This window comes from Pygocentrus nattereri, chromosome 1 (assembly GCF_015220715.1).
Source record: "Pygocentrus nattereri isolate fPygNat1 chromosome 1, fPygNat1.pri, whole genome shotgun sequence".
Taxonomy (NCBI): Eukaryota; Metazoa; Chordata; class Actinopteri; order Characiformes; family Serrasalmidae; genus Pygocentrus; species Pygocentrus nattereri.
Genome location: NC_051211.1, coordinates 13,597,414 through 13,701,212, shown reverse-complemented (window position 1 = coordinate 13,701,212; position 103,799 = coordinate 13,597,414). Strand labels below are relative to the sequence as shown.

Here is a 103,799-nt window from a genome sequence, read left to right as displayed (position 1 = left end):
TACTGTGCAAAACCAATGCAGCATGACCAACAAAGCAGAATGTTTCGGTGAGTTTCTTGTTTATACCATAGACATACAAATATATTCATTTGAAGCCACTTTTTGTTACTAATTTTACATTTTACTTTGGTTTTCACTTATATAGCCAATTTCTTGCTACAGGTCAATAAATATTTGTTTTTGTTGCCTTCAATTGGATTGAGATCAGGTGGTTGACTTGGCCATGGCAGAACATTCCACTTCTTTGCCTTAGAAAAGTCTTGGGTCATAGTATGCTTTGGCTAATTGTCCACTGTGCAGGGTTGTCCAATGAGTTCTAAAGCTTTTGGCTGAATCTGGATAATTTAGCCCTGCACACTTCAAAATTCATCCCACTACTTTTGTCAGCAGTTACATCATCAATAGTTACAAGTGAACCAGTTCCACAGGCAGCCATACATGTCAACACTATAACACTACCTTCACCATACTTTATTGATGAGGTGATATGCTTTAGATCATGAACAGTTCCTTCCCATCATTCTGTTACAAGTTCATCTTTGTTTCATCTATCTATTAGATGTTAAAACAGATTAGAACAGGCTTTTTTTTAGATATTTTTCATCCATCTTACTGATGGTACCTCATTAAACCTGTTCTATAAAGCCCCTCTGTATTTTCCTCTTGATTGTTGACTTTGATACAGATACGCCTACCTCCTGTAGGGTGTTCATGATGTGACCAGCTGTTTTGATGCGGTTTTTCTTTACATGGAAAGAATTCTTGTGTCGTTCATCAAAGTTGTTTTCTGTGGTCTTCCGGGCTTTTGGTGTTTCTGAGCTCATCAGTGCATTCTCTCTTTTTAAGAATGTAGGAAATCTCTCTGGTGGGTATGTTTTGATTTTTCAGGATAATGGTGGCTTGCTTCACTGGCGGTAACTGCTGTGGACTTCACATTGAGAGTTAACAGCAAAAGATTTCAAATTCAATGTCTCACTTGTAATCAACTCTTTATCTAATTACTCATAAATAAAGTAATGAGGGAATACCACACAGCTGGCTATGGAACAACTGAACAGCCAACTGTCCAATTACTTTTGAGCAGCATTTATACTTTGAAACAAATATGGTACCTTTTTTCCCCATTTTTTGTTTACAATGTTAGGTGAACTTTGTACTTTTTGAACCAGGCCTCCGTGGAGAAGCCCACCTCTCTAGTGGCCTCAGGTAATTTGAGTTTCAGACCCCCTTGTACAATGACAGCAGAACATCTGTTACTATAGAATCAAGCGCATAGCTTTGGAGTCGACTCACGATTCATTAACACATGGAAACAGAGAACTCACTGCTTTAGGGACTCCCAGCCCAACCAACAGGTGTGGGACTAGAGGGGCACCTCCTGAAACTAGAGCACCTCCTGAAAAATGCTGACGGACCTTTTCATAAATGATGTAACTGTTAAGTTACCAGTTCAAAATCTTTTGCATCTTCCACAGGATACATGCACACACAAGAAAAGTGTGTGATACACACATTGACTGAGAGCACAAAGCAGACAGGATCAGTCCTGTTTTAGTCTGCTCTTGAAACATGTTCATACGCTTGTCAGAATGTCACAGTGGATTATTTATGGTTAGTTGTTTCAACATAAATCACTTATTCCAAACATGGTGCTGAACAGAAGTGCTTGCGATTGTGTTTCAAAAACTAACCCAGTCAAAGATTTACTGGCATATGTAGCATCCTCTACATTTTTTAAATTTTATTTTAAATTAAATTTTTTTCCCAATTGTCTCCCCAATTTTCACATATTGAATGCCACCCACAAGTTACGACTCCCCAGTCACACAATACCACCAGCGCAAGGAGGTTGAAAGCTACCACAGGCTTCCTCCAAGACCTGTGAAGAGCCAGTACTCATTACATTACTTCTGCATTACAATGTACCAAGGTATTTCACTATACTGGCAGATCATTTCTTAAGCATATTTCTTAAAACAAAATAATGTCTATGAACAACTTCTTATAATATTCTTATTCTTAAAATGAGAAATATTAAATAAAATGTCTAGATTCATGATTTGACTTGCCAAGATATCTACTGCAGGTTTATTGTTCCAAACCCATAGTTAAACATGCAGAGATTTAGTGTACTTACAGCTGAAACACAAAACAAGACTTGGAAGCCATAAATCAAAGCATAAGGTCATAACTGAAGAAGTAAGTCAAGGACAGCGAAGCTCAGAATTGCACAGCTTGGTCATAACAAAACTTCACAAAGAACCGAGGATGGATAATACGCGTATACACAAAATAGCTGCTAACAAAAAACAGGTGAGATAACACATCCAGTATTCTGCAGAAAGCAAGCTCTGTAGGCGAGGAACCTTCAGCAGTGGGTGTAGCAATGATGCTGTGTCTCTGTGCTGTTCAAGACACTTGTTCATGTTGCAATGTTCACATTGCATGTGTCAGTTTTTTTCTGCATCTTTGTCCTCCAAAAAAATCCCAATAAGTGTCGGTTTCTTTAGTCTGTCCATTTAGTGTGACGTGTGATATTGTGTTGAATGACTCACCCATTAAGATACACTCTGTTCCTTTTCTGCTTTGCAAAACATCTCATAGGTGGACAGGGATAAGCGTACCAGTAAACTATGGGATGTTGATGTCTCGCATCCTGATTTTAGGATTATTACTTTGTAAAAAGCTCATTAATGTGATGCTAATGTTGCATTTCTGCTACATACGCTTAACAGAAAAAAATGAAGCCTTGATTAACTGCACACACAAGTCTGTAAACATTTTGCGTGTGCACAAAACTTTCCTTTAGTCAAGAACTGATTGATATGGCAATAAAATATTGTAGCTTGAAACTAGAACAGCATAACATATAATGTCAGTACAACCAAAATCCTTTATAATGTCTCTGGTACAGCCTATATTAGCCAATAGCTTAAGCTAACATTAGCATGCAAGCAAGGAAGCTGATTATAGTCAAATTAGATGCTTTAGACATGGACATAAAATAAAATAAAAAATTATACTTAATCATCAATAGTGGGTATTATGACCACTCCATCAGTCCCATTCAGGTGGAAAATAGACTCAAACTATAAGCGCATGTTCCTTTGGTTCCCCTTTGTGTCAGTTTTAGAATGGGCACTTGGCAAACGTCCTTAGCATTCTTGGGACTGAAAAGAATGATGCATTGAACTTACTTGATATAAATGAGCACATCACTCATACATGAATGCATCACTTTTTTCATTGTGGGAAAATATGAGAGAATAATTTTTGATCACCTAACATGGGCACAAAAAAATCCCTATTAGACGAAAAAGACGTCTAGAGTCATAATGTCTGCTAACCCTCAGGATGCACTTTCAGTGGTGAAGAATTCAGTGGTAGGGGCTTTGTGTCAGCCTGCTTACTTCATCTTTCATTTTTACTCATCATGCTCTTAACAGTGTCTGCCATCTTCATTTGACTCTACTTCCTCAACCTTTTCTCTTGGACTTTCTGCCTCTGAGTACAAGAAGAGTGGGAGGTTGAGGGTGTGGGAACAGTGGCAATGGCTTGTACTCAAGACATTTAAACAGACTGTAAACACACGTCATTGTATGATATCACCAACAGCTTTCAGAGCAGAAAGGTTTGGCAGGGCTTTTTTTTTTTTTTGCTTGTAAGTTTGGCAAAAATGTGGTAGAATGTGTGATACATTCAGTGGCACATTGGTTTTTTTGTCACTAAGTACGTCAACACATTCAAAATTCCATTAAAGTAGATCAACCAATACAACTGCTGTAATAAACATTCAGATTTTTTTGTTAAAACAGACAACAAACAGCAAATATTATAATATGGAATCAACTCACATGTGTATAAATCTATGGGTATCACTTGATGCTTCAATCCCATTTGGTTTTCATTAATGATGTTAAAGTACCTAAATCCTACAGTTATGTACAGTAAGAAGATCTACTAAACATATCTTGGATGTCAGTTCAAGCATAAACTGTCATACTGCCAGAAAGAAAAGTGAAAGTAACCAGCAAATTTATATAAAAGTAAAAGTAAGACTCCCTTTAACATTAGAAGCACTGAAAGTAAAAGTATCTAATCTTTTTGGAAGAGTTTTTATAGCCCTTCATTTCATGTAGCCTTACTTAGGAGGCCCTGTTCTTCTGATGTCAACAACTACAGACCAGTATCACTTCTTTCTTTCCTTTCAAAAATTCTTGAACATGCAGTCTATAATCAACGGTCTCTCTTTCTCACACGGAACCAGCTGCAGAACCCCAACCAGTCTGGCTTCAAACCAGCACTCAACAGAAACTGCTGTCATAGCAGTGACCGAAAAAGCTCTCCAATCAGCAAGATCAGCCAAACTGTCATCTGTCCTGATTCTTCTTGATCTCTCAGCAGCTCTTGACGTGGTCAACCATAAAATCCTGCTGGGCGTCCTCACCAACCTTGGAATCACTGGCTATGCGTGGAAGTGGGTCAAGTCCTATCTGGAGGATCGCAAATTGTATCTGGAGTATCGCTCGGGTAACATGGAGAGAGTTCACATCCTCTCCATGCAGGCTCTCCATTGATGTCCCACAAAGCTCGGTGCTGCGTCCTCTTCTTATTTCTCTTTACCCTAGCTCTCTTGGTGATGTAATATCTTCTCATGGCTTCTCCTATCACTGTTATGCTGAAGACACTGAACTAATGCTTTCTTTCTCACCCTCTGACACACAGGTTTCCAGTTGCATTTCGGCATGTCTGTCTGACATCTCTTCATGCATGGCAGCTCACCATCTGATGCTCAATCCTAGCAAGACTGAGCTGATATTCATCCCTGCAACTACAGGTCCTCATCATGATCTTGCCATCTCATTTGAGAACTCTCTGATTGTTCCGTCTGTAGAGGCAAGAAGTCTCGGTGTGATTCTGGATGGCCAGTTATCATTTTCAACATCGCGAACCTAACTCGGTCATGCAGATATCTCCTGTACAACATCTGTAGGATCCAACCCTTCCTCACCCAAGAGGCCGCCCAGATGCTGGTGCAGTCTCTTGTCATCTTAAAGCTTGACTACTGCAACTTGCTCTTGGCTGGTTTTCCCATGCAAGCCATAAAGCCTCCTCAACTCATCCAGAATGCGGCAGCACGGCTCATCTTCAATCTGCCCAAGTTCAGCCAAGATCACCCCACTGCTGCGTTCCCTTCACTGGGGTCCTGTGGCTGCACACATCAGATTTAACCCTAATACTGGCCTACAAAGCCAAAAATGGACCAGCCACGAGCCCTTCGAGCTTTGAGTACAGCTCGTCTTGACCTGCCATCCTTCAAGGCGTGTGGAAGACCAGCGTCGAGAATGTTCTCCGTACTGGCACCCAAGTGGTAGAATGAACTCCCACTGGCTGTCTGCACAGCAGAGTCTCTTGCTGTCTTCAAACGCAGACTGAAGACACGTCTCTTTACACAGCACTTAAATGAGCATTGAATTTAGTATTGATTGCAATATATTGTGCTGCACTTATATATTGTATTTTATTGTATTGCACTGTGTATTGTTGTCACATTTGGCCCCTCCCAGTCCTGTCCATGTGTTTGTGTTGTGTTTTGGTTTAGCCCATGTGTTATTTGTTTAGGTTTTTTAGTCCAGTCCCCTCGTTTCATGACTCTACCCCTGACTGTTTCCACCTGTGTTCCTGCCTGTTCCTCATGTATTTAAAGCCTGTGTTTTCCCCTGTCTGCTCGCTGGTCTTTGTACTGGTCTATGTATTGTTGCTTGTTCTGTTTGTACTGTTTTGCTTGTTCTGTTTGATTCTGGTTTCTGTCATGTCTGCCCCCCGATCAATCCGTGTTGGCTCTATGATCCTGGACTGTTTAGACTACGACCCTGGATTTGCCCTTAATAAAAGTCGCTTATCTCCGCATATGCGTCCGCCTCCTCGCTCCCCAGTGTTACAATCGTAGTTTATTGTGTTGTATTGTATTTTATTGTATTGCACAGAGTTCTGTGTTGAACTCTGTTCCTTCTTTCTGGGTATCAACAGTGACTTTTTGTTTCTAGCAGTACCTGAGCTCAGGACGGTCTTTCTCTCTAACCTATTGGTAACTAGCTAAGATACTTTCTCTAGATAGACAAAGAACTTCTTGTGAGTCGCTCTGGATAATAGAGTCTGCTAAATGCTGTAAATATAAATTTTAGCCTAATTTCTAGTTTAGCTAGCCAGGTAACTTGCTAGCTACATCATGGACAGCTGTCAGTAAATAGAAAAAACAGCATAGACCAGCATGGCTGGTCACCAGCAAAAACAAGACAATACCACTGGCAAAACCAGCACATGTTGTGTTTTGGTTGCTGTTATGCTGGTCAATCCATGGATATACAAAGCTCGCAATTGGGTTTAGCCAGGCACATTAACGGTGCTGCCATTTTGGGTCAGTCAACGCAGCTGCAAGACTCCATTCAGATCAATTACAGAGCGACAGTTTAAGAAAGGTACTGTCCAAAATGATATAATTTCAAGGACTCAGAACTCAGGAGGTCGGATAGGATTATATAATGGAGAGAACAGCAGTGATTGACACTCATGTTTGTGTGATACAGTATATATGACCATGTGGTTGGTGAAGCACAGATAACTTGCCTGTATTTTTGCCTGTATTTTTCTCTCTGGCTCGATATTCAGCTGATTTTATTTAATAAACTACACAGGGTATCTTTGCTTGATATGAAGTAATTGTACTTACACTGATACACTGACTGCTAGCGCTGAGTAAATGTGCACTATAGGTACAGAATATAATCCTTATGGAATATTCACATTTGATTAACATCTTTTTACAGTAATTTATGGATTGCTGCTGATGTGTGTAGACTATTGTGTTTCTACTGGAGCTCGTGCTGACCTCATGTCGGTTTTAGCTTCTGTCACGATTGGCCCCTCCCAGTCCTGTTCATGTTTTGGTTTAGCCCATGTGCGTTTGTTTTAGTTTAGCCCCCTTGTTTCATGACTCCGTCCCCTGATTGTCTCCACCTGTTTTCCACCTGTCCCTCATTTTCCCTGTGTATTTAAGCCCTGTGTTTGCCCCTTGTGTTTACTGGTCTTTGTTGATGTAATTTGGTTGTGTTGTAATCTTTGTACTGTTCTGCTTCTTTGATTCTGGTGTCTGTCCCCTGATCAGTGTTGGATCTCTGAGCCTGGACTGTTACGACTATGACCTTGGATTTGCCCTTAATAAATCTCGCTTATCTCAGTACATGCGTCCGCCTCCTCGCTCCCCATTATCACTTCAAGTGTATGCTTAATTCTTTTCCTGCTACTTAGAAACAGTTATCACATTCACATCTATTAAACAGAAATAAAAGCAAACAAGAGCAAGCTGTACAACCTAGACACTTGTGTATTCTTTTTTTTTCTATTAATCAGCACTGTTTTATTTATTTCATTCATTTATTTACAAGCAGGTCTTGGCCGCTCGTGCAGACATATTGCCTTAGACAACACACAATGCAGCATCTATGTATTTATACCTATGGGTCAACCAGCATGACCATGCTGGGTGACCAGCTTAACCAGCACCAGACCAGCATAATCCAGTTTAGACCAACTTTGCTAACTCAGAGTTTATGCTGGAAACAAGCAGGTTTGAATTGAATGTTACATAAATGAGTCTGAAGGACTGAATATGTTGAGACTTCAAAGCATGCAAGGTAAACAACACTTTAAATGTAGCTAGCTGGTTAACACAACTAGCCTTGATATGTGATCATATGTGAATCGCTATGCCAACCAGCTAAAATGATCATTTTAATTGACAGCATCATATTCTTAGAGATGTAGTTTATACGTGGAGCACAAGTTTTGGTAGTACATGGTTTTAATTATACAAGTTTTGCTAAAGGACAATATGAAACCCTGTAAGTAAACAATAAGTACAGCTAAACAACATCAGTGTCATATTGATGTTTTTATTCTTAGAAGTTTTGTTAGTGACATCATGTCAATGTCATGAATACCATCCATCCATCCATCCATTTTCTAAGCCGCTTCTCCGTCAGGGTCGCGGGGGGGTGCTGGAGCCTATCCCAGCAGTCTTCGGGCGAAACGCAGGATACACCCTGGACAGGTCGCCAGTCCATCACAGGGCAGACAGACAGACACAGACAGTCACTCACACACTCACACCTAGGGGTAATTTAGCATGTCCAATTGGCCTGACTGCATGTCTTTGGACTGTGGGAGGAAACCGGAGAACCCGGAAGAAACCCACGCAGACACAGGGAGAACATGCAAACTCCACACAGAGAGGACCCCGGTCACCCGCCCGGAGAATCGAACCCAGGCCCCCCTTGCTGTGAGGCGACAGCGCAACCCACCACGCCACCGTGCCGCCCGTCATGAATACCAAAATTCATAAATGTTTTTGTATTAATCATTGATTATTACAATCACCAAGTGCACTGAAAGACTGATCAAGCTTAAACCAGCATTTATTCACAACAACAAATTAGGCCCAACAAACTTGAGCAAACATATTAATTAGTAACCCTTTATCATGTTATAGCTTTAGCAAGATTCTCTAACCCGAGTTCTAGAAGTACAGTAGTCTGGAGAAGCCATGAGCTGTTGCTCTAATTTTCTGGATTGGCATCTTGAGATAACAAGATAAATAACTCATTATCTTGAGACCACAACTTTGTTATCTTGAGATAACAAGATAAGAAACTTTTATTTCAAGATAACAATGTTATCTTCAGATAACAAGATAAGTATTTAATTATATCAAGATAACATCTTTTATCTTTTAAGTCCAAGAGCTGTTGCTGTCACGCAGCAGACAGATCCTCTCAGTATTATGAACTCCATCTCCCAAGATCCTTTGGGAAATTATGTGACCTCTGATGGTTTGACAGACTCAGAGTCCATAGCGGACTCCATTTCCCAAGAGATGCAGGGAGCTTACATGACTGTCACAGATCTCAATCACCAGAATACTAACTCTTTACACCTGTGATTTAGGATCAGATGACTTCAGGCTAGTTTATAAGCCCGGGCTTTAGCCAGTTAGAGTTGTGAGGTATTGCTTTGCTATGAACTTGCTGAGCATTTTCTTTGTTTGCTCTCTCTTGTTTTTGTGCCTGACCCTTTGCTTGTTATATCCGACATTGTTTTTTGCCTTTCCCTTTTGTATTTGTCAGCCTGAGTTTGGATTACTGGTTTTGACCCATGCCTGCCTTTGGACTTCTCCACTGTCTCATGTCAATAAACCCATTTTGCTCTCTCAGATCTGCATACGTCTGACTCCTGCTGAAATTTTACAGTTGCTATAATTGTCTAGATGGCTATCCTGGCATAAGATAAGTAACTTGATATTTGAAGATAACAATTTTATCTAAAAATAACAATCAAAAATTGTAACTACCTCATGGCCTCTCTGGACTTCCATATAAAAGGGAGCTCACGTTGTTTAACAAAAAGCCCAAAGAATTTTCTCACAAATCATATTTTTACAGACGTCCAGAGAGGCCATGAGCTGTTGCTATAATTTTCTGGATTATCATCTTGAAATAACAAGCTAAATAACTTATTTCAAGAAAACAATTTTGTTATCTGAAGATAACAAGTTAAATAAGTTAAATAACTTGTTATCTTCAGATAACACGATAATTAACTCATCTCAAAATAACGATCCAAAATGTACAATTACCTCATGGGCTCTCTGGACTTCTGTATGGAAGATTTCACTTTGTTTAACAGAAGCCCAAAAAAGTTTCTCACAAACCACATTTTACTTCCAAAAATAAATGAGCTCAATCAACACACTGATGTGAAAATTCTGGCTATGAACATTCAGATAAGCTTTTTGACAACTGCATTTAATTTATAGATGAACGATGGTACTGAAATCTGATCAGTATCAGAATGCAGAACTTAAATAGAACCTTTAACTCAATTAAAAAGTTTGAGTTGGGTCAACTTTAGTGTCCTCAGGTTTAATTAATTTTAAGAAAATCAGCAAAATCACTTACACTTTAATTTTTAAATTGAGATGACTTCTCACTTTGCATGAAAGCTTATGTAGGTGTCACGTAACTGTGTGAGCGCTGCCCTACAGAAAAGTTTTACGTATCTTCAGTGTCTTCTGCTACTGACATGATGTTTTTTTTCCTACTTGGCCCGACACCCAGACCAAAGTCAAGATTTCCCAGTGAGTCGAATAAGCTAGTCCAAAAGTCCGTTTTTAAGTTCTCTACTAATATTGGTGTTGAAGCACTTTCTTTCAGCAGGGTTGGTTCACAGCATCCTTGTGGTCTTGTGGTCTTGCCCTGCCCTGCGAATGACTTCCTTTCAAGAGCTACTTCTTAATGTTATAAATAGTTACACACATATCATGACCTTGATCGTAAAATGGAAAGAAAGCTCGACTGAGACCACCAGACTCCACCCTGCATTATGATCCAGCAGATACACATATATGATGGAGCAGATACACAAATCTGGCTTCACGTCTCTGAGTGCATTGCTCCAGCACTGTTGACGCCTGCACAGGCCTGTGTATCTGTGACTGTGCTGTATTTTCGGATGAGGCGAGTGTGTGAGGGCTTTCAGTCACACACACCCCACCCTGAACAGCCCTCCTCTGAGTTTATGGGTGAGATTGTGTTAAGAGAGGGAGAGGTGAGAAACCACAGGTACTGAGAAGGACAACAATACGCTGCTGCTAGCCCACGCTTCAAGGCAGATTCACATGCACATATAAGCACATGCTTGGGCCTACACATATACGCCAACGCAGAAACAGATATTGCCTGAGTCTCGAGCAGTGAGCGTGATATATCACAAAGCTCGAATGATTCCATCAAGCCGTTTTGATTTGCACTTTACAGCTACAGACAAATTACACTGGAAATAGATGCAAAAACCTGAGGGTGGGTGATACAGCAATAATGTATCACACTGCAGGTGTTCAGTGTTCTCAAAGTACTGACGATACCTGTGAGATACTCAGAAAAAAGAATTATGATGTAATTCATGATAAAGATGATAGCACATCTTCATATATATCACTTCTACTCATAGCTACATTTTCCCCAAATTGCTCAGGAGAAATGGGTTCATGCAAAGTGCAGATTTTTTCTAGATTAACAAACATTAATCATGCATTACATTTAGGCCAGAGATACAGTATTAAGTTGGTGCAGCTCTTCATTTTCAACTGCTTTAGTCAATTGTAGCCCAGCATGTGTAAATAAACCATATTTGTGCCATACTTTAATGTATATTAGATCAATTGTGACAGAGGGGTGTTTAAATTTTCGCACACAACTGTATACATGCACAAAAACACACACACCCACGTTCATGTCTTATATCTCATTTCTCATCATTTTTTACTTATTTTACTTATACTGTGGTTCAAATTTCATGATGAACAGACCAACAAAAATTGGTTAAAAGTACTTGAATGGTCAAATTACATTACATTGTTTTGTTGATTTTCTAAGTACTACAAAAATATTACATGATGTTTCTGCAAATTTTATTTGCACAATTTCTAGTTATTGGTTTAACATATTGAAAAAAATAAAATATAAAATGTGTTATTACTTTTGCACAGGCCATGATACATTTAGTAAATAATAATTGTGCATTAAAATGTATGTTCTCTGTAGAGGATGTGTGAACTTATTTTGACAAAAAAAATCAACAAATATGTTTTTCACTTTTTGCCTACAACTGTAAGCTATGTCTGTTACTCTTTACATTGTGTGTAAATTGTAAAAAATGATAAATGGACCAAAAGAAATGGTCCAAAATGACAGGAAAAAATGTCTGGTTCCATTGACTTACATTAAAATTAAAGTATGTTTTTTCCTTCTCCTGTAAAGTTACCATTTTGGAGATACAAGGTTTTGAGACATCCAGAGAAAATAAGACTCATAACAATTGTACAAGACTTGGTAGACCACCAAATCTATCCTTCCATTAAATTCGAAATGGACACATTTGTCAAAAAAACAATGCAATTTTTCAGTTTTAACATTTGATATGTTGTCTTTATATTATTTCCAGTTACATATAGAGTTTAAATGATCTGCACACAATTACATTCTGTTTCTATTTACGTGTGTGTGTGCGTGTGTGTGTGTGTGTGTGTGTGTGTGTGTGTGTGTGTGTGTGTGTGTGTGTGTGTGTGTGTGTGTGTGTGTTGTAACATGTTATAAACCACTTTCAAGATTTTTTTTCATGGTATGTATTGTTGGAGTGGGATTTACACATTAAAGAAATATCAGTGCTATATTACGATTTTCTAACCTGTATTGGAGAAAGTCAACTATTAGGGAAAAAAAGTATTTTCAACTGTTTATCTATTATATCTGTTATTTCACTACACAACATTAGGACAAATAGAAATAAATATGTAAATAAATGCTTATACTACAAATGCGTGTACACATACCATGTATATACACACACACACACACACATGCACACGCGCACACACACACACACACACACACACACATATATATATATATAGTATTTATAGAGTAAACTCATGTAACAGTGTATAGTGGCTGGCCCTGATCACCCCTCACTAATAACAACAGGTCTGCGCTGCAGAGCTGCTGTCTTTTTGCATGGAGGCAAGGCACTAAACTGCAGGTGTGGCCCGACCACCATAATCAGATTATGAGCAGCATAAACGAGCTGAGCTTGCTTTATATTTTCCCAGCAGCCTCTCTCTCTGCTTCTCTCTTGGTCACATGAAGTTAACGTGGTTCAACGTGTTAATATCACACTTTTTCTGCTTACTGTTATTCACTGGGCTCAAAAAGAAGTGTGACGGCTCTGCATCGGCAAGTGACAAGCCCGGCGCTCTCTCTCTCTCTCTCTCTCTCTCACACACACACACATTCACACATATCTGTGTATATCAGGCACATTCTCATCTGTTTGATGTATGATGCAACATCTGAACTTTTTATGGACATATGTAAATACAACATGCAAACATACTGAAGATGGACATATAATAGCAAATTGACTACTTTTTTAAATAAACGAGTTTGTTGAAGTATGTAAACATTGTTAAAGAGTCCAACTGTCCCGTTCACTCCCCATTTACCAGGGAATTCATTGAAATGAACATAGTTGAGTTCATTGTTTTTGTGATGTCATGAAAACCAACACATACAGTATATCCACCTGTTCAGCAGAGATGTCCTCAGGTCACTTTTATCAAAGTCTGAGTCCAGTCTCATATAAAAAATCCTCGACTTTTTGTCAGGTTTGATACAGCTGGGTTTGTGGTTCATATAGCACCAAAAAAATGAAATCCACTTGAGGTTTTAGTAAGTTTTAAAGTAATGTCTCTATAATGTACTAAAACTTTTAGCTGACAAAATTCAGCTAAAATGGCTGTTGCACTAGCCAGAATACTTGCTAACCAAACTACATGCTAGCTGGCCATTTCACATTGTTTGTCCTCTTTCCTAAAGGGTGTTCTCACACTAAGCAACCCGTACCATGCCTGAGCATGTTTGGCCCTCAAAGCCCAGTTTATCTCATGTTATTACTCCCTACTGTGCCCAAGCATGGTACGCTGAAAGGTGCCCGGGCCAAGTTCAGTTGGACTCAGGCATAGTCTGCCCAAGTGTGGTCGCTAACCATGCCCAAGCATGGAACCCAAACATGATGTCAATGACTCACTGTCCCAACTGTCCCAACTTTTAATTCATTCAAGAATATTTGATAATGGTTCTTGTTCTCACTTTTTTGAGGGTGGCACAGTGGCGCAGCGGGTCGCCTCACAGTGAGGAGGGCCTTTATTCGATTCCCCGGCCGGGCGACTGGGTTCCTCTCTGTGTGGAGTTTGCATGTTCTCCCCGTGTCTGCGTGGGTTTCCTCCAGGTTCTCTGCTTTCCTCCCACAGTCCAAAGACATGCAGTCAGGCCAATTGGACGTGCTACATTGCCCCTAGGTGTGAGTGTGTGAGTGATTGTGTATGTCTGTCTGTCTGTCTGCCCTGCCCTTCTGCCCGATGACAGCTGGGATAGGCTTGAGAAGCGCTGTTTTCGCAGTAGGAGAGACATTGGCCCAGTCCCTTTTCACCCCGTGCCCCTAACACTGAGCCCTAGCCCTCTGTTTTGCGTCTTCACGTCTAGGGGTAGGGTTGTCCCGACTGTTGTTGACATGGTAGGGTGAAGTGTTGGGGCTACATGGCCCGTCAAACAGAGATTTTTCACAGGCACACTACGAACGGAGTGTTAGGAGAAAGTTCCCAGAATGCTATGCCAATCCTCGGCAAGACGGTCTGCACAAGCGACCAAAGAGACACATTCATGTCAGTATTTTCTCTGGTAAAAAGCCCCTGTATTGTAAGGTAGGCATTGTAAAAGCGTTTTATGGTCATTTCTTTCATAACACGCATAAAAACGCTAGTAAAATGCTGCTGTCTCGGTCGCTACCTGGCGAATTTTCCCGTTCTACCTTAAACGGTGCAGCAGTTACGTTCTGGTACGTGAGGTTGCCTCACCATTTAAGGTGGAACGGGAAAATCCGATCATGAAGCTGGCGATTAAAAAGCTAACTTCAGCTTTATATCACCAAAGAATTCTTGGTGGCATTAATAAATAATTGCCCCCTTCTTTGAAGGCGTATGATGCCCTAAATGTATTTAAGCAGTGAGGAGCTGAACTTTCCCCTCCTCTGCTGTCACTGCAGGGTCGCCTACAGAGCAGCGATAGTAGCTGTTAATGAAGTGATGCAGGTTTTTGTTTGTGCTCTTTTTTTATTCGGTGACTCGTTTGATTGTTTGATGTAAGTGTGATATACCATTATTGCTATAGTATGGAGACACAGCAGGAAAACACATCCTGATTATTTTTCCAGGCTAATTATGATTCGCCTGTCCTGTCATGTGACACACAAGTGAGCTCACCACAGCTGGAGGCCGCACTTTGGAACAGCAGGAAAACCTCGTCTCGTCTGTTTACGTAAAAATCGCTGATGACAACTGATGACGTTTGCGGTTCTTGAAGGGTTTTCCCATTTCATATTTCAACCCCTATCCCTTATAACTCAGTTTCAAGGGGTAGGGTTACACTCGAAAACAAGGGGGAGGGTTAAAAATCAGAAATTGGATTGGGCCATTGATTGTAATTAAGTTGTTGTCAGCTTAAAGATGTGCACCTGTTTTTAGTGCTGTTCTGTGCTGGACTGTGAGGTAGTTAGTGCAGTGTTAGCTTCTGTCGTCAGGTGAAAGAGAATGACTAGAAGTAATCCTGGCCATTTCAGCAGCACTGAGTGATTGTTTTCATTGGTGCAGTGTTCAGTAAAAGAGCATTCGCCTTTAAAACAATGTTTCTTGCGTCCTTTCCTTCGTTGACACCATATTTACAACATGTAAACATCTTTTCTTTGTTCATCAGACTGTTTTTTTGTAATGAAAGGCTCGTTTCAAATCTGACTTCATAGAAACTTTTAATAGTTTCTATGATTTTTTTTTCAGCAGGGCGGCATGACTGTGGCAAAACTGACAGGTTAGGAAATTAAATGTAAGGTTTTATTCATTTGCTTTCACTGAAGTTATAAGAAGGGTTTCAGCTCAGACTTGAATGAGGTACAATACCCAAGACAGCAAGAGGATAGAAGGCCACTGTTGGCCCACTGGCTTTTTACACAGCATTTTCTGGGAGGCCCACCAGTGATTAAGCAAAATAGCAGACAAAATGCCCCTTTTATTGCTCATTTTACACTCATGGTCTCACTGGTATTTTCCTTCCTTCTCTCTTTTGTCATGCTTTGTTAATTAGGTTAGTAAATCATTTTAAACAGTAGTATAAAAATAAAGCCATTTATGCAGCTGGCAGAGTGCCAGCAACAACATTTTCAACTAAATAATTTTATATTAGGTTTAGTCATTCATTTTTTTCTTGATTGCTTGTAATATTCGTGTAATATTTGTCTATTTTTCAAATAAAAGGATGAAGAACTAGTTAGATCCTTGCATGCAGAACAATAATCTTTGTGGTCCCAGTGTGAACCAGCAGCGGCATGCAGCCAGCAGGCGCTGACCTTAATCAAGTCAGCTGACCAATATATGCCTGTTATGCCTGAAAGGACAGCCAATCAGAACAGATGTCATGGTACAGTAACAAAAAAACTTGATTTATTCAAAGAAATAAAGAGAAATGATTGTGTAAAATTGACATAACGTGTTAAGTGGGAAAATACAAGAAAAAATGGTAAGACATAAGTCAAGCCATGCACTGCAGCTGACCAAAGACTAACCTAATGGCTAGCACAGGGGTGGCCAACCCGCAGCTCGTGAGCCGCATGCAGCTCTTTGCCTGCACATGTGCAGCTCTTCTATGTACAATTAAATATTTATTTGTTTGTTTGTTTGTTTGTTTGTTTTTCTTGCACATTTGTAGCATACGTTGTGTATTTGAGTCAATATTTGAATATTTTCCGCGCTGGAAGAAGCCAAAGTCTTCTTGCCTGAGTGAGAGGATTTGTATTTTTTATTGAGCGGAAAGGGAAGCTGCTCTATTTGATATGTCAAACGTCGTTATCTAATTTTAAAGCTTTTAATCTTCAGCGCCACTTTACCTCACTGCACGCCAACGTGGGCCAGGAATGTCCCAAAGGTCCTGAACTGCACAAGTGCAAGCTGAACACTTTGAAACGCCAGTCAGACAAACAGACTCAGTTGTTTCAGAAGTTAACAAAACAGTCAGTAATTGTCACGCTTGCATCCTATCAACTGGCATGGAAAATCGCTAAATCGTGCTAAAAAGCCATACAGTGAGGGGGAATTTGTGAAAAGTTGTCTCAGCGATGCCATTTCAATCTTATCTCCAGAAAACGAACATTTGAAATGAATGGCATCAGAGCTCCAGTTGTCCCGGCTTACTGTTGAACACAGAATATCAGACCCTTCATCACAGACAGTTCAGAAATCTCATTGCTGACCTTGATGAAAACCTTCCCAGTGATTTGTCACTTCACTGCAACGTAAGGTGGCTTTCAAGAGGTAAGGTGATATCTCATTTTTTGAACTCTTGAACCAAGTGAAGTTGTTCCTAGAAGAAAAACACAAAGACTATCCCGAGCTTTCTGATCCCCACTGGATTTTAGAGCTGGCTTTTCTGGTGGACATGCTGCACCACTTGGACAGACTGAACCTTGATCTCCAGCGGAAATTAAAGATGCTACCTGATCTAGTGCAGTCAGTATTTGCATTTGTTAACAAACTCATGCTGTTTAAAACTCATCTTAAAAAGGGAGAACTAACACATTTCCAGTCTGTGTCTAATGCAAGTGCCCAAGCATCTATAGTCCTAAAAGGGAAAACTGCACACTATGCAGCACTTCTTGAAAGTCTGCAACAAAACTTTGAGGACAGATTCCATGATCTACAGCTGAAAAGGCCATTAATTACATTCCTTGTTAACCCTTTTGCTGCAGGTTCAGACTGTTTGAAAGCCCCACTGGTGACAGATGAAGCTACATCTGAAATGGAGATGATTCAACTTTTTGAAGATGACAGACTCAGGTCTGTTCTGAGTGAGGGAACCCTGGAATTTTGGAAAATCGTGCCTGTGGAGAAGTATCCCAATGTAAAACAAGCTGCACTGAAGCTCCCGTCTCGGCTCAACCTATGTTTGTGAATCAGTATTTTCCACCCTGAAACATGTGAAATCAAAGCATCACTCTGTTCTTACTGATACACATGTGAAAGAACTGCTTCGGGTAGCACCAACTGAATACAAGCCAGATTTGAAACGGATTGTGGAAAACAAAAAATGCCAGAAGTCTCACTAAACTCATCTACATGACAGGTAGGAAAATGGGTTTAAAAACCATAAATGTTTGTGTAAAGATAGCCTGTGGCTCCTTTTCTGGCTCTTGGTGTCTGAAAGGATGGCCACCCCTGGGCTAATACAATACACTGTATAAATACACTACTGTGAATTCAGATAGAAAATCTCTATGAGCCTCATTCATCATGTGCTTTTTCTGATTTTGATTTTCTTTGTTTTAGAACCTTTCTCAAGAACAAATTTAAGAAAAAGATTTTGGCCCAATCTTGGATGTCTCTCCAGCTGATACCAGCTCAAGTGCACAACTTTCCCATCTAATATATTTGATGTCAGCTCCCTCTGCTGTTTGCATTATCGTACTGCAGAAAAATCTGAACCCATGGATCCACACAAATAGCACTGCTACAAAGACATGATTTAATCAGTTTGCTAAATTATTAGTTTACAGCAGCATCATATAGTTTTTAGGTCCTTCATGACAGGGCATGATAAAGGGCATTTTTGACAGCATACAAATATCATGCTTCATGAATAACAGCATTGTACAAGGCCTTTTTGTTCCCTTTACCATGGCAACCTCAAAACGGCCCCAGAAACCCACTCCCCACTCTTTGTGTGGCCCCCCTCTTCTCCCTCTGTCGCTCTGGGAAAAGTTGGTGAAGTTTGACAGGGAGACTCGGGTAAACCGGACTGCACCGGCCTTGGCCATTCAAAGCCATGAATCCTGAGTTCCTGTGAACATTCAGGACCCAAAACTGGTGAAGCACTAAGAAGAATCTGAAAGTGTTGCCCACTACATACCAGTAAGTAAGCACTTTTAATTGTGTTTCTTTTGCATCAAATAAATGCTGTAAAAATTCAAAGTTTAGCTTGAACTCCAGGTGGGTGTTGAAATTATTGGATGATATTTTTCTCTGCATGCTGGTGCACGGTGATGTAATCAACAATCAGAAAATGTTTTAGAGACAGGAAAAAAGTCAGTAAACAGACAGGAGCAGCGAATTTAACCCCTTAAATGGCCAGGGCTCACCAGCAAGCCCAAAGTTTAACTACACACATAACCTAAGAGTAGCTCAACCAGTTTGCATAGAAGTTGCTGTAGTTACTGATTAAATAGGCCTTAGTATGTAATAACCCTGATATATTAAGGGGATATTATTACTGCTTATCTCATTTGCACCTAAAAGTTAAAAAAGTTTTGAAAAAATTTTAAATATGTTGGGTATTTCAGTTTGATGAGTTGTATCTCGCAGAATACCTGGTCCTCTTAAGGTGTAGAAAGAGTCAAAATGATTGACATTGTTGAGGAGGATTAGTGGATATATTGGGCAAAGAATGTTGGAGATGGAGCTGCTGGGTAGAAGGAGAAGAGGTAGACCTCAGAGAAGGTTTATGGATGTAGTGAAGGTGGACATGGAGATGGTTGGTGTGAAAGTAGAGGAGTCAATGGATAGGAATTCCACCCATTTTTCAAAATTTCTGCCCAACTCAATAGTTGCAATTTAAATAAAAAAAATTAAGAGTGGTTTAATGTGAAATGGTTCATTTTATAGAAAGTTTTCTACTCTTTACAGCAGTGGTAATAGGAACCAGGGAGCATGATGCCTACAGTGCATCTTGTGTACTACTCAAAACAACTGGTGGAATTATTCTGTGTAATACTGATGGTGATAAAATAGTGAATAAAATACCTCTCCATTATGCATTTGAAAAAATATGTTTTAGGCTCAAACCTCATCTCAAAACTATTATAAAACAATGTCTCAGATATCAGGGCAGCATATTGATAAGCAGTTCATGTAATAGATTTCTGTAAGGAAGCTTGTAGAGGCATTAAACTCTTCAGATATCTGGTGATACCCATCACCTTCACTGTGAACACTTATGACTTAGCAAGTTTGGTAACACTATAATATAATATAATATAATATAATATAATATAATATAATATAATATAATATAATATATAATTATATAAATATAATATATAAAACAATATAGTATGTAGGTGTCATGTAGCCTTATGAACAGTATCCTACAGTAAAGTTTTACCCTTGTTACAGTAAAGTGTTACAGTAAAGTGTTAAGCTTATATAGATTAAACATCATCAAGCCACTTTTACATCAAACCACTCTGAATTACTTTGTTTGCACAGCAATGACTATGAATCGTGCAGAAAAATCAGCAGAATTCACTTTAAAAGGTATGATATGACATATTGTGCTTAGGATGACCAAACTTGAACTTACATGGAAAAAAATGTAAATGTCAGGACTTTCAAGGGGAACTCAACCAATTTTTCAAAATGTCATCATAATTAAACAATTTAGATAAAAACCAATTCTGGTGTGATGTGAAATGCTCCATCCAAGGGAAACTTAGACATGGCATTGCTCACAGTAGTGCTGACCAGAACCAGACATTTAATCAAGTATGTATGCCACTAAAAGCTACCTCACATCCGTTCTAATGATGATCCGTTCTAATGATGGTTATGAATATGAGACACTGTTTTACAATAGTTTAGAGAAAAAACTTTTTTGTATGTGTTCATGGTGGGGAGATACATGCACTGCAAGGCAAAATAGTCACCAAAGAACACTTATTTATTCAGATTTACCACTATTTTACCATCATCAACATTACATGTATAAACTGAGAAGACAGGCGTAGGTAACTTGGTCATTTTGGATAGTAAATAACATTGATATATTTGTGTTATAGACATTGTGACCCCTGGTTCCTAACACCATCACTGTAAAGAAATCAGAGTCAGGAAGTTTCTTCACTATGAGTCTTTCTCTCTCTCACTAGGAAGGTCATGTTCACTCTGTCGGAGCTGTGGTCTGTTAGCGAGCGTCAGGGCCGCTATAAACTGCTGAAGCCATGGTGGGAAGTCTTCATGGACTACCTGGTGTTACTCATGCTCATGGTGTCCGTCCTGGCTGGCACTCTGTTGCTGTCGAAGGATGGCGTTGTGTGTGTCCCAGTACATTCCCTTTCCAGCAATTACAGCTCTAATTTCGAGATACCTTCTGATTCTCCCACATCTCCATTCATATCAGACACATCTCCCTCTCATTCCATACTGGCTGAGGGTCCAGCCAAAGGCCGTCGGACCAACCTGGACTTCCAGCAGTATGTCTACATCAGCCAGGTGTGTTACCACGAAGCTCTACCGTGGTTTTCGCGTTTCTTGCCTTATGTCACCCTGCTGCAGTCTTTGCTGTTGCTTGCCAGCGGCTGCTTCTGGTTCCACTTTCCTCTGACTTCTGCCCGCATCGAGCACTTCCTAGCCATCCTGGGCAAGTGCTGTGAGTCACCATGGACTTCCAGGGCACTTTCCCGGACTGCCAAACTGGACAGTGCCCACAGCCAGCCGCCAGAAGAGGAGCAGATGATGAGGCCCCAGGTGCCACCCGTCCCTGCATCCATCACTCGACAGTCCAGCCTGGACTCAGGCACAGACAGCCCCCTACTGGTTAGAGCCGGCAGTATGTCCACCACCCCTGCTCAGCCTTCACCATGTCCATCCACCCTGTCTCGCTGCTCCACACTGTCTTCCCTGTCCATTCCAGAACCTGCCTCCCTGCTAAAGACAGCTCAGGTCATTCCAGAGGTTTCTAGGCCCGGGCCAACCCTGGACCGTAGCGATGGGGAACAGGCCAGGGCACTGTTTGAAAGGGTGCGCAGGTTCCGATCCCACTGCGAAAGCTCTGATATTATTTACAAGGTAAAGAATCCTCATTATGACCACTGATCACCAATGCTGATTATTGTAGAGTCTGGTTCCAACTAGAGCTATGCCGGAAGTGTGCAACACGGGTCTCTAGCTAATGACTGATATTTCATTATGATCCATCCTGACCAGTCACAGATATTCTTTGACCTTGTTTGCAGCCTTCATGTGTCTTTACCATCATGATTAGATCTGGGTAGAGATTGTCCTTATTAAAATGCAGGTGTAAGAAGTCTGAGAAGCATTTTAGCCAGACACAAGTGTAAATGCAGCCATCTTTCAAAGTCTACAACCAAAACTTCCAGTACTCTAATGATGCTTCCCTTCTATATATGTCAAACATTTAAGAGTCAGTTGACTCTTAATTTGACTCAGTAGCCTTTATAGACCCAAGCTAGTAAAAGAAGGCACTACTTTGGTGAATCTTTATTTTACCTTGTCATTTTTTACTCTCATTGCATTTTTAAATGCACAAGGTTCACGAAAAATACAGGATGTTATTATAAACAGATGTTATTATAAATAATATAAATATGATTTTAAAGCCAGTTTAACAAAACACCATGGAAACCTGTCATTTTCATGGTAGCAACTATTTTTTCAGATAAACAAGTAAAAATGAGGAACAACACTTTTTTTGCTTGTTGTATATGAGCTGATTTGTATGTTATGCACCACATAGCAATCTGTTTCTAATCTGACACATCGGAGGCACTTTTGATTACCTTTTGATTGGTTAGAATCTTAGGTTACAATCCAAATACAAGATGCTTTAAACTACAACATGTAAATTAAGTCATACTGACAAACAAACAAACATAATGCTGCTGTCCTATCACCATTTTTGTTTGTGTTTATCATCTCTGTTTTTCAGTTTTTGACATAATGTGACAGGGTCTGTAGCCCTTTACATTGTGTGTAAATTTGTTGATGAATAGACCAAAGGAAATAGCCCAGAATGACTTGGAAAAAAGTACGTTGGCTTACATTAAAAGTAATGTAAAAATATTTTTCCTTCTCCTGTAAAGTTAGCATTATGGAGACACAAGATTTTGTTCTGAATGCAGCGATAAATAATTTTGGTGAACAAAACATCACATCATGTGTCTCAGTTTATCCTGATGATCACTAATTATTGCTATGAGGAGCCCTCAGTCTAATGAATCAGGTCTGAGAGGTGGGAGGAAGCATGTTCAGTGTGGGTTGGAACTAAATTATATATAAAAGAATATCTCAACCAGAGTTGACCACCTTTGATTTAGTCTCTATCTTCTTCTTTTCAGGTGTATACCACTCAGACAGTATTCAAGGTGCTGAAGGCCATCGTGATTGTGAGCTACACTGCACCTTTACTGGGTTCCATCACATTTAGTCACATGTGTCAGCCCCATTCTTTCGCCCTGACAGGCTACCAAGTCTTCCAGTGCAGCCACTCACTCTCTTCTGTGCTACGCAAGCTGATGCAAGCCTACGTTGGCCTGGTAGGCCTTTATGGCCTGCTGGGCATCTACACCCTTTACTGGATCGTCCACAAGTATGAATATCAAATAAATAAATCTGTAACCCACTCTTGTTTACCAAGAGGAATGGTACAGATCTGGGATCAGGTGTCTACTTGTATAAAAATGATTCTAGATCAGTGCTATTAAGTTTGTTTGTATCTATGTAATCCACGGATCCTCCATGAGCCTGGTGTACTTAGACCATGTTATTAGCAAAAGTACATTTTAACATAAGTAATTTCTGAAGAGGATGAAAAGCTGAGGGAGCAACAATTACTCAGTAAGCAAGAAACGAAGTTATTTGATGTGAAATGTGGCATTCTAGAAAAACAAGTCAGAATCATTCACAGTGTTAGTGAACAGTATTTACTACCTCTAAAAATTACCCTGCAGAGAGTATAATATAATATTTTAAAATAAGATTTTCACCTAAAACATATTTTCTAATTCATTGGTGTTTGACGGGTAATTTCAAGGCATTGTAAGGTTATTACTTCGGAATTACCACTGTTTTGCTAAAATTGCATATAAAAACTCAAGTGACACTGGTAGGTTCACTGGATAATAAACAAAACTGGCTGTGTTTCAGTTGCAGACACTGCATATCCTGGTTCCTATCACCATCACTGTGAAGAAATCTGTAAATTGCTATACATCATTTCACATCAAGCTACTCTAAATGACTGTTTCATCTCAGTGATTGAATTATGGTGAAATACTGGACAATCGACAGAACTCCCCTTTAAGGCCTACTTATAACGAATTTTAAAGAAAAATATGGCAAAGTGTCTGCACACTGGAGGATCTGTGTCCACCAGCCAAAAAGTAACCCCTGTCTGTGTCCATGAAGCCCAAAGCCTGCCATCATGAGTGAATGCAATGAGTCTGGAGTCAGTTTTTAATTTTTTTGATTGAATTCTGTAACAGATAAAGCCAAAGCCAAAAGCATAATTATAGATTAATCAGACCATTTAATCATAATAGTCTTAATCAGAATTCAAAATTAGACATTGAAAACAATCTGGCCCAGTTATTCACAGATGGTGGATTTGATGAATGATACTAACTCATCTGTTTGTCTTTCCTACCAAGTGTTCTGCCAAGTTCTCAACAGGTGAATGCTAACAGTGTGAGTAGAAATGACTCTTAACAAAATGTCTACTACTGTCCTTCTAGATCCTACACTGACCCAATGAATGTCTTGAAAGATGATCTACAACCCCAATTCCAATGAAGTTTGGACATTGTGTAAAACATAAATAAAAACAGAATACGATGATTTGCAAATCCTTTTAAACCTATATTCAATTGAGTACACTAAAAGACAAGATATTTAATGTTCAAACGGATAAACTTTAATGTTTTTTGCAAATATTCACTCATTTTAAATTTGATGCCTGCAACATGTTCCAAAGAAGGTGGGACAGGGGCAACAAAAGACTGGGAAAGATCTGTTTGGAACATTCCACAGGTGAACAGGTTAATTGGAAACAGGTGAGTGTCATGATTGGGTATAAAGGGAGCATCCCTGAAAGGCTCAGTTGTTCACAAGCAAGGATGGGGCGAGGTTCACCACTTTGTGAACAACTGCGTGAGCAAATAGCCCAACAGTTTAAGAACAATGTTTCTCAACGTGCAGTTACAAGGAATTTAGGGATTTCATCATCTACACTCCATAATATCATCAAAAGTTTGAGAGAATCTGGAGAAATCTCTGCAAGTAAGCAGCAAGGCAGAAAACCAACATTGAATGCCCATGAACCTTCAATCCCTCAGGCGGCACTTCATTAAAAACCGACATCATTCTGTAAGGGATATTACCACATGGGCTCAGGAACACTTCAGAAAACCATTGTCAGTGAACACAGTTCGTCGCTCCATCTACAAGTGCAAGTTAAAACTATACCATGCAAAGCGAAAGCTGTATATCAACAACACTCAGAAACACCGCCGACTTCTCTGGGCCCGAGCTCATCTGAGATGGACTGACGCAAAGTGGAAAAGTGTCCTGTGGTCTGACGAGTCCACATTTCAAATTGTTTTTGGAAATCATGGACGTCGTGTCCTGCGGGCCAAAGAGGAAAAGGACTGTCCGGATTGTTATCAGTGCAAAGTTCATCTCTGATGGTATGGGGTTGTGTTACAACAGCTTGGCTTCGTAGTAAAAGAGTGCAGGTACTAGACTGGCCTGCCTGCAGTCCAGACCTGTCTCCCATTGAAAATGTGTGGCACATTATGAAGCACAAAATACGACAATGGAGACCCCGGACTGTTGAGGAACTGAAGTTGTACATCAAGCAAGAATGGGAAAGAATTCCACCTACAAAGCTTCAACAATTGTCCTGAGTGTCCTCAGTTCCCAAATGCTTATTGAGTGTTGTTAAAAGGAAAGGTGATGTAAAACAGTGGTAAACATTCCCCTGTCTCAACTTCTTTGGAACGTGTTGCAGGTATCAAATTCAAAAAGAGTGAGTATTTGCAAAAAACAACAAAGTTTATCTGTTTGAACATTAAATATCTTGTCTTTTTAGTGTACTCAATTGAATATAGTTTGAAAAGTATTTGCAAATCATTGTATTCTGTTTTTATTTATGTTTTACACAACGTCCCAACTTCATTGGAATTGGGGTTGTAGGTTTGGAACAAAACCTAGTCTTATGATCACTGATCATGATGCGCTGATGGCCCCAATGCAGGTCAAACTAAAAAGCATACTGGTACGCATCATAACAAGCCAGGCAGTGAATGGTCTGCACAGGGCTACATAAAGTGAAACAGGCCTAAAGTGTTCTCTGCACATGCAACATGATTCTACATGCTTAATTGGAGGTTTTTAAGGGGCCTTTTCAACCATGCTTTGGCTAATGATAGACTTGTTGGACAATGTTGACAACAACATCATCATCCCCTACTTTGAGCTCTGGTTTTACAGGGCATTTTATTGGGTTGCACGTTTCACAATCTGTTCCCACCCTAATAAGTCTATGTACCCATCCACATTTAGCCCACTATTCCCTAACATGTTGTCTGATTATAAGATCATGCCTGTCCCTGCAAGACTAACCTAGACAATGCCCATCAGCAAGCGAACAGGTTCCCGCTGTAGCTGATGTTGTATCACGACAACATTGTTAGGGATGCTTTTTTGCTGACTAGCACTTCTCCTCCCCTTAGGGCTTCAAAACACCTTGTAATAGATATGTTTGTGTATCGCTGTCAGGTCCCTGAGACAGTACTCCTTCCAGTGTCTACGAGATGTGGGCTCGATGCTAGATGCTCCCGACCTGAGCAATGACCTAGCCTTCCTGTTGCACATGACAGACCAGTACGACCCCCTGTTGGCTCAGCGGCTGTCAGTCTTCCTGTCTCCTGTCAGCGAGACTCGACTCATGGAAGAGAACTTAGAGTGCCGCTGGAATGCCACCCGACTGCGCTCAATGATAACCTCTGACCACCAGGGGCGATCTCTTCTGCAGCTGGTTGCTGTTCCTCGTCTACCTCCAGCCCTCTTCACCCTGAGCCAGCTGGAAGTGCTAAAGCTGGAATTGATTGGGGATGCCAAGCTAACAGCACAGATATCTAATATGTCTGCTCTGAGGTAATGGTTTTCACAGGCTAGAAATTTGTTAGCTACCAAAGTCAGCAAAGCATGTAGGAGGCTACTAGAATTCACATGAATTCACTAGAATAGGGGGCCTACTGGCCAGCAAATTTACAGGTATTCCCCACTCCAACACACCTGATCTAAGTATCAGACCCTTCATGAGTTGGATCAGGCATGTTGGGGTAGAGAAGATTTCACTGAGGCCTATAAATTGGAACTGAGAACTTCTGTGCGAGAGATCATAAATTATCTCTTTATCACTGCAACTTCAAGTGGCTAAATGAGAAATATCTCTTCATGAAACTGAGATGGACAATGTATTTGTTTTCACTTCTCCTCAGAGAGCTGCACTTGTACCACTGCTCAGCCGCAGTAGAGCCCACTGCTCTTGTAGTCCTTCAAGAACGCCTGGAATCCCTTCATCTTACCTTCACCCAGGCTGCAGAGATCCCAAGCTGGGTATACTCCCTTCGTGGCCTGCAGGAGCTTCATCTCACTGGGCGCCTGGCCAGCGAAGGCAGTGTGGGCCGTGGCTGGGCCTTGGGCAGCCTCCGGCACTTACGTCACCTCCGTGTCCTCACCCTGCGTGGGATGGTGCAGAGAATCCCAGCGGAGCTGAGTGAGATAGCTGGCAGCTTGGTGCGTCTGGAGATCCACAACGAAGGCACCAGACTGTTGGTACTAACGGGACTTAGGCGCTTGGTTGGACTAGGTGAGCTGGAGCTGCAGGGATGCCAGCTAGAGAGGCTGCCATCTGCTTTGCTTGCACTAACCAGACTGCGCAGCCTGGACCTGCAGCAAAACTGCCTGCGGACCTTGGAGGAACTGCTTGGACTGCAGCATCTTCGGCGGCTTTCCTGCCTAAGACTGGCCCATAATCGTGTGCTGGCCCTACCTGCAAGTGTTGGAATGCTTCGCGCTCTGGAGCTCTTGGACTTGTCACACAATCAGTTGCAGAACCTTCCACCGGCGCTCTTCACACTACATCGTCTACGGCGCCTCCTGCTGGGAGGAAATCTGCTTGAGGAGCTGCCAGCTGATGTGGGAGCACTGACTCTCCTCACTGAGCTGGATTTGAGTGGGAACAGAATAGAAAGCCTGCCCAAGGAACTTTTTACAAGCTGTGTGGAACTACGCATTTTGAATGTGGCCAACAATTCTTTAGGAACCTTACAGCCGGGTCTGGGATGCTTGAGCCACTTATCTCAGCTGGATGTGCATGGGAACAACCTGGAGGAGCTTCCTGTGGAGCTGGGCTGCTGCTCTGGGCTACGTGGTGGCGGATTGCTGGTGGAAAGCTGGCTACTCCACACCCTACCAGGCCACATCAGGGATTTCTTACAGCAGACCCACTCCACATCTTGTGCCTCATCCGAGGCTAACTCTCGCCCCGTCTCAGACAGCTTCCCAACTTTCTCTACCGCCCAGTGGAGCTTTCTCTCTGCTGTTGAGTCACGGATATAGTCAATCCTTCACAGAAGCACTTTGAATGGGCTTTCTGTACGAGGTTGTTGAAACACCACTGAACTGTTTTTCACACTGTGACTTTTAACTTGATGTTACAAGAAGGATGTAGTGGTTTCTTATTAAAGGCTTCCATGTTAAATTAGCTACTGCGGAAATGAAAACTTGATTTGACAACTTACCACACACTCAAGGTGGTTAAAGTAAAAAAAAAAAATTACATGTCATTGATGTCTGGCAAATTTAGGGAAGTGGAGTTTGCCTAATTTACACGCTGAGACCTCTCCTTTCATCTCTCCTTTAATGCATAGAGGCCCGCTTCAAAACACAGATTGTCAAGGGAGTCTTTGAAGAAGGTTAGTGTTCATTTCAAGGGGAAATCAGTTTATTTGCATGAGGTACCTGCCACTGCAGCTGGTTTTGGTGGTAGAAGGACAGACTCATGGTGTTCAGATTGCAGTTCTCAGCTGCCCCAGTTAACAACCAGGAGCTGGATTCACAAACGCTTTCCAAAGAAAAAATTACAAACACTGTTCATAAGAATGTTATAAAATGTAATTCACAAGTTAATTTTGCTGTTTTTGGAGCAAAACATTGGATCTCCATTTTTGTCATTTTTCAGTTTTTATCATAATGCCTGTTGTCCTTTACATTGTTTGTAATTTTCATGATGACTGAAATTTTCATGATGACTAAAAGAAACAACCCAAAATTACTTATAAAAATTTCTGGTTCCTTTGACTTACATTAAAAGTAAAGTAAGTTTTATCCTTCTCCTGTAAAGTTTCCATTTTGGAAATACAAGGTTTTGCTCCAACAACAGGAATATACATTCTCTAAAAGAATGCTTCATATTTTCTTAAGTAAGCTATATGTTTTATGTCATGTAGCTTGTTGATTACATACAATCATACAGTACAGCAGGAGATACTTTCTGAATAAGCTATTCTAGGTCAAATTGAAGCAAACTGCCTAAAGACAACATGAAAAAGGTGGAAATACAACCAAACATTCAAAAATACGAAGGTAAAATTGTAATGGCTGGCGTCTGAGAATACAATTTTAAAATGCAGTTTTGTAAGCTAGCTAGTTATCTACCTAAGCAGTTTCAAAACCAACACTAGAGTGGACAATGTTGCAAGAATATTATATCATGATAGACATATTTACACCACACAATACATATTATGATGCACAGATACACAGACACACTTCACTAATAGTGCCATATTTAAAAGCAACTACTAAAAATTATGAGATGACAATGAGTTTATTTAATATTTCACATGCTACCTTGTACTAAATCCAGCTAAACAGGACTAATTATGCTCTATTTGTAAGGAAACATGCAGTTTGTCAGAGTTCTTTAAGCTCTCATGGTATCTGTGATATACTCAGAAAAGCATATTGTTTGTTACAATAACAAAATGAATCATAATAATGATAAAACATTATCACATTGCCCACCTCTAGTCAATACCATTGTCCGCAACAACTAAATTACTAAATGTCTTACAGGCTTATTGTTACCTTGTCAACTTACAATATGTTTTAGGCTCGAAAAAATATTTTACAGTATTATTTCATCTGTTCTTATAATTGTTGTAAGGTATGAAAAATTCTAAAGACAATTTTTTTCTTTTGCTTTTTTTAAGGTTACTTTAGTAAAGACCTAGTGTCCAGCCTAACTGTCCTAGATGGCACTAGTTTCTATCAAAGGGTTAGACAGAAACTAAATTTGGCTTTTAGCAGCTTAGCTAAAGTCCTTAGCAGATGCTTAAGGTCCTATGCATATGTTTAGTGCTTGCCGGGCCCTCTCTGCATATTCATTACGGACAAACAATGCAGGCTGGGTACAAATAGAGATTTGTTTTTGTCCTATACTAATGATGCATTCTATATTACAGTGTTTTTATTTTTTTATTTATTCTACATACATGATGTTTTAATAAATGTAGTATAATGTAATACAACTAATTATTAAATGGGCAACATTTGACTGACCCTGTTTTATCAGTGGTTCTTCATGTTACCACAGAGATGTTCCAGATCTCCCACTTGTGTAATGGGCTGAAATAATTAACTGATAATAACACATAGTTGGTCGACTTTTGAGTCAGCAGTCTTATGGAAACTCGTTAAAGTCTCAGAGAGATGCTGATGTTTGATATTTCTACAGTGCGTAAATTATCTGAAGAACAGAAGCCACAAGGCACAGGAGCTTCGGTGACAATTTTTTGCTTATTCACAGTTCAAACGTGTTCTCATGTTATACAAAGCAGTTATTAAGAATTTTTGGAGAACTATGCTGGTCAGTACTTGAACAATAAAACACTTCTAAATCAGAGCATAATAAACCAGCTTACAAATTGAGGTTCAGAACAACTCTGAATTTCACCAGAAATCGTGGTATAATTTAAAATTTCTTGTATTTAATTTATCAAAGGGAGCCATCTCAATTGGCCAGATGTTTAAAGTGTTTAATGATAATAAAAACAAGCTGCCTTAGTTAACAACCACACACAAAGTTACTGCATAATATGGTTACATTTCGTTGCCATCAAAACAAATGCTCATAACTTCAAAAAGGCAACTTTACAGGAGAAGGAAAAAACATAATTTACATTCAGTGTAAGTCAATGGAACCATGTAATTCTGGACTGTTTCTTTAGGCCCATTTATCATGAAATTTACATATAATGTTGAGGGCAATTTTAGAAATATTTTAAAAACTAAAAAATGACAAAAATAGAGATACAAGGTTTTGTTCCAACAGCAGCAATATGCACATATGCTGCCTGGTGCCTGAGACATTGTTTTACAATGGTTTTGAGAAAAGGTTTTGGCGAGGTACAAGTGGGGCATTATGAGGGAAAACAACACCTAAAGAAAACTCTTTTCCCAAATTTAGTCTTATCACTATTAGCATGTTATACTTCACATAAAAAGACACATGTAAGTAATATTGGGTAGTTCCTAAATAGTTGCCTCCTATCACCACCAATGTAAAGAAATTTGAGTCGGTAGGTTCTGCTACGCTAAAGCATTTCACATCAAGCCACTTTGAATTGCTTAGTTTACAACTCAACTATTGAGTTATGAACAAAAATAGAAACATCTTTGGAAATCCCCATTAAAATAAAGGATACATACTGGACCAGTAGAAGAAGAAAATTAGTGATATTCTTATTAGTCCTGTTTTCTCAAACCCAAGTACAGTATGTTGCCAACATAACACAAATAACACTATCTATGGAGAGAAAGGCCACGTTGTTCTCTCAGCGTCAAGTCAAGTTTTGAAGATATTTATTCTTGGGCTTCCTGTTTGTCTTCCAGTCCCTCCCCTATCTCGTCTCGGCTCATCTTAGTTTGAGCAGAGAGCACATTTTCGAGGACCTCCACATGATCTACAGCAGTTACGTTAGTGTCAGCTCTGTATCTGTGAAGTGTTAAAATATGTTTTGTACATGAAATGGGTAAAAACAAAGTCATGGGCCAAACTAGGTGTGTATGTGTGTGTGTGTGTGTGTGCATGCAGGACAGGATTAAAACCATGTCTCTGTGTGTATGTGTGCAGGCCAAGGCTCCTGATCAATGGCCAATTGTCCCTATCAGAGTTACAATTTATGTTCAGAATGGTAGTGAGCAGTGTTTCCCAGGCCTGGTTAAAACATACGTAGCACATCAGGATAAAGCCGAAGAATGTACAGAGGCTTTGCCCAGACACAGACACACAGAGGCCTGCACACAGAGAAAGAACCAACACAGCATAGTGTAATTAACTGTACAATCAAATCAACTATTAATGTGGTTCCAACTGATGTGTTTCTTTTCCAAAAGATATTTGTAATAGTATATAGTACAAACAGGTTCTCTGTGAAGGTCGCAAAGACACACCCACACACATACACACACACACACACACGCACATGGAGAGCTGCCCAGAGTGAGCTATACAACATATGATTAGTTATGATTAAAATTATTACTTGAAAAATCTTTCACTTAAAAAATCTTTTACATTATCAAAAATCCTACTCCCTAGTTACACCACTGACTGTGGCCCATATGATTCTAGCTACACCACTGGCTGGGGCTCATAAGATTCTAATTACGCCACTGTCTGGGGCCCATATGATCCCACTTATGTCACTGAGCAAGGCCCATAAGATGCTAGTTAAAGCACTGACTGGGGCTCATTTGATCATCATCATCATCACTTTTATTTGTATAGCACCTTTCCCATGCTTAAGGACGGTTTACAATCAAAAAACATCAACACATTAAACAACAACACATTGAACAAAAGGATAATACAGGTAAACATTCAAGCATAAACAGAACAACGATAAGACAGTGAAAACAAGTAAGTCTTTAACACAGATTTGAATGAAGACAGAGAAGTTGCATCCCGATATAGACTGTGGGAGAGTATTTCATAACTTGCAAGCTACTACATTAAATGATCGACCACTCATAGAAGCCCATTTAAATCTAGGAACATGAAGGAGGCCTAGAGTTTGCGATCTCAAAGTATGGGATGGGACATAATGATGAAGGAGCTTCCAAGTATTGAGGAGCAGACTGTGCAGAACTTTATATGTTATAAGGAGAACTTTGTCCTGAATACGGAATGTAATGGGGAACCAGTGAAGACTCTGAAGGACAGGCGTGGTGTAGTTATTCTTCTTTTTTGAAAAGGTGACGATCCTAGTAGCGGCATTTTGAACGTACTGTAACTTGGTGAGCATTCTAACAGGGAGGCCAGAGAAGAGAGCATTGCAGTGGTCCAGTCATGATGTCACTAATGCATACACAAGTGTTTGACTAACACAATGTTACCTACATTGACGTGGCTGAGAAATAGACAGAGGCGAGAAATATTGCGAAGATGGGAAAATGCTGTCATATCAACGGGATTGATGTGGATGTCAAAATAGAGTGTAGGGTCAAAGATAACTCAGAAGTTGCAGACATGGGGAGAAGATGTTGCTAGAATCCCATCGATATTGATGCCAAGGACAGAAGAGCTAGATATGTGACTTTGAGCCAATTAAAAGCAACTCAGTTTTGCTAGCATTCAGTTTTAAAAAGTTCAAACTCATCCATAACTTTATGTCATGGATACTTTAAAAAGTATTAAAACTTAAACCATGAAGGCATATTATTTGCCCAAGTGGCAGTTTAAAGAGCAGTGGACCTAAAACTGAGCCTTGTGGAACACCCTTAGTCACAGATACCACAGAAGATTTATTTTTCTGAATAGCTACCTATTGATTATGCCTCTGTTTAAGGCACGTGAGCTCCTAGTTATGTGTGGCAAGGGTCGATAAATGTTAAGTGAAGACCCAATTCAAAATCACACAGAAACGTGTGACTTTCAATAATCGTAAGGGCTTGCAAGCGTCGCCTATATATAAAGTTCACTTCAGATTCGTTATGTACACGAAATTAAAACGTCTCTACTTCCTAGCGCCTTTCACAAAATGCCCGCCTAGCTTCGAACGGATTTCGTTTGTACAGTGATGAGTGACAAATTCAAACAACCAATCACGAATGTCGCTGTAAAAGCCGTTTCCATGTGGACGGCCGAGTCATCCAATCACATTGCTTTTTTTATTGAGGAGGCGGGTGTTTGTGCATAAGTGAATGACAGAACACAGCAACCAATCAGAAGCGTATCTGCGACGAATTTTTGTGCTAAGTAGCCCAATCACGTTGCTACTTTTGGAGGAGGTGGGCTTTCTGGGCTGAAGTATAAACCTGAGGCCCCTCCATGTGGCGCTAGCAGCGGTAACCTTCCTCTCCGTTAATATCACTGTAAGGTAAGAAGGGCTTTATTTATCATTTTAAGCGAGATAGGCTAACTTATTTATTGCTATTTGGGTCAGAGTGCGTACGAATGGTTGCAGAATAATTACTCGTGGCTGATGTAAGTATATAAAGGTAATTACGGCTACTATTGACTGTCGTTGGTCAGCTAGGTAGCAAGCTATGCTAAGTAGCCTAGCTCAAGCGCGGTTGCATGCTGAACTAGTTAGCTAGGTGAGCTAGCTTAGGAATGATGTTGTTTTGCATGTTGATGTGTGACGTTTAATATGTTGGAGTAAGTTGTTTGCAAGTCGTATATAGTGTCGTGTTATTAAAAGACTGAAGGAGTGATGCGCCGAATGAGCTGTGAGGTGCAGTGCCGGTTAGCATTAGCATTGCCGAGGGGGCCTTTGAATGAAGATGGGAGCCATTGTTCTTGCGACGAGTTTTAAGCAGAGTAACTTCGCTAGTTGTGTCGTTTCATAGCGAATTTGGCAGTCAGGAGTCGCGTGAAGTGGTCAGCTTGTACATAGAAACGTTCTTTATAATTATGTGGTCTTAGCTTGAGCGAGTTCACCCACAATTTCGGTTTTACTTATGTAACGCGGGCAAACTCAGTCACGACCAGCTGATGCAGGAAAACACGAAGAGTCGTGACTTAACATCGGCTTGATTGTCACTAAAATTTCGTGATGCATGCAAAACTTTCCGTAACTCAGAGTTGGGGAAGTAATGGAATACAGGTACTGGGAATACATATTCAGAATACTGAAAGTATCTGTATTCAGTCGAAGTTGTGTTTTGTAAAGGTAAAGTATTCAGAATACAGCTGCTTTTTACTTTTTTAGGAGTGCTTTTAGAATACATACTCAGTAATCTTAAAACACAAAGTGTTTAACATTTTAAAATTAGCACACAGTATGTTAAAACCTTTTTAAAATGTATTTTTCATAAACACCCAAGTTCCTTCTAAAGTCTGAGTAGACTGATAAATCACTACGATGAGCTGGTTGTTAGCCTGAGCATTAGTAAACACTTTTGAGGGATGACTTAACCTCAGAAGTGGACATGCAAGGTACACATCATTAACTGAAAATCACGTAGCTATTTACTTTTAGGACATTTTGTTATTGAAATATGGCCCAATGGTCATGAAACTGCTGTGGGATTATGGGAACAATGGGGAACAACAGTGTACTGAATCAGGCAATGGGAGTCGAGATAAAATGTTGAATTCATTTGAGAAACTAAATTGTCGTTCTTAACAATCTAGTCTGTAAAGCGTGGTTAGTATATCTGTAACTGTGTGTTTATTTTGTGTGAAGTGATGCCTACGAGTCCATCTGGCTATGCACTGTAAAAACGGCTAAATATCTTATTTTTGACTCCTGTCTTGGCAGATGTTTGATGGATTTTGATACTGATTCCCCTTCCATTGCATTCATTATAGTCCCTGAGTTTTTAGATTTAAATGCATTGTTTCACTGAGTATCTTAGGCTTAATGAGCTGAGAGCGAAATGGTCTAGACTGTAGGGCATCAGGTGTGACCTGTTCTCAAATACTGACTTCCACTTCACTTTTCCCACACGTGATTTTCCAGCATGGCTGAGAACGACGTTGATAATGAGCTGTTGGACTATGAGGAGGATGAAGAGCCGCAGGCAGCCCCAGAGAGCGCCACACCAGCAGGGAAGAAGGAGGTGAAGGGTTCCTATGTGTCCATCCACAGCTCTGGCTTCAGAGACTTCCTGCTCAAACCTGAGCTCCTGAGAGCTATTGTGGACTGTGGTTTTGAGCATCCATCAGAGGGTATGGCTGACACACTTCTTTAACTCTTTAATTCACTTGTCATTCAAGAGATGATATCTGACCAAGATTACTTGTAGGCTTTGTTAGTTGTGCCTTTTGTTGTTGGTGATTTGGCTCAAGATTAGAAGACTAGATAAAATAAACACTTTGAGGGTAGTTGGGGGTGAAATAAATATGCAGTGTCTTTTACAGTTACACCAATATTTTAGACAGGGAAAAAAAAAAAGTCAAATCAGTATTAACACATGGCTAAAGAAATCTTTGCAGTAGGCACAGCGTTGCACAGTATTCTACACATATAGCAGAAAGCCAGGCATCAGTTATTATAATGCCTTAGGTGCCAGAATGTAACTGCTGCACCATTTAAGGTGGAACGGGAAGATTTGAAAAAGAACCTAGCAAATAGGAATCCGGCTTCCGCTTCATATTAAAAAACGATTTCATATTAAAGCTTATTGTGGGAAGCAGTTTAAAAATATTGAATTAACATTTAAAACACATTTGAACGCTCATGTTTGAACCTCTTATGACCATATGGTGCTGCCTTTAATGTTACTGCACAGTCGATATAGTTTGTTTAAATGAGGTTTTGGCTATATTATTTTAGGTTTTAAACATACAGAAAGTGCATAGTGTTGATTTTTCAAAAAAAAAATGGTGAAATGACTTCCGTTTGTGTATCAGTAGTTTTTGACCACTTTCAGCATATTTTAACAAAATTGCAGTAATACTGATAACCATGATATTCAGTTTTCATACCATTGTCTACAATTTTGTTTTTGTATATAAAACAAACACATGTACTTTTGGTCAAGGCTTAAGTGGCCAAACTGGCTTATCTGTCTTTCATCTTGGTTGTCAATACTTGGCAGCTCCCAATAGCCAGTAGAAACAGCTCAAGCTCTTGTAAACAAGCAACACTCACCACTGCCCTTTAAACATGTTGCAGCACCAATCAGAAGTTTGGGATGCTGCATTCAAGTGTTTGACCACTGAGATTCTGCTCGTATAATGATGTACATGTTCAAAGTTAATGAGGGTTTTAAAATATGTTCAGCTGTTTGTGTTGGTGAGCTCTTCTGCACATTATGAAAACGTACTTCATGTGGTCTGTGATATTTGTATTTCAGTGCAGCACGAATGCATTCCACAAGCCATTCTGGGTATGGACATCTTGTGCCAGGCCAAGTCTGGTATGGGAAAGACAGCTGTGTTTGTGCTGGCCACTCTGCAGCAGATAGAGCCTGTGGATGGACAGGTGTGTCTTCTATTTGAAACATTTAATTATAGAGTCTCAGTACAGGGATCTGTTGTCCATAGGTCTCCAACATGAATTATGGAGGGAAAAGAGCAAAAAATATAGTCAGTGCTTGTTTTAGTTTGGTAGCTTGTTGACAGCACTGTGTAAATGTGCAGCCTAAATTATTTGCAAGTCTATGCATTTATCACTGCTTACGATGCATTGAGAAAATTAGCTCTAATCTAACGGTTGGCAGGGTCTTTAACTGTATGTGTGGATTCCACAGCATACAGTCCATCCACATAAGTGTTTTTCTTCCTTCTCTTCTAACCCAATCAGGTGTCTGTGTTGGTCATGTGCCACACACGTGAGCTGGCCTTCCAGATCAGCAAAGAATATGAGCGCTTCTCCAAGTACATGCCCACTGTCAAGGCTGCGGTGTTTTTTGGCGGCCTGTCCATCAAGAAGGACGAGGAGGTGCTGAAGAAAAACTGTCCTCACATTGTGGTGGGCACACCTGGCCGAATCCTAGCTCTTGTACGCAACAAAACCCTCAGCCTCAAAAACGTCAAGCACTTTGTCCTTGATGAATGTGATAAGATGCTGGAACAGCTTGGTGAGTGTTGCAGTGTTTCTGATTTAACACTGTTGTTGGGGTGCTTTTGGGAAATTGGATGGTACAAAACAGAACTGTGAAAATCTCATGCTGAGAAAAGCCATAAATTCACAGGACACTTACAACAATCCTAAACAACATTATGGGTTTCCAGACTTGATTTCTAGTCTTGTCTTGGACTAAACTTAAATGCCAATGGTGATTTTACGTTTTAAAATCCTGTTTAGTCCAGGATGTCGTATTGTTGCAGGAAATCATTTATGAAGGTGAATATTTCTGTGTAATATAACAAGGTAGTCCTTAATGACGTGTGAGGCTAGTAAATGGACATGGGATATAGTGATGAAGCCAGTATGAATAAAAATGTTAAAAAAAAAACTTGATTATAAAGGTGCATAAAGACCTCTTATTTTGAGCGTCTTAATTACAACATTGTTAAAATTAACCCCTCCATGTGGAGACTGAAGCCTTGCTAGTTCTTGCTGTGATCTGTTTATGCTATATTACAGATATAATGATGGGTAAAGTAAAAACATGTTGAAATTACTTGTACAACACAATCTGAAAACACCTGGTTACTTTTATTTATTTATTTTTACATTTTTAAAACAATCATTTACTTTGATGATACAAAAACGGTCTTCTGGATGAATATTGGAATACGTCAGATGACGATGCTGCAGGAATGTAACCAAAAGCATGTTCTTTTTGAACCTGTTCAACTACACAAGTGTTGCATTTTCCTCCATGCACACTTGGCTCTATACATACAAGTTTTGACCTTTATTACTGCTGTAATAACCTGTTATTAAGCATCATTTGCTTTGATTGCCATGCCTGAGTCACTCAATCTGTGATGCTTAATTTCTCTTTCTCTTAGATATGAGACGTGACGTGCAAGACATTTTCAGGCTCACCCCTCATGAGAAGCAGGTTATGATGTTCAGCGCCACCCTCAGCAAAGAGATCCGGCCAGTCTGCCGCAAGTTCATGCAGGACGTGAGTGTTCAAGTTCGAACAACACTTCTTCTTGGTTGATTCAATATGAGTAGTGTATGGGTTTAAACCATTATTTCCCTGTAATTCAAACTAAAAAATAGATCACAGTGCTTTGTCCTAATGTATAATTTTAGCTGACCAATAAAGGCTATGAAATAACTGCCTAGCGCTGCATTTATTCTGTTTGCTATGACAAGGTGCTGGTGAATGATAGCTATTGTGGGATGGGGCAGTATCTCTCCCTTTGATGTTTATAGGGGTTAAGGTACCCTTTTTTTCGCCCATTATTAAAAAAATTTCCCCATGTTTTAATTAAGGTTCCTCAGAACAAGTTCAGATGACTCATATATGTATGTGTGTGTGTAAAAACATATACAGACTAAAAAATGCATTTGAAAGTGGTGTCAGTTTTGACATGCTTGGATGTAAGTCTAGGCGTGCCCTGATCCAGTTACATAATTGTGCGTTTCTCAAGCCGGTGAAAACCCTGGCTAGTTCTTAACGAGTTTTGCCGTTTCTTAGCCAGCACCTTTTCAAGTGAAAGTGCAGATTTAAATAATTATGATACTGATGCATCAATACTCTTAGCCCTTTGTATGATTGCCTTTCCCCCCCTCCTCTTGACCTCCTCAGCCAATGGAGGTGTTTGTGGATGATGAGACAAAGCTGACTCTACACGGCCTGCAGCAATACTACTGCAAACTGAAAGACAGTGAAAAGAACCGAAAGCTTTTCGACCTACTTGATGTCCTTGAGTTTAATCAGGTACGTAAAGGGGGCGGGGAAACACTGTAAAGGGGTACTTGACTGGAAAATGCATATGCGTAACAGTGAATCGCAGACACTGTCTGATGTCCATAGTGCTAATGAGGACTAGCTATTAAATGGCATGTGATCATCTCCTTGCTTATTTTGAGAGTAAAGAACTAAAGTACGGGCCACATACAGGTCTTTCATTTTTTAGGACTTAAACAGATTGTAGAGGAACAAACTGTCATTGTTGGCAACGTTACAATTTTGTGCTGACGTGTTCTCTTGGTGCACAGCTGCTATGTTGTGTTGATCTGGTTTTTCCACCCTGTCCAGTGGTGCTAACAGCCAGTTCGCCTAATTTGTGCTTTTAGTATTGTCAGGTTTTGCGCTCTCTTGCTGGGTGAAGTTTTGAGTTGATTGCAATTTCTGTCTTTGCTGACAGGTGGTGATATTTGTGAAATCAGTACAGCGCTGCGTGGCTCTGTCTCAGCTGCTGGTGGAGCAAAATTTCCCTGCTATTGCCATCCACAGAGGCATGGCCCAGGAGGAGCGGTAAGGGACCTGCGCAGTACATACTGTGGCATGTCAACCAGCTGTATGTGTGGTGGTTTTTTTTTTTTTTTTTTTTTTTTTTTTTGTGCTGTATGCTGTCTAGAGGCTCCTGAAAGTAAATAAAAAAGTATACGATTAACAACCACAATTTCTAGGTCACTGTACAGAAATAGCCTTGATGTGTCACCACCCTAGACAAAAGGATGAGTGGGTGCCACATTCAGGCTGGCTGTTTAACCTTCTGTTATTATATTCAGACAGAGAACCTGCTGTTCTAAGCTAGTTGAGGATCTTGCAGCAGTGGAATACAGGAAAAAAGCCCCCCCCCCAACTGCTGTTCTATAGTGAAGCATGTATGCCACCGTAGAAATTATTTATTTATTGGAACTTTTTGTAGAGTTTTACATGACAGGAGCTTTAAACTAACACTTTCCAGCATTCTTTACTTCTCAGTATCTCGTACATGTGTTTCCCACTTTTTTTGGACGAACTTGGTCAACACTAGGTGGCGTAGCAGCACAGTATATTGCCACATCATGTGTTTAAGCCATGTAAGACCACCCTTATTCCCTTTAAAATCATTACTTGCCTTGCCTTCACTTGTGCCACACTCTACATGAAGGTTTAACTCTCCATTGTGTCTTCCATCAGAGACATTGATAGTTTCCAGCTTTGTTTATACCACGATACGTTCCACTGGGGGGGGGGATAATTGCAGTGCGTTTATTACGACCAGCCAGTCAACATATCAGCTTGCAGAGACAGATGTGGCTGATGATGGAAACTATTAAGTCCTAACTATTGCAACTTGGAGCAACTTATTTGTGTTTTCTTTTGTTCTCAGGCTGTCCCGCTACCAACAGTTTAAAGACTTTCAGAGAAGGATCCTAGTGGCTACAAATCTGTTTGGCAGAGGGATGGACATTGAAAGAGTTAACATCGTCTTCAACTATGATATGCCAGAAGACTCCGACACCTATCTGCATAGGGTGCGCTTGCTATTTATTTATGGAAGAGATGGAACATGGATAATGAACTGGAACAAAACTATTGCTTTATCTATAAGGTTACATTCACATAGTTTAAGTGAATCAACATGACCCCTTATAGTTTCAGAGCTGTGTGGACACACCCAATATCCATGCAGCATTAATAAGAACGGTCAGATCAGAGTTTTTGTGTGTTGTGGGTTTTAATTTTATTTTTTCACCTCACTGGTCCTCCATCATTTAGTGTCACTGTGGCAACAATGCCTAGCTTGAGGTTGAGGCCAGTAAACACTGCAAAAGCAATATATCGGACACTTTTTTTTTTTTTTTTTTTTTTTTTTTTGTCTTGCTCTGATGATAAGCAGCTGAGAGCAGTTCAGAGCAAATTATCTTTGCAACAAAGGCTGGATCTGCTGAATTGTTTGTTCATAATTTGTGGTTCACTCAAGTGATGATATTGATTTAGGATGTGTGTATGTGGGTCGTTTCAGGACTTGGATTCATTCAAATTACTGATGGGTTCAAGTCATTTACCATTATGAATGTCTACACTCAAGTGCAAATGCTTGGATATGAGCAAAAATTGGATTTGAGCTCTTAGGCTTGTAATGTGAACAATGCCTTAAATAAGAATTTTGTCCCTCGTCTGGAGTACCTGCATCGTGCCCCCCATTAACATCATTCAACCGATAAACAACTTTATAAGTTTAATCAAGCCTTTTCAGATCAAGCAAATGACTTAAATGCACTTGCTAGCAGAAGGAAATCACTGATTTGCATTTTTATTTTGTGCCAAGTCTGTAGACTTTACTCAGCAGTCCTATTTTTTTAATAAAGCTGTTTTGCATTGCGCCCAGTTTTCTTAAACTAGAGGTTTGCAAAATTTAACAGTTTTGTCTAATGAGAGTAAACTGGGACAAAATATGGGCTCCGGTTTTCATTTTCAGTCTGAAACTTAAGGACGGACAACTTCCCTCACCCACTTGTGTGTAGCTGTGCTTTTTATTTATTTATTTATTTTTCCACTGCAAAGTAGTTTTTGAGCTGGTGTTTGATTTATTTATTTTTTTCGCCCCTCATTTCTGCCCTCACCATAGGTTGCCCGTGCTGGTCGTTTTGGCACAAAAGGTCTTGCCGTAACCTTTGTGTCTGATGAGACTGATGCCAAGACTCTGAACGATGTGCAGGACCGCTTTGAGGTCAATGTGGCCGAGCTACCAGATGAGATTGACATCTCCACTTACAGTAAGATTTTTCACTTTCTCTGGGTGCTTTTACAAACCTTTTAATAAATGTAATAACGTTTCTCCTTTTGGGGGTCATATTAGATTCACAGGTCTGGAAGTTGACTCCTAACTTTTAGGGTCAACTTTTGGTGCTGGGTTGTGTGTAAATCCCTCACAGACAAGAATCCTCTACAACCAGCCCTGAAATAACATCTGGAGTTCAAACACTTTTTGTGTTATAAGAGGTTGTGTTCATTTTAACTGAGTGTAATGTGTTCTCTTTATATGCAGTACACATACATGCTAAATGTAAGGATTTTTGGGGGATTTAAAAAATATATCTAGGGTAGCTCTTAAAGGTTTTCCTGAGCTGGATTGGATTTAGTGCTGCATTGCTTTAGAAATTTCACAATCAGATTATTGCCACCTTAAGTCACCCACATATAGCCCACCTACATTTATTTCTAATGGTTGTTCCCAGATGCTAAGCACAAGATTATGTTTGGTCCTGTGAGACTAGGGTCATGTGTAAACAAAATCAGCATGTCATCTCCAGCAATGTCTGTAAAGGTCTCCAGGCTATTTCCATAAAGCTCTGTATTGACTGTACACGAACAATGCAGTTCCATAATGGCCCAGGCATGCATAGTTTTAGGGCACTCTTAAGCAAGATGTCATTATCCAAACACAATGTTCTTCAGCAGTTGATGATTATTCCATTCTCTGCTTATAAATATTGTATGTAAAGTTGATTTACATTTGATAATTGACTACAAATGTCCACAGATTGACAACCCCCAATCGCATAAGTCAATTTTAAACATAGTTCCAGGGAAGTGACAGCACAAGAGTTGACATCATTAAGTGTTTGGTGAATGGTAATAATATTGCATGATTGTTGCTTGTGTAAACAGACCTTAATCAAGCAGTTGAGTTTCTTGTGCAAGACTCTTTCCCTCTTCCCCCATTATGTTTACATCTATTGGAATTTCTCCTGCTTTCAGTCATCTCTGCCAGATGGTCTCTCATTTTCAGATAACCATCTGGGGGCATGGTTAGATTTGGAAACCTGCACGGCACGCATGTTTACAGTTTATGTGAGCATGGAGGGAAACCACTTTTAAATCAGATTGCTCTGCCACTTCCATGTATGCTACAATGTTGTAACTGCATCGTTTTCAGCGAGTGCCCAATGGCACATTGGTCTGATATGTCAAGCAAATTGCAAATTCTCAAGAACAAATGTTAGAAAACTACAGGTAATGGCTGTCTTTAAAACGGCTGTAAAGGGACAACTAGTGGAATAAATGTCTCTCAGCTGGTCAGACTAATGAAATAATCCGCTGAGCGAGTGGCCAACTACAGCCGCAAATGTCTTGGTGGATTTGTGGAGAAACCTACGGTGACAGAGTTGGATCACACCCTTGGTAGTCCCAGCTGCGGTATGCTGGAGTGCATATAGCCTGGTGCAGGAATGTCAAACTCAGCCAATAAAAGGGCCACATTTAAAAATTCTCCTCAAATCTGTGGGCCAGAGAAGAAATGTTTTTCTCTGATTTTTGACTAATGGTGTGCCGAACTGGCCTTTGTTCATTCAGATACTTCAGCAGTAAAAGTCCCTTGTAGTAGACCTTGAAATATTACATGGACACTCTAAATATTCAGAATGTAAATGTTCCCACGTGCTCGGCCTTAAACCTAACACCTGGCATCCTTTCTTGCTGCAAGTTCATTAAGACTTGGGCTCAATTGCCAAGCTGCTGAGCTAATGTTTGGTTGAACTGAATATGACTGTGTTGAGGTGTAACTGATGTCCTATAGATTGATGTTGGGGTAGAAGAATCAGAGCACATTACATTGCAGTGCATGCTGGGGACTGTAGTGCAGCACATTGTTAAACATGCTAATAATAGAAAATGAAAGTACTTTTTCGTCTTGGATAGGACACTGACAGGCCTTGTTTGACCCATGGGGTCTAGTATGAAGCACTGTGAGAACAAAGCTGTGCAAAAAATGTGAAGTAACATTTCTCCTTTCTTTTCTTCCTGCAGTTGAACAGTCAAGATGAGCCCTCAAACCGTGCCAAAGGACGGCTAGCTTACAGACGAACATGTTTTTGTTTTTTGCCTAGGCTAATGGTGGAGTTCTCTCCAATCTCTGCCGATTTTAAAGCTCTGCACCTCAATGTGGTTTTAATATTACTGTTTCTTTATGGAATGGAGGGGAGTCTGCTTTTGTCTGAGTCTGGATTTTTTTTTTTTTTTTAATTGAAATTAAAACTTTTATACAGTTACTTGTTTGTGTTTGCTGTTTACCTGCTTGCTTTTGTTTGTCTGGTCAGCATTTTAAGTGAATTAATGCCCCCTTGTGAATTTGCGGCAAGAAACCAATATCATGGAAGTCCAAAACCTTTGGTGCTTGGACCCCTCATGAATAGTGTACTGATAATCCTAATTCACCTCTGATATTCTTATGCTAAAGGAAGCCCACACTGCTTCAGCTCTAATGATGGCTTTCTCTGTCTGTCCTCTGCCTCGACCATTTGTTTTTATAGGAATCAGTAGATTAAAAGGCTTTGCTGAATAGCACAAATAAATATCCCATTAGTGTGGCTTTGCTTAAGGCCTGACAAAGACCTCAGTGTAATGCCTGCCTTGGCTTTGTGGAGCAGGTGCGCTTGTCCTTCCATCCCCGAAACAGCTCTGGGCCAAAATTCCCAATGAGAGGTGCAGCGGTCATCCTAACTATTAATGGACATGTTCAAAGAGACACATCTTTGTGCTGTGATGTTTTTTCAGAACTTATTCCTGTACAGTCCATGAGATTTGTTCAGTAATGTTTGGCATCATTGGTCGAGTGAATTTTTCATTTTGTACATTTTACACTTTTTTTTTTTTTTTTTTTTTTTGTCCTCCTTTTTAAATGGAATAGGTTTGACAGCGTGACAAAGCTGCATTAGGCAAAGTCCAAGCTGTGTTTGTGTAAAGGAACTTCCACAACGAGGAAACCACACTATACAGTCTTTTATTCATTAAAATGATTAGTTTTCAGACTTTTGAGTTCTTTATTTGTGGCATTCTGTTCAGTGTCTAACAGTTGCTTGCAATGTTCATATACTTTGTCCAAAATCAATCAACGGGGTCTGTGTCCTTTTTAATATCCTTTTAAAAAAGTAATTAAAATGTGTTTCTGTTGCTTTGCTTATATAAAGTATGAAGACATTTTTAAAAACTGCAAAATGATTTTCTAGTACAAAAATGCCCGACAAAACATTCTGTAAACAAAGGTCTTGTGAGCGTTTTCTTCTAAAACTCCTATTTCCATATTGTTATATTCATGAATAAAATGCCTATTGTGAAGGAAGATAATGTCTCCTACATGAACAACTGTACTGAAATGAATTTAAAACAAGCATGTTAAGGATGATCATACCTAGCATGTAGCCTAAGTAATTAATTACTTTCTCAGCCACAAAGGAATCCAAGTTATTTCAGTTCATTTTGTGCCACCAGATTTATAAATGCATGAGTTACTGTTCAAAGCATTGTAAGGTGCACATTTAAAAATAGCTACAATACCATAAAACCTTAAGTTCTTTTTCTATGTAACCATGCCTGCAATCTTAAATGTCAACATGGTACTGAATAGTTTTGTACAACTAATTTGCCAAACGTACAAAATTGATGTTCTCCAAGCTCAGCCTGTCAGGGCTGGGCTGCATGTGGCACACTCATGAGACTCCTAGTTTCGGCTCTAATCCTCATGCCCTTTGTTGTGTGCTGGCTTTGGTCTGCATAACGAGGGTGATGTCACCTCCATCATCTTGTATATCGGAGTCAGGAGGCCGAAATGGGGACCACAGACATCATAAAGACACATGAGCACGAGTCTCGTCTGGCTGAGCTTGAGGCATCACTTGCTAGATTACAGACCAAATCGAGAGCCAAGATTGAGAGGAGTCCCACCCATCACTTTCAAATTACATGTTTACTTCTTACACCAGGCGTTTTAAACATATTTTTACAGCAAAACCAGAGGGTTGCTGGGTTCCTCGCTTCTCCCAGAAGGCAGAATTGTAATTTGCTCAGAGTTAGTGACTCGCCGTATCGACGCCAGAATACTGTGGCCCTTGGCAAAGAACACAGGCCTCTTTCCTTGACTGTATCCTCAGGCTCAAAGGAAGAACTGGTGGCTTTGCCACCACGATCAGGGTCAAGGTCAAGTTCACATGGAGCAAAGCCACTTTCTTCTACTGTGGGGAAACACGTCTGTTTCAAGTCCCAGAATCCAGCAAGTTACCCTTTGTCGCTGGCCCCACTTGAAGCACAAGCTTCATCCCACTGACTGGCGAATGGCCTGACATTCATCTCATACACCAGCACAATAAATACCATCAACATGTTTTATTAGAAAAGGAAAAGCTCTTTATAGAGTCTACAGGACTATGGCTGGTTGATTCCATGATCCCTGTGTTATTCTTTTGTCTTGTCTATTGTCCCAGTCTCGACAAGCATATTTCCCATTCCAAAGGTTTTCCTATCTTGAAAGGAGCACAGTTCTGCTGTTTAGACATCTGCCACACGATTACAGTCTGCTTGAATGTAAGATTCTCACGGTAGTCCACCAGCTAGTCAGCTTTATCAGTGTTGACTTTTATCTGACTCAATTCTGAGCCATTTCTGATTTCCACTTCCTGTGGTGAAGACGTTTCCATTTTGGGAAGAACACATACAAGACATGGTCATCTACCATCAAATCCTTTACCAATGAACATAACAGTAATGATGAAACGGGGTCTACGCTTGTAACCGAAGTGGTTACAGCATCTAAGAATATATATAAGCATGGTTTTTCCTCTTGCCATTCATTAGGGAGTCTTGGAGTTTGCTCATGTCCATGAGTTGCACATGTTTAAGTAGAAGTCAATGTAAACCTGCTTTCTACTTTCTGTCTCCTTGTTGGTAAACCTTGTAAGTTTATACCCTTTGTAAATACATTTGAAGGCCTGATAGCTGCCACCTGACACTTCTTTCACTTGTTGTGTTGGGTTTTAAGAATTAAGGTAATACTAGGCTTTTGGGCTGGCGTTTACCCAGGCTTACATTTGAAAATAGTACTCTAGTGGGGATTGAGTTTTGCAGGGAAAGGGGAGGACGAGGTGTTTTAGAAGTGGCGGCACTTGTTGACAGAACTCTGCGTTGCTGTACAGCCAGCACTCAAGAGCTAGTCCACAACCAGCAATCGTCATCAGGATCTACTCTATGCTTCTTCCTTGTTCTCCAACTGAGACCTTCTCTTAGGTTTTTACAAACGAAGGCCCTTGGTCTAGCATCTACTCAGAGTTACATTTGATAACACTATTCTAGTGGGCATTGGCTTCGGGGGAAATGGGAATGGGGTCCTTCGATTAGCCGCACTAGTCAATGAACTTGTGCGTGTCACCGTAGAGCCAATGCTGGGGAGGCAGGGAGGCCTCATTCAGGTGGCTGCACTGGTCACTGCACTTGCAGGACTGGATGAACATGACAGCTCTCTCGAAGTTCTCGCCATCCAGGCAGGTGAAAGACACAGAGGCAGTCCGGGTGCGGCGTGGGGAGCAGCAGCGGCCATCCCGGCACACACCACAGTAGTTGGGTCGGTAGAGGCGCGAACTGCGGCAGCCTGCATAATGAAGGCGCAGGGGCTCTGGAGACTTCTGGGTACGGGAACATTTCCGTCCTTTCTGTTAACGCAAATAGCAGAAAATAGGAGAGATTAGTGCCCACTTCAGTGTTACACTGCTGAAAAGATTGGAATCACTTATTAGTAATGTTTTATTCAATGTTTTAAGTTTTTTTCGGGGGTAACAACAATACGTTATTCATACCTTCGTGAATCTAAATGTTAGGTAGGCTTATGTACAGTGCTGTGCAAATTTGAGGGACTACCATTCATTTGTTTGCAAATGCAAGTTATTTCATTTTCAACATGTCAGGGAAAAAAACATTTATTTGACATAAAAATGACACAGAACCTTCAACAAGTAAATATAATAGTTTGATATTTAGGGTGTTCATTATATCTTTTAAGTGTTGTAAGGAGACTTAGGGTCTGTTTTTCAAAGAAAGGTGGGGATAATTTTCAGCACCTCCAAAGTTTCTGCTTCTAATCATCCAAGTAATTCCAAACATATTCAGTGCTGTTGAGGTCTGGGCATTGGGGTGGTCAGGCCATTGTTCAGAGAACATCAACAGCTTCCTTGTTAGGTTTAAAATTTTTATTTTTTTGTCTAGTTCTAGATTCTTGACAGCTACACATCCTTTCAGACCCACAGTGTTGTCTTCTCACAGAGAAAGGATGGACAAAAACTCATCTCTCGGAGATGATTGCACAGTTGTTGGCAACATTTACTTGATCATTTTTTAAAACTCTTTTTAACTCATTTTTTTAATCCTGTTTTTTAACTTGTTTTCCTTTGACTTTCTCCTTCCTTATGAAAGTGGATTATCTTGTATCTAATCTCAGAAATAGCTCCTGAAAAATGCATACATTGTACTTAATGACTGTTTTGTCTGACAAACAAATAAATAAAGGGTGGTCTCTGACTGTGTATTACTGTATCCCACAATAATAATAATAATAAGAAAACTATACAGTGCTACAAATTGAGAGAAAAACGAGAACAGAAATATTTCTTCACTGTACTTTTAGACTTTAGAAGTGGATGTGTTTCTAAAAACAAACACAATATACAAGAATGATACATTGGCTGGGACTTACATCCCAGTTTGGTCCTTCCTGTTTGTCAGGCTGCTATTGTAAATAAGAATTTGTCCTTGGTTAACCAGGTAAAATAAAGCCCTCGTTTCTAAATAAATCCAATAGCACCACTGTGAAATCCAAACAAGCTGCATAGGTATGAATGACAGGTTGTTGACTTTTATTATATTTATACCTGTCAACTATTAATATAGCCCTGACCTTACCAACCCCCACCATTTCAGATAAGTGCTCCAAAGTTGAGATGTAGTTACATAAAATACTCAACTACATCAAATTGTTTCCAACAAGATTGGTTTGAGTCCAAGGTTTGGTAATTAGTTAATAAGATGAAGATGGGTGTATTACTGTAACTCTGTAGAGCTGCATCCTGTTCCAGTTATTTATTTCACTGCCCATCAACACATCTGGGGACACTTAGTTTTTTTAAAACATTTAAACAAAAGAACATTTTCTTTGTCTGCTTGCAAGAACTTAACATGTAAAGAAAGCTGCTACGATCTTGCCATCATGCTTTCCAAACAACAACTTTAGAATCAGTGCCAAGGCCCACTCATTTTATCCCCTCTTTATAATGTCATCATCCATCAGCACTCAAACCTTTCAGATGTTTAAACCAGCTTTGGCCCAAAAGAGTTTCAGTATAGCAGACTACAGAATATATACAGTACTGTGCAAAAATCAGAGACCACACTTCAGTTATTTAATTCCAAACAAAATGGCCATAAAGTACTAATCTACAAAGTAAATAAGTTAAAAAACAAGAGTTCCCAGAACTGGAAAAATACCAAACTGGGTACACATTTTAGTGAAAAGTTTAAAAGGAATCCAGATATGACCCGGACACGAAACACATGACCATGCAAGGTGTAAACAGGCTCTATGACTCTAAAAGGATGTGTAGCTGGCAAGACACCATTATTGGCAAAAGGAAACAGAAAAAAGAAGAAAATCTGCAAATCAAACAAAGAAGCTGCTGGTGTTGAGCTGACCATCAAAGAGTCCAGACCTCAACAACATTGAATGTGTTTGTTATTATTTGGATTGTGAGGAGCAAAAAGTGCAACCAACTTCTAAGACTGAACTTTAGAAATGATAAAAACATCCCTGCAGATTTCTTTGAAAAATTTTGTATTATATGTGTTAATAGGTGTTGAGGATTGTTATGTGTATGTTTTGTATTTTTTTCTTAACAAAGAAAATGTAATAACTTGCACTTAACGCCCATTTTTACCAGAAATTTAAGAAAAAGGTGGTCTCTGACTTTGTACAGTAATGTATGTAGTGCTAATTTAGTTTGGAACATAAAACTGTCTCATCACTTTCCAAGACTCAAGACTTTATCACTTTCCGTAATACACTAAAATTTCCCCAGCCTTTTGTCAGGCAATGTGTAGTATATTGCAGTCTTATCCAGACTTCTTCTGCACTTGTGAGGACACAGTATGAAAGCTGATGAATGGAGTACCTTTATAGGCACAGCCATGGAGTTACAGGGTCTGATGGTGCAAAGGCGAGTCTCCTTCACCAGCTTGCACTGAGAGTTCTCGTTGGTGACACGAGAGGACACCCCCATGCCACAGCTCCGAGAGCAAGGTGTCCAGCTGGTAGTCTGGGCGACGCACTGCCTTCCCACTTTCTTCCAGGCTGAAGAGAAGGGAGAGAGAGGGACAGAGATATAGATAGAGGAGAATGAAATAGAGGAGGGAAAACGAGAGAGCGGGAGGGAGGGAGAATAAGTACACAAGCACCATTCACAAAACAGGCAACACTGACGCATAGAGAAGTGATTACGCAGTGTAGGAAAAAGCTGGGTGACGGCACTATGTGCTGTTTCAGTCCTGTGTGTTTGGCTTTGGTTCACAAGGCTCCACTGGAAAATGCTCACAGAGCAGTCAAAGACTGAAACAGCCACTGAAGACAGGTTTACATGCTACGTTTTTTTTTTAGACAAAAATCTGCAAATGAACAAATTCTTCGTTGGTGGTCATTAACATGTTCAGGAACCAAAAACAGCTTCTGCCAGGGATCTGGCAACAGCAGACATTCACAGACGTGACCTCTGCTACGATGCACAGCTATCCTTGGGATGATGCCCAGCTTCTGATAAATGACCCAATAGGTCCTCATCAGAGTTATCTTTATCATTTAATCTATCTGTATTTTATCTGACATGTTGCACATGTGAATAGCTCTGTAATAACATTTAGTAGAATATTGTTCATAAGCAACTATTAAGTCACCTAAGGATGCTGTACAAAAAACATTACAAAACTTAAACTACATAATAAACTACATAATAAACAAATCTTCATTTTTTCCCCCAATATTTTCCCCAATTTAGTCATGTTAGCTAGTTAGGTCTCTCCTCAATCACACAATTCTACCAGTGCTAGAAGGGTGAAGGCTAGCACATGCTTCCTCCGAACCACATGAAGTGCCATTACACACATCAAATTACCAGCATAATGTTACTGGACAGCTCAGCACACTTAGAGGAGAGCACTAACTAATCATAATAACATAATGGCTGATTAGTTAGTGCTCTCCTCCAAGCGTGTTGAGCTGTCATTGCATCAGCTAACAGATGACTGTGCTGGCTAGCATTGCACTGAGTGATGGGGGGAGAGAGGGCGAGGCCAATTGTGCTCCTTTGGACTTTCAGTCACAGATGGGTGTGGCACCTCTAAGGAATTGAACTTGAATTGAAAGTTAAATAATACTAAGTAAATAAATATAAAAAATACTAAAGAAATACTAAATAATACTAAGATCCAAAACAGACTGACAGATTAAATAAATAAATAAATAAACAAGGTAGGTTTTCAAATGAGATGTAAAAAGAAAGGCATTCATTTTCTGGTTAAGTTTGCTGAAAAGCTGCCTCAATTCCAAGGATGTCCATGAGTCTATAAAAACAGCATTTTCAATTTGTGAGACACTCTAGCACAGCGTGACGCAGTTTAATATAGTTATAATGAAATTAACATAAATCAAGACATTAAAAGGGTCATAAAGAGGGTCATGCCAGTTCACCTAATACCTGTCCAGTACATGGATTCCCATAAAACAATCAAGCAAAAACTAACATTGATCTCATACAACTTTGAAACACGGTTTAGTTTCAAATGTTTCATACAGTAATAAATAACACAAAGAAATGTAAAAAATCTTTTCTTAAGTATTTTATTGGGCATCCTCTGATGAATGAACCTACAGTAGAAATGTTTATTATATTTCAAATTTAAAATTGAAAGCAAAATGTTATTATTTGTAGCATTTATACACAGTTAACTTTATGCCCTAGGCAAACTTTAAATATTAATAACTAAACATTTATTTTGAGCACAAATTTCATGAGTTTTCTTTTGCATGAAAATTTATCACAAGACTGGACAAGCCCTAGCTGAGTTGGCGTGAAATGACCCAAAAGTGAAAGACAAAAGAAAGGAAACTAGCATTGAACTGAAGGTTATTAAAGGTATCTTCCCTCTCTATGACTGTGCCGTTTTCTCTCACCTTCTTGTTGGCAAGCTGTAAGGCGATGGTTAAACTATTTAGCATTCACTGTGTGCTAAGGATAAATGCTGCAGTGGAAAAATTCTTATCAAATTGTTTGGATGAATAACCCATAAAAAAAAGACAGATTGTTTTTTGTCTCCCAGAGAATACAGTCAAGATTTTACTGTTTGGTACAATGTGGCATGCAATAAACTTACTGTTATTGCACATCTTGTGGCCAGTTATTCACACACACACCTTTCCACAGAAAAAGGCTCACAGTGTGCCCGATTACACATCCACTCCCAGTATATACATGCACACGCCCAGGTCAGACAACACACTGTCCCTCACCTGCCAGGTGTTTGTGACTGTGTGGCTTCTCCCACTTCCTGCCCTCCTCCACCAGCTCGTTGCTCAGGGTGTCGTCTGGCCGGCGAGGGTGTTTAGGGTAAAGTTTAGGGTACAGCTTAGGGTAGGGCTGGAGGTGAGGATAGATGTATGGGGGTGGTTGTGGGTGTTTGAAGACAGGGGGCAGCACTGAGGAGCCACGGTGGCAGTCCACACTCAGGCAGCACTGTCCGGGTACCTTCACCAGCCTGGGTGAGGGGCAGGAAGGCGAGGCTAGCGGAACATCGCTGGGGCAGAGGGGTACACATCCCACTGCCCCATCGATGCACGTGCACTGGTGCTTACAGCCGGCACGGAAATTCTCACCATTCTGATACATGCGACCGTTGTACTCACAGGAGCGGCCCTCCAGTTTGGCTGAGAGAGGAAAGACAGGAAAGAGATACTGTATAACAATAACTTTTTGTGTGTGTGTGTCTGTGTGTGTGTGTGTGTGTACTGTGTATATACACTATATAGCCAAAAGTATTCGCTTGTCTGCCTTCACACGCATATGAACTTCCCATTCTTAATCCATAGGGTTTAATATGATGTCGGCCCACCCTTTGCAGCTATAACAGCTTCAACTCTTCTGGGAAGGCTTTCCACAAGGGTTAGGAGTGTGTTTATGGAAATTTTTGACCATTCTTCCAGAAGTGCATTTGTGAGGTCAGACACTGATGTTGGACGAGAAGGCCTGGCTCACAGTCTCTGCTCTAATTCATCCCAAAGGTATTCTATGGGGTTGAGGTCAGGACTCTGTGCAGGCCAGTCAAGTTCTTCCATGCCAAATTCGCTCATCCATGTCTTTATGGACCTTGGTTTGTGCACTGGTGCGCAGTCATGCTGGAACAGGAAGGGCCTGTCCCCAAACTGTTCCCACAAAGTTGGGAGCATGAAATTGTCCAAAACCTCTTGGTTTGCTGAAACATTGAGTTCCTTTCACTGGAACTAAAGGGCTGAGCCCAACTCCTGAAAAACAACCCCACACCATAATCCCCCCTCCACCAAACTTTACACTTGGCACAATGCAGTCAGACAAGTACCACGTGATTCATCACTCCAGAGAACATGTCTCCACTGCTCTAGAGTCCAGTGGTGGTGCTTTACTCCACTACATTCAAAGCTTTGCATTGCGCTTGATAATGTAAGGCTTGGATGTAGCTGCTCAGCCATGGAAACCCATTCCATGAAGCTCTCTACACTGTTCTTGAGCTAATCTGAAGGCCACATGTAGTTTGGAGGTCTATAGCAATTGACACTGCAGAAAGTTGGCGACCTCTGCGCACTATGCGCCTCAGCATCTGCTGACCATGCGCTGTCATTTTACGTGGCCTACCATTTCGTGGCTGAGTTACTGTCATTCCCAATCACTTCCACTTTGTTATAATACCACTGATAGTTGACTGTGGAATAGTTAGTAATGAGGAAATTTCACGACTGGACCTTTTGCGCAGGTGGCGTCCCTATCATGGTACCATGCTGGACTTCACTGAGTTCCTGAGAGCAACCCATTCTTTCAGTAATATTTGTAGAAGCAGTCTGCATGTCTAGGTGCTTGGTTTTATACACCTGTGGCAATGGAAGTGATTGGAACACCTGAATTCAATGATTTGGATGGGGTGAGTGAATACTTTTGGCAATATAGTGTAATATTGCTACAGCCTTTTTATTGGCTGTTTTTAAATTAAACTTCCTGTTCTTTGTGCACTTTAACAACAACACAGTCATTATTCCTTTCAGCCCTGATGAAGACCTGGCCTCTGTGCCAAAACGTGTTGGTTACAAATAAAGTGTGGAATTCTCTAGCCATCAAGTGCTGCTGGTTTCACTCCAATCAACTGAGCACTACCAGATAGCTTGATATAACTGATGTAATTAAAGCATCTGTAGCTAATCTTCAAGGGTTTTTTTAGTAAACAAAATGGTTGTATGTAGAAGCATGAACACTCAAGGAAACCTCTGCATGATTAAAGGGTTCTTTGCATCGTGAAAGGATTCAATACAGCACCAAAGGGTTCTTCTGTTGTTATGATGTCAGACAATAGAAGAAGTGTGTACAGGAGATTACTAAAATAAAGCATGGGCAATTTTTTTTTAAACCCTTAATATTCCAGGCTTATTACATACTAAGGCTTATTATTCAGTTACTACAGAGACTTCAGTGCAAACCAGTGGAGCTTTTCTCAGGTTACAGAAGTGACTAATAACACTTTGGGCCTGTTGGCATGTCCATAGCTTGGTAAGAGGTTAAGTTCAGTCACATATGTTGGCATAGCAACATCACTTCATCACATCCAACTAGTTAATACTTTGAGAACTAATCTGCCAAATTCCTACAGGTACACAATGCCATGTATACCATACAATAGGCCTTTAGGGTTGGTCATACAATTGAAAAGCAGCAATAGTAAGTTGGCGATGCTGCTTCTCAGAACACTGTAGATTCTGCTGCTGCATATTTCACATTCTTTAAATTCTAAACCTCATTGAAAATGCAGATCATTTTTGGCTCTTGAGTGGCACCACCGTCTAAGCGTTGGCCCTATCATCAAGAGATCGCAAGTTCAATCCCTGGTGATGCTACAGCTGTCCGTAGCCGGGAGTCCAGAAGAAGAGCACAATTGGCCTCGCTCTCTCTGGGTGGGTAGGATGGCCCCCCTTCTCCCCATCACTCAACGCGATGCTAGTCAGCGCAGGCGTCTGTTAACTGACGTAACAGATCTGACAGTTGGCGCTTTCCTCCGAGCACATTCGGCTGTCCCATGACTATGCATGAGCGGCAGTTTGAAAAGAAGCAGTGGCTGGTTTTGGAGGAAGCATTGGTAGTATCCTGTGATTGGAGTCCTAACTAGCAGGTGGAATTGGATACGACTAAATTGGGGAGAAAATCCGGTAAAAAATTTTTTTAAATGCAGATCATTTTTGCTGTAAATGAAAACAGCTCAGTGAGAAGATCAGCGACTATAAGAACTAAGGAGATTGAGTGTAATTAAAGAGCAACAGAGACAGAAACCCAGTAAACTGAGCTGAGGGGGAGATTATTACAGCTATTTTATCTGTGCTTTTATGCAGCCGGTTCTAATCTTAGCACCGAGAGGAATTTTGACTTGTTTACAGAAGGTGTTTGGTTTGAGTCCCACAGTGGGTCTGCTGAACATGCCCAGTTTCCCCTTCCAAAACCCCTCTACCCAAACCCACATAGCTCCTTTATATAGCAACAGCCCTCATACATATAAATACCCGCGAGTGTATGAGGCAACTCACTTGGCTGGATACGGAGATTCAGCCTGGCTCCAGACAGAACTGAGCGAGAGCAGCACTATGTATCAGACTATTTCATGTAAAACTGTTTATCTCCTTAAAATCCCAGGCTTATTACATACTAAGAATTATTCATTAACTACACAGACTTCAATACAAACTGACTGAGCTATTTTTAGCTTATAGAAGTGTGTAATAATATTTGGGCCTGCTGGTGAACTCTGGCCATTTAACGGGTCAATGAAAAAAACGTCTTCAGGCAGAAGTAGAAAACCGATCCGGATGGTCGTACACAGGGATACACTGTGTTTGGATTATAGTCGGATCACTCAAACCACATTTGAAGGTGGTCAGAGACGGATCTTGACCACATTTAAAGTCAATCTGAATCCAAAATGGACCTTTTTCACCTTGTTATTCCCTGTCTATAGTCGCAATCTATTGTGTCACATAATTCAAAAGACTTGTTTTTTTCTACTTCTTTTCCTCTACTTAATTTTTCTAAAGACAGAGACAGTTTGAATAAAACCAGGCCACTACACTGACTTACCCCTGCAGATTCCGTGGGTACTGCCCACATCGTTGCCATAGTTACACTCCAGCCCTTTATGGTGGTCACATGGTCGGCCCTCGTGACAGTCCTGGTTGAGCTGGGCGGCACACACCTTACAGCACCCACACCCATCAGGCACCAAACTTACACCCGGCAGGCACACGGGGCGCTCCAGGGGGCACTCACACACCCTCGGACACCCAGCTGTCACCTGCTGGAGAGAAAGGATGTGAGACACCACAGGCTGTGATGAAGAAGAGGGAAGAACCATGTTACTGTGACGGTAATGTGTAAGGCAGATATGCCCTCAGTCTCTTCAGTGGGCTCTCTTTCGTGGAAACTGTCAGTGATCAAGAAAAGTAGGCATCCATTGGAGTGGCGAGAGGAACCAAAAAAGTTCTGTTTGAGAATTCAATAAATCGAGCTCTGAAGAATCTAAACATTTTCAACACAGAATCTGGAAAATCTAATCGCATTGACTTCTGAATAGGAAACTGAAACCTGATAATATGTGTATAATTATGCCCCTAGTACTGTATAATTTTTGTCTTGGGGGGCTGAAGTGTAAGGCCTGTGGTTTGCTAAGGGCCAAGAACAGCTAGCTAACAACTCCATTTTTGCATGTTTATAGGTGGAGAAACTGTATTCTTTAAATACTCTGATGGCTTCTTTGAGGACAAATGAGGACAAATCAAATGTCCTACGACCCAAAGCCTTTGGGCAGCCCTGCCATAGAGATTCCATAGATGTCCCAAACCCAACATGAATTTAGTGTGGGTTTAGCTTGGGAACCACTAGTTTGGTATTATGTAGGAGATTTAACAGTGTGCAGCACAGGGGTACAAGACTGGGACTGAGAACCATTAATTTATTATAATAACACCTACAGTCTTTGTAATGGTGTATCTGCACTGCTTCAACATGTAGGTCAGTGGTCTAAAAAGCATTCCATTTAATGCTATGAAGTATATTAAATTATAGCTAATAATTACAAGAAATATGATCACATTACGTCAACACATTCCAAGTGCACTACATAAATGACTTAAAACATCTGAAAAACATCTGTGAATACGTTAAATCATCTCATAAAAAGTTTAGATTTAAGACGACTTCACCAAAGCATAACCTTTTATAGTGAAATTGGTGATTGTGGCATTCATTGCAGGCCACGGTGCATACAGTTGTATGCAAAAGTTTGGGCACCCCTGGTCAAGGGACATGTTTTGTTGATTTTAAGTGAGAATGAGTTAACACATCCTCTACAGAGAACACATTTTATGCATCTGTTTAACTGTTGAATTTCATATATAGCAAGAAACAAAACTTAAAATGTGACCTATGCAAAGGTTATAGCTATTTTTTAATAAATAGAAATTGTACACTAAAATTAGCAGGAAGGTGACATTTTTAAGTTTATTCCCTGCAGAAGGCACAAACTTAGTCATTTAGAAAATCAACAAACATCATTTGATCAAGGGTGTAGAAATTTTTACATATGACTGCTTATTTATTGTTCACAACCACACACAACCCCACATAATTTATCTACCTTTCTTAAAGAAGGGAATTTAATTTGCACTCTATAACTGTCAAACACCATTGGACATTACAGCAGCCCTCTTTGTACACAATAGAGGTCTTTACACTGAGGGTCATGAGCTTTATTACACACCCTAGTTGTAATGATTGCACTGCACCTCTGTAGGTTACTGCAGAAGGTGGAGGGAAACTTTGATGCAACTGAGCAAATGTTGGGAAAGTGTGCTGAAAGTCCATCCAGGCACCACACATTAATGCAATGTGAAAAAAGGTACAGCTGGAAACAGCACGTGATCCAGAAAAACAGCCTTCAGTTCTTCCCTTTCTCAAGCTCAAGTCCACGTATGAAAAAGTCTGTTATGAATAAAACTCTGTGAAGAAGTGCATCATCAACTCAATATAAAAAAGACCAATAAGTAGCACTTTGAGAGCACCAAGGTTAACTGTGCTAGGATTTTTGTTGGTTGATTAAACCAATAATAGCAAAGTTAAAATGTTAAAACAGCTAAAACTGGTGAACTTTTGGCTCAACCTATAAATCAGATGTTTAATCCCTAAAACCTTGATAAAACAACAAATTAAACCCAGTCTATCCAAGCTGTGAGCTTTCACACACATTTAGTTGTGCACCACACTATCTCTTTAGATTCAATGGGATTTTTGCTAACATTCTGTAAAGGGTCAACCTAGCAAGAGTTGGCAGTTGATGGGTCAAAAGGGGGAATACAGTACTGCACAAAAATCTAAAACAAAACAGCAATTAAGTACAAGTTACAAAAACACATGTTTAACGGAAAATCAAATAGAAACCTCAATAAACTAAAAATAATTTAATTTTTCAGTATTTTAGTGTGGCCACTGTTTGCCTTTATTGCATCTTACATTCTTTTCAGGAGACTTGCTTTCAGTTTTTTTTATGAAATCTTCGGGGATAGTTCACACCTCCAAAGTTCAGTCTTAGAAGTTGGTTGCATGTTCTGCTTCTCATGATCCGAGAAGCCCGATTAGTAATTTGGACTCCACACCTCAGATGTCCAGTTTTGGGCTCTACTGCAAGTTTTTTTTTCTCTATTTCCTATTGAAGTCCAGAGAGGCCATGAGGTAGTAATCATTTTCTGAATTGTTACCTCAAAAACATGACTTAGTTATCCTGTAATGTCCAGACTACAAACGTTGTTTTCTTAAGATCACAGCTTATTTCGTGATCACAAGACAAATAAGTTGTGATCTTGAGAAAATACCTTTGAGAGAGCGAAATAATTAAGTAGTGATCACAAGATAACAGTCCAAAAATGATAACCACCTCATGGCGGCTCTGGAATCTGTGATTTATTTTTCTCAGTAAGGGCTTCTTGACAGCTACACATCTTTTCAGACTCACAGCATTGAGTTTCTCACAGTGGAAAGATGGACTGAAACACCTGTTTAAACCAGGCCTTGAATAGTTGTTATGAGTCCCAATTTCTCTGTAGCTTTTATTAATCTTAATAATCTCTTAATCTTATATAATCTTAATCATCCTATATTTAATCTCTTATATCTAAATATCTGCGTTAGGCATTTTAGATGAGAATGAAATCAGCTCATGTGAGTTTGGGTAGTTGCTTGCATGAATGTTAGTGTCTCTTTGACAGGGCACAGTGACACAGCTGTAACTGGCTGGTTTTAAGATTGGAAGGATCTAATGAGTGGACAAATGAAATACTCATAGTTGTGCTATTGGGTGATCTTTGGATTTTAGAGTACTTACAAATACATTTCTTAACCCCTTAAATGGCCAGGACCCACCAGCAGGTTCAAAGTTATACAACACACTTCTATAACCAAAGAAAAACATTGAACTCCATCTAGTTACTGAATAATCAGCCTTAGTATGTAATATGCCTGAGAATTTAAGGGGTTAAAGAAAAGTTATTAGTGAGTGCAGCCAATCAGATTTGTTCTGTGAAGCAGGCAGTGAAACTAAACCAGGTCCAGACTCTGTGGAACTAAAGGCAGCTGGGCTCTTATCTTATGTTCACTAAGCCATGGGTTCACATTCAGGCAGACCAGCCCAGTTATATTGGTGTAATAGACTGCTATCAACTTAGCCCTGACCTGCCAAAAAGTGCTAACACAACTTGAGCGCTCCCCATTCTGGAAAGTATTTCTTTTAGGCAAACTTTTACATGGAAACTCAATATCCATCATGAGGATGGACAGACAGGCCCTTCACACCACCCACTCAACCTCTCACACTGTGCAGTTTGGTGTTTACCCAGCTCTAACACACCTAATTCAATGTACCATCTATTCATCAAGCCCATCATGACTTGAGGCAGGCGTGTAAAAGCAGGGAAAACACAAAAGTGAGCCACAAGACTGACTGAGAACTGTTCATTTATTAGATTTCCAGTAAGGCCAGGATGAATCACTGTAGCAAATGGCAAAATGTTTTAAGGTGATGTTGTCTACTTTAAAGAGCCCTTTACCTGATTTCTATTAGGCTATTTTGGATAACTCTGTAGTTCTTAGCTCTCTATAAGCCAAGTCTATGAAAAAGTCTGCACTGATCCCCTCACCATGAGAGCATGAGTTATTTCAATCCCTACACTGGCGCTGAGGAAAGTTGTGAAACCCACTGGAAATATATCACTTTGACTTTACTTGATTTAAATTTGTACATGATTTTGACATGAATAGAATATCGTCACTGTCAGGACAAAAGCTCATATCTCCATATCTGTCTTTTTTTTACTCTTTTACAGAATGTCAAAACGACAGCTGTCTGAAAATTTTAAGATGAACTGAACGCTAAAAATGCTCCAAAATAGCTGAGAATAAACTCTTGCAACTTGTGTTTTTTCTTGCTGTAAAGTTACCCTTTAGACATTATGACATTTTGTTCCAAATGTGATGTCACATCAATATATAAATTGCTGTTGTCAGAAGAAAACCTTGTATCTCCAAACTTTAGGAGAGGGAAAAAAGCCTCCTTTGCTTTTAATGTAAGTCAGTGGAACCAGAATTTTTTAAAGTTATTTTGAGCCATTTTGTTAGATCCATTCATGATGAAATGTACAGACCATGTAAAGGACAACAGGCATTTTCAAATATTGTCAAAAACTGAAAAGAAGCGGCAGAAATGGAGATAAATACATTCAGTGATGTTGTGGTCTGGACTCTGGGGTGGTCAGTCCCTTGTTCTGAAATCACCAGCAGCTTCTTTTTCTGACAGCTACACATCCTTTCAAACTCTTAGCGTTGTATTGTCTTCTCACAGTGGACAGATGGACATAAACACCTGTGGATTTTTCAGGTCTGAAGTAAGAGTGGACCCTGATTTTCTCCTCTCTCTCAAAGATGAGAAATGAAAAAAGTTCTGTTTATCTGATGGGGACAGTGTTGGTGGTCTTCCAGGTCTTACTTGGTTGTTAGGAGTCCCATTTTCTCTATATCCCTTTTTCATCTCTTTAGAAATATCTCCTGAAAATAATTAGCTTCTATTTAAATTCTGTTTGGACTGGAAATTAAATAAATGGAGAGTGGTCTATAATTTCTGGACAGTACTGTATATTATTAATTTATTAATTAATAACACTTTATTCATAACATTAATTAGCACTTGGCAGTAGCCTGAACTCACACACACATCTCTGAGCTCTTCAGATGTCTCCCCTTGTCTGGGGATGGCCCTGAGATTATTCGCTTCTGCTCAAACCCCCAACACATATGCAGCTTCCTGACTGCACCACTGTCAAGTGGTGCCAAAAGGGGGCTAGAAGCTTAGCTATGGCTATTTTCAGCCTCAGCATGTATGTCATCTTTCATCTCTGTTTATGAACCACTCAGAAGCTCTCCCTGTAACTCTCAGCTGTGCATGATCATTTCTAATGCCCAAGACAGGTAGGCTAATCCACCTGTGAAATCTGACCACACACACACACACACATCAGCCAGCTGCCCAAGGCTGCAATCTATATTTGGCACCATAAAAGAGATGCCAAAAAGCAAAAACATGGGTTGCAATATTTACAACACATGTAGTTTATTACCACAAGTTAAACAACTAAATCTTTTTTTAAAGGTCAACAAGATACAACAGATTATATAAAAAAGAAAGCACCAAGAAAGCACGAGCAGAAGGCCATGACGAAAAGCTACAACAAAATTGTAATCAAAACATGCTAGATTTGGTATCCAGGCCACTGCAGACCAACTTTTTTTAAAGGCTCATTTTAAAACAAAGTAAACAGATAAAGAAGAGACTAATTAATGAGTATGTTATTAATGATAAAGGGCACAACTAACTGACCGGTGCTAATGACAAGACAGACAATGAAGGTTATGTAGATGTTGCTGTACATGTGCTCATTATGAATAATTGTTACTCAGATGTTGTTATATGTAGGTTAATGTGAAAAAAAGTTTGCTACACTCTTAAAAAACATGGTTCTTCAAGGGTTCTTTAATAAAGACAATTGTTTTATATAGAACCATGTAAACCTAAAGAACCATTTGCATGCTTAAAGGGTTTTGTGTGTGTATTTGTGTGTGTGTTTGTGTGTGTGTGTGTGTGTGTGTGTGTGTGTGTGTGTGTGTGTGCTGAATATGAATAAACATTCATTAGATGTTTTATTTTTATTTTTACTATTGGACATGCAGTTACAGAACCATTTGCATGATTAAAGGGTTCTTTGCTCTGTGACAGGGTTCTTCAGATTGATGGAGAATGTGTTGCAGATTCTATATAGAACCTCTTTGAAAGGGGTTCTTTAGGTATCCATGGTGCTATACAGAACAACTATCTTTACTAAAAAACCCTTGAAGGACCATCTTTTTTAACAGTGTAACTAACACCTTTTCACATTCAACCTACATATAACAACATCTGAGTAACAATTATTCATAATGAGCACATGTACAGCAACATCTACATAACCTTCATTGTCTATCATTAGCACCGGTCAGTTAGTGGTGCCCTTTCTCATTCTCTGGAGAATGTGTTGCCGATGGTTCTATATAGAACCTTTTTGAAAAAGGTTCCATTGTTACAAATAATAAAATAACCCTTATAGAAGAGCAGAAGAACTCTTTTCAAAAAGACTCTGTGTAGAACCCACATTCTCCATCAATCCTTCAAGAACCATTTCATGATGCAGAGAACCCTTTAATCATGCAAGGGGTTCTCTGTACACACACACACACACACAGTGAACTGAATATGAATGCATGTTTTGATTTACGTTACGTCATCACTGTGGGTGGGGCTGAATTTGATTCGACAAAAGTTGGTGGTCAGTATGACAGATTAAGACGCATTTGAATGTCCAGGCTGTAGTTCTATGTCCATAGTTCTCAAGCTCTACGTCACCTGTTCTTTGCATTTACAGTGAGTGGCAGTGATTTGAGATATTAATCCTTTATATCCTTTGATAATGTTCTATTGATAAAAGCACATTATCCGCCACAACCAGTAAGAGAAGAGCCTTCAGCAAAACACATATCAGCACATTTCAGCACAGAAGTGCAGGTAAGCGCTCATTTCAATGAAGCTGATATCAGCTGAGTTTGGGATGAAGATGTTTATGATGCGCTATTCTGACCAAGCGTGTCCCGTTTTACCCGCAACACAAACTCCTGTTTGAAGCCACTTACCGAGTTAAAAGTGGCGGTCAGGATCAGGAGGAAGCACGTTATAATCCTCATCTTAAACCTCGATGGAGAGAAGCCAGGAGACAAAAGATGTTTTGGTGGTGCAGGTAATAACGAAACTGCCGCGTCTTAAACGCGCCGCCTTAAAATATCGTCCACACAAACTCGCTCCAAGAAGTCCAGAAAACAAAAAAGCATTTTCGCTTCTCTTCGCTCTCAGGAGAGAATAACGGTCTCTTCTCCTCCTCAACAAGTGACTTTTATCGGTTTAATCTCGCAGCTACTCTTTATATCGCTGTCATGCGTTTCGCCGAGACCACGCCCGCCTATCCAGCCAGGGCCAATCAAAACGCGGGAGCCTTACAAAGTGGGCGGGGGCTCGTGCGCGGCTGCCTCTCTGTGGGCGTGACCACGGATGAATGCAGTCATTCATAAAAATTCAGAATTACTACATACCAGAGAGGACCTGGCTTTACTCTGTTTATTTATATAAAGGCCGAATAAAAAAACATTAGCGCTGCTTTAAAGTCGTTTTCACACTCCTGCCCCTGTCCAACCTCCTGCTTTGTGAAAAGCAAGATAAATATACTCAGCTGTCTCCTGTGTGCTGCATTAATATTGGGACTGCAATGAAAAAAATATATCCAGGAATGTCCGCCTCCACTTCTCTTTGAAAAGGACTGGGAGAGATAAAGTATTCCGCTCGGCAGGCAAAGCTGTTCAATATGGACAGAATGTTCTTTCCCCTTATTTATGAAATATTGTGGACGTGACCTGCGTCTGTGTACTGTACCTTCTTTCATGATTTCTGTGTGTATCTTTTCATGAATTGCTTGCAGACCTGCTTTTGAAGAGTTTCAGTCCAAAATGCTGTAAATCCAGCTGTAACAATGTTTATAGCTAAAGTTTATATATAAAGTTTCTATAGCTTTTTTATATAGTATATATACTATATATAGTGAAATATATAGTTTTTTTATAGCATATTTTTTTGAAAAGTGTAACAGCTGATGAATTATGCAACACATTTCTTTCTCTAACAAAGGTGTTATTAATCATAATATAGCACTGACATTTCTCGTATGTACAAAGCACACTCCCAAATACAAATATCATAAAAAAATGAAAATGATTGAAAGTGATCTATTATGCATTTTGTAATGAATCCCTTCATTTCTTCATCCTTTCCATATCACTTATTCCTGTTAGTCTTTATCCCTCCATCCCTTTTTCATTACATTCCTCTGTTTCTGTCATTTGCTTTCTATTTATGTTTTTTTTTAACTGAGTCCTGCACGTCTTCACACACTCCTTACTTTCTCACTCACCCTCTAACTCATTCACTCACTCACCCTCTAACTCATTCACTCTCCCTCTAACTCATTCACTCACTCACCCTCTCATTCACTCACTCACCCTTCAGCTCATTCACTCTCCCTCTAACTCATTCACCCACTCACCCTCCAACTCATTCACTCTCCCTCTAACTCATTCACTCTCCCTCTAACTCATTCACTCACTCACCCTCTCATCCACTCACTCACCCTCTCATCCACTCACTCACCCTCCAGCTGATTCACTCTCCCTCTAACTCATTCACTCACTCACCCTCCAACTCATTCACTCTCCCTCTAACCCAATTACTCACTCACCCTCTAACTCATTCACTCTCCCTCTAACTCATTCACTCACTCACCCTCTCATTCACTCACTCACCCTTCAGCTCATTCACTCTCCCTCTAACTCATTCACTCACTCACCCTCCAACTCATTCACTCTCCCTCTAACCCATTTACTCACCCTCTAACTCATTCACTCTCCCTCTAACTCATTCACTCACTCACCCTCTCATTCATTCACTCACCCTTCAGCTCATTCACTCTCCCTCTAACTCATTCACTCTCCCTCTAACCCATTTACTCACCCTCTAACTCATTCACTCTCCCTCTAACTCATTCACTCACTCACCCTCTAACTCATTCACTCTCCCTCTAACTCATTCACTCACTCACCCTCTCATTCACTCACTCACCCTTCAGCTCATTCACTCTCCCTCTAACTCATTCACTCACTCACCCTCCAACTCATTCACTCTCCCTCTAACTCATTCACTCTCCCTCTAACTCATTCACTCACTCACCCTCTCATCCACTCACTCACCCTCTCATTCACTCACTCACCCTCCAGCTGATTCACTCTCCCTCTAACTCATTCACTCACTCACCCTCCAACTCATTCACTCTCCCTCTAACCCAATTACTCACTCACCCTCTAACTCATTCACTCACCCTCTCATTCACTCACTCACCCTTCAGCTCATTCATTCTCCCTCTAACTCATTCACTCACTCACCCTCCAACTCATTCACTCTCCCTCTAATCCATTTACTCACCCTCTAACTCATTCACTCTCCCTCTAACTCATTCACTCACTCACCCTCTCATTCACTCACTCACCCTTCAGCTCATTCACTCTCCCTCTAACTCATTCACTCACTCACCCTCCAACTCATTCACTCTCCCTCTAACCCATTTATTCACTCACCCTCTAACTCATTCACTCTCCCTCTAATTCGTTCACTCTCCCTCTTACTCATTCACTTACTCACCCTCCAACTCATTTACTCTCCCTCTAACTCATTCACTCACTCACCCTCCAACTCATTCACTCTCCGTCTAACCCAATTACTCACTCACCCTCTAACTCATTCACTCTCCCTCTAACTCATTCACTCACTCACCCTCTCATTCACTCACTCACCCTTCAGCTCATTCACTCTCCCTCTAACTCATTCACTCACTCACCCTTCAGCTCATTCACTCTCCCTCTAACTCATTCACCCACTCACCCTCCAACTCATTCACTCTCCCTCTAACTCATTCACTCTCCCTCTAACTCATTCACTCACTCACCCTCTCATCCACTCACTCACCCTCTCATCCACTCACTCACCCTCCAGCTGATTCACTCTCCCTCTAACTCATTCACTCACTCACCCTCCAACTCATTCACTCTCCCTCTAACCCAATTACTCACTCACCCTCTAACTCATTCACTCTCCCTCTAACTCATTCACTCACTCACCCTCTCATTCACTCACTCACCCTTCAGCTCATTCACTCTCCCTCTAACTCATTCACTCACTCACCCTCCAACTCATTCACTCTCCCTCTAACCCATTTACTCACCCTCTAACTCATTCACTCTCCCTCTAACTCATTCACTCACTCACCCTCTCATTCATTCACTCACCCTTCAGCTCATTCACTCTCCCTCTAACTCATTCACTCTCCCTCTAACCCATTTACTCACCCTCTAACTCATTCACTCTCCCTCTAACTCATTCACTCACTCACCCTCTAACTCATTCACTCTCCCTCTAACTCATTCACTCACTCACCCTCTCATTCACTCACTCACCCTTCAGCTCATTCACTCTCCCTCTAACTCATTCACTCACTCACCCTCCAACTCATTCACTCTCCCTCTAACTCATTCACTCTCCCTCTAACTCATTCACTCACTCACCCTCTCATCCACTCACTCACCCTCTCATTCACTCACTCACCCTCCAGCTGATTCACTCTCCCTCTAACTCATTCACTCACTCACCCTCCAACTCATTCACTCTCCCTCTAACCCAATTACTCACTCACCCTCTAACTCATTCACTCACCCTCTCATTCACTCACTCACCCTTCAGCTCATTCATTCTCCCTCTAACTCATTCACTCACTCACCCTCCAACTCATTCACTCTCCCTCTAATCCATTTACTCACCCTCTAACTCATTCACTCTCCCTCTAACTCATTCACTCACTCACCCTCTCATTCACTCACTCACCCTTCAGCTCATTCACTCTCCCTCTAACTCATTCACTCACTCACCCTCCAACTCATTCACTCTCCCTCTAACCCATTTATTCACTCACCCTCTAACTCATTCACTCTCCCTCTAATTCGTTCACTCTCCCTCTTACTCATTCACTTACTCACCCTCCAACTCATTTACTCTCCCTCTAACTCATTCACTCACTCACCCTCCAACTCATTCACTCTCCGTCTAACCCAATTACTCACTCACCCTCTAACTCATTCACTCTCCCTCTAACTCATTCACTCACTCACCCTCTCATTCACTCACTCACCCTTCAGCTCATTCACTCTCCCTCTAACTCATTCACTCACTCACCCTCCAACTCATTCACTCTCCCTCTAACTCGTTCACTCTCCCTCTAACCCATTTACTCACCCTCTAACTCATTCACTCTCCCTCTAACTCATTCACTCACTCACCCTCTCATTCACTCACTCACCCTTCAGCTCATTCACTCTCCCTCTAACTCATTCACTCACTCACCCTCCAACTCATTCACTCTCCCTCTAACCCATTTATTCACTCACCCTCTAACTCATTCACTCTCCCTCTAACTCATTCACTCTCTCTCTTACTCATTCACTCACTCACCCACTCTCTCTCTTACTCATTCACTCACTCACCCCCCCCCCCCCCCCCCCCCCCCCATACACACACACACACACACACACACACACAGGTAGACACGACTTGCTGTTAGAGAACTCACTGCTGACCAGACAAGGCACTGGCTTTCACTCTCGTATATCCATAACTGTATAAACACACACACGTTCAGTCCTGTCTCCTCACTGAGTCTCTCACACACAATGCTGCCTCTTGGTTGACCTTGGGCTGCAGAGTGAAGTGTTCTAACAGTGCCAACACACACATACACACACACACACACACAGACTCAAATGTTATTTTTCCTGAAAGAACATGCAGTAATGACACATAAAAGACATGTCTTGTCCTGTTCGTTTGGACCCGATTAAAGACGGACCCACCCACTAAACACAATCACACAAAAACACAGCTGTTGTGTGGATCCATCATGCTTCTGACCTCTGCTTCTCCATCTGAAAACGGAAAGAGGCAATATATAAAGACTCAGACAGAGAGAGAGGGTGGAAGAGAGGAATGAGAGGAAGAAGAGAGATAGAGAGAAATAAAGAGAAAGACAGAAAGATATGGAAGTGTCAGAAATTAAGAGAAGAAGAGAGAAATGAGGGGAGGAAGACAGAGGGAAAGAGATGCAGAGAAAGAAGAGATACAGAAAGGGGAAATATAGGGAGAAGAAAGGGGAGATTTACACAGTGGAGTCCAAAAGTCTGAGACCACATTGAAGTCTGGTATGTTTTTCATTTAAACCTGGAATATACATCTTCACACACACTTTCTAAGCTGCTTGTCCTTCTGGGTCACGGGGGGTGCAAGTCTTTGGACTGTGGGAGGAAAAAGAGGGAGAGGAGGAGAACAAGAGAAAGAGAGAAAGAAGAGGAGGAGAAAGAGAGCAGGTAGACAAAGAGAAGGAGTGGTGGAGAAAGAGAAAGAGAGCAGGTAGAGAAAGAGAGGGAGGGAGGAGGAGGAGAAAAAAGGAAGTGAGAAGAGGAGGAGGAGCAGAAAAAGTGAGCGGAAGAAGAGAAAGAGAGTCAGAGGAGAAAAAGAAGGAGGAGAAAGAGGGAGAGAGGGCATTAATCAATCAACCTTTATTTAAATTCGGAATACATTGAGGGAGACCCTCATGTACTATGTAGCCGAGTAATACAGGAAAAAGGGATTGAGAGGTTGTACAGTAAAAAAATAAATCAAATGCTATAATTAAATAATAAAAATCCTAAAAGTAAAATTTAATAATAAAAAGGTATCAATAAAAGATTAAAATTACAATCAATTTACTTATCAAGTAACAGAGCAGATAAGGATAAAAGAAATAAAAACAAAGTAATGAAATAAAAGAAACAGATGTAAGACAATAAATTTACAAAGAATAAAAATAAATATAAAGAACACTCATAAAATAAATAAAAAGAATAAAAAGAATGATCAAAAGTAAAGAGATAAAAGTACAAAAGTAAAAGTAAAAAAAGAGCAAAAGTCATATTAAAAATGAAGAGAAATCAAATAAAGCAGTTGCAGGTTGTTTGCAGGTGGTTAAAGACTAAAAGTTTAAAATGTTCATGTGACACCAGAGAGTGAAGTTTTGGAGTTTCCTGTAATGAATTCCAGCTCACTGGTGCACTGTAGTAAAAGCAGATCTTCCCAGCTATGTAAAAGCTCTTGGTACCTGAAGAGTAATCCAATCACTTGAATGAGTCTGGTAAACTGCATTATTTACACTGAGCATTTCTGTAATATATGATGGCAGATGTCCAGTAAGCGCTTTATAGGTGAAAAGAAGCCGACGCACAGACAGAGATGACCAGCCAACCTTTTCATACAGTATACAATTATGGGTGTTGTAGGTGTCACCAGTAATGAATCTTAAGGCAGCGTGGTATACAGAGTCTAGAGATGTCAGAGTAGTTACAAGTGCATATCTATATAACACGTCAGCATAATCCAGAGCAGGTTTCTTTTTATCGATGGCACTGAAGAGATCATCTAAGACGAGTGTAGCTGCAGAGATTGTGCTGTGCTTTTCTCTAAAACCAGATCGGTACTCTGATAAGATTGAATTTCTATGTAAAAATGCCTTGAGTTGATGTGAAGGTTTCTAAAATCTTAGCTAAGCATGACAAATTTGATATGTGCTGTTTTCCAGACACTGGGAATTCTGCTTGATAAAATAAATAGATTGAAATGTATGTAATATGTTCAAAAATAATCAGGGTCGCAAGCCTTAGGAAAAAAGGGGTCCAAACTGTCCTCTACTATCCTTTTTTTTAGTATTTATGGTGTTAAGTGCTTTGGCCACTGAGGAGAAAAAGGGTGAATTGTGAAGAGACCATGTCTTACAGCAGAGGCTGTATCTATTTCATTGAAAGGTGCTTCAATGTTAGTATTTTCGAATAAATGTCCAGCAGCTGCAAAATGAGTATAATATAAATTATAAATACAATATAATTTGGAACGGACATTGATTTGTTATTGAGCAAATTAACTGTCTTCCAGAATTTAGAGGAATCTGTAGTGTTTGTAAATATCTGGAGGTAGAATTCTGCTTAAGCTTTTCTGATGTATGAAGTACATTTATTCCTCAGCTGCCTGAAGGTAAGCAAATGGTCTCTGTCACCATTTCCTCTAGCTAGGGCCCATGCTTTATTACTTGCATTGAGCAAGGAAAATATTTCTGAATTGAACCACAGGTTTGATCTATCTCTTATTCTCACATTTTTATAGGGTGCAGGCTCATGTACCACTGACAGGAAAGTTTTTCAAAAATGGGATTTCAGAAGTGTAGTGGATGTCGCTGAGCACCAGATCATTTAAAAAGGAATGATCATTAAAATGGAGGTAAAAAAGGAGAAAGAGAGAGAGAAGCAGGAGGAAGAGAAAAAGAGGGAGAGAGGACAAAGAAAAAGTGAAAAAGAGGTTAAGACAGAGATAGCGAGAAAGAAACAGAGACAGGTTAAGATGGAGATGGAGAGAGAGAGAGAGAGACAGACAGACAGACAGACAGACAGACAGGTTAAGACAGGGAGAGAGAGATTAAATGAGCACAATAGCTATTTAAGGTCACTGGGAGGTTTGAGTGGCAACTCAGTGTAATGAACCAACTCCAGAACATTAACCACCCAAACAAGACCTTCTGCCAGAGAAACACAGTCTTGGCAACAGCACAGATGAGTGAGTGTGGAGCAATGATAGAACAAGAGAGAGTTAGAGTAGAGGAGGGAATGAACAGGGAGGGAGAGAGAGAGAGAGAGAGAGACCATCCATCCATCCATTTTCTAAGCCGCTTCTCCGTCAGGGTCGCGGGGGGGGGGTGCTGGAGCCTATCCCGGCAGTCTTCGGGCGGAAGGCAGGATACACCCTGGACAGGTCGCCAGTCCATCGCAGGGCAGACAGACAGACAGACAGACACAGACAGACAGACAGACAGACAGTCACCCACACACTCACACCCAGGGGCAATTTAGCACATCCAATTGGCCTGACTGCATGTCTTTGGACTGTTGGAGGAAACCGGAGAACCCGGAGGAAACCCCCGCAGACACGGGGAGAACATGCAAACTCCACACAGAGAGGACCGTGATCACCCGGCCAGGGAATCGAACCCAGGCCCTCCTCGCTGTGAGGCGACAGCGCTACCCACCACGCCACCGTGCCGCCGGAAGAGTCTTTGAGTTTAAAAAAATGTATTTGGAAAGAGGAATCCAAGGGTGAATAAGGTCACTAAATAAACAATATTATACTCCCTTTAACAAAAACAAAGTCTTGACTGATGGCATTGCTTACCCAAACCAGAAACATTCCAGTTACTTTGACACGAAACAAATTGAACTCTTCTATATGTTTCTACAACAGCAGTTGTACAACAGTGTTCTGCTTCACACACCAATCTGAAAGATTTCCAGTATGCCAACCTTCTCTACCCCACAAACAAATGGACCAAAACACATGTAAGCTGTGTTTACATCCTGGCCCCATTTACACCTGGCATTAACATGCACCCTTGGTGATCTGTTCATAAGTGAACATAAATTAATGTCTGGATTGTATCTGGATAAAATTTACCTGGACTTCATGTACACTTACAGAGTATATGCGCTTATACAAAACACATCGCATTTACACTCATGTTCAATGTGGTCATCTGACCACTTCTGAACGTGGCTCCAATTGTAATCTGATCACAATATGTCCTAAGAGTGTTTACACCAAGTGTTTTAAATGGTCTAGTGAAATCTGACTGTAATCTGATCACTGAGAGCACATGCTGATGCATGGTGTAAACAGGACCATCATGATTAATATGACTGTATTGTTGTCTTCAATAAAGAGGACAGTGGGGGGCAGGAGGACAGCATGAAGAAGACTGCACAAAGTGATGTCAACATGAAAGCAAAGCCCATGCATTTTAGGTAACTCACAAATCCAGGCTGGGTACATTTTTAGGTCCCCAAAAAGAGGACATACTCTGGAAAAGTCTGACTGGGATTTCTAAATTGCCTAAAATGTCAGGGATTTGGCTTTGCTTTCATGTTGACATTTGCTTTTTACAGTCTGCCCCGGCTGCCCTGCCACCCCCACTGTCCTCTTCTTTGAAAACCAAAATATGGTCACTCTAGTTGAAGTCACCCAGTATTACACAACCAAAAGTTTAAAGTGTACACTCTTAAAATAGATGGTTCTTCAAGGATTCTTTAGTAAATTAAATAGTTCTATATAGAAGCTTGAACACCCAAAGAAGCCCTTGCATGATTAAAGTGTTCTTTGCATCATGAAAGGGTTCTTCAGACTGATAGAGAATGTGCTGTAGATGGTTCTGTATACAAGCCTTTTTGAAAAAAATTGTTTTCACCAGTAACACTGTCGGCATTTCAAGAGCCACATGTAAGCACATCATTAGAGCACTAGGCCTCAAATCATGTACTTGATTTAAAATAGAGATACCAATGGTAAAATGTTACTCCAGCCCAGGATTTTAAAAAGTGAACAGTCAAAAAAAGAATGAAACAGACAGAGAGAGAGAGAGAGAGAGAGAGAGAGAGAGAGCTAATGCTGCTGTATGAGGAGAGGGAGTGGGAGAACATTCTGTTCCAAAATAGAGGAAGTGAAAAAGAAAGACAAACTTAGTAACAGTGAGATAGAGGGAGAGGGAGTGTAGGGGAAAAAGGGTTAAAAGAGAAAAAGGGAAAGAGAGATAAAAGAGGAGGAGGAATTAGGAATTTAAGTCTCAAAGATATTTTTAACTTTCAACAGGAACTGCAGTGTTGACTCCCCAAACAGTACCCCCCCAGACACACACACGCACACACACACACATGCACAGTACTGGATTACTGGATACGACCATGCCATCTGTATGAAAGAAATAAAAAACAGACACATTCCTTTTTTGTCTCAGGACATGGGGTCAATATATTGCCCAAAGTATTCACTCATCTGCCTTCACACGCATATGAACTTGAGTGACATCAGATTCTTAATCCATAGGGTTTCATAAGATGTCGGCCCACCCTTTGCAGCAATAACAGCTTCAAGTCTTCTGAGAAGGCTTTCCACAAGGTTTAGGAGTGTGTTTATGAGAATTTTGTGAGCGCATTTGTGAGGTCAGACACTGATGTTGGACGAGAAGGCCTGGCTCACAGTCTCTGCTCTAATTCATCCCAAAGGTATTCTATGGGGTTGAGGTCAGGACTCTGTGCAGGCCAGTGAAGTTCTTCCACACCAAACTTGCTCATCCATGTCTTTATGGACCTTGCTTTGTGCACTGGTGCGCAGTCATGCTGGACCAGGAAAGGGCCATCCCCAAACTGTTCCCACAAAGTTGGGAGCATAAAATTGTCCAAAACCTAAACTAAAGGGCCGAGCCCAACTCCTGAAAAACAACCCCACACCATAATCCTCCTTCCACCAAACTTTACACTTGGCACAATGCAGGCAGATAAGTACCGTTCTCCTGGAAACCGCCAATGGAATAGTTAGTAGCAAGGAAATTTCACAACTAGACTTTTTGCACGGGTGACATCCTATCATTATTTATATATATATATATATATATATGATAGGATGTCATGCTCCCAACTTTGTGGGAACAGTTTGGGGATGGCCCTTTCCTGTTCCAGCATGACTGCGCACAAGTGCATATATATATATATATATATATATATATATATATATATATATATATATATATATACACTGCTCAAAAAATAAAGGGAACACTTAAACAACACAATATAACTCCAAGTAAATCAAACTTCTGTGAAATCAAACTGTCCACTTAGGAAGCAACACTGATTGACAATCAATTTCACTGCTGTTGTGCAAATGGAATAGACAACAGATGGAAATTATTGGCTATTAGCAAGACACACTCAATAAAGGAGTGGTTCTGCAGGTGGGGACCACAGACCACTTCTCAGTACCTATACTTTCTGGCTGATGTTTTGGTCTCTTTTGAATAGCATGGTAGCATGAGACGGACTCTACAACCCACACAAGTGGCTCGGGTAGTGCAGCTTATCCTGGATGGCACATCAAAGCGAGCTGTGGCAAGAAGGTTTGCTGTGTCTGTCAGCGTAGTGTCCAGAGGCTGGAGGCGCTACCAGGAGACAGGCCAGTGCACCAGGAGACGTGGAGGAGGCCGTAGGAGGGCAACAACCCAGCAGAAGGACCGCTACTTCCATCTTTGTGCAAGGAGGAACAGGAGGAGCACTGCCAGAGCCCTGCAAAATGACCTCCAGCAGGCCACAAATGTGCATGTGTCTGCACAAACGGTTAGAAACTGACTCCATGAGGATGGTATGAGGGCCCAACGTCCACAGATGGCGCCCTGTGCTCTTCACAGATGAAAGCAGGTTCACACTGAGCACATGTGACAGACGTGACAGAGTCGCAGGGGAGCGATCTGCTACCTGCAACATCCTTCAGCATGACCGGTATGGCAGTGGGTCAGTAATGGTGTTGTGCTCGCCAGAGGTAGCTTGACTGCCATTAGGTACCGAGATGAGATCCTCAGACCCCTTGAGAGACCATATGCTGGTGCGGTTGGCCCTGGGCTCCTCCTAATGCAGGACAGTGCTAGACCTCATGTGGCTGGAGTGTGTCAGCAGTTCCTGCAAGATGAAGGCATTGAAGCTATGGACTGGCCCGCTGTTCTCCAGACCTGAATGCGATTGAGCACATCTGGGACATCATGTCTCGCTCCATCCACCAACAGACTGTCCACATACTCCACCACAGACTGTCCAGGAGTTGGCGGATGCTTTAGTCCAGGTCTGGGAGGAGATCCCTCAGGAGACCATCTGCCACCTCCTCAGGAGCATGCCCAGGCGTTATGTATGTATGTGTGTGTGTGTGTGTGTGTGTGTGTGTACCAGTAGCTTCTTTGCTTGATTGATCTTTTTGTGTATTTCCTTATTTCAGTAAGGGCTTCTTGACAGCTACACATTATAAAAAATGTATTATATTATTTCTACTCTCCTGAAAATGAAGAACTTAAGTTTAATGGTTGTTTTAACTGGAAAAAGAAGGATGGTCTCTGACCCTTCTATACATGTCCTATACATATAAGCATCTATACATATAAGAATATTCCAGGCCTAATGCTAAACCTAAAGCAAACCTACAATTCCTCATTCTAAAACAAATAACTTACACATTAGTTTCATTGTAGTTGCAGAAAAATTCATAAAAATGAATGAAGACAACGCTTAATCTTATTAACAGAATGATACATTTGCAGATTAGGGGGTGAGGCTGTTTGTTTTCTTGCTGTTTATCTATTGTAATGCAAACCAGCCGTTCTGCTTCCTCTGATGAGTCTTTCATTCGAAACTTTTGTCTGCTTGGGCTAGACGGTGTAAATGACCATTTTGACCATCATTAACGATCACTTCAGACGCTCTATTCACCCCACATTACACTGTGTATGTGTCTGGCTATAAATCATAGAGGGGAAGAGAACCTGGTATTGAGTTTTGGCAGAGTCTCATGCACTCAATGAACACCTGGTCTTCTGTCCACTAAGGCAGATACACTCTGCTCTTTGTCTTCTTTGTGTGGAAAAGCGTGTAACCTGTTTGGTGGCTGTCACATTATCCTCTTACGAGAAGGAACGACAGATTTATTATCCAGGCCTGAATAGCAGGGAGATATGACAAGGGAAAAATGAGGAGAGGAAATAAGGACATAGCCCAGGATGAACCTGATGCAATGTGGCACCTCACAACAATCCTGTAAACATTAAAGGAATAGTTTCCAGTATTTACTGAAGGCCTACTTTCCTTTTGATCCAATAGCCACCACAGAACAGTGACGTAGGCTACCTGACCGCATCAAGAATTATGGGCGGCTGGAAGGCAAAAGACAGCCACACAGGACGCGTTAAATGTGAAGCACTCAGCGTGCAAAAACACTGAGAAAAAAAACAGTCCACAATAAATACAAAGTGTGAACCTTCCCTGTTGAAAAAAGCAGCACAGACCAGCATGAATTCCTTGCTAGTCTGAGCTAGTCTATGCTAGTTTGGTGCTGGTCAAGACTGTTGACCAGAATTCCAGCATCCAACACACACTATATGCTGGTTTTGCTGGTGACCAGCTGTGCTAGTTTATGCTGTTTTTTTTTTTCTAGCAGGGTTTTGCACTGGAGCTTTGGGGCTTATTTAGCTAACAATCGATGTAGGCTAAACAATTAGCATCACACAAACTGCATGCTAAAATCATTACTCTTGTCTTGAGTGGTTGAGTAATCTCAGATAGACTTACCTATGTGTTTCTGACACTGTATGGTGTAATGTTAACTATAAAAATAGTCAAAATTGCATGGCTAACACGGAACACCACATGAGCAAATCTGTTTGAGATTACTTAACCTGATGCAATTTCAGGCAACTGTGTGGTGATTTAGGCTGTGGTTTGCACAATGATAATTGTGTAAACTTCCAGTTAGCTACATTAGCCTTGTAGCCCCAGGACAAAGCTTAAGAAGCAAACTTCATACACTAAAATGTCTTGGCTGATTCAGTACATTTATGGGTAATGATACCTACAACCTGGGATGCATCCAAAACACAACATGCTAGTTTTGGTGGTGATGCTGGTTACGCTAGTTTCCTCTCCAGGGATGTGTATTCTGAGTTTTCATAAGCTGATAATTGTAAAAAGTGGGAAATCTGAATATATACAGTACTGTGCAAAAGTCTTAGGCACACAATCTATTTATTTGTGTAGTATGTATTTATTTACTGTGAAAAGTGTTAATATTTGAATAAACAAAATGTATAGAATATTCATTCATAATTATATATATATATATATGTGTATATATATATATATATATATATATATATATATATATATATATATATATATATATATATATATAATTTTTTTTTTTTTTTTTAATTTATTTATTTTCCTTTGGATACTGTGCACCTCCCATTCTGGAATGGATTTTAAAAAAATGTTTCGCAGCACACCTTCAGCAAACATATAGGGAAAATTTTATAATTTTATTTTTTTTACTTTAACTTTAAAGCCTACATCCTAGCTAAAGGTCAGAGGTCATGGGCTATTCTGGTTACCTGTATCTACTTCACTTTTTATTTTGGTGGGCTTACCGGTAGAGTCCTGTTCTCTTCCCTCCCTTAGCAAAGCCACAGTCACTCCCTCTAATCCGGCCTATCCCCCTCTCCGCTCACCTATCCCCCCCACAACTCCCCCCCGCCCCCTCCTGCCCAGAGAGAGGTGTCACACAGAGCAGCCTTGTTTCCCTCCACTCCCTTCTTTCCACTGGGACCCCACAAACATCCCAGAAATCCCTGCTATTTCCGCCACCTTGTTTGTTTGGTGGGCGAGAAGGAACGACTCTCTCACAAACACACACAGAGAGGCAGAAACCAAAAACACACGCACACACAGCCCAGTCACCGTGTTAAACCGGCACCGAGCACTGAGAGGTGTATGTTCTGCCTCCACACACTCACACACAGCTACAGCAGACAGAGCTCACCTCTGTTCACATTCTGACCTTATGTTTATGTGTGTGAAGATGGCAGAGCTCGCTCTACTGGTGACCCCTGAGTATTGCGCGTTCTATTAAAGCAAACGTTTGGCCAAAAATTAAATGTACACAGTTTCCCCATTACTCCAAATGAAGTCCACCATCAAAGACATGTTTGGTGTCTGAAGTTTGCTTCTTTAGTTTTGCACTGATACTACTTATATGGAAAGCTAATGTAGAGGTTCTCTACCTGAGCCTGACGGAGCCTGAGAAGAGTTTCAAGCCAGGTTTGCCTATTTTTCACATTCAATATTGAGCTTGCGTATTTTTAATGTAGGTTAATGATTTTGTTATTTATAGGAATGTCTACATAAATTTAATGCACCCTCACATATTTTCTTATCTTATGTACGTTCTCTCCATACAATACTTTTATATTTGTTCAACAAAACCAGCCTTGGTCACCTCTGAGCATTGCACATTCCAAGCAATAGTTCGGCCTAAAATTAAGTTTGCATAATTTCCCTCTTGCTCCAAATAAAGTCCATCAGTCAAGTTTTGTTTCTCACATTTGCTTCTTTAGTTTTGCACTTGAGCTACGAAGCTAATGTATCTAACAAGTAAAAGAAGTTAGAGGTCTGGTACCTGACTTGAGCCTGACAAGGCCCAACATAGATCAGGTTTTGGGCTGGGTGTACAATGGGAGGGACCCATTTTTTTGGCTGCTTTTTAATATACAGTATAGAGCTTAGATCGGGTTTGGGTTTGTTTTCTATTTAGTCATTTTTTATGTAGGCTAATAGTGTGTTGTTATTTTAAGGAATTTTCATCATTTGAGTAATAATAGTTAGAGACCTGCTGTCAGGGCCTGAAAAAAATATCAAGTTTGGGACATTTTTTCAGATACTCTGTTTACTCTCTAATGGCTTTTTGTAGGCATGTCAATTTGTTGTTATTTGAAGGAATTTGCCAGCATATATTTCACACATATTTTCTGTTATGTGCACTCTCTTTCTCTTATAGTCTAGTATGTATGCAGCCCTACCAAGTTGTGTTTTTCATTGACAGAATAAAAAGAAAGCTCACAAAACAGTAAAATTCAGTCAGAGACATCATCCTTGGGGAAAAAATTATAACCTGGTCATATCAGCTACAAAGTACAGTACAAAGAAGGCCTAATGATTTCTGTATAACAGAGTTTTGGTTGGAAAATTGAACATTTAGGTCAAAAACAAAGCATTAATTACCTGAAAATGGAAAATGATCCACTGGTATTTTTGTAGATACAAGCTCTCCCATTGGTTAGTACTTCAGGAGCTGAACTGATGACTTAATGCACCAGTTTAACCATCAAAATAATTAGGAAAAGACAGTGGAATTAACCAATTACATTTGATTTACAATGGGAGGGACCCATTTTGCGAGAAAATGTGACCCTAGGCCTCAAAATTATGGGTTTGGGTCAGGTTTGGGTTTTCATGCCTGCGCAGACCTCTAGAAGCCTAAAGTGTTGTGTTTTGTATGCTGGTATGTTGGTATACCAGACCAGCATCAGACCACCATAAACCAACATGAACCAGCTTTGACCAGTCTAAGCCGTTTTTTTTTTTTCAGCAGGAGATATCACACAAACCCAAAATAATATGAGTTTATTATGTTACATGTACAACATAAACACACTGCACTGATATTAACTGAATCTGTATTGAAACTATACCTAACTTGGGCTGCCTTTGTGATGTGTTTTCTCATGTTTTAGAAATACTGTTTTTATACAGAATAGTTTTCTGTTTCAAATTTTGTTTTTTTATTATGTTTCTTTTGCAACAGTTATGTTTCGTTACAGATTTACAGCTGTATGGTGTCTCCGAAAGCGATCTTCACACCATATTTGATAATGAAGTAGACCAGAACAGTAAAGTAATGCAGAAAGTAATGCAGAACAGTCTTTTATGCCTTGCCCTACTTGAACTTGAACTCAGGCATGACTGTCATTTACCACACCTCTCACTTGTATTTATGCATATGCGAAGGCCATGCTTGAACTGAAAATTACAGTATTTTCAAAAGGGCTCAAAGACACTCACTGCAGAGTACACGTAGAAATAGATTTGCCAATATTTGAGTAGTCTGAGCATCCGTTGCTTTCTCTGGTAAGACAGCTGTTTATAGGAACGTATCATTATCCATCCATCACTCATGTGCAGTACTGTGTTAAAGTAAAAATACTCACATTACAATGAATGAACAAATTAATGAACAATGTAGAAAAATCTATTTCATGAAGTAAACGCATAGTGTTCATGCAGGTTAAGCAATGCTCAGTATTGGTGGATGGTTGCTATGATAACTTAGGCTGTTGTTACGTGGATGCTAGGCTTTTGGAAAGGTATCCAGCTAGATTGTTACTAGTTGGTTGCTATATTGTTTCAAGTGGTTGCTTTAATGTGGCTAGGCAGTTGCTAAGTTATCTTAAAGGCTTGTTAAGGTGTTGCTAGCTCGGTTGCTATTGCAGCTTATGTAGTTGCAGGGGTGTTGTTAAGTGGGTTGTTCCAGGTAGTTGCTGGGCTCTTGTTAGGTTGTTGCTATGGTATCTCTGGTGGTTGTTATGGTGTTCCAAGTGGTTGTAGTTCTACTCTGGGTGGTTGCTATGATACTTGAAGTGATTGCTAGGTGGTTACTGTACTATCTTTAATGTTTGCTAGGTGGTTGTTATTGTGTTGCAGGAGTTTAGTAGGCTATCTCAGGTCATTGCACAAACATTTTGGAGCAATTTACCATTTATTCCTATGGTACCTTGAACGGCTTACAAACTGTACGCCCAATCAAAAAGCTGTAAAAAGCATGCCTCTCACAAGCAGACCATACATTCTGGAGTCAGTTCAGTTTTGATATCTTGAAATTCAGCAGATATATAGAAGAGAAGATGAAAATGGATCCAATAACAGTGTAATACATTGTAACTAATACATTTTTTCAAATGTTCTGCATGATTAATGAAAAAATCATTCAGAGTGGTTTGATGTGAAACGCAAGGCAAACTTACTAACTCAGATTTATTTACAGTTGTGGTGATAGAAACCAGTGATTGCAATGATGGTAAAATAGTGGGAAATGTTTTCTTTTTTTATTATTTATTATATTGTTTTTTTTATTATTTATTATTATTGCCTCTGCATGCACCATTCCTCCATGAATTTATTTTTCAAAAATTATTATGTCAACTCAAAACTATTGTAAAACAATGTCTCAATTATCCGGCACCATTTTCATTATGATTTCATGTAATAGCTTTCTGTGGTCTCAGCTTTTAAAGGTATTTACATTTATGACAACGTCTGGCTCAAATCACCACCACTGTGATTTCTGATGCTGATTCCTCTAGAACAAGTAAAACATGTAGCTGAATATATCCAAAGCTTTGGCAAATAGCCGCTTTATGGTTATAAAGTCTTTGCAGACACACAGAAAAAAGAAGGTGAGGTGTCTCCACACTTCTGGCCTGTACGTTATATTTGAACATGTATCTGCTAGTTGGTCAGTCAGGTGTGTTTGAGTCTGTATTCTGTCCAGAGTGGTAAAGCAGGGACTTGTAGAGGGAAGAAAGGATCGCTGGGCACACAGCTGGGGGAAGGAGGAGGTGAATTTTCCGGAAGGACCAGCGGCACGTTCAGCAGGCAGTCTGACTGAGAGATGGGGGGCAGGAAGTGTGGGCGTCGGTCTCTCCTTGTGGGACATGCCGCTTTTTCTACACTTTCAAGTCTACAGCCTTGTCTGTTAGGCTCTCTTTGGGACTCCCTTTGGTCTTTTTCTTTGTCTGTTATCCCTAAGCTGCTTAACCACTGGCAGATGTTGTCTTCTTGGCCTTCTTCAGGGGTCAGCAGTCTCTCTGATCTACTGTGCACTCCTGTACTGTTGATCTTCCTCCTTCTCCACTTCTCTCTCCTGTTTCCTGCAAGTCTTTCTGTAGTTTCCCCTGTTTCGCATAAGCATACATCATTCTGTGTGAAAGGAGACACAGTGCTTCTCCGTCTATGGGCTTTTGGTGGAGGATTATGAGCTGTATTGTTTTGCCTGTGTGCAGTTCTTGCTGGAATTAGCATTTTATTGCTAAGGCCAAGGTTGGACCTTATATGCAAATGTTTGCCTTTATCTGCTTGGACATGAGAGCTGGAAAAGGTGAGAATTTTGGTCTTTCCAACATGGCACTCTCTATGTGGTGTTATCTTTTTCTGTGGCTCAGGCAGGCCAAGTTTGTGGGTCACAATGTCAGGCAGAGAGTCATTATAAGTGTCCAAACCATGTGTAACCAATCCCACATGTAAGCTGGAGCGAATATGGCCTTTTAAAGGCAGTCCTCTCTCAGAAGCTCCAGATGTATTAGTGTTAGTGCCACTGCTGGGTGCTTGAGGCCATGAATGAGTGGTTTCATTAGCGTTAGCATTAGCAGGTAGCACAGCCCTGGCCCTGTGCAGGGCTGATCGTAAACGGCGGTGGGGCGGCAAGCTGGCAGACAGGCCGGTTAGGCCGATGGATCGGAAGAGAGGAGGTGGACGGAGGGTGCCTTTGCCAACCCTATCACCTTCCATCTCACCTTTTGGGGTGGAGCTCCAATGAGAGGAGTCAGAGGTGAGTGCTAAATCAGGTGGGACATCTGGGGCAGGCTGACACATGGTACAGGAAATTGTACAGGCCAGAGGAGAGTGTGAAACAGCTTGACCCGAAGAGAAGTGAGAGAGTTTGAAAGAGTGAAAAGTCCTGAGAGAGAGACAGAGAGTATTAATACAATAATGCTGATGATGCATCCAAGACGATAAGCAGAATGTGGGAAAAGATAACTTGGAGAAGTAAAGGACTAATTTAAATAAAACATTTTAACTAGATGATATTAAAAGCTGCAAAATTATGAAAATATAGTACTTCTTGATTTTCCAGAGACATATAAAGCTGACTTCCAGACCAACTCTGCTATAATGGTGGAAACACCATTTCCAGCACACATAAAGCACACGTGTGGCTATGGAACATCGTCCAGCAGTCTAAAGTTTCTCCAGTAGGGGGCACTATTAGAATGCACACTGCTTTGGTATTTCTGTTTTAGAGATTAAACAGCCACAAACCTCAGCAGGATGTAATGAACACATTTTTGCAGCAACAACTTTCAAATCCAGAGGTAAATGTGTAAAATGTATATTTCCAAGTTACTCAGTATTATTATTTATGTGATTTCCTATAAAAGATTCATTTAAAAAGTTTTACTGTTGATCTGCTGCCGCTCCGCCTGTTTGAACATGTCTGTGCTGACCAGTGCAGGAGAACAAAGGACAAAAATAACGTTGTTAATCACTATCATTACTTAGATCACAAAGTGCTACCTTATTTTTAGAACCCAGAATTAATAGAGTTACTACAGGAGGTAGAAGCCCTTCATACAAAGCCCCTCAGTTTTGGAATAACCTTCCAGTCAGTGTACGGGACTCAGACCCAGCCTCAGTCTAGGCCAAAAACCTACTTGTTTAGTCGAGCCTTTGGTAATTAGTTTTCCCGTTAGATAAAAGGTGCAGATCTGGGAAAGTGAGATTGTTAGTGCTGTTGTCTTGTTGCTCTCACATGTTCACTCAAGGTTGTTGATGGTGGAGCATCCCTGACGTCTCAGGGAGCCCTCATGTCTATGTTACCTTCTGGCTCTCCATTTTAGTTAGGCTGTAATAGCTCAACCTGCTGGAGTCATTGCCTGCATTCTTAATAGAACTGTCTGTGTGTTACTTTGCTGAGCTGAACAGCTGCCCATCCTGTGCCATCTAATGCTGTTGCTTCATCTGTCTTGATCGAGTGCCCCTGCTCGCCTACCTTCTAAACCAGTTTGACCACCATGGACCTTCCTGTTGCCCAGTGCTGTGTAGAAAGCTTCACCTACAGCACTGTGCAAAAGTTTTAGGCATCTAAGCAAATTTTTAAACAATTTAAACAATTGAGTTTATCACAATGTACATTAGAATAAAGTCATATTCATAATTCAAATAAACATAAAAACAATGAAAAGTAACAAGAATTTCTTGGGTCCATATTTTTCCTTGACACCTTCACAGCCACCACAGCGACTTGTTAATATCATCAATTACATCATGAGCAGTGAAGCACTGATTGGTCAAACCAGGAGCTGCTTTTTAACTACATATAATACTGGGCTTCCTCGAAGAGAGGTTTGAAAATGGTTAAACAAACACACTAACATCCATAAAATCACCATTTATTATGTATATTTTTTTTTTCACTGGCAACTGACTGATTCTCAGAGATCGATTTCTCATGATTGTCATCAGTTATCTCTCATTAATTTCATACTTCTGTCCAATGATAGGCTGGTTCTGTTTCCTTTCCTCTAAATTCAGTATTTTATATGAATTGTAAAATTTTGTCCTCTATTCATGTTGCATTTTTCTTTCGCTATCCTGTGTCGATCAGAGCAGGATAGGCTCCCCTTTTGAGTCTTGGTTCCTCTCAAGGTTTCTTTCTCTTGCTCTTAGGGAGTTTTCCTTGCCACTGTCATCACTGGTGATGCTCATGGGGGCTCAGACCAGAATTTTCAGTAAATCTGCTTTGTGATAACAGCTGTTACTGGCTTGTTTTGTCTTTTGAGACAAAAATTACTCATAAAAAGTTATAGCACTTAAGCCTGAGGAAAACTATAAGATTTATTTCTAAGCTATATATGGTGATTCCTAATTTTTGAATGATACTATATATTAAAAAAATGTAAGACTCGTTTAAGAAAAAGACTAAGCCTAAGTTCTAAACTACAAGTCTTTCCCCTATTGACATTGTAATTTAAAAAGTTAAAATTTTTATTATTATTATTATTATTATTGTATTATTGTGTGTGTGTGTGTGTGTGTGTGTGTGTGTGTGTGTGTGTGTGTGTGTGTGTGTGTGTGTGTGTGTGTGTGTGTGTGTGAATGTGAGTGTATATGTCTGTCTGTTTGCCCACTGATGGACTGGTGACCTGTCCAGGGTGTGTCCTGCCTTCCACCCGGTTGCTGCTGGGATGGGCTCCAGCTCCCCCCGGCGACCCAGAAGGATAAGCAGCTTAGAGGATGTGTGTGTATATTATTATCATTAGTAGTAATAGCACTAGGAGTATTGTTGTTGTTAATCATTATAATGATAATAATAATAATATGCAACATAACAATAACAATAATAATAATAACAACAATATGCAATACAAATAAACATACTCTACTGGGCAACATTTTAACACACCTAAACTTTGTGTATTTACATTTACTTCTCTTCAAAGATGCCATACTTTCACCAGGTGCTGCAGTCACAAATGCTGGCAGTTCTCTTTCTCCTGTCTACTTGCATCAAACATTTATTGTATAATTTTGCAAGAACCACAATGCATATTGTATTGTGACATTTGTGCATCATTACACCTCTAAAAAGACCCTTCCTAGGATTTAGAGACAAGGGAAAGATGGAGTGAAAAAGAAGCAGAAACAAAATGAGTGGCACAAGCATTAAAGTGGACAACTGGACATGAACAAACAAGTCCATTACTGAAAGAAAAGAACAGAACACAAACAAGCCAGCAGAGCCAAGTAAGAGCACATGATCATTGCTCACTCTGGCAAATAGAAGCTGAGAAAGGAAATAGAGAGAGGAAAAGAAAGAGTGAAAGAGGAAAGGATAACTCACAGGCTCTGATGTTTGTCCCTCTTTTCAGAAAACACGGCAGCCTCAGCCTCCCGTTACCATGGAGTCTCCCAGGGCCGCCTCTAAATCCTCCACTTCTGCACCCTCTCTCAATCTCTCCATCTCTCACGAGCTCTCTCTCTCAACCTCTCCCTTATTCTCCCCATCTCCCCCTCTCTCTCTCCTCTCTTCATGCACACGACTCTCACTCCGTTGATCAAACAAACAACCCCCCTCCACCTTTCATCCTGCGCTTGCCCTCTCTCCTACATGAAAAGATGACCAACTCCTGTTTCTCCTTTCATGCCTGTCCCTCCATCAATTATAAAACAGGATGGGCAGACAATGTCTGTGTGGCAACAGTGGAAGAAATAAACATGAGAAAGAATTAGTGGCCAATCAGTGCAGAACCTTTCTCCCTTATTATTCCATTCAATATATATAAAGATTGAAAAAGGCATTGAAATATTTTAAAGCTCTGACCACAGAAAGCAAAAGGCTGCTGAGGTCAATGTTCAATAACAATTATGCAAATTAGCTCTGAGACTGCAGGGCCACACCCCAGCCAGCAGTGATGTTAAGATAATTTAAAGGAGAACTTCAACCATATTTCAAAATTTCTGCATAATTAAACAGTTAAGATGTAAACAAAACATTTGATGTGAAGCGCTCTACAGAAGATTACAGAGTCAGAATCGTTCACATTGGCGGAGATAGGAACCAGAAGAGTTTAACGCTTCTAAAAAAATTTTTTAAAGTTACTACATGAAATGGTTATGAATGCACTCCCTGGTGCCTTAGATGTTATTTTATGATAGTTTTGAGTCAAGATTTTGGACACTGCAGTCCCAAAAGAAAACATATTTTTAGGTGTATCACTATTTTACCATTAGAAACATTATGAAAGCTCAGAAGACGTGTAGGTTCACTGTATTGCAGACATTGTCAGTCAGTATAAGCTTTCTTTAAAATTCTAGAATAGAGCATTTCAACCAATGAATTATGCAGAAATTCAAAAATATCAGTGGAATTTCCCTTTAGTCCTTGTACGGTGTTCGAGTCTGTGGGCCCCATTTTCAATGTTTACCAAAACAAAAACTTATGTTATCTATTATTATTTCAACATCAGATTCTTTGGCCTTTGCATTGCTTTTTGCCAACTTTGTAGACCCCTGGTCTTGATATTTTTGTGTATTGTTGTATTAAGTGCTGTGTATTGTATTTTTGGTCAATATGCATTCCATCCATCCATTTTCTAAGCCACTTCTCCATCAGGGTCGCGGGGGGTGCTGGAGCCTATCCCAGCAGTCTTCGGGCAGAAGGCAAGATACACCCTGGAAAGGTCGCCAGTCCATCGCAGGGCAGACAGACAGACCGATAGACACATACAGTCACTCACACCTAGGGGCAATTTAGCATGTCCAATTGGCCTGACTGCATGTCTTTGGACTGTGGGAGGAAACCAGAGAAACTGGAGGAAACCCACGCAGACACGGGTTTCCTCCTCCAAACAGAGAGGACGGCAGGGGAATCGAACCTAGGCCCTCCTCGCTGTGAGACGACAGCGCTACCCACCACGCCACCGTGCCACCCCAATATGCATTCATATTGCAAAAATATCTTTTTTTACAGACATTCTGAGTTTTGAGCTTCATTCGAATGCAGCAAAATATTCAGATGCTCCTGAAGGCCTCCATATGTTATGTTACATTAGGATCAGAGCTAAGGCCTGCATCCTAAATCACGTACTACCATACAAAACTTCAAGTCAAACTGCCGCCACCAATAGCACTGCTTTCCTTGGTATAGTACGTATAGTAGAGGGCGCATGGGCAATTGTTCAGGGCCCCATGGCACATCCATGAGTCAGAAAGACCCACTTTCTAAACAACATATCTCACAGTTAGCTTCTCTCAACACTACACAGACTACATCGACACTCATGTCTGTTTATCTTCCTCTTTTTTATAAAGCATCTCATCTGTGGTAACCATTTTCAATCAGATCCTTCCCAACCTGCAGCACGTTACATTTATTATTTAGATTATTTATATATTTAAAATCTTAATTAGGTAATCTATTTAATTAGGCAGTCTAACAGCAGTTCTCAAACCTTTTTTAGTAAGGCCCTTTTTGTGGATAGTAAATGCCACTTCAGAAATATGAAGCTGAAGTCAGCTATTCACCAACTTCTTGTTTGAATTTTCCCGTTCCACCTTAAACGGTGCAGCAGTTATGCTGTGGCACCACCATTTAAATGTGGAACAGGAAATTTAGATCGCTGCTAAGACATCAGCACACTAGCGATTTTTATGTTTGTTATGAAGAAAAGAACCATAGCACATTGAAACAACATAACCCAAGAACAAACAAAGGTTATCGTAATTTTTCATTGAAAAAATACATTTGTATGTTACTTTGGTCGCTTGTTCAGCCATCGTGCCGGTTTTTCTTTTTTCTCATAACACTCTGTTTGGAGTGTGCCTCTGAAAAACCTTGGGTTTGGAGGGCCATGTAGCCCTAACACTTCACCCTCACACCTTCACATCTCAACAACAATCGAGACACCCTACCCCTACAGGTGGAAAGAGGGATAAGGCTAAGTCGTAGGGGCGAGGCCTTAACAGTGCCTACACACTATATGAGCGCTTTTCAGCCTGTGGGTTGTAGCCCCAGAGAGGGCCGTAGTGGTACTGCTTTAATTCTTTTAAAACACAGACCTTTTTACAATATATAGACATTTAACTGAACATAATTTGAAATTTGACAAATGTATTATTATATATCATCATCATCATTATTATTATTATTATTATCACAAATAAAACATCAAACTTCAAATCGAGTGTCCATCAATCTAAAACATCCCTGGTCAAAAAGATTTATATTTTTTCAGTTTTTGCAATACAATCCTATAGAATTACAAGACTTTCTTACATTTTTGAGACGTCTTCTCCTTTTGCTTGTATGGAATTCACCCTTTTATTTCAGAAAACATGAAACGTTGTGTTTCCACGAGACGGGCTCTTTAACTGAGGCGAATGAATACCTGTTAGGTAAGGCACCGCTGCGGCTCCAGGTGTAATTGCGCACTAGACCGCTGGGCGGCGCTGCTCCTAAACTCAGCCGCTTCTACGCTCACGGAAACAGTTCATCTCCAGGGGTCCGTGTGGCCACACGGTTTTATAACTGCACAGCTTTATACGGTGAGTAGCCGTCTTTCTCATGTACTTTACCTCAGTAAACAGGCCTTCGGACCTCTTTAGGATTTAGACGAGTCTCCTCAGTGCGTTAGTTTGGCTGGAAGTGAACCCGAGAGAGCAGCACACGGAGAGCGGAGGAGGAAAAGGCAAAGTCACAGAGGTTATCGGGGGCAAACAAGCCGAGCATGGCCTCAGAAACACACCTCAAACCTCAGGGACTGCGCCTACAGTACCGCGCTCCGTAAACCCTGCCGCACCTGCGTGTGTTTGTGTGAAGCAGCCGAATATTGTCCGGTAAATAAAACGGCGGCTCGTTACTCACTTTGACTCAGTGCTCAGAAACCTCGCATCAGCCAGAGCTGTTTGTTGGGCGAAGGTGAAAACTGCTTATTGTTTTTTTTTTCTGTTCAACCTTAAATGGTGCAGCAGTTGTGTTCTGGCGCCTGCTTAACCTAGCTGGCAAGTGAAGAAGTCGCCTTCAGCCCGGTGTTTATTTTGTTGGTGAGTGGTGGTCTGTTGCAGACAGGTCGAGAGTCCACACCACTTATCTCCTTTATTACAACTGATTCAGCTCATAAACACAAAGCCAGCAAGAGCTTTATCCAGTGTGTTCGAAGACAGAGAACACTGATCTTTACGGGATTATAATCAGCCGAAGTGAAGACAAATACCTGCAGTATTTTTCACCCTTTTGGTTGTTTGGTTCGTTATGCTGTGACACCCCATATATCTGACACCCTACATAATCCTTATTAATGTTACAGTATCTCACAAAAGTGAGTACACCCCACACATTTCTGGAAATGTTTTATTATATCTTTTTCGTGGGACAACACTATAGAAATGAAACTTAATTTGAAGTAGTCAGTGTACAACTTGTACAGCAGTATAGATTTACTGTCCTCTGAAAAGAACTCGGCACACAGCTATTAATGTCTAAATAGCTGGCAACACAAGCGAGTGCACCTCTGAGTGAACATGTCCAAATTGTGCTCAAAATGTCAATATTTTGTGTGACCACCATTATTATCTAGCACTGCCTTAACCCTCTTGGGCATGGAATTACCACAGCTGCACAGGCTGCTACTGGAATCCTCTTCCACACCTCCATGATGACATCACAGAGCTGGTAGATGTTAGACACCTTGCAATCCTCCACCTTACACTTGAGGATGCCCCACAGGTGCTGAATTGGGTTTAGGTCTGGAGACATACTTGGATATGCTGGACACAATCTGAGCCCAACAAGGTTATCTTGGTCTCGTCAGACCACAGGATGTGGTTGCAGTAATCCATATGCTTCAGAAGAGGCTTCCTTCTATGACAACAGCCATGCAGACCAAGTTTATTCATTGTGCGGCGTATGGTCTAAGCACTGACAGGCTGATCTCCCACTTCTTCGACCTCTGCAGCAATGCTGGCAACACTCATGCATCTATTTTTTGAAGCCAACCTCTGGATATGATGCTGAACACGTGGACTCAACTTTTGGTTGCCCTGGCAAGGCCTGTTCCAAGTGGAACCTGTCTTGGAAAACTGCTGTATGACTTTGGCCACCGTGCCAACACCCTGAAACTGAGCTATAGCAATCTTATAACAGCCCAGGCCATCTTTGTGGAGAGCAACAATTCTATTTCTCACATCCTCAGAGAGTTCTTTACCATGAGGTGCCATGTTGAATATCCAGTGGCCAATATGAGCAAATTGTACCCAAAAACACCAAAGTTAACAGCCCTGCTCCCCATTCACACCTGGAAACTTGTAACTTGAATGAGTCATATGACACAATGGGGTACAATTTGGACATGTTCTCTGTGAGGTGTACTCACTTGTGTTGCCAGCTATTCAGACATTAATGGTTGTGTGTTGTTCTTTTCAGAGGACAGCAAATCTATACTGCTATACACGCTGTACACTGACTACTTTAAGTTATATCCAAATGTTGTCCCATGAAAAGATATAATAAAATATTTCCAGAAATGTGTGGGGTGTACTCACTTTTGTGACATGTGTATGTATGCATGTACAACTCCAATTCCAATGAAGTTGGGACAGTATACGATGATTTGCAAATCCTTTACCACCTATATTCAATTAAATACACATGTTCAAACGGATAAACTTTACTGTTTTTTGCAAATATTCACTCATTTTGAATTTGATGCCTGTAACACGTTCCGAAGAAGTTGGGACAGGGGCATGTTTACCACTGTGTTACATCACTTTTCCTTTTAACAACACTCACTAAGCCTTTGGGAACGGAGGACACCAATTGTTGAAGCTTTGTAGATGGAATTCTTTCCCATTCTTGCTTGATGTACAACTTCAGTTCTTCAACAGTATGGGTTCTCTGTTGTCGTATTTTGCGCTTCATAATGCGCCACACATTTTCAATGGGAGACAGGTCTGGACTGCAGGTAGGCCAGTCTAGTACCCGCACTCTTTTATTACGAAGCCACGCTGTTGTAAAACGTACAGAATGTGGCTTGGCATTGTCATGCTGAAATAAGCAGGGACGTCCCTGAAAAACACGCTGCTTGGATGGCAGCATATGTTGCTCCAAAACCTGTATGTACCTTGAAGGCACCATTAATGCTGAACAGATGTGCAAGTTACCCATGCCATGGGCACTAACACACCCCCATACCATCAGAGATGCTGGCTTTTGAACTTTGCACTGATAACAATCCGGACAGTCCTTTTCCTCTTTGGCCTGGAGGACACGACGTCCATGATTTCCAAAAACAATTTGAAATGTGGACTCGTCAGACCACAGGACACTTTTCCACTTTGCATCAGTCCATCTCAGATGAGCTGGGGCCCAGAGAAACCGGTGGCTTTCGCTTTGCATGGCAGAGTTTTAACTTGCACTTGTAGATGGAGCAACGAACTGTGTTCACTGACAGTGGTTTTCTGAAGTGTTCCTGAGCCCATGTGGTAATATCCGTTACAGAATGATGTCGGTTTTTAATGAAGTGCCACCTGAGGGATCGAAGGTCACGGGCATTCAATGTTGATTTTCTGCCTTCCCACTTACTTGCAGAGATTTCTCCAGATTCTCTGAATCTTTTGATGATATTATGGACTGTAGATGATGAAATCCCTAAATTCCTTGCAATTGCACGTTGAGAAGCATTGTTCTTAAACTGTTGGGCTATTTGTTCACGCAGTTGTTCACAAAGTGGTGAACCTCACCCCATCCTTGCTTGTGAATGACTGAGCCTTTAGGGATGCTCCCTTTATACCCAATCATGACACTCACTGGTTTCCAATTAACCTTTTCACCTGTGGAATGTTCCAAACAGGTGTTTTTTGAGCATTCCTCAATTTTCTTTTGTTGCCCCTGTCCCAACTTCTTTGGAACGTGTTGCAGGCATCAAATTCAAAATGAGTGAATATTTGCAAAAAACAATAAAGTTTATCAGTTTGAACATTAAATATCTTGTTTTTGTAGTTGATTCAATTGAATATAGGTTGAAAAGAATTTGCAAATCATCGTATACTGTCCCAACTTCATTGGAATTGGGGTTATACATACATATAACATTCATACACAAAGCCAGATTGGCTAGTCATGAAGATGTAAACCATGATCCTTGCTTTTTCCCTCTCAGATGGCTACTCGGCTGCTTGCACGGAGAATTTGGAGTATCTCTGTGAAAGATTTTCGCCGCCTGCCAGTGGCATCTTTGTCCTCTTCATCATACTCTTCTTCACTAAGCCCCTCCCCCAGACCACAGCACTTTTTGTCCTGCTCTCGCTCCCTCCCACTGATCTCCTGTAGGGGCGTCTCCTTCAACGTCCAGGACCACGATGACTTCACTGAGAGGGTCATCAACAGCGAGCTGCCTGTAGTCATAGACTTCCACGCACAGTACGTATTCTGAACGCTCAATTGATCTATACATGTTTCACCCACAAACGTGTTCATTTGTAGCTACTGTGGCATTGTAGGACAAACTATAATTTCCATCCAACCTAATGTGAAATTGTAATGCATACATTTTTGTCAGATTATGTGAGAGAGTGCAGGATTCATTTCAAATGAAACTGATTTGGTATGCTTGAGAGAGGCCACACCTTGAATGTAGCTTTTGTGTTGGGTATTTGAGATTTTTATGGGTAAATGTCTGGGGAAAGTTCAAAGTGCTTTCGCATTGCTGTCTAAGTTAACATCATAGCCCATGCCACTAGCTCCTATAGCATGACGTATCAATAATGAAGCCAAAACTGAAATGCAGAGAAGTGGCAAATGAAAGGAAAAGCCAGCATGGTGTTGTAGTAATGTGTTGGGCCACCACAAGTTCTTGGTATAGTTTTATTATTTCCGCAAGTACAGGAGTGCCAGATCCAGTACTGCAGGTCCATTTCCCCCATTGTTGTTTACACCTGATTCAATTAATGAAGCACATGACTATCTAATGACTTTTGTGTGCTCATGCAGAGAAAACTCCCAAGTGTCTTGTTGAGGAATATAGTGCAGGGTTAAAGTGCTGTCTAATTTTGATGTTTGGTTGTAAAGTTAGTGCCAAATATTCCTTAATTGTAAGAGGGAGTGTGATGATGTGGATATCGTTATGATTGTGATCCGGTATAGCACATGCCAAAGGTGAGTACTGTAGATGATTAAATGTGCTTGAATATTAGAAGTTACTTCCACCAAAACACATGGTAGCCTTATCAGGTTCAGCTCAGGTTTTTCAGTATTTACCATATTAACCTATTGTTTTGTTATATCCATTTTACAGCCCATCCTGTTTGCTGAAGTGTGTTCTTTTACTTTCTGGATCATTCCAGTTTGTTTGGTTGTTCCACCCTCACAGCTGCCAGCTGAAACACTTGCTTAGGGACCGGTTTGGAATTTGATGTAGGCCTGCTTTTACACTTTACTTCAGACTCTGACCAAACAGGCTGCAGGTCAAATTTTATATAAATAATTTAATGTATCTATTTTTTGTAAAGCGTTATTGCTTAGTAACCTGTGATATGGAATGATAATATTGTGAAAAAAATTTAACTTTTCCCAACTAATCAGAAGTTGCTGTCAACACAGACTGTTGTGTAATCCTGACTCTTGTTGAGTGTAGTATTATCAGTTGCCCAGAGAAACGCTCCGTCACATTAAATCAACAATTTTCTGTGTAAACATGGATGTAGGTGAAAGGTTAAGTTCCACAGATGCAGCCCAGTTTGCACTGTCAGAGGATAAGTGATTTTATTTAATAAACTCTTATTATTTAACTATTATTATAATTATATTAACTCTATTATCCATTATTTATTCTCTCTTTTGAAGGCCCAAGTGCCAACATGGATGACAACAAAAATCTTGCACAAAACCAGTGACTTAAACTTTAGCAATTTTCAGCCTGAACTCTATCTGCTGCTTCTGATATCATAGTCTTGATTCCTGCTGGGTGGTACATCATTTGTGCTGGTACACTGTGATGCTGACAGAGTATTTTTGGCATATATTTGATAGATAATGATATAATGGACATAATGTAGTGGTGTGCGTTTCCAGGTGGATTGCTTTCAGTTTTTTATCCTGTTTTTGTGCACTCATGCTGGACTTGACAGTTAACTGCAGTGTACCCAATTTACTTGTATGCATTATTTATGCAGCGCTGAGTATTAGCAGTCATGTTTAGTGTGTTTGGCTGGTCTGTCTTTAGAATCTGTCCTCTGCGCTGATCTCTGTTTATTGACGGAGTTACTACGGCCTGCTCAGCCACAGCAGGGATTAGGGCTGGAAAAGGCTTCTCCTTTGACCCTATCAGTCTGCAGTCTGAGACAAACAGCTACGTTTGGCCAACCCTGCGGGATGTCATTTACATAGTAAGCTGTGTTTTTCCTGGCCACACTCCCTTGAAAACAAGCTGGTCTTTATACAGCCTCTGCCATTTTCTGTGGTGTGGATTGGACAGTTGTGTGTGTGTTCTGTAGAATCATGTTTGTTTGTGCTCTGATTTGGTGTCATGGTAGCTTAATGTGTCATTACTCTGAAACCTCATGTAGCTTGGTGTCGTTCGTAATGTATATGTGTAAATGATTAAGTGGTATAACAAAGTTTCTCATGTAGTGTGTGTGTGTGTGTGTCTGTGTGTTTTTGAATAGATGGTGCGGACCCTGTAAGATCCTGGGGCCGAGGTTGGAGAAGGCCATTGCTAAGCAGAAGGGCCGTGTTGCCATGGCCAAAGTGGACATTGATGAACACACAGATCTTGCTATTGAATATGGAGTAAGAGCAAGTTCGCTGTCCTCACATAAACACACAAACACACGCTGCTGTTTTTTCCCACAGCTCCACCTGGATCCTGTCTCACTAAGCATGTTCATTTTAAGCACTATTCAGATGGGATTAGTTTTACATAGGTTTGGGGTTGGGTGATGTAATTTTTACCTGTAGTTTTACTCCCGTCTGAATCCACCTTGAATCCATCAGTCAGTTTTAGCAAAAAGTGTTGCTGTTTAATCTGATTTTTCAATCTTGTGATGTCAGTACTGTTGTTGGGTTTATTTGAGATGTTGTGATCAAACAAAGCCAAAATTTATAGGTTTTTATTCAGTTTGTCACAAACTAAATGTTTTTAACGTGTTAACACAAGAATAAGAATATGTCACGGCAGTCACAGTATTATTATTAAGCTAAACAATAATCTCTTCCAGATCCAAGCTGCTCTCTGATTGAAGACAGTAAAGGGTTTGAGACACCAGTGCTGTTCTGTTAGCATTTATTTATTATTATCTACATGTATTTTACAATAAATACACAAAATTAAGCCAAAAATTATGCAGCCCTTGTAAAGTTGGGGTGTTGTGCAAGATGTAAATAAAAGCATTATGCAATAATGTGTAAATAATGTAAACCTTACATCTGAAACATTTAATTCAAAATAGTACATGCTTATTTTGAATCTGATGTATTTTTTTAAACTTGCTGTCATCATATTTAAATTAGGCATTGAAGTATATTAAAACAATTCAATTTCTCAGTTTTAACATTATATATTGTCTTTTGTACTATGTTTAATTGCATACAAGGTGTACGTGATTTGCATCCCAACTTTTTTGGAAACAGGGCTGTAAAATCAGGAAAACATAACCAATTTAATCAAATGTACAAGGAACGCTGTGCAGTAATAATACAATCCATGATTACGCAACCCATGAAGTGTGCTGAGCAGCTACACTTAGCAAACATTGTGCTGATTAATGTTAGAAGGAGGGTTCCATGTTATGGAAAAAGAAATATAATGCTGTATCATTCAGATGATTGGCAGTTTGCTTTAGAGCATGTCCAAAAGGCAAAAGAATTGGTGTTCAGTAGGTCTGTGCCAGTAACTGGATCCTTTAATTCAGCTAGCTGTGTGGAACATAATCGCTATAAAGAGTTAAACCAGGTAGGAGGACAGACTTTGGGGAGGTGGTTTTTTTTTTTTTATATATACATACCAGTACTAATAATGATGATAGCAATAATAATCATAGTCGCCTGAGTTGAAGATTAATTGTTGTATAATGAAGAACATAATCGTGCAGTTTGGTAAAAGTTGGGGGTGAGGTACGTTGTATTTATTTTGGCCACAAAACTGTAGTGGATGAGCAGATATCTACAGATTTTTAGTGCATCATATATGTCAGACACCATATAAGCTAGTCTAAACTTCAGGCCCAAATGAGTCTTGACCAATCAAGTGCATTTGGACTAAGGAGAAAATTGGACGTGTATTTTGTTGGTTTTGTTTTTTTTCTCCCAACAAATTATTCCTTTAAGAAGTGTTACACCACACTGACACTTCTTCTTTATCCATTCTAGGTGTCTGCAGTTCCCACTGTGATCGCCATGCGGGGTGGTGATGTCATCGACCACTTTGTAGGGATCAAAGACGAAGATCAGCTGGATTCATTTGTTAAGAAGCTGATTGGACAATAAATGTGTCGATCACAGCCCCTGGGCACAATACTAAATCCCACCCTACACTCAGTTTACAGCTCTGGCTAGCCACTTTCTCTTTTTTACAGCAGACATTTGTAGCTTCTTATAGTCAGTGTGCAGCCCTTCATACATGCTTTGTCTTACTGTCTGTCATCAGTTCTGCACCCTAATTATAGCCTTCATTCTTCATGTTCCACTGTCCCTTGCTGCTGGACATTAGCCCCCAACCAACAAGTAAAGGAGCCTGAGGTTTTCTGTGTTAGCTTTAATAGATTGTATTAAAATGTGTACAGGCCTGTCACTGTACCGTTATATTTTATCGTGTGTGGATATTGGTTGAAGGGAAGACTCGGAATGAAATCTTCAGTTTTACAGCTCCAATCTCCCAGCTGGTTCAATGGCGCCCTCTGCTGTACATCCTGCTTTTGGCCACACGAGGGCAGCATTCCTCTTGTATCCAAGGCTACAGTCACTGTACACCGCTATGCCTAATGATATGTGAGAGAATGTGGTCTATATTTGTCACAAATCTCAGAGTGAAAATACTGATTTCCAAACAAATGGAGTAATTTTGGAGCTCATCCTGGTACTCTCACCCCTGAGAATAATGATTAATAAGGACCTGTGTATGTTTGCGCATGTATGTGTGTGTGAGTGAGAGAGTGTGTGAAAGAGACATTATTGAGTCCCGAGTTTGGCCTGTTCTGTTTTGACTGTGAAATTGGAGTTCGTTGAGAAGCATGAAAACGATTATGGGTTTGACTTTAGATTTTAATTCAATAAAACAGTGTGATATGACAGATTAATGTGAGGTTAAAATAAAGGAGATCTATGGTGTTCTACCTACAGACTCAAATGTTTTTGTTTTTCAATAATGATGCAAATCCTGGCCTGAACTGGAATGACTACATTGGCGTCATCTTGGCAGAAATAGCATTGCCAAAAAAAAAAACCCTGGGCACATAATAGACATATTTGACATTCCAGTGCAGCTAGCAAGTTAATTACCCAGTGATTGAGAGGCTGGAATTAGTATCAGCTTTTTCTGGCAGTGCAGTGATGTTTTCTTGCACAGACTTGAGCCAGCTGAGCTCAAATCATTCAGCTAATGAAATTATGGAGCATTACATGACTACAGCACCAGGAATAATCTGGTGCTCTGTCAAGATTCTACAGGTGCACGGGTGATGGTTAGAATACAGAGCTTTGTGGAGCTCTTCAGGCTGGCCTTATCATGCTTATGACATTTGACAACCTGTAATGCTCAAATCAGCTTAGATACCGGCCTTCCTGATCAGATCTGAGTGTTTATTTAAGCCACCGGCATGTAGCAGCTTGTTTGACTTGATACGGGTTACTTTCAAGTTGGTAAAATATCAGATCTTGTTCTCACAAAGTGTGTCCGAGTAGAAGCGTCTCTAGTCTCAAGCCACGTTAGGAGTAGGAGTGCTGATTTAGAATTAGCTGTCATGAATACAGAGGAGGCTGATCTGTCGTCACTCCTCTTACTCAGGGTTAGTTTGTGAATTCCAGTCCAGAACGTGATTTTTATCTGTAAAGGCCTTTCTAGCACAAAAAGTAACACTGTACTGAAGGGCTGCATTCATAAGGCTACATAAGCCTGAAAAGGTTCCTGAAGGGTTCTTTAGCAAAGCAATGGTTCTATTTAGAAACGTGAGTTTTATATAGAACAATTTCATGCTGGAATGATCATTTGCATGGTGAAATGGTTCTTCAAATTGTGGAGACTGTGTTGTATATGGTTCTATCTAGCACCAAAAAGGATTATTAAAAAGGATGTCAAGCTTGTAACAATAGCACAACCCTTTTTGATGCTATATAGAACCATTTTGAAAAAATTTCTATAAAGAACCATATACAAATGCGTTCTCCAGAAATCTGGAGAACCATTTCACCACTTAACCATAATCTGGTTCTATACAGAAATGGTTGTAAGTAGAACCACTGCCTTTACCGAAGAACATTATTTTCTTAGTGTGTACATAAAGCTTTATAAAGGCTTGTTCTAACAGTTATCAAAATCTGCTTTTGAAGTAGTTTCACCTCAGTAAATAGTAGGACAACTGATGCTTGGGGTAATAAACCTTTCTAAATGCATATATAGGTATGTCTAATGCGGGCGTTATGTGTCTTTATGGATGCTACTTTCAGTAAAGTGTCCTTCCTTCAGTAGAGTCCGTCCTTTCACGTATTAGCTAACCTGCTAATTTTAAAAACTCAGTGTAAAACGTTTTAGTGGATTAGATCTCCACCCATGCCATAGTAAATCTGCCTTTTAAATTGAGCATAAAGGTGTGAAAGGTATGAGTCAGTGTAATTATATGGCCTGCAGTTTGTTTTGATATAAGCAGGCTGACGTGTATTTAGCCTGTCATCCTCCATCTGTTATTAGCTCAGCGACTTAGCCTCTTATCCTACAACAGTCATTAGCTTAGCATGTTAACTTGTTCCACAGCAGTCAGGAGCCCGACCTGTCTGTACCGTTATGAGATTACTGTGATTAAATGTGTGCTCTCAGATACCTCTGAAAAACTTTACAATACACCACAGCATATTCGTGAATCTGCAACCTTGCTCAGTTTCCCAAGAGACTGGTGGAAAGAGTGGATTGGTTAGTCATTTCTCAAACTGAACGTAGAAGAGGAGATGCATTAGATCTTAACATGTGGAAGACTGCATTTCCAAAAGCTGAAGTGATACATTTTGGATCACAAGTTAGCAGCCAGCTAACATTGGCGAAGCGAGGCAACATGAAAGCCAGGGGGTATTTCGCACACTGGCGCCATTTATTTCTGCCATACAGAAAACCAGTTTATACCCAGAGTTCCTAATATGGGCAAAACGTCGACTACAGAATGACGTCATAAGCAAACAGACTTTTGGTTATGTGGTTTCTCATTTGTATGACATACTGTCAAAAATGGCTTAAAGCACATCATGTGCACTCTTAAAAAAGATGGTTCTTCAAGAGTTCTTTAGTAAAGTGTGAATTTTGTCTGTACTTTTGTCCATTTTTATACAGTGCAGAACAGCATCAGTAACTATAAGAAAGCACATCAGGCGGCCTTCTTAGCTAATTTAGCCTTGTAGCAAAACCAAAGAAGCAAACTTCACAACAAAACTGTGTACATTTGATTTTTCACTGAACTGTTCTCACAGTAGTGTTGCATTTGGGTTTAGCTTTTCTCTTCTCCTCCCTCTCTCTGTCTCTCTCACTCTCACTTTTTAATGTCCACTCTTTGGCCAAAAAGCAGCATCACACAGATGTCACTGTAAAATGATCCAGTATCAGCTCATTGTTATACATCATTGTGTAAAATATAAGCTTTATGGCTGATGTAAATCCAGGTGCAGCAGCAGCTGTACCTGTGTGTCTGTGTGTGTGTGTGTGTGTGTACAGTCTGTCAGCAGGTCTGCCTTAGTCTCTGCCGTGTGTATGTGTGTTTTAGCATCTACACTCTCTTATCTGTTCTTTCATCTGTTTAAATGCTGCGTAAGAATGAGGCCCACACACACCTCCACATCACACCTTACTGTAAATTATACCTCACATATACAAGCACCACTTAAATTACATCTCTCTCTCTCTCTCTCTCTCTCACTCCCTCTCCCTCCACATTCTTCTCTCTCATGCACTCTTTTATCTTCACCTGGATCGACCTGCCTCAGATTTTGTGTGTGTGTGTGGGGGTGTGTGTGGGTGTTTCTTCAACTGTTTGATGCTGAATCTCCCTCACTTTAACATATTACCCCTCATTTCCTTTGTTCTTTAACATTCCTTTTTCTCTGTCTCTCTTCCCTCTCTTGCTTTCTCTCTCCTTTCCTCCACCTCTCCCTCTCTCCTTCCCCATATTTCTCTCTTTCTGTTCTCTCCCCCTCTTTTTTCTGTCTCTCCCTTATTTACTCCATCTCACTCCTCCTTCCTCTATTTGTCTCTCTCCCTTTCTTCTTTCCTCCACTTCTCCCTTTACCTCTTTCCCCTGCTCTCTTTCTTTCTATCTTCAAGAACCTTATTTTTAAGAGTGTATATGAAGTGTTCTTTATACTGTAGCACCAAAAATGGTTCTTTTGTTTCATAAGTTTGACATTGTAACAATACAGTCCTAAAAATGAAGTGAAGAAAATGGTTCTATATAGAACCTTAATCTCTCAAATAACCATTTGCATGCTTAAAGGGTTCTTTACATGGTGAAAAAGTTCTTCAGATTGATGTAGATGTGCTGTATATGGTTCTTTTTAGAACCTTTTTTGAAAAGAAGTTTCAAAAAGGTTCTATGCGGAACCATATATAACACATTTTCATTGCTGGAGAACCAGCCTTTTTAAGAGTGGACCATAAGTTTATGATATTAGCTCACATTGCATACGAAGAGACTGATCAAAGATCCTGTGGTGTGGTGTGTGTGTGGGGCTGTGGATGAGTGATGAGAAAAATTAAAACACTACTAACAAGCACTGTGTGTGTGTGTGTGTGTGTGTGTGTGTGTGTGTGCTTGTTAGTAGTGTTTTTATTTTTCTCATCACTCAGCACCTCACACTTACACACCCAACTCATTTTCACTTCACTCACTCATTTACTCATCAAATTCATTCATACCTTCATCTGTCCATCACTCAGCCACCTCTATGGATCCTTCAACTTCACAATATTACCTGATGACTGGCTCCTTCACTCAGTCAAAATATGCTGCATGTTTTTCTTTTCTTTTATTCCCTTCCCTTCATACTTCCTATCTTGAAACTTTTACACAAACACAGACTCACTCTCTCTCTCTCTCTCTCTCTCTCTCTCATCAGTTCCTGGCCACCTGCAGTAAAGCCATATATTCATTACTGTATATCTGTCCCATGACATCATCGACAGGAACTCTTTCTCTCCCTCTCTCTTTCTCTCTCTCTTTCTCTCTCTCTCTCTCTCTCTCTCTCTATCTCTCTCTCTCTCTCTCTCTCCCTCTCTCTCTCTCTCAGAGCATGCTGTTACTGGACCACAGATGACATCATGCCGTCCCATCAGCCATAAGTGCTTATTTTCTCACAGTGCGGTGGGGCTGGTGAGGCTGCAGTGTTTCCTGAAGCCTGACGGATCAGATGAGAGGAACAGAAGAGCCAAGTGAGTCACTCATACAGCACACTCATACAGATTACACATATAAGCAGCACTTCCCAGGTTAATCCTGCTCTCAGGGTATGTAAACCTTGTGGAGGGTCTTTAACAGTCAGGAGTAAAACCAGTTAGAAGACGACAACAACGTCTGAAAAACAATCTAATTTTCATCATTTTCCCCTTACAACTAGTGTAACCAGTCAGCCATGTTTGGGATCTTAAGTTTTCTTTTTTCTTTTTACACTGAGCTAATACAGATAACCAGTGAAGAAAGCTTATACCCCACAGATTAGCATTGTGCTAAGAGTAGTAACAGCTGTCTCGAGGTCTCTATTTGTTAAAGATAACAGTAGGTCTATATCATAAAACAAGGATACATGAATACTAATTTAAGGATTGTTTAGCAAAATGAATATAAAATTAAATACACCAGTGTGCACTTGTAGTTTGTATTTGGACTTGAATTTATTTCTTTCATTTTTTTCTGTACTACTGCTACTGTAGTCATCTAGCCAGGGACGTTGCCACATGGGACGTAAATGAAGTTCTTTGGTTTAGTCTTAGCCCAGAGACAGAATATTGAAACGGAATAAATGCAGAGAGCTTTAGATCAGAGGCTCCGGGTGTTGGAGGCCCACTTTTCTGCACATTTAAGTGCGTTCCCTGCTTTAACACATCTACTATTAAACTCAGTACTCATTGGGCCCATTTCCCAGTGCAATTAGCTAGCCTGATAGCACTAAAGCACGCCTTCCTATGTCACTGTCATACAGCGTCAGAAACCGATTAAGAAAGTCAATTTGAGACTGCAGCTCTGTTTGAGTTGTGTGAGTGCGAATGTGCAACAATGCTAACTAGTCAGAAATAAGCAGAGGTTACCACAGCCAAAAAAGATGAAATAACCAGATTGAAATATATATTTTTCTACTAAATACATTTTTGTTTAAAATTTGTCCGTAATACTGGTTGGTGCATTATAAAGCTAATAGCTGTCACCATGGTGAAGGTCGGTGTGCTTTATCAGGGTCTGTAATGTGTGTGTGTGTGTGTGTGTGGGTGGGTGTGTGTGTGTGGGTGTGTGTATTTGAGAGCTGTAAGCTCACAGAGACAGGTTGAGAACAAGCAGTGGAGTTTCTTATCTAGAGATCAGAGGAATTCCATTATAGATCTGCACAACATCATTCACACTGACACAGATTTCATTACACTACACGATGTCTGTATATATGCCTAATGCCAAAAGTGTCAGAAAGAGCTCCTTCATGCTTTCATTTTCTATCTCTCTCACATTCTTTCTTCTTTCTCTTTCCCCTCTGTCTTTCATCTATTTCTCTGTTTGTCTGTCTGTCCATCCGTCTGTCTGTCTGTCTATCTCTCTCTCTCTCTTTCGTATTCTGTCCCTCTCAACATGTAACATTTGTGGTCAGCCGAGGGCTTAGAGTTTAGAACAATATGGTACATTTTGTACTTCAAAAATCTAAATTTTAATAAAAAATAAGAATGAATTAAAACATAAAACATTAAATTCTATAAAGTAAAAAAGTAGAAAATAAGTTCTATACAGAATAAAAATTGTGTAAATGTAAAAGCATT

At 40.4% G+C, this 103,799-nt stretch overlaps 5 protein-coding genes across 7 annotated transcripts; 3 read left to right on the top strand and 2 right to left on the bottom strand.

Moving 5' to 3' along the window:
• Positions 1-18,491: 18,491 nt before the first annotated feature.
• Positions 18,492-28,822, top strand: si:ch211-106h11.1 (volume-regulated anion channel subunit LRRC8D). 2 transcript variants are annotated; one of them, XM_017717382.2, is made up of 6 exons: positions 18,492-18,619; positions 20,632-21,311; positions 21,396-21,550; positions 22,840-23,090; positions 26,279-26,656; positions 27,004-28,822. In XM_017717382.2, the coding sequence occupies exons 2-6, from the start codon at positions 20,639-20,641 to the stop codon at positions 28,124-28,126; spliced, it is 2,580 nt and encodes an 859-aa protein (XP_017572871.1). In that variant the 5' UTR covers positions 18,492-18,619; positions 20,632-20,638; the 3' UTR covers positions 28,127-28,822. The 2 variants fall into 2 exon arrangements, with proteins under 2 accessions (XP_017572871.1, XP_017572870.1); XM_017717381.2 differs by having other exon boundaries at positions 20,632-21,550.
• Positions 28,823-33,862: 5,040 nt separating this feature from the next.
• On the top strand, positions 33,863-45,254 carry ddx39ab (DEAD (Asp-Glu-Ala-Asp) box polypeptide 39Ab). Its single transcript, XM_017717315.1, has 10 exons — positions 33,863-33,951; positions 35,539-35,747; positions 36,878-37,005; positions 37,327-37,603; positions 38,484-38,602; positions 39,236-39,367; positions 39,798-39,907; positions 40,752-40,896; positions 41,994-42,141; positions 44,174-45,254. Exons 2-10 carry the CDS (start codon positions 35,540-35,542, stop codon positions 44,188-44,190), a joined length of 1,284 nt encoding a protein of 427 aa, XP_017572804.1. The 5' UTR covers positions 33,863-33,951; position 35,539; the 3' UTR covers positions 44,191-45,254.
• On the bottom strand, positions 45,008-64,015 carry si:ch211-106h11.3 (CCN family member 1). Of its 2 annotated transcripts, none has more exons than XM_017717316.2 (5): positions 63,769-64,015; positions 56,587-56,803; positions 52,737-53,150; positions 50,350-50,528; positions 45,008-47,844 (listed from the first exon to the last, which is right to left on the bottom strand). In XM_017717316.2, exons 1-5 carry the CDS (start codon positions 63,817-63,819, stop codon positions 47,539-47,541), a joined length of 1,167 nt encoding a protein of 388 aa, XP_017572805.1. In that variant the 5' UTR covers positions 63,820-64,015; the 3' UTR covers positions 45,008-47,538. The 2 variants fall into 2 exon arrangements, with proteins under 2 accessions (XP_017572805.1, XP_017572806.1); XM_017717317.2 differs by having other exon boundaries at positions 56,587-56,800.
• Positions 64,016-81,435: 17,420 nt separating this feature from the next.
• On the bottom strand, positions 81,436-86,040 carry LOC119264240. Its single transcript, XM_037542362.1, has 2 exons — positions 85,943-86,040; positions 81,436-82,999 (listed from the first exon to the last, which is right to left on the bottom strand). The coding sequence occupies exon 2, from the start codon at positions 82,912-82,914 to the stop codon at positions 81,784-81,786; it is 1,131 nt and encodes a 376-aa protein (XP_037398259.1). The 5' UTR covers positions 82,915-82,999; positions 85,943-86,040; the 3' UTR covers positions 81,436-81,783.
• Positions 86,041-89,037: 2,997 nt separating this feature from the next.
• Positions 89,038-97,923, top strand: txn2 (thioredoxin 2). Its single transcript, XM_017717318.2, has 4 exons — positions 89,038-89,145; positions 92,757-93,016; positions 95,260-95,383; positions 96,962-97,923. Exons 2-4 carry the CDS (start codon positions 92,757-92,759, stop codon positions 97,076-97,078), a joined length of 501 nt encoding a protein of 166 aa, XP_017572807.1. The 5' UTR covers positions 89,038-89,145; the 3' UTR covers positions 97,079-97,923.
• The last annotated feature ends 5,876 nt before the right edge of the window (positions 97,924-103,799 follow it).

Bases quoted from the DNA above. Each gene is read 5' to 3' on its own strand.
- si:ch211-106h11.1 (XM_017717381.2), top strand. From the start codon at position 20,639: ATGTTCACTCTGTCGGAGCTGTGGTCTGTTAGCGAGCGTCAGGGCCGC. The intron at 23,091-26,278 runs GTATGAATATCA...TATCGCTGTCAG, and splicing joins CTTTACTGGATCGTCCACAA to GTCCCTGAGACAGTACTCCT. The intron at 26,657-27,003 runs GTAATGGTTTTC...ACTTCTCCTCAG, and splicing joins TCTAATATGTCTGCTCTGAG to AGAGCTGCACTTGTACCACT.
- ddx39ab (XM_017717315.1), top strand. From the start codon at position 35,540: ATGGCTGAGAACGACGTTGATAATGAGCTGTTGGACTATGAGGAGGAT. The intron at 38,603-39,235 runs GTGAGTGTTCAA...TGACCTCCTCAG, and splicing joins GCCGCAAGTTCATGCAGGAC to CCAATGGAGGTGTTTGTGGA. The intron at 39,908-40,751 runs GTAAGGGACCTG...TTTTGTTCTCAG, and splicing joins GGCATGGCCCAGGAGGAGCG to GCTGTCCCGCTACCAACAGT.
- si:ch211-106h11.3 (XM_017717316.2), bottom strand. From the start codon at position 63,819: ATGAGGATTATAACGTGCTTCCTCCTGATCCTGACCGCCACTTTTAAC. The intron at 50,529-52,736 runs GTGAGGGACAGT...CCTTCTCTTCAG, and splicing joins CAGTCACAAACACCTGGCAG to CCTGGAAGAAAGTGGGAAGG. The intron at 47,845-50,349 runs GTACTCCATTCA...TTGCGTTAACAG, and splicing joins CCATGGCTGTGCCTATAAAG to AAAGGACGGAAATGTTCCCG.
- LOC119264240 (XM_037542362.1), bottom strand. From the start codon at position 82,914: ATGTGTCAGCCTGCCCCAGATGTCCCACCTGATTTAGCACTCACCTCT.
- txn2 (XM_017717318.2), top strand. From the start codon at position 92,757: ATGGCTACTCGGCTGCTTGCACGGAGAATTTGGAGTATCTCTGTGAAA. The intron at 93,017-95,259 runs GTACGTATTCTG...GTTTTTGAATAG, and splicing joins GTCATAGACTTCCACGCACA to ATGGTGCGGACCCTGTAAGA. The intron at 95,384-96,961 runs GTAAGAGCAAGT...TATCCATTCTAG, and splicing joins ATCTTGCTATTGAATATGGA to GTGTCTGCAGTTCCCACTGT.